General features: G+C 42.9%; 1 protein-coding gene across 3 annotated transcripts; it reads left to right on the top strand.

Moving 5' to 3' along the window:
* The first annotated feature begins 38,504 nt into the window (after positions 1-38,504).
* SIAH3 (siah E3 ubiquitin protein ligase family member 3) lies at positions 38,505-100,484 on the top strand. Of its 3 annotated transcripts, none has more exons than XM_054007567.1 (2): positions 38,505-38,720; positions 99,700-100,484. In XM_054007567.1, exons 1-2 carry the CDS (start codon positions 38,586-38,588, stop codon positions 100,291-100,293), a joined length of 729 nt encoding a protein of 242 aa, XP_053863542.1. In that variant the 5' UTR covers positions 38,505-38,585; the 3' UTR covers positions 100,294-100,484. The 3 variants fall into 3 exon arrangements, with proteins under 3 accessions (XP_053863542.1, XP_053863723.1, XP_053863633.1); XM_054007748.1 differs by lacking the exon at positions 38,505-38,720 and adding an exon at positions 42,045-42,103; XM_054007658.1 differs by lacking the exon at positions 38,505-38,720 and adding an exon at positions 62,104-62,169.
* The last annotated feature ends 9,907 nt before the right edge of the window (positions 100,485-110,391 follow it).

Raw genomic sequence — 110,391 nt, 5'->3', positions numbered from 1 at the left:
TCACGAGTACCCACAGCATATCCCCCCACATCAGAGATGTTATTTTTCACATCTCTCATTTTCTGTCTTCTTCCTGCTGACCTTTTAATGTACTAACTGAAGCTAATCTTATGTGTACAAGCAGTATATTGACTTGACATGTTTGTTACAGATAATTAATACTGCACCAGTTGGACATATTCTCAATTATGGCTTCTTCTGGTCTTGTAGATATCAAACTGACAAGCTTCCACCATAGACAAGAGTCTAAGAAGATGTATGTAGGGATGCTAAATAGAAAAGCCTTATATCAATAGTATTACCAACCCCCCACCCCCCAAAAAAGCAACTGGGATCATGCTGTCTTCAAATATATATTTGACCTACACGATATATTCACAGTTAAAGGTTTGGGTAAATAGGCATGTCATCTTTGTTAATTAAGTGAAGCTCTTGACATTAACAGAACATGGGAGGAGAGTTCACTCATCTGTCAACTAACAGAGAGAGTTGTTTACTGCAGAAGCGCTTGCCCTACCTTATTTTCATTTCCACTAGTCTGTGCCACTTACTGACCACATATAGATGGACATCCATTTGCTTAGAAATATGATTTGCAAGTTAAATCTTTGCATGGTAACTCTGGCTACAATATAATTCTCAGCAGAGCTGCCAGTGGTATGTATAGTACAGTGGACCACTTCTTATGACTTCCTCTGTGCCATAGGGTTGGGGAACCATTGCGTTTACTGGGTCTTATAGGCTCTTTATTGCAGTTGCTTCTGCCGCTGATTCTGGCTTTCTGAAATAGCTATTGGCCAGCTGAACTGGTGAAATTGAGAGCAGCCTGGTGCTGTGTGTGTGTGTGTGTGTCCGTCCATCCATCCATCCACTAGGCTGGTCATATGTTTCTGTCTTCGGTGAGAACTCCCAGTGAATCTTCCAGAGGCAGCCTTCCTCTACATTTAGAGTTAGATCCATAGGAGTCAGAGACTGTGCAGAGGTTAAGGGGCAAGGCTATAAGCAACTCAGCGAACCCCATCTCCAGATATAGTCACTGGGGCAGGCATCTGTGATTTTGCTTACCTTCTCTGTAGGAGAGGGGAGTGCCGAATGGTGGTAGATAGAGGAGACAGGCAACAGGATTAATGTCTGGGAAAGAGAGTGAGGGAGAGGGAAAGAGGTGAATGTTAGGGAGGGGAGTGGATGGGGTAAGTAGACTGAAGCAGGAGGGAGAGAGGCAGAGTAAGAAGAGGAGAAAACATGGCAGAATGGATACCCTTTAACCTCTTCACCAGATGCCAAAACACGAGTCCCATCTGCCCCTCCTTGAAACTAGACGTTCACCAGTTTCCAGCGGTTATTTGGCCAGGAGTTGGGTAACTTCCTGTGTTAAATCCCTTTGTGTGTATTGCCTTCTTCCCCCTCTTTTTTTTACAGATCATGTGTGAAGTCATCGCTGCCAATCCCCCACATCTAACTGTTTCTAGTTTCAGCAGCTGTTCGATACAACATGATGGTTCCCAACTGAAACTTGCCACTTGAAGCACCGCCCTCCTTCACCCCTGTTGTTTTGTAAGTTCCCACATTTTTAAATGACCTTCAGGTTTGATCAATCAAGTGTCCCTGCAGGATAGTTCTCTCTGACATTGAACATGCTGCAGTGTGGCGCTGTGCAATAAAAAGAGGAATTAACGGGCATTTAAATTCTGAAATTAATGGAGAGAGGTTTGAGTCTTCTGAACATCTGTTTCCAACATTTTCAAGGGGGCCTTCAATTTGCTCTTGGTTTTTAACCATGTGATCACTATTCTTACTTGTCAGCTAGCAAAGTCCTGTGTCTTGGAGCAGACACGAGGTTATGACAAAGCAATCTAAATCATCCCTTGTTTGTTTGTTTGGGGGCAATAATAGCAGCAGAAGCATTTGGCAAATAGTTTAACCATTTTGAACCTAGGAGTGTACGTACCTGAGCAGACTCCATCAGTCCATTGGGTGCAATGCTTCAGCAGAGCATAATGCTTTTCCACAATGCATAGGGCAGATTGTGCAGGGCTCAGGTCTGTGGCTCTCTCAGAGCAAATTCAGAGGAGTGTAAGAGAAAAGTGTTCTTAAAAAAAAAAAAATCATGTTTTCTCTTTCTTTTTAAATCCTGCCTGTGAATTTAATGCTCATGAAAGAGTTCAGACTACCTGGAGTGTGGGTTGGTGGGCAGAGTCCACAGAAAGAACGAAAGGTCCACCCCCTCAGATGTGAGGGGCCACAGAGCCCAGATTGCAGGGGACAAAGAATGAAAAAACAGATGTGGAGATACAGGTCACAGGGTCAGAACAAGGAATCCAGAGGGGGACATTAAGCAGGGAAGCCCAGAAACTGCCCACTGCTCTGAGAATGAGTCCAAGGAATCAGTGGACAAAGGAACAGAAGAAGCCATCCCTCAACAAAAACAGTAGGGAAGGTGTGACGTTATGAGTATAATATAATATCTCATTGAAGGGTGACAGGGCCAGAAAGAGTTAATTAACTCACAGACTGGCCTGACCCATGGGTGAACTTTAGAGAATGGTTAGGAAGATAGGTAAATGAATAGAGCTTTGAAATGTAAGTCTGCATTGTTAGAGATAGAAGGGTAGATGTTTGCTCAGGTCTTGTGATGTAAGCGAACAAGTCTTGTCTATTGTTTTGATTCAAAGATCAAAAAAGGAATATTAGTATTTAGGAAGACACTTGAGGGAAATAGTATTATTGTCTATATGTCTCTTTAAAGGTTGTGGTAACCTGTATCTGAACCGTTTAATGGATAAATTACCCTGTGCTAATTGCCAGGAAGTTTGGAAGGAGAATTAAGCCTATAATTTTCTCAGGTGGAAAGTCTGCTGGAAATGTATAAGACCCCTGGGACACAATCCTTCTGCATCTCAGATCTGCTTTGGGTTTCAAGAGGGGGAAACCTTAAGCCACAAGGATTGAGATCCCGAGTCATTGACTGGAGCCACCCTGAATATGGACATTGGACTATAACCTAGGACTATTTCTAAAAGGACTTTTGGCAACTACAAGCTCACCTTCTGCTATGTATCTGGACCTCAAGAATTGAATTCAAGTCTGTATGTATATTGATCTTTTAACCAACTCTTTCTCTTTTCTTTTTTAATAAATTTTAGCTTAGTTAATAAGAATTGGCTATAGTGTATATTTTGGGAAAGATCTAAGTTATAATTAGACCTGGGTATGTGGCTGATCCTTTGGGATTGGAAGAACCTTTTCTTTTGTATGATGAAGTAAGATTTTCAGGTTTCAGAGTAGCAGCCGTGTTAGTCTGTATCCGCAAAAAGAAGAACAGGAGTACTTGTGGCACCTTAGAGACTAACAAATTTATTAGAGCATAAGCTTTCGTGGACTACAGCCCACTTCTTCGGATGCAGTCCACGAAAGCTTATGCTCTAATAAGATTTTCAGTAATCATCATCATATCTGATGTGTATGTCTGGACGGAGGCCTGAGGCTGGGTACTTTGAGGGAACTGCGTTGTTTGGACTTCTGAGTAACCTGTATGGTAATATAGAAGTTGTTTTGGCTGGCTTGGTAAATCTAAGTATTGGAATAACCACCAGCTTTTGGGGGTTTGTCTGCCCCGTTTTGTTTGCAGTTCACCCTAGTTGAGTGACCTTAGCTGGCCCCCACGGGCAGCACCATCGCAGAAGGGGAAGCTACGAAAGAACAGGAATAAACTAATGACGGGGGACCAAGACCACACAAAGAAATGGGAATGCAGGTCAGACTGTTGAAACCAGGGAACCAGAAGGGGACACTGAGCACAGAAACCCACACAATACCCACTGCTTCGCAGAAGAGTCTAGGGACTCAGTGGACTTCACCTAAAGGAACTGTGCCTGGATATGTGACCTAAAGAGTGAAAGGAAATAGGTCTCAGTCAAATGAGCCCCACTTTCCTGTTGAGTTTATTCTTTCTGGATTGGCAGATGGCCACTTTGGCCAGTGAAAGGAGGGAAATCGACTGTCCTGAAGACTGAATCATCAATCCACAGGATAGGGAGAGCAAGGGCAGAGGCAATGCAGGTTCTACAAACTGTCCTCCTGACACACCTCAACCCTGTGGTGATGGAACAACATCTAGTAGTGAGAGGGTAGTCCAGTTCCTCTGTGTCTCTGCCCAGACTGCCAACAGGTGCTAAACTGTGATTGTTTCCCTGTCTGCTGTGAAATGAACTGGTGTGTTTTCTAGTAACTAAGCTACATTTACAAACTCAACCTTCCTCTCCAATAGTAATAGTCCCTGAGCAATTAACGCTCTCATTGAGAGTCTGCTGCTCTGGCCCTCTATGTCCTTGCACTGAGTTTCTTTTCTCTATTAGCCTCCCATGCAACCCAGCTTGTAGAAAAATTTATTCAATGAGTACATCAGACCCACCCGTCTAGGCACTCACATGCAAATAGCCCAAAATATATCACAGGATGTTTTTAAATGGCAAATCATAGAATCCATGATAGCAGTGACTACAGTCCAGCCTTAGAGGGGGCTTGCAAAGGGAGGGTGGGGGAGGAATGGGCTTAGTCCCTTGCTATTGTTCTGTTACGGCTTATAAAGAAAGGCTGATTTAAATTAGGAATGCATGTCCTATCTAGGTCTGGAGACTAGTGAAATGGTGACATCAGAAGACCCAAGAGAGTGAAAGTTGAGCAATTTGGCAGTGATGGGATTTTTTGTTAGACTACCTAAAATGTGTGTAATTTTAGTTTTATTTTAAAACTGTTTTTGCTAACACTTACTTGACTTCAGAGATTGACCAACACACAGAATAAAGGGAACTTTTGTTAAGGCTTTGACAACCTCCCGTCTTCCATTAGGATGCTATCCCTGAGACCTCCCACATATCCTCCAGCAAAACCAGAGAAGAATAGACTTAATGTTCCTGATATTCCTAAGGGAAAAAACAAGCAGGACATTTTTTAGAACACATTAAACAAAATCAGGTTCTCTTTCTGCACTATAAAGGAGTGAAAAAAGGGCACAAACCAGTTTCTTAATAACCCTTTGTAGGTCTCCTTTAGATAGAGTGACCAGATTTCCCTATACCAAATATGGGACACCTGGTAAAATTACTAGTATTCAAGTGAGTTCAACCGCAATCAATTGTACAAACGTTCAAATTAACATCAAGTTGACTGAGCACCTCTTAAAAAGAAATACTGTATAGTTGGATTCTTTTTATTTACCTTCTTATCTTGAAGGCTTTAGGGTTCACACAGGGTGGGTGACACTCCCCTACCCCCCCCCCCCACACTCCCATACACCTCTTTCACAGAGGGAGGGTGACCAACCGACCCGACCCAACCCTCCCTGCCCAGTGCTTTCCACCCTCCATGCCTGGCTGAGCCCCCGGGACAGACCCGCCTCTCCTGGTATCTGGTACCGTGTCCTCCCGAGGCAACACATTGGGGACCACATGGGGTCACATGCTCCCCTCTCCAAATTTCTGTCAAGGGTCACACCAGAATGTGGCCAGCAGCAGCTTTTCAGCACTGTGTGGGAGGAAAGGGACGGGAGCTGCTTCCAGCTGCAGAGGAGGAGGAGGGGGAAGGGATGACCTGACCCGTGTCTTTGCAGAGCTCATATCTTCCCTTCCCCTCCTGTGTGGCTGGAAGCAGCTTGTCCCTTCCTGTTGGCTGTGTTGAAAGGCAGCTAACACCTCCAGGCTACTGCTGGCCACCACCACCAGCCACCGCCTGTCCCCCAGCTACAGCATGGACAAGACGGGGTTAAGCCCTAAGAATGTATTGTGCACCAGGGCCCAGGAAACTTGACTGCAGGGGCTTCAGCGAACCTGGCCAGAGAGGGGGCTCAGTAGGGGAGGGTGCCTAGGGGATGAAGCAGCCCCGCTCTCCCTGGGGGCAGGATGCAGGGTGGAAGGGGGGAGGCGCAGGTGAAGAGGTGCTAAGCCCCTGCCCTGGGGGCTGCTGTGGAGCCTGCAGGTTCAGGGCATGAACAGGCTGGAAATCGCTTTGTCCTTCTTCCCCCCCCTCCGCACTCCAGAGCTTAGCTGACTGGCAGAGAGGCTTCCCTATGCCAGCGCTGTGAGGGGTTTGGGTCTCGAGGGTCTTGGGCTTTCCTGGGATGCTGGCCTAGCCAGAGGCAGTGGGAGAAGGAATGAGCCTGCTGGCCAGGCTGCTGGTGAGCTTAGAGCGCTGACCAGGGACTGGTTCTACACACTGTGCTGGGAGCGGCACACGCCCCGTCGGGGGGAGGGGAGAGAATATGGAGGAGCAGTGGGGTTGGTGGGGTGAAGGGACAAAGCAGGAAGAGGACAGCAAGAGGGGGAACATGTAAAGGGCCGATGAGTGGGCACAGGGCCGGCTCCAGGCACTAGCGTAGGAAGCAGGTGCTTGGGGCGGCCAATTCAAAGGGACGGCACTCTGTCTGGCATCAGGGCAACAGGTCTGGGTCTTCGGCGGGAATTCGGCAGCAGGTCCCTCATTTCCTCTCTTCCTCTTTGAGCTGCCATCGAATTGCCGCCGAAGAGGAAGAGAGGGAGGAGCCACCGCCTAACTGCCGCAGAAGAAGCGGCGCAATTGAGCTGCCGCCAAAGTGCCGCCATTCTTTTTTTTTTTTCCGCTTGGGGCAGCAGAAAAGCTGGAGCTGGCCCTGAGTGGGCAACCGAGGCGACACGTAACTCGTCGCTGCCTCGTGCCTGTCCACACTCACCAACCACTGCAGCTTGCACTGCGCTGCTGGTGCGGCCGGAAACAGGACAGTGGGTGGGGACCTGCTGGCCAAGAGCCAACACGCAGCTGGGGCTTCGCTGACGGACTGGCAGGAGGAGTGGCTGGCCCAACACACTGCATCTTCACCCCACCACCAGCCTTTCACACCCACCCCAATCATCAGTCACTGGTGGGAGGGCAGCTGACGAGCAGGGATCCAGCAAGAGTAGGATGTGCCAGTACTTATGTGTGGCAGACAGAAAATATGGGACAATTTGTCTGTTCTTAATAAAAAGTCAGGACACCTGCAGGAGGGCTTAAATACGGAACTGTCCCTTTAAAAACAGGATGTCTGGTCACTCTACCTTTAGAGCTATAAGGACTACTGTAAAAATGTGATGTCTGTTAAGTCACTATTTAAAAAAAGGCTGTATGAAGGGACCAGTTTAATTCCACATAAATAAAGCTAAACCTGAAATATTCTTCAACTTTCTTTATTATGGACAATTTTGTCAACGAGCATCTGAACACGAGGCAATCCTAAATACTATTGTTCCTCAACTGCAGCATGTGAAACTCCTTTGTTTTAATAATAGTTACAGGCTGCAACAAGGAGAGAGTGTATGAGCTGGAAAGCCTCATTAGAACGGAATGAACAAAGGGCAAAATTTTAGCTTCATCTGTAAATTTCCAGGGTCCTTGCTGTGCCAACTATAAAAGTTAATTGTCCATAATGACTCCTCTGATTTTAACTCTCGTGCAGGGAAGGTTTTGGAAGAGTCTAGTCAAGAACAGTGCACCAAGTGGCTGCAGCACGATTCTATTATTGCAGCCAGACAGCAGAATCTGGCCTTTGGGGAGTGACGTGTCCAGGGAATAGATGGACGTACGACTGTGGATTATTTAAACCAGCACAAGAACAGAGCTTCCTGTGTTTCTCTTTGGGACTTTAAAAGCCTGGTAAGAGGGTAGTTTATTCAGATTCAACACCCACTGCTGATTTAGAGCCTCTTGCAATGGCTTCTATCTCTGAAAATCCATTAGTTCACTGGTTTTAATAATCTCATGAAGGGTAATGAAGCATTTTAGGTTTTCTGTCAAGCTGGTTTACATAGGATGCATAAGGTGGTTATGATGCAAGGATTTAAGAAAATCTCAGCCAACTTTTCCAAGATTAAACTACTGTTGCAGCAAATCAGTGTAGACATTTAAAAGCAGTTGTGGTTCAAATTATTTACTCAATTGAATACACTCTTTTCCTTCTAGGGCCCTGACTCTTTGTGTTCAATTTGACTGCTTTCTTACTAATCACCAGGGTGATGGGATTTAAATCAAAGCGATTTAAGTCTCCAATTTTAATAATTATTTAAATCAGCAAGCAGGAAGCCTTGATTTACATAATCGATTTTAATCGTGTTTTGCATATATATTTTATAATAATTTTCCTAAAGAATTTGCAGTGGTTGGCAATCATTAAAACATATTAATTTGCAACTAAATACACTAAATTTGGGGCTTCTTTTCTTGCTAACTAGAAGGATACATTATAGCTATACACATTTATTTAAGCAATAATAGAGTTTAACTTTTTACTAATGTATTAATTTTTTATTTGTGATTTATATCAAGCTCTATCTGGATGGAAATTCAAATACAATTAAAATGCACAAAACCAGCATTTTTTTTATTAAGTAAAATAAATGTGCTAGATTCCTTAAATGTGCTGGATATCAAATGTGTATATCAAAACATGTTTTACATTTAAAACTAACTGATTTATTAAGCAAAGGAAGTATTATCTCTAGTTAGTTAATTGAACTGATTGTTTCTGGTCACTACGTCCTTCAAGATTTTAGACCTAGTAGATCTCATCCTCTTACACCTAGCTTTTATTCATAGCTTGGAAGAAGAAAACTTTTTCAACTTCCAATTTGTTTCTTAACTTTGAACGAACTAGTCATTGAACTGAACTAGTTGAATAAACTGAAATGAAGAAAATATTCTCTCTGAACCTGCAGAAGGGACTACTGTTGTCAGAAGACGGGTTAGCACTTCAACAGACTCTGCTTCCAAATGCCAAGTGGCTTCCACCAGTTCAGTGGTCTGACTTTCTTTAAAACTTGGCAGCAAACACATATTGCTTATTATTATATTTTTAAGTCCTACCTTCATTCACAATATTGCGGAACATGTGGATGTTTTAACCAGGGCGCAAAGCAGATGTGGAGGGATGAGGGGGAAAAACAGTAGGGGATAGAGCCCTGCAGTGGGCATGGTATTGCCACTGTTGCTGGTGGTGGTGCTGCCTTCAGGAGTGGGCAGCAGGAGAGTGGCAGCTGCTGGCTGGGCGCCCCGCTCTGAAGGCAGCGCCGCCACCACCACCAGCAGTGGAGAAGTAAGGGTGGCAATACCATGCTTGCTGCAGGGCTCTGCCTCCTACCGTTTCCCCCCCTCATTTTTCTGCCCCATTTCCTACCCCCACCAGCCACAGCTTTGCGCCCTGCTCAAGTTAGGGCCCTGCCGTTGCACCAAATTGTCTGGTTATCAAAAAAAAATCCACAGGCATAACATAATAGTTGAGTGGGAGTACTTGTGGCACCTTAGAGACTAACAAATTTATTAGAGCATAAGCTTTCGTGGACTACAGCCCACTTCTTCGGATGCATATAGAATGGAACATATAATGAGGAGATATATATACACACATACAGAGAGCATAAACCTGTTTATGCTCTCTGTATGTGTGTATATATATCTCCTCATTATATGTTCCATTCTATATGCATCCGAAGAAGTGGGCTGTAGTCCACGAAAGCTTATGCTCTAATAAATTTGTTAGTCTCTAAGGTGCCACAAGTACTCCTGTTCTTCTTTTTGCGGATACAGACTAACACGGCTGTTACTCTGAAACTTGATAATAGTTGAGTGTTTGTATTGTTCCAGCAATTTTTTAAAAAACAAATAGGTTTGCTGTGGCTTTTCAGAATTACCACAATTAATAAACGTCCATTATTACTTTTCTGTAATTTTCCATGTCTTCTTCGCAACTCAGCTGCAATTATTTGAAGATCATCCATGATTCAGGTAGGGTCATATATTTAGTATATAATTTAAATCATTTTGATACCTTTTAAAATAAGTTTAGGCCTTAATATAGGTTGTCAATTTCAAATTGAATTTTAAATAGATTTTTTTTGGTAAATCTATTTTTAATTTAAATTTTAAAAAATGACTTACATTTTTAAAAAAATCTGTGGGTTTTTTTTAAACATCGATTTATGTCCACCCTACTAATGAGCATGGACTAGGAAGTAACACTCCCTGAAGTGTATTAAGAAGCCAATTTTTCAAGAAGGGGTCAAAATGCATGTTGCCACCAGCAGATCGTTCAATGCAAAGGTAGTTCTGCTTCCAGCCTTTCCCATTTTCAGCCCTTAGGCATGAGCATGAAGAGCTGACCACATTTCCAATCCCAGGTCCAGCTCCTTTTCAAAACATTTAGTCCCTGAATGACTTTCCTAGGGAGTTAGTAAAATCAAACCCTGGACTTTCTAAAATCTTGAGCTGAGATAGCACAAGAAAGCTCAATGTAAATGAAAGGGGGCTTCTGAGCATGACAGTCTCCTCCCCCTTCAGATAGGCAGTTCTGGATGCAGGTTTTAGCTTCTCCACCATCAGAATCTAAACATAACAACAGCTTCAGGGGATTTAAAATGCCGGAGGCCAAAAAGGCTGTCATTAGGCATCTCTCTGCTCCCAGTCATCAAATACTGATTCCTGTGTATACGCTAAATTACAGTTCTGTGACAGCTAGATTCAGCATAAAGATGTTGGAAACCTTATACAGTTTAACAAATAATAGGGAGAGACTAAGAAATCAACATGTCACACAAATGTCTACTCATAGTGTCACTGTTTTAACAGGCTCTGTTGTTTTTTCTTGTTGGGTTAGCGTCACCCTTAAAAATGGCTTGTCTGTCAGGCTGCAACCACTTCCAAATTAATAACAACAAACAAACCACTTCGGTCCCCAAACTCTTCTCAAATCCTTCACCGCCATGGTTTGTTTAACATGGTCACAGCTGTATCCGAAGAGTCCAGGCTTGTGATAAGGATCGTTTTTTTGCTTTTTCCCTTTTAAACAAGCTACCCAAGAAAATGTAATTTACACACTGCGAACTTTGATTGCACTAAGTATTTAAGTCCATCAAGTTCCCAGTGACACTTCCTGTCTGCAAGTTTCAGATAAAGACAGGGAGCTAAAATAGCTTAATGGATTAAAGCAATTGCCTTTGCCATCTAGACACCTAGGTTGGAATCGGCTTTAGGATCACAAGTGAAATTGTTAATTTTCTTGGGGGGAGGGGGAGATAAAATGAGTTGTGTGGATTACCCCTGCTGCCTTAGCAGCCTGGACTACAGCCTTCCTGGCTGAGGGATGAGGTGCAGTTGTCATCTGTGTCTCAGGGCGAGGGTGTAGGTAATGAATATGACCTTGTTGAATCACAGCTTCTCACCCACTAGGCATGTGGGCTGCTGATGAAAGGGGTCACCATCCTTCACATTTCTAGCCATAAATCTTTCACCTGTCAGGAGCTAAATTCAATCCTTCCCTTTAACAGGGGTAAGAAAGTTACAGTGACAGAAAGCCAGGTTTTTTATATATAATATGAGCTTCATATCATGTTGACTATAGTCTGACCTGCTTTATACTATGTACAGTCCTATTGATGTTCGTACCGTAGATCACACATTATATGCTTATTAACTCATCTAGATAGCTGGGAGTAAAATACATTTCCAGCAATGATTTGTAGGCTTAGTGATGAGGAACAAAAACCAGGGGAACTGCCCTCCCTACATTCACATCTCGGTGGTGTGCAATGCTTCTCTCACAGCCACATACTAGGACTCAGCAGTATTTGTCATGCTGCCTGGAGTGGTTCAAGACTGTGAGTGCCGACTTCAAGACAGACTGTCAAAAAGCAGGGCAGATGCCCCAAACTCGTGGCATGTTCTATAATTAGATTTCACCAACCCAATAATAAGTGTGAACTCCTGAAGTACTATAACAGTCTTACCATGGCGTCTCAGACAGTCCCCTTGGGCTTTCCAGTCTATCATGCCACCCCGGCAAGCTGGACATTGTGGTCAATGGTCACTTACACCAAAAAAATCACAAAATATTCAGATTGTTCCCAGTCCCAAGAGACCAGTCACTTACCCCAGATCAATTGGTAGCTTAGATCTCACACCAAAGATAATGTTGGTAGCCAATCCTATAGTAACCTAACTAAGAAAAGAAATGAGAGAGTTCTCTACAGGTTAAAGCACAAATGAGTTACAATCTTTGGTTACAAAAGCTGACAGAAATGTAGTAATCTGTCTACTGAATGTCTAACCCAGGTTGACCCTGGGGATCTCTGCTTATGTTTCTTATCTCCAGCCCTTATGAGAATCCAAACAGCAAAGGGATAACCATTTTGTCTTGTGAGCATATTTATATGACCTTCCCCCGTAATTCAAACCAATTGGATGAGCACTCCTGCACGTATCTTCTTCATGGGTGGATGGGGCAATCAACAAAGTTCTTGTCCTACAATGGTTCATTTAGTTGTGATAATCCTTCTTGAAGGGTGGGAGAAACCACTCTTCCTGCCTGGGTTCACAAGATCAGAGCAGGCCTTTCCACAATTGTAAAGCAAAACTTTCTAGCACAGGATACAGACATTGGAAGTAAGATTAATGCAGGCAGCAATTCACAAGCACTTTATAGAATCTAATCACTCATCACATCCTTACACGTCTAACACCTATCTCAAACAATACTAATATATAGGTGAGCTGGTCTGGTTTCCAGCTATGAGTTTGGCAGTGCTCAGCTGATGCCTACAGATTTAGCAAGAGCTGGCACCTGATCTACCTTCATCACAATATGATTTATTATTTGTGTTATAGTATCATCTAGGACCCAAGTCATGCAGGGCACCCTGTTGTGCGAGGTGCTGTACAGACATGTGACTAAGACACCCCCTTCCTTAGAGAGAGCTTACAGTCTAGCTGTCAGTCAGGAGGTGACAGGCCGCCAAACCAGATTTACAGGTGGGAGGATATTCTTCCTACACATGCAGACCTCCCATTTATGTCACAGGGAGGGAGAGCAAAATATCAGAGTCGAGCCCTACCATAGAGATTGGAGATAATTTTGTCCTTTATTTACTGGCTTCCTAGCCAGAGCCTCTCTGTGTGTCTCCTCCTCTACACACCTTTGCTGAGAAGCTATTGAATGTTTCAAGCCTGGATACTATTTCGTTTTCTGATGTGGGTAGTTTGGCTTCTGCCTTACCTTTTTCAACAAAGGTAGAAAGAACTTTGATCTTTTAAGAATTGTGTGTGATAGTCAGTGTCTGTGTGTGGGCACATGTGAAATTATTTATATGAACCGATCTGTACCCTGACATACCCTTTGTGGAGTCTTGGGTTAATAAATGAGATTCTACAGGGTGTAAAGGCGGCCAATATTTGGTCCACAAATAATCCCAAAATACTTTGCAAACTCTCCGTGCACCCCAGGCACTTCACCCACAGCTAAAAGGCGGGCCCTTTCAGACTGAAACACAGCAACTCTTTAGCAGTAACTACACTACTCAACAGTGGAGACAGAGTGATGAATACAGAATCCTGTTGAAACTGCCAGCGGATTGCGAGTGTGAGTGAATCAGGGTAATGGCAATGGGCTATGTAGCCTCTAAGAAATCAAGTTGAATGCAACTCAAACAATAGTTGTCACCATCTGACTGTAAATGGAAGAGCTGAAGTCAGTCCAAGTCCCACAGGACAGGTGTTCACTAGGTACCCTCCGGAAGAGGGTAATGCATTGACGGGCCGGCCAACTGAAATATCCTTTCTCCGTAGGAGAAAGCCCATCTTGCTCAGGGTTGAAACACCTTGGTGGGGGAACTTGCACTGCTACTGCACATACTGTAACTGTGCTGCAAAATTCTCATTCACTTTGAAAAGAGTGGACAAAAAAAAAGACAATAAACGGTTAAGATTCCCATCAGGTTACAAAACCTCTTTGATTGTGAAAGCACCAATACTTTACTTTCCATTAAGATGCTGAAGCTTTTCAGCTGTTCAAAGGCTGACAGTAACTGTTTTCTAAGCAATGAGCCCTTCGTGTGTAAAAATATTATAGGTAATGGAAAGATTAGAAAAAAAAAAAAAGTCCAGCCATCGCCAAGCTATATAGACAATCGATGCCACAGTCACTGCATCTGGATGCATGTTACTAGGAACATTCCATAACACTCAGGAGAATTCCCAGGAATTGTTGCTGCTGTTTTTACAATTTTTATCTGTCAGCTTTTAACAATGAGGGGGAGAGGGAAATAATTAAAGAGGAAGATGGGGGCAAGTGTGACAATGATTTTAGTGTTCCATAAAGCCTGGGATAGCAAAGATGAAACCTTCAAGGGAACCCCCAGCTTTCCACTTACAGGCTTAGAACTTCCAGCTCTGGCACCTGCTTTTTTAATTTTTTTTTTTTTGTCCATCCTGGAGCTGTATTATAATTTTAAAAAATGACCGTAATACCTGTGTCTGATGAATGGTCTTGCATGTGTTTGAGAATCAATGCCTTTCACTAGCATGACCCTCACCCCTGCAGGAGTCTAAAGTGCCAGGTAGAATGTATCTACAGGGGCCACTGACCAGCTACTGAAATGCAGCCCCCCTGCAGGCTGGAGTGCTGCAATCTTTCTGCGACAGCAACAGTATGCAGCAGTTTTTGAGGGGATATGAAGGATAACTTCTCTGTCTAGGCCGGCAAAATTATCCCTGCTGGGATTTGGCCAACATAGCACAATTAAGACTCTGCTTTTGCAAACAGATTATTTTTAATGTGAGAGTCAAAAGTGCAGGATTGAAGATAGTAGCAAGGATGTATCCATCCTTTTTTAACCTCTGTAGACAGAGGCTGATTCCATATTCCCAGCTGGAACGGGCATGAAACTTATCCATTCAAGGCCAATGCTTTAAACTAATGATGCATTCAGTATATCTGCATTACAGTGGAAATCATAGAGAAATACTTGTCACAGTTAATACCATATTAGTTAAATATGATTTAATAATGAATTGCAACGGCACATAGCCAGGATCATCCCGGGGCTTTAAAATGCTGGCTGCTAAAATATTCAGTTCATCATCATAACCAAGATGACCGTTACACTCTTTTGACATGTTCTTCCTATTGCCATTTCCTGCAGTTCCCTGATTTGTCCTCCTTTTCATCCAGGTCTTTCCTGCACAAAAGCTGCTTAAAGTGTGATTGAAGTAAAAAATGAGAGTAAAACTGCCATTGCAGGGGCTCCATCTTTATTCTCTTGCAGTGATTTCCATAGCAAATCTATCCAGAGCTACAAACTGCCCTGACATCTGAAAATCAAGCTGTTGTTCTTTCTGCCTTGTACTCGGCAGAATAAAGATTCTCCAATTAGAAGCTTAATCATTCTCCTGATGATGCAATGAGGCTAGGGCTGCCAACCCTCCAGGGTTGGCCTGGAGTCTCCCGGAATCAGCATTGATCTCCCGGTGACTATTGAAAGCAATCTGGGAGATTTTCATAGAACCATAGAATATCAGGGTTGGAAAGGACCTCAGGAGGTCATCCATCCAACCCCCTGCTCAAAGCAGGACCAATTCCCAACTAAATCATCCCAGCCAGGCCTTTGTCAAGCCTTACCTTAAAAACCTCTAAGGAAGGAGATTCCACCACCTCTCTAGGTAACCCATTCCAGTGCTTCACCACCCTCCTAGTGAAAAAGTTTGTCCTAATATCCAACCTAAACCTCCCCCACTGCAACTTGAGACCATTACTCCTTGTCTCTGTCTGTTGGAGAATCTTTTAATAGGATATTTTAAGAAAATGACATTACGTCATGTTGGGGGATGGGGGGGGAAACAAATCTTCCGGTATGGCTTCAGTCAGAATTGGCACCCTAAATGAGGCAGATTGCTCTGTGATGGCTACAAAGGTTCTGCAGTGGCAAACAGGACTGAAAGCATTTTTTTTTTCTCAGTGAAGCAAGCAGATATGATTTGAAATCATTCATGGGCTAATGTGTAGAATAAAAAGGGGCTATTTTACTATAGTAACTAGAGCTGCCTGGGATAACATTTCCCTCTTTCCCTGTAGAAATGTTGACAAAAATGGAAATTTTTTGTTTTCATTGAACTTTTTCTGGTTTTCATTGAGAAATTCAAATTTTAGGATTTTGAGAACTGAAAAATCTTTGAGAACAGAATTTCTTTTTTTGAAAATGTCCACTTACTCAAAAAGCCATTTTTCATTGAAAAAAATGCTGATGACCAGTTTTTGACCAGCTCTACTAGTAATTTTTAATAGAGAGGAAGTTCTCTTTTCAAAATGAACACCTTTTTCTTTTAGAGTTATTTAATTTCTTTTGACTCTTGACTGTGCCCCATCCCCTACTCACAATGTAGCTCAGTTTATCAGTCACACATTAGGCTGACTGTTATGAAAACAAGGGCTAAGCCTAGTTCCACCATTCAAAACCTACAGCTCTTTAGAAGAAAAGCCAAGATCTCATGCTACCCTCACCCAGCCAGCATTCAGTTGCCCTGGGAAAGTCCTGGGCGAAGAGAGGTCAAAAAATCCAGTCTCCATTGAACTGATGGGGGAACTGAGAAGTCTTCCCTGAGAATACCCTGTCACCAGCCCCCTCATGATTAAAGCAAGGGGACAGGAGCTGAGGATCATCAGCTGGTCTCGGCGCCTGTGGGATCACAGAGGAGCAGCACCTCATGATTGGTGTGAAGGGCTGGTACTAGATCTAAAAGTATCAGCCATGGAGACACGGCAAAGGAGATCCTCAATTAATGCTGCTAGCACCAGATCTATAATACCCTGATCTGAAGCTTGATTTAGAAGGTAAAGGATACTGGGAAAGATCAGTTGCTCCTGGATTTGAGTCACTAACAACTTCACGATAAGCTTACCAAAAAAGGAAAGGTTGGAGTCAGGGTATTAGCTGGAATAGTTGGTTGGACTGAGTGATGATTTCCCAAGCACAGGCTGGATTATTGTGTATTTCATGTTTGCTGGTAGCTCTTGTCTCTGAAGTTCTTGGGCAGTGGCAGATCCAGACTTCAACTACTAGGGACATGGATCCCCCTCCATGTATGGCGATGCTGCTTCTCTCAGTGCTCTCAGGACATTTGGTTGTGAGACTGGACTGAAATCATGTTCACTAACCTCTGCATGCAGTCCTTCGCTGCAGCGCTGGAGAGAGTGTCTTAGATAGGGCGAACTTATCCATAAGGTAGGGGGAGATATCTTTGCAATAGGAGGTACTCGGGTCTGACACTGATTGAATTGATGATTAGTCAGACCATTTACTGTCTGGACAAATACCACTGGCCAAAGTTTGGTGGACACTATGGTAGAGGAGGAGGAGGATATCTTGGGCTCTCTCCCCATAACCAATTGGCATCTGGGAGGAACTGCCCAATCAGCATGTTCACACAGGCTTACTACAAAGGATGGTCACTCAGACTGGCTCATGGGAATTAAGTGGAAAAGAACAGAGCAGGGAAAGCATGCAGGGTCAGCTAATTTTGTAGCTCTGACACAGCAAATCAGTAAATGGAATGACGTGCTGTAATCTACTTAGCATATGAAAGTGCAAGCCCTGGGTGGATGGTAATTCAATGTTTAGAGGCAGGGAGTAGTTTTGGGTGGATAGAATTTCCCTGGCTTCCCATTCATTTTCAAAACATAAACAGCCGTCAGAAATTAAAGACAGCATGTTTTAGTGAGCAAGGGATGGCTTGGAAAGTTAGGAGATGCGGCTTCTATTCCTGTCTCTGCCACAGGCTTGCTATGTAAGCTTGGATGAGTCACTTCAGCTCTCTGCCCATTTATAAAATGGGGATAACAATGTTTGCCTACCTTCTGGGCATTGGAAGACTTGGCATGAAATCCAGTCCTATTGAAGTTATTTGGAGTTTTACATTGACTTCAGTAGAGGCAGTTGTGATGCTAAGCATCCCTGTAGTCACACCCTGCACACTACTGTAATAGAATATTAGGGTTGGAAGGGACCTCAGGAGGTCAACTAGTCCAACCCCCTGCTCAAAGCAGGGCTAATCCCCAGACAGATTTTTGCCCCAGATCCCTAAATGGCCCCCTTAAGGATTGAGCTCATAACGCTGGGTTTAGCAGGCCAATGCTCAAACCACTGAGCTATCCCTCCCCCTAATCTTTGTACAAAATATACCTTGTGTGGTATCATTTGAAAATGAATAACTCATTGATCATTAATAATCTTCCATGATGTATGTACATGGTGGATATTAAGAGTTATGGACATATGCTAGACTGAAAACTAAAATGCGTTCTAGAGAGGCGCATTGGGGGAGTTGGTCAACAGGTTGCTTTAGACAAAGGTATGCGTATTTGATTCTCTGACCAGTCTGATCTTCTAGCAATGACAACAAAGGTCCATATTTGCATAAAAGTGGAAACAGGACCATCAAGACAGCAAGGAGAGGAAGTGGCAAGAAACAGAACAATTTGCATTTCAGAAAACACAAGTAGGGGAAGAAAGAGCATGGAGCTTTCTTCACCACTAGACTCCATGTTGCCTTCCTAATAGCTTAAATAAACTTTACTTTGAGGAGTAACTCTCAGAAGAACCCATTTCAAAGATTTATTGGTCTATAAAGACATAGGGGTGGTGGTGGTTCTGAACATCCAAGTGAAAAGAAATTGCATCGACTGATTTTATAAAATATTATTGTATTATAAGAGTGTATAAAGTGTGGTCTTCACTGAAAGCTAATGCCATACTGGTGATTAATATCATTGTGAAATGTATGTATTAACACTGTGTAAGGAGTTATGGATACTCATTGATATTAGGCTGTACAGTGTGCCCAGACAGAAGGGAATGTCACAGCTATCTACTTGTCTCCTATGTAAATTAAGCATGGTGGAATCAGAGACAATGGAAACTCCGTTCACATAGAAATCGTACAGAGGGAGGGGAAGCCCACAGGAAGGGAAGAACAGCATGAGGTCATCCTGTCTCTTGAAACAAGTTCATAGAACTTTGGAAGATATAAGCAAGGACAGAAGCCATCTTTGGCATCCATCACTAGACAGAGGCAAGAGACCAGAGCTCTTGCAAGTTGAGAAAGATGGGTCCTTCAACCAAGTGGGGGTTCAAGGCTCTGGAGTTGAATATAGGTGGGAAACCTTCTTAGGCAAAGATCTTTCATCTAGGAAGACAAGGAACGCTAGCACCTTGTACTTTTGTGGAAGGTACTGACTGAGGGAAAGTCAGACATATCGGAAAGAATAATGATTGGTGAGAGAAAACATCTTGAACAAAGCTTATATCATGTTAGATTGGGTTTTAGACTTTTAGAAGCATGCCCTATTTTGTTTTACCTTCTACTTGACTTCACTTAATCCTATGTCTATTTTGTTAATACATTTATTTCATTTTTACCATAAAGCAACTCAGTGCTGTGTTTAAAGGGAAGGGTGTCTTTACCCCCCAGTTAAGTTTACACAATGTGTTTTTGTGTCTTTAAAGGAACAAACGAACCACGTTATTTCTGTGAACTGTCCAGGGAAAGGCTGGACACGCGGAGCACACGGTTTTGGGAAAATTTGGAACTGAGCGTGCATTGGGGTCACCCTGCAAGTAATAACTGAGGCTGGTGGAAGCCAGAGTGGGCTATAGAAGGGCTGGGCGGGGGTATGATCTGCATAGCACACAGACACTCAGGGTGTGACTGCATGCTGGCAGGCTGGTTGTGAGCATTCCAGGTTGGGAGCTATAACAGCAAAGCATTGTGAGGCACCCAAGGTTACAGAACAGGTGGTGACACAACCTCTCACTGGTCTGGATTGCACTCCCACACCCCGACAAGGTGTCACACAAGGATTTTGCCCTTAATCCCTTCTTCCTCCTCCTAACTGCTCTCTAAGTGTATGTAAAGTTCACTGAGATCCTTCGACAAAAAGCGGCTATGTAAATATCCCATTAGTATTATTAGATTGCAAATAAATGTCTCTTACCCCAGTTTCATTAGTTAGGATGTCACTTTCCAGGTGGAAACAGATTATAGCCATGAATCATCTCATTATTTAGCTAACAAAATGGAAAATGCTGGCAATTAATGGGTTACGAGAATAAGGGTGACTAAGTATTTATAAACTGATGTGGTACCCTAAGGGCACCACTATTTGTAATAAAGTGTGTCTCATAAACAGATCTGGCTCTGTGCTACAGTCCTGCGAAGCAAAGTGGAGTTGATCTCGCCCAAATTAACCGTAAATGAGACCGACACCCTCTAACACAAATAGAGATACCCTCAGGGCTGCCCTTACAATAATGATAGAGCACTGGGAAATGATGTGGAAATGCAAGAATAAAGGATGCTTTCTCATCCACGGTGTAAATTTAAAGAGGGACCTGCAGACTGAGGGAAACTTTTACGTACAGGAGATGAAAACCATAAAACTCTTGTTTGCTAATTAGTAATCCATTTGTGTGGAAAGAAGGTTTGCTCCATCCCAGCTCTCCTCCTTTCCTGCAGCAAATTCAAAATCCTGATTTTCCTGAGATGCATAGCTTCCAGAGGGTGCCATCTTGAAGCACAGCATTACGCCGTCAGGAGCCAGAAAAAAATGAAACTGGGCTGGAAGTGGAAAAAAGTTTTTTTTATCAAAACACATAGTGCCTGTGTTGGATCTAGTGTCTTCCACAGGAGAGCAGGTGCTCGGAGCCTTTTGAGATAACTGCACGTTGGTGTTTGGTGTTTTGGGGATAGTGGGAAGCCGCCAAAGGAAGGAGGAGGCTGGTGGAGAGGCAGCAGGAGAAGGAAGCTCAAGAGAGGAGATAATCTTTGGAAGCATACAGTCTATGATGGAAATGGTGACAGAGGCCTGGTCTACAGTGTGTGTGTGTGTGGGGGGGGAGGTTTGATCTAAGTTACGCAACTTCAGCTATGTGAATAACGTGAATAATGAAGCTGAAGTCAATGTACTTAGATCTACTTATCATGGTGTCTTCACTGCGCTAAGTCGACTGCTGATGCTCCCCCGTTGACTCCGCCTGTGCCTTTTGCTCCGGTGGAGTACCAGAGTCGACGGGAGAGCCCTCGGTGGCCGATTTATCACGTCTTCACTAGATGTGATAAATCCACCCCTGCTGTATCGATCAATCTGGAGGTAAGTGTAGACATGCCCAGAGACACCATCATCATCACCTCCCAGGCCGCCAGTGGGACTACTCATGCACTCCAGCCTCACAATAAGTCCAACAACACTTCTTCAACCTTCCAAACTTGATGCCTCCTCCCCATCCTCAAATCTCAGAACTGCTTCCCACTAGTACTGCGTGGAAAGAGACAAGAACTTTCACCTCCCCGTGACCCACCAGCTGCAAGCAGGCAGCAGAGCTGACATTTAAATGTCACTTTTATTCCAGCTTTGCATGATTGTTTTCCTAATAAAAATCCTGTTCTGTGATCACATGTGCCTGCATAAAAAGCCCGGGAACAGAGTTCAATGTATGCTTCATTTTATTACATACAGCCATGAATGCCTGAAGTCAATTTAATTAGATTAGAATAAGGCCAAATAATGAAGAACATTTAACAGAAGCACCACACTATGTGGATTTCACTCCTCTTCCTCTTACTGACTTCAAGGATACGTATGAGTGAAATACTGCACTTACCTTGTTCACCACGACAGCAAGACCATCACTAGTAGCCTCGGGGCTCACAATGAGTTGAGGAAAATGCCCAGCTTCAGCAGCCCATGTGTTCTCGCAGCTTTCCCAAACAACAGGGAGCACAACACAAGCAGCCGTGACTGTAGGGATGTACTCCAATGCTGTGCCATTTCGCTTCGGTCGGAATTGTCATTTCCCCTTCAGTCTCCCAAACACTCGCTGTCTGTGTCACATCACCAAAGTGGTACTAAAATTACCATTTGTTGCCATCCTCCTAATGTGGCTATGGCTGCATTAGCCGGAGTAGGCTGGGTTGCCAAGAATCACAGCTGGCACAGATACACCACATATTTCTCTGCTGTGGTGGGGGAACAGAATCCCTGGTTGTCTCTTCCTTTGCAGGATGGAATTCTTTAATGTCCTGGCATTATTAACCTTGCCAGGTCAGCCAACGTTTACATCCATAGAGCACCATCTGTGACCCACCAGAGCAGAGTAAAAATTTTGGTTGTAGAGCTCCATGGCCCGATTGTGAGGGCAAAGAATTGGGAAGGGCATTCTGTCAATAGCCCCTGCACAATTTGGGAAATCCCGGTATTGTTCAGAACCCTCCATTGTTTCAGGAACATGGCTTACATGGGTCAGCAGCACTTGCTTCATGTTATGCCCACACCTAATACATCTCTGGATGCTGCTACAATCTCCGCTCTGTTCTTAGGCATCACCATCCAGAAAATGGAAGATGCAACCACCTGAAGGGCCAGTAAAGTCTCAATGATGCAAAATGGCCACTATGGCCCTTGATCATTATTATTATTTATTTGACATTCATATTGTGGTAACACCTAGAGACCTCATCCGGGGGGTTGTACAAGTACACAGTAAATGGCAGATTTTGGAGGCAGAAAATTATAAATTTTGCCTAAGAAATCCCACTTGAGGAGGGAGCTGCAAAAATACCCATAGTCCCTGTGTAACACCGACAGACCCCGGTTGTCGGCAGATGGGATTGAACCTGGGATTTCTGGAGCTAAATGCATGAGCCTCTACTGTATGAGCTAAAAGCCACATGACCCTTAGCTAAGACTGTGGCAGACTCATTAATCTCTCTCTCTAAGTGGTCTCAGTGACACTAGGGAGGATAGAGCACTACACCCAGGAGGTATCTGGGTTACACTTGCATTGGCAGCTGCTGCTGGGCCACTATGGGATATCTGCCCAGAATGTATTCTTAAAAACGTGATCAGCCAAAGAGCCAGGTGTGGCTGCGAAAACACATTTATGATGGCATAGAAGCTAGTGTGTCGACACAAATGGAAACCTGTAACTTGTGGCTGTAAAACTGGTCACATTCCTAACTGATTATAAAAACTTGGCTCTCACTGTCGTGTGACTTGGGATTTATGCCCATATTATAATCATACAAAATCAAAAGGCATAGCTATGTTTAAAAACTCATGAAGAGCATTACCCCGAACTGGCCATTGCACCCTCAGGGGTACGTCTAGAGACTATTTTCATTTAATTTTGCTTTTGTTCCATGCAGTGGTGTGTCTCTTTAAGGCTGGCTCTTAAACTGCAAACCCAAGCACTGCTGGCAGGATCAATCAGTAGGGCTTTTACAGAGTATGAAGTCGGCTGCTGGAGCGCTGCTAATAAAACATTCTTGCACTTGTGCCTTTGTGTAGGTGTTTGTGTGTGGATTTGCTTCCCACAAGACTATACATTACGTAACTAATCAGCAAAGAAACGCCAGCTGGATGTTTTAATTTACACACAGTACTAACCATGTTGCCAAATAATATCACCACGTGACCATGACTCTAATAATACTGAGTGCTTTACTCATTCACGCTCTGTACCAATATTAACTAATCTTCATCTCACCTCTGCTGGGTACTAAACTATTACTATCCTTATTTTTCATTTGGCTAAACTAAAGCACAGAGAGGTGTTGCATAACAAGTCAGTGGCAAAACTAGGATTAGAACTGAAAAACTCGTAACTCCAGACCCTGTGCTTTTTCCTCTAAAGCCTGCTGTCTTACATTTCAGACATGCACATGTTGTTTAAATTTGTTCCACTCTTTAAATCAAAGAGGGCCTTTATTTTTATGCTTTACTAACTAGCCCATTAAGTTTTTTATTGTTCCTATAATCTACTTTGTATTTTTTCATTATTAACAGTAATGCAATGAATACATTTAATGAAAAACAGAGTCTACTTATTGGTTTGTTTTTAGTTAAAAACGAATGTGCCAGATATATCCTAGGTGTACAGCGTGAAGTATGTATACTACATTTATAAAAGCAATGAAAGGAATAATTAAACTAAATACATCACAGCCACCTTTTCAAACCACTTGAACTGGGATGTTATGCACATAAAATACTGATAGTCCTTCTGGCAAACTTTTAATACAATCATTTGGTTTGCACTTTAAATGCCTGGCATATTTCAACCCTGGAGGTAAATTAATCTCAGTGGGATTGCTGAGTAATTAAGAAAAAAGTGTCTCTAATGGCCTTGCTTCATGGAGGGGGTGAAATAACACCAGGTTATTCAGCTGATAATCCAGCATCCTTGCATTTAAAAAAAAAATTACAACCCTCCCAAGGCATGTCATTGTTATACTACACGGTGTGAACTGGATTTCAAATAACTCAGTATTTCAGTGTTACATGTATCATGATTTTATAAATTTCCATTTAAAATAGTATAAATTCTCAGATTGACTTTCTTGCTATACACAGAGCCCAAATGTGATGGCCTACAGAATGCAGGTCAAACCTCATCTGTTTGATCTGGTTTTTGTGAATTGAGGTCAATAGCTGGATGGGGATATCTCAATGGCAGTGGCTAACAGTGATGAGCTGTTTGTTCTGTAGCCGGTTGTTGCCAATAGATACTGATGGGTTTAATTTTTTAAGATATTATCACGGTGGGCTTGATATAAATTATTAAAGCATTTTATAAAACTGTCTAGAAATTATAATTTACTAGATACAGGGTGCTCAAATACTCGGGCCATAAGCATGCTATAAAAACCTAGATAGATAACCAGGAAAAAACAAACAATCCTATATGAATTACTGAACAACTGCTTGATGTGGTAACGTTAGTATCTATGCAGTGTTAAACCTAGAGCTATCTCTTACGAAGTACATTGTAGACTGTGGCTAAGGGCATGTCTACACTACAATTAGACGGTGTGACAGCAGTCCAAGCTGACATACTCAAGCTAGCTTTAATCTAGCTAGCTTGTGTCCCAGAACAGTGAAGCCATGGCATGGTGAGCTTCAATGCAGGTCCACCTGGAACCCTGGGTAACTACTCGCAGGATGAGCCTATATTGAAGCATGCACTGCCGTGGCTTCACTGCTCCGGGACCCAAACTAGTGAGATTAAAGCTAACTTGGGTTTGTCATCTGAAGTTGCAGTCACACCCTGTGAGTGCAATATAGACATACACCTCTTTTAGCAGTGAAGATTAGGGTATTTGTACACCAAGATAGCTATCTCAAGTTAACTATCTTGATTTAAAATCCTAGTGAAGACAAGGTAGTTTTTACCTCATTGTAGCTAGTGGAGATAAACCATAGCTACAACCACCATAGTGTTGACCTTGACTGGCTACATTAAGGCAAAAACTACGATACCTTGTCTCCATTAAGATTTCAACTCAAGATAGCTGTCTTGATGTAAAAATACACCTCTTTTAGCAGTGAAGACATCGCCTGTAGCAATGTAATGCCATAGCATTAAATAAAGGGCTGAATATCACAGAGACAAAATTCGTCACACTTTCAAGAGCAGTCAGTCAGTTTCTGGGACACAGACCTTTGATTAAGAGATTCACAGCAAATTAGAACTATCTTCCCTTTGAATGACTATTTTAAACTACTCCAACTGTTGTTTGATTGCAGGAGTGGTTCATTTTTGTATTTAAAAAATTGTCGCGAGCTAGAGACAGAAGCTCTTTCTTACTGGTGGTGTATATCAGAATAAATGAGTTGTATTTCAAAAGAGAGAAAGAAAAGCAATAGGGTCTTTCCAATAGCCCTGCTTCAAATAAAGGCTGTATCATGTCATCCACATTAAACTGACCTCCTCATTGAAATCCAGGCCATAATACGGCTATCAGTGATTATTCTTATATCATCACCTGGAACACACTATATTTTTAATGTATTAGGGCTAGCTTGAGCAAGCCTTACATTGGTGAGCAGATTCCTGGATGAATAGTTCCACTGAGGTATGTGCTCAACAAGGTGAGTAAAGATTGTACAGTCTAGCCCTTAGGAAGTAATGCGTGAGTGAAAATGCAAACCCAGGTTTGTAACCCAGGCTTGCAACGTCAAATATACTCGTTGCTACCAATCAAAGAACTGAAAGTATTTGCAGACAGGGCAGGATGGGATCTGTTGTATTAATGCAGATGGAATAAATGGGTTGGAGGGCAAGTCTGGTGCCAGCAGCCGCGGTAATTCCAGCTCCAATAGCGTATATTAAAGTTGCTAACATAACCCAGTCACTGTCCAACATTAAACAGTTAAACAAGGTCTGGGGTTGGTATACAGAGACCTCGGCCTACTTATCGCTGCAAACACACTGTTAAAAACCCTTTTAACTTTTTATTAAAGATTCAGAAAAGAAAAGAAAACAAAACTGGCTAACGCATTTGAAATGTGAAGTATTAAATAAGGTTTTTGTTTTAACAACATCCCTCGTTCCCTTTCCCTGTAGCTGGAAAGAGTTTTAGAAGGAAAAACCCTCTTGTTTGACAGTCTCTTAGATGGTATCAAAGATGGCGATAACTGTCCTTTTGGGGAAAGCTGTTGTTGCTGCTGCTGTTAAAGGTCCAATCACATTTCATCTCAGGTGGTGTTTGGGATTCAGCTGGAGCTGATAGGGGTGGAGTCATCATCTGGGTTCCTCTCTCAGGACATCTGCCGGTATTAGGACAAAGGCCTGTTGTCCCAGGAGATGGTGGGGGTGGCAGCCATGACTGTGAAGCTCACTTCAGTAGCCTCCATCTGCACTTCCGTATTTTCCCCCCAAAGTTTCTTTCTTTAAGGCCCCACAAAGGGAATGATGGGTGGAATGGCCCATCCCCTCGTGATTTTGTTCACCAGTTAGGCCAAATATCCAACTCATCAATTTTGGTTCATTAATTTCCAGTTCCACAGCTTCTGTTTTTACCAGCCATGATTTTAACATCGTCCTTGAGTTACATCAGGAGGCTTTTTTGTTTAGACTCATTCAGTTTTTCTGTAACCCTTTCCTACCTTTTCCCATCAATATTTGTTATTATAGGTTACTGTGATATTTTATGAACTTTTATATACATTTTACAGTTGAGCTCACAGTGAGGGTAAATTTGTAGGCCCAGTTATTACAACCGAACTTATAAATGCCAGAGAGAGCTGATGAGACGACCTTTGAGAAAATCTTTGATTTCTCTCTCTCCCTTACTTCATACATCCAGACCATATATCCTCATGCTTTGTCCTATATCCGAAAGCCAGTCTTTTCCTTCTGCCCACACAGCTAACTCTCTCAGGCTAGGTCTACACTACCCGCCTGAATCAGCGGGTAGAAATCGACCTCTCGGGGAACGATTTATCGCGTCCCATCGGGACGCGACAATCAATCCCCGAATCGACGCTCTTACTCCACCAGCGGAGGTGGGAGTAAGCGCCGTCGATGGGAAGCCGCAGAGGTCGATTTTGCCACCGTCCCTACAGTGGGGTAAGTTGGCTGCGATATGTCGAATTCAGCTATGCTATTCGCGTAGCTGAATTTGCGTATCTTAAATCGACCCCCCCTGTAGTGAAGACCTGCCCTTAGTCAGAGGCTCCTCATCTCCTGTGTTGATTACTACATCCTCCTTCTCCTCTCTGGCATCCCCAAAAGCTACATCATTCCCACCATTCAAATCCATACAACACTCAGCTGCTAAGATCAGCTGCTGCTCTGACCCTATCTGAAGCATGATTTTTCCACTTACAATGCAAAGACACCATAAACAGATTGGAGCAGCGATACTACTAAGATAACCTTCTGTAGATTGTCCGACCTTGGCATTTGTGCAGTAAGTCGGTTGTGGCAAAATATCTAAAAGCGCATCGTAGACATCATGACCTATTTCTAGGACATGAGGAACCTGCTGTCGAGAGACTAGTTTTCACATGTAGTTAAGAAAGCAGGGTAGCTGCAGGGCATAACCCTGCATAAGCGAGATATCTTTCACTAAAATTGGCTGACCTATGAGCGCAGTATCAATCAGTTTCCTCCACTACTATCAACATAATTGAAAAGGTAGATTAGACTAAAGCATAGCCCATGAATTCATTTCCCAACGTACTAGTCATCTCTCTTCTCCTTTCATGACCCTGAACAGGTGAAATAAGTGCATTGGTGTCAAACTCTGGCATCAGAAACCCGCGTTCAAATCCCACCGACTTAAAGGGACGCTGCACATGCGTGTCTGAGAGCACAATCTGGTTCTTAGAGCAATGGGGTCTATTCCATTTTCTGTGTGGAAAAAGGGGCCATGCCACATGGGTAAGGCAGAAATGCAGCTAACGGCATTACAAATGAGAAGAGATGAGGAACAAGTAATTAAGAAATTTGGGGTAAATAATAATATGCTTAATTAGCCCCAGTCTGATTTAATCTACACCATGTTTATGCCAGTATAACTCCATTGACTTCAGTGGACTTAGTCCTGATTCACACTGTATAACTGAGATCAGAATCAGGCTCTGTGTGTTCCAAGTGCCATGGGAACAGAAGCTGAGTCAGAGGAGTGTGAATTTCTTGGAGGAGGAAGAGGATTAGCTAGTAAAGTGTGGTATGATTACAAGTGATCTTTCCTTCTGGACAAGAACCACTTTTGCATTGTCTCCGGCATAGCTGTGTTTAACTTGAACTTGCTGGAGGATTTATTATCTGAAAAATACCATTGGCAGCCAAGTTGCATTTGGTGCATGTGGATGGGAAAGAGCACAATGCTAGCAAGCAGTCACCTGGTGCAGCTCTGGCTGGCTGGAGGCCCTCGGTAATACAATAAGACATAGTAATTATGATAACAACACTTTACACATCAGTAATGCCTCCCATCCAAGAGTCTGAGAGCTTAGAGGACATTTATTAATTAAGCTTCAACCACACCCCCATGAAGTAGATATTATGTCCATTTTGCCAATGGGTAAATTGAGACACAGCAAGGTTAAATGACTTACTCAAGGTCAGTGGCAGAGATTAGAAGCTTGGAGTCCTGATTATAATATAACCCAGAGAGCTCTTCATATGCAGAATAAATGCAGAGGTGTGCAAATTTCACCCTCCAGCACTAGTGGGGCAGCTGAAGCCACATGTGGGATTCACCACCGGAACAGGTCAGGCAGTGTTTGCATCAGTGCCCTTTCCCGGGGATTCAGCCAGGGGAGAATAGCTCCCAAGGAACCTTTCTGGCAGAGGTTCCCTGGGGTTTGTGCTGAATCAGTGCAAGGACCACTCTAGCTACCTATGGCCACAGCAGCCCATTCAGCAGCTGTGCTAGCTGGTTGTGGGCTCATTGGCAGAACAGGGGTTGCAGACACCTCACAGTGCTGGAATCCCCCAACCACCTGGAATTTCTGCCATCCATTGGGATTCACCCACAGAAGCCGGTGTAACTTAGGGTTTAGGGTGGCTCAGGGGTTTTGACCCAAGTAAGCTAAGAACAAGGAGGAACGCAGCTGCAGAACAGTGCAGTGCAGTCTTTGCTCAGCAATGCCCTATACAGCATAAAGCTCCTTGGAGGTATTCATATCCGATGGGTATTCCCTTCCTACAGCGATGGGGGCCATATAATGGCCTTGCTAAAGACAGTCCTCGTGTTCACTTTAGTTTTTCTCAAAGAAGTTCGGCTCCTCGCGCACTAGGGAACTTACAGTTCGCACCAGTGGGATTGACACAGACCAATTAATGCGCAGCGCCTCGGTGTGCTTTAGAAATCACACCCCTGGAATGTGCATTGCGGCTCCCTGTAGACAAGCCCTAACTGGGCGTCCCGTCTGTGTGTTGGAGAAAGGAATGACATGGTTGGGAATAATCAGTGCTTTATTTGTAATGAAAGAGGTGTTGGGACAATTTTTTTACATTCATAACTGATGCAGCAAGCCCAGAGGTGCCGGGGCTATGAACTGCCAAGCCCAGAGGGGCTGGGGCTATGAACTGCTAAGCCCGGAGGTGTTGGGGCTTGAACTGCCAAGCCCGGAGGTGGTGGGGCTATGAACTGGCAGGCCCAGAGGTGCCGGGGCTATGAACTGCCAAGCCCAGAAGGGCCGGGGCTATGAACTGCCATGCCCGGAGGTGTTGGGGCTATGAATTGCCAAGCTCAGGGGTGTCGGGGCTACGAACTGCCAAGCTCAGGGGTGTCGGGGCTATGAACTGGCAGGCCCGGAGGTGCCGGGGCTATGAACTGCCAAGCCCAGAGGGGCCGGGGCATGGCCCTGGCACAAATTAAGCCTTGGGAATAGTGCTGATTGCTTGTGCTTTCTGAAACTGCTTATGCTTTGCTATCATAGCAGAACATTTTCCCTTTCTAGGACACTCTTGCTTCTGACTGTCAGGCACTGACCCTCAAGGGGTTATGGTTCCCCCATCCCCTGCGTAAACTTGGTGACAAAAAGCCTACAGTCAATTTGGGATGGTCTTAATGCTTGCTCAGTGAGAGAACCAAAATTCTGACTACAAATCAGCTCTGGGGATAAGAGCACAGTAACAAAATTATATGGTGACACCAGTGCTGTCTTCAATCTGTGATGCTGGCTGCTGTTTACTCAGGTTAAGTATAGCACTCAGTACCAAATGCCAGAGCATGAACAAAAGGAGAGGCAGCCTTTCAAAATGAGGCATGCTGTCAATTGAAATAACTCAGCCCCTAAAGCCTGTTAAAAATTAGAGGGACGCCTTGTTGCGCGAGCTACAGCTCATGCAGAAACAACCTGTTTCTGGGCACTTTCTTTTCCTCTGACACAAGGTGATATGTGCTATTAGGTTACATTAGCTTTCTGAGCTGATGTAGCCCAATGCAGCATGACTCGCATGTGGGCACTATATTACACTGACAATTTAACTGGGCAGTTACCACAAAGAGGAAATCATGGCGGTTACTTTACCTAATAACAGCATGAAAGTGTGATGTGTCTTTATCAAGCTGTCGTGTTGCTCCTGTGCATTAAAGGAGACTCGCTCTCTCTGGTGTAATATTCACAGATAGAAGTGGCATGAGATATTGCCATAAACTGTCCTGTTAATAAACCAGCAGAGGGTCATAAAAAATGTAGCAGTTTGATGGGAACAAATTAAGAAGATGGAGGCAACCTCTTTCCCTGGGCTCCAGACATCCCTCAAGGAGAAAGGCAGAATTCCCCTCTTGACCCAGTGGCTAGAATACTCCTTACTAATAATAATCACATTGGAGAAGTGTCTTTTTTAATCGCTTATAGCATTAATGTCCTTCTGTGCCAGAGGGAGATGTAAGTTTCTGCTGAATGAAGGTTAATAAGAAAAGTCCTGCTCAGCAGGTCTGTACTGAGTAAGTTGTGCAGGCAGCCCCTTTGACTTTCACCATGTGGCTGAGGAGAGAGCCGTGGGCCAAGTTAATGGATGGTGCCTAAGGAGGGGTTAGTTACACGTTGATAAGAGGGCCCTTATCCCTGAAGGGTTTAGAGGACAGTGTTGAAAGCCTGCAGTGGTACAAACTGCCTACAATAAAGGTGACTAAGCAGACTTACATAGCCAATTGGGGGAGGAGACATTCTTTATTATTCGTATGATCATAGTGCCTAGGAACCCAGGCATGGACCAGGACCCTATTGTGCTAAATGCTGTCCAAATACAGACCAAAACCATCACCCTCACTGCAAAGAGCTCATAATCTAAGTGCAAGACAAGACACAACGGATATAGATAGACCGACTGAGGAGTACACGGAAACAACTGTACAATATGGTCAGCACGGTAGGCTGTGGTCTTAGCACACTGGCAGCCTAGCCATTGTCAATGTTTGTGTAGGTGTCACAGCAAAGAAAAGTTCAAAGGAGGGTATTGAAGGAGTAGGTGACAGGGGGATGGTTGGTAGGGGAGCATCGCCTCGTGGCCAGGGGCTTTGGCTCCATGAATGGCAGGCAGATTGTTGGTAGGGGAGCCTGGGCCCTCTCACTCTACTGGGCTCCAATCCAGGACCCATTGAGGGCTATCAGTAATCTGACAACCAGGGGGACTTAAGGCTGTCCTCCTTGGGCCACTTCCTGCCACCTCCCAGCAATTGTCCCGAAGTTACCATCTGGGTTAAGGCAGCGTGAAGGGTGTCCACTCACCACAAGGCACCTCCTGGTGGCTATGTGCAGTGTGGTAGCTCCCTTTCTCTCGGGGCAGCAACTGCCCCCTGCTGTGGCAAGGCCCTGTCCCCATACCAGGTCAGTGCTAACCACAGGCGCCAGCTTTCTTCTTTTCGGGTGGGTGCTCCACCCCCTCTCTGCCCCGAGGCTATACTCTCACTCCACACCTTTCTCCAAGGCCCCACCCTTGCTCCACCTCTTCCCAACCCCGCTCCACCCTCTCCCCGCAGCTCCTCCTGCAGGCTGCTAAAAAGCTGATTGGCAGGGCCCACTGAGCAACTGATTGGCAGGTGGCTGGTGGGTGGCTGGTGGGGGCTGAGCACCCACTATTTTTTCCGTGGAGTCAGCGCCTATGGTGCTAAGTCTTTCCCCTGCTGGGGTAGTCGAAACAAAACAAAGGGGATTAACAAAACCCGAAGTTCATATGAGAACGGGAGAAGAATGCTTCCCTCTCAGGCTATCTCTGTGGCAGGTCCTCCCTTCCCCCAGGGAGGGACCTTTGGGCAGTTGTTTTAGGGAAAGATTCTGCCTTTCCTTCAGCTCTTCTTGGCTGGAGCTGCAGGATGCAGGTCTGCTCTCTTCCCTGGTCTGCAGCAAGTGAGCTGCTCCCCTGACTTTTAACTCCTCCTCCAGTTGGTGCATTTCCTACACGTAGTGGCGAGGCAGGGCTGGCTGAGCCCAGAGCTGTTCCTTAACCCCTGGTTGCCCAGTGTGGGGTTTCTACACCCCACCACAGAGGAGAATGAGCTAGTTTTGCAGATGTTTATAGGGAGCTTTCTACAGACACGAGAGGCAGCATGGGAGAAAGCATTCAACTGAAACGATCATTCATTAAAAATATCTTATGCAATGCTTTTTTCTTTGTTTTCTTCTCATAGTAGTAATTGCCACACCTCAGGACATTTTCTTTAGACAGATGACTAAACTGTCTCAGACACTGTGCCTCAGACTAAAAACTCCTCCCAGAGGGCCAGTCCTCATGAACTGATTTCTGCATTTGTTATTGCTCATGTAAAAATGGTCTTTTCTTGTATTCTTTATCTTTGGAGGCTATCTGATCAATGTCCAAAGCCAGTAATACTGCTATCCCAGTTGTTGTAAAGAACGTGTTAGTGTTCTTTGGTAAATATTCTCCCCCCCCCCCCAAAAAAAAAAAAAAGTCTTTAAGCCAAGATTTTCTAAAAATATATGTTCTAATTCAGTGGTTCTCAACCAGTGGTATGTGTACCCCTAGAGGTACACAGAGGTCTTTCAGGGAGTACATCAATTTACCTAGGTATTGCCTAGTTTTACAATAGGCTACATAAAAATCACTAGCAAAGTCAGTATAAACTAAATTTCATAAGACAATGACTTGTTTATAGTGCTGTATACACCAGACACTGAAATGTAAGTACAATTCCAATTGATGTATTTTATAATTATGTGGTAAAAATGAAAAAGTCGGCAATTTTCAGCAATAGTGGGCTGTGACACTTTTGTATTTTTATGTCTGATTTTATTAGCAAGTAATTTTTAAGTGAGGTGAAACTTGGGGGTACACAAGAGGAATCAGACTCCTGCAAGGGATACAGTCGTCTGGTTGAGAGCCGCTGCTCTAATTCGGCCATAAATTATTGGAATTGATGCAGTAATTACTGAGTGCTAATAAATTACTATGTTATGCAGGAGATCAGAATATATGGCCACAATAGTCCATCTGGATTCTATATCTATGGGCCTGATTCTCCTCTCCCTTACGCTACTTTTACACTTCATTGACTTCAGTGGCATTACTTCTGATTTACTGCTGAAAGTGAGCGGAAAGATCAGCCCTCGTGGATGCTTTTCCCACACATCAGTGAGAACAGAATCAGGTTCCAAGTGTACAGTCTGGTGCATCATAAATGGGGAGAGTGAGATTTTTGACTAAGGTTATAGGTACAAACCCACCTACTCATAAAAACTGCCAGGACATTTTTAAACCCCAGATACAGCAGACAGCTCTACAGTTTTTAAGGTTGCATTCCAAAGGCACAGGAATGAAATCCATCCTTGGAAAGAGGTAGGGCTGAGTAAAACCTGCCAGGTTTAGGTATTTGAAACCTGCCATCTCCTTCCTTTCTAGTTTATTGCTACTTTTTGCAGGCTGTACTGCTTGAAAAGTGACCATTTCTGTAGCAGGTATCTTCCAAATGACCTGGTGAATGGACAAATGAAGTCTCTTGCCAGGCAGAAAATGGATGTGCAGCTTGGCTCAAGTAGTGATGTTGCAATGCATTAGAACTAGTAGCAGTTTCAAGAACAAATTAGTAGCTATAAAGGTCAGTATAGAATATGTACAAGGGGTCATTCCCCAAAGCAGAAGGTAGTATACTCTAATCCAGGCTGTACCTGCAAGAGGGCAGCAGCATAGTTGCTTGACCTGAGTGTTCCAAGGTACTATAAATCTATAGTACCTGGGCCATATGTATACAGGGATGTCCTATGTCAAGCAGCCTTGCCTGAAGACTTACAGGGAGTCAGTAATAGGGTCATGCAAACAGGCTAATAACCTGCCTTAGTAGATACTCATAAAGCACTGCATCCTGCAGGCAGTCTCTGCCTCATCCTTCCTCAGGATCCAGGCTCTCACAAATGCTGTCTGAAAAGCGTTTAATTTCCTTCCACTGGAGCATAATGGAACAGATTCCAATATCAGCTATACAGGAATAAATCTAGAGTGGTTGATTTGATTTCAATGGAGTTAATGCAGATTTACACAGGTGTAAGTGAGAACAAAATTTGGACCAATATACTGAGAGCCTGTCACTTGTGAGAAGAGAGAGTAAGGATGTGGAAAGGAGGAAGAGAAGGCAGAATTTTAAAAGGTCGCCCCAAAAGGTGTCCAGTAAAAAAAAAAAATCAAACTGAAACTTTTCAATTTAGCATTTTGCAATCTTTTTTCCACATGCCCGGATACCTGCAGTTCCTAACTAGAGTCTCAATTTCACCACAGCAACTCCCGCTAAAACCAAAGCAGGCAAAATGGATATCTAGCCTCAGGAGCTTAGCCACCACAGCGATGAGTGTGTTAGTAGTAACTAGATAGCTCCAGGGTCCTAGCCTCCTTGCAGCCTCATCTCATGGCTGGCAAAAGCTCTGACTTCTCACCCACTTTGTTCTTTGAATTGTTTGTCCATAATTTATACGGACACTTTGACTCTGCAAAAATGTGGTACCTGCGGGAGAGTTTAAAAATATTAACACAGCAATAGTCTCTTTAGGAACTTAGGTCTCATGCTGGTACAAGCAAGTCTAGGAAGTCATATGACTGTGGCTCCTGGCTGGAAGATCCAACATTCAGAGTGTGACCTCACAAATATCTTGAAACTTCTAGCCATACAAACTGAGGATGGTATGGAATTCCCTGGGGGAACAAGTCTTGGGCTTGACTCACCTCTGCCTTGCACCTTGCACACTTAAGCGTGCACAGTGATAGCATTTGGCACCACCTACATTCACTGTGCACAAGTGTAAGTGACTACACAGTGGACTACAGCAGTGGAGAAACAGGTCTCCTAACTCCCCAGGAGACTCAATCTCTCCATAGAGCTCTCGGTCAGCATGTACCCCACACTACTCAACACTGTAACATGAGCAGCAAAACCTCACAATAGCATTTCCATCTGTCTCTGACAGCATCAGACTTCGAGACTTGGGGGACCCCTGCAGCTGCAGCATCTGAACCATCCCTGTCAAGTTCTACAGTGTAGCCACTTGTTTTCTTCTTCAGACAATGGGTAGGGAATGTTGACAAATTAACAAGTGTTTTCAGCTTGCATGTGAATTTTAGAAGGAGCAAATCATGGGGGAATGGGGAAATACAGGTCTAATGAACACACCAGCAACATTTTAACCCTTACATTATAGATCCACTGTGCTCTTTTTGTACGGTTGACCCTATAATCACATTAGGACAATGCAGTAACAGCATCATGTGAAGTATTATTCAATGATAAACACACACTTACTGCACTGGTGTCACTGGAGCTGTGCTCATTTACCAGATCCAGATTCAGCTGAGGATCTAGCCCACGGTCAGATGATGTGGAATTAAATTACCTTTGGATTTAGTAGTAGTGAGCTATAGAAACGAGGGATTCGTAATTAAATTGTATTGATCAAGTAAATCCGTGTCTGGGCTGGAGTCTCCTCTCACTCACACTGGTGTGTAACTCCCTTGCATTCAATTCACCACTGTAAAACTCATGTTATTGAGAGGAGAATTAGGCCCTAGATACTTAAAATAGAAATAAAGGGTATGGAAATTATCAAGTACTAATGCCTTATAATTTATAGCTAGGTCCAATTCTGCAAAAGACTATTGATGAACATGAACACAAATAATGACCACAAGATACATTCAGTTGTATTCACACTCTTGCAAGTCATTTTGTGCAAACATATCATAGCAATGAATAGTTATTTGGAAAATTACTTGTGGAATGTGAAAGACTATGAAAATGTCAGTATATTGCCTTCTTGAAATACAGTATCTTTGATAGTCCATTTAGAGCCAGAGTTAGTCACCAAGGCACTTTTGAAAATCCCACTATGCACCTATCTGCAATTTTAGGCACCTAAATACATTTAAAAATCTGGTCCTTACTGTTTATAAACATTTCAGCCATTCAATCACGGAAACAGAAATAATTCCATGTGACTTAAGTGATAAATCACACATCGTAAGTAATGAACAATATTCATTAGTATGAGACATTATTTGCAAAATATGTGCTTTGACAACTCTTGGTTGAAATATGTTCACATAAAGTGCGTGAACAATTTCAAATAACAAATAAATTAAAAAAACTGATAGTCTGTAGATAATTCATGAAGAGAAAAAGGCTAAATTTAATCAAATAAATTCATTATAATGTTTGCTCAGTTCTTCAAGCTTACTTGAAAAATATTCTCAATACATATTCTCAGAACTGCAAGGAACATCTTTTGTTCTAATTCTGAAGCAAACTTTTTGTTCCCCATTTTTTAATCTTTGCATCACCTACTGTACCAGAATTTCACGATATCCCACACATTTATCTATTCAAGGTTTTTGCAAAGATCCTCTGCAGTCTGGCAGAGACAGTATTGATTTAGGAACTAGCAGTTGTGACAATTCAGTCACAGATTGGAGCTGGCTCGGTATGTGGGCTTGTCTGTCATGAGCTGAATTCTGATCCAAGCTGGTCTCATGTTTAAAAAAACAACAACAAAGAGCTACTTTTATCTATTATGCTCTGAAGGGAAAAGGATTACAAAGACTAAATAAGCCATCTGAGTACTTAGCCAGCAATCCTAAATAGCACCCTGATAGGAAGTACAGGCAGAGAGCTAATTAAATTAGCCCTCTTTGATTTATTAACAAGCAGAGCAACAGATCACACAGAATTGTCCCACAAAACGAATAAGCATTTTGAGCCACACATTTGCTAGGGAACTTCCACCCCTGCAAAGCCCTGTCATGGGACTCAAGTTTAATAAGTCTTGATGGTTTAGGTCAATGTCCCTTACCCACCGAAGCAGAGATATATTGGTAATAATAAAGCAAAGCATATTATTTTGCATGCATGATCTTAATTCCATTTTTAATGTCTAGGACAATCTAGTGGTTAATTAGCAATTTGCTGCCCACCACTATGCAAATGAATGACAAGTAAAAGCCTTCTGCATCTATAATTATTCCATTGATTTACAAGCCACTTTTCCTTCAGTGTTAGTTTCTCTGTGTGGGTGCATTCATGCATCATGTATTTCATTATTTTTAGAAGCATGCTCTGTGCCTTTTTGTGCTCTCCTCGTTCCAGCATCCAGTAATTACTACTTTTTGGATACCATGGACCTGATCCTCAGCTAGTGTAAATCAGAATAGCTCCATTGACTTTAATGGAGCTATGCCAATTTACGCCAGCTGAAGAGCTGGTCTTATATTTTTAAGAAAGATGTTTTAGGGCACTTGGGATTTCTCTGCTGAAAAGTAGTTGAGAATAAGATTCAGAAAAAGTCAGAATGCCATAAATCCTAATTGCAGCTTGCAAACACACACACACACACACACACACACACACACACACACACACACACACACACACACATTTATTTATATATACAGATCTGCTTCTGCTTAATCCCTAGAAGAAATTGTAATACTCTCCTAATATTTGATTTTTCTCCTGAGCTGCTTTTGTAAGTAAAATACAGAGTATACTTAATCCATTTGGCTACTTTCTCACAGTTTTACTGGTGGTTTTACATTTAGCCTTGGTATTAGAGAGCTCTTGTGTTAAATTAAGTCAATTAATAAATGGAGACATTAAACAATCAATTTTGTCTGCATATCTCCACAGCATTATGTATGGCTGGCTGTAATCACAAGATAAATGCAATGTGCTGATGTATGGTAATGTTCAATAATGCATTCTCCACCAGGCTCAATTCATCAGGGAGTTTTTGTAGGGGGGGGGAGCATTTGTTATTGGCTGTCTCTGGACCTCAAGGATAACATTCCGGTCCTTTTGATTGGCTGACCCACTGCTGCAAGATTCTAACCATCTTATTTTGATGATGAATATGAAGGCATGCTAAGCTGTGCAGGAGTGTAGTTCTCACAGGCTGCACTCCTTCCCCAGTCTCAAGGACTGACAGTCTCCTTCGTTGCTTTCCTCACCAAACAACAACAACAAAAGTTGTGATGCTTTTCTTCACCCAGTGCTTTGGGGCTGTATTAGATCTTATTCACCTTAGGTTTCAACACTACAAGGCTAAGAGGGTTTTTTCAGCTGCTGGGCAACTTGTCTGTGTTGTAAACCCAACACACAGCCTAAAGGTGAGTTAAAAATATGTTTCTATTCCAGTGTTTTATGCTACTCATTTGTTTCTCCATAGGGAGGGAAATGATGTTCTAGCACAATAGGACAGATTGTTGTGAACACATTACTAGCAAAGAGACTGTTTCATATGGTCTTTCTGTTCGTTTTACTTTAGAGCTAAAGGCAAGCAATCAGTGGCTACAGGGAATACTGTGAAGTTGTTGCTTCTCCCTCTAGTAGCTCCCCCCTCTCCCCCCCCCCATCTGTGTATCAAATATTCAAGAGGCAAATGTTTGGAAAAAAATATTGGAAAAGTTAGTTTAATGAAAATCTGTTTCGTTTTGTGAAACATTGCAAACACAGATCCTGGAAATCCTTCCGAACTGTCTGATACCAACGGGCTGCTGACTAGCAAGCTGAAGAGGGATAGAGAGAGGTTTTCTTTGAGTGTTTGTCTATTTCTTCTATAGGGAATTTGAACAATTTCATCTGGCATATAAAGTGTCCCTAGTCATTTGCAAGGTGAACATATTTTAGTCATGAGTTTAAATTAGCCTTAATAAAGCAAAATCATTTATAGTCACCATAAAAATAACCCTCTTGCTCTATTCTCTTAGTAAGTTTCTAGATTTCCATTGACAACGTGGCAGTAGCTGAGCCTATGCCAAAACCCAATGATTGTGATCTCATCTAGAGAGAAGCCAAGCAACTACTGAGGCAAACAGACTATTGGGAGTCTTTAATTGGTTTATTATGGTAACAAATTAGCAGTTTTATCAGTGCCCATCTTGGCTTGCTGGAGGTCCTCACTGACCTCTCTTGAACAGAATGTCCTGTCCTGCTATCTAAAACCACAGATGGATTCTTTAGGCAGACTCTTCTTTGGCTGTTCCAAAATCCTTGTCAGGAACTCAAAGGGAACCTCTTCCCAGCATAGGGCGTTAGGGGATCCTTTGAGAGAATGGGTCTCGCCTCCAAACTCAGGGTCAAAGGGAGGTAGGCACCTAAATGCCTTTAAAATACCACTGGTTATTGCCACCACAGTCTTGTTTTTCATTATTCCAGAAAGTAGCACTCACAAAATGCAGGCTGCTAGGAATGCTATTTACAGTGTCGGACAACACTATCTTGGAGAGTCACACTGATGAGAAGAGGTCATTTCTAGAAGCACATTTCTAAGCATGCCCAGAGCACGTTGGGAGCCCCCAGCAGTATGGATGAGGTAGGACAGGCATTTCAGGTCTGCAAAGGGAACGTTTAGCGACTAGCTCACTTCTCATCTCATCTCTTGCAAAGTGATTCTCCCCCTCCCCCACCAATACAACTTATTTAAAAATCCGATTGTCTTAAGGTATGGTGTGACTGTTCAGAATAGGTAGGAACTATGTAGAAAGAAATATTCGGACTCTGTAAGTGGATGGAAGATATTTTAACAAAATGGATAATTCTACCCTAACCCCTTTGATGTATCACAGTAGCAGGAAACCATCAAATCATTCTGCTTAAACAACAACAAGAAGCAGGAAATGAGTGTCCTAGGTTATTGCCAGTTGAGGTACAGCGGAGCCTAGACAGGTGCCAATCCAGCAGGATGTAGAGTGCCCATTGATAGCAGTGGAAGTTTAGGGTGCTCATGACCTCAGCAGATTGGGCTTGCAGTTAATCAGAACAATTTCTCTCAGGTTGGAGCTGCAGTCTGTACATTCCAATGCTTTGAAACAATTTGGTGTTTCTCTTCTTTACCCCCAGAAATAAATAGTGTCTCACTATCTGAGTTCATAGCGGCTGAGCCCTTCAGGGCCTAATCCAGAGCCCACTGCCGTCAAGAGTCTTTCCATTGACTTCACTGGGCTTTGCATCAGGCATTACATGCAGAAGTCCCACTGAAGCAAATGGGAATTTCAGATTTGGTGGAATGGAAAGATTGAACCCATAACAAAAACTCCCCTTTCCGTCAATGGGAGTGGCTCATATGGTGGGTTTGCAGGATCAGGCCCACTGAGCCTGTTTCACTGCATACGTTATAACACTAGGGGTGTTATATGAGTGTGGTCAAGAAACCATTTCAATATGAAAAAAACAATGACTTGTACAGTGAAGTGTGCTGCAAACTTATTAATGTATAAGTGCTCTAACTATTACTTGAAACTTGACACAGAACACGATACTGGTGAAATATTTTCAAAGATTTCCATATTTGGTTATAAGAATAATGATAACTGTTATTTAACTGTCATAGGGCTAGCATCTAAAGACTACAAGCAGATTGGGCCAAATAGTGCTAGGCACTGTACAAATATATAAAAAATTACATAAATTATGAACTTTAGAAATAGTGTCCCAATATATTAAAATACAAGTGATGTATTACTTTAAAATAAAAAGCCAAAAATACTCCTTAGGTGCCTTACAGTATTATGACAAACTTTGATGTCCCAAATTTGACGATCCATGATTTGGTCATTTTAACCATAATTTTTTTTTGGACAATCCTAAGATATAAAACAAGATGTAACAATGAGAGTACAAATCTGACGGAGAACAAGGGCCATGAGCACAGGCACTTTCCTCACTCAAAATGATGAACATTTGTGCTCACACTAAAATTGTCATCTCTTTGGGCAGGGATCGCTCTTACAGTAGCGACCAGATTTGTGCAGCACCTAGCACAATGGAGCACTGATGTGATTGTTACTGTAATATGAATAATAAATGAAAGGCTTATCACATTTCTTCTACAATCAATTATCTTGACACATCCCATATGGGCAGATCCTCCATTGGTATACACTGGCATAGCTCCAATGAAGTCAGTTTGCACCAGGGCCCTGGTCCTGCACCATTAAAGTCAATGGGGGCTTTCAGTCCATGTAGGATCAAGCCCAATCTGAGGCTCTGTGGTTACACATCATGTACATTTTACATGATTCAGTGACCCTGTATTTACCAAGATGTTTACTGACCAATGCAATGCCAGGAAATGCTAATATTCTGCAGAGAGAGATTATGTGAAGTTCCAGTCTTCCTAACACGGTGGTAAATCCAGAGGAATTTCAGTGAAGTCAATGGAATTACTCCAGATTCATTCCAGTGTACTGTCTCTGAGATCAGAATTCAGCCCTATGATTGCAAAGAATGTGCTACTTTACCAATTCCTTTAGCGCTCTATGTTGGCAGTAAAATACACACTTACAAACATATATTCTTCCTCAGGGAGAAAAGACCTAACTAGGGAGGCTTATGCTCCATTTAGTGTATTTTTTAAAAAATGCTAAAATATCAATGCAGATAGCTGTATTGATCCGCTGTTATTTTCTCTTCGTATGACAGACTAACACAGGCAGCGGTAAACAAGGACAGACAAGATTACAACCATCGCCCTCAATTTTCTTTATTTGATGTGGGTATAAATAGGTTTTTTGAAGACTCTTTCTCTTTCTTGCAGCTTTTTGTACTTTCTCCTTTCATGAGCTTTCACAAGAATGCCACAAGCACCTTAAAACTAGAGGCATGTGCTGAGCTGTAATCAAAATTCACTTGCTGAGCAGAGAAAATCATGTATTTACCATGCTTCTATAGGTCACCTTCATTCTCAATCATATTCTATCCATTACTTAGCAACCTGGGATTCCTTCAAGCATACAGACAATGTGATGCCTCCTTTTGAAATAAAAGGCAAAAGCATTATTATGTAGCTAGCCACTAGCTAAATGATTACACTCTTTAAGACCATGATAATTAATGGGGGTTGCTTAAAGAAGCAATGGTCATTGCGCCTGGATAAAGGCCATTTAGCTTACTGTGAAAGTTTTAAGTACTTTCTCCGCGTGGAAAGAACAGGAATGTATTCTGGTTCACGTGCAAAGAAGGGTCAATGTGTTTCGTTTCTTTTCTTTTTTCCATTAATGATAACTCCACTGTACAGGTTCCTCAGCCCCTCTTACACCTTCCTTCCATCAGCCCTTTCATGTCTTGTATTTCAGTTCCCAAACAGAATATAGGAATGCAGGAAATTACAGGGACGGCAGAAGACCAGTGAACTCAAAAGTCTCTGCTTCTTTCCTTTTGCTGCAGCAGTTCAGCCTTACAATGGAGTATTTCCTCCTTAATTATTAATTATTATTATTACTAATGATGATGATAATAACAATAACAGCAACAATAATATTTTTACTATGGTTGTGCCTACAGTCCCTAATCAAGATAAAGGCTGTATTGTGCTAGACACTGTATACACACATAATAAAAAAGCCCCCAAAACTTACAGTTTATGCCCTGGTGACTTTATGTAACTCTAACTTGTTGTGATTACCACCTCCTTCCTTTGTTTATTTCATATTCTTGCTGTAAATAAATGTGTTGTTCTTTTAAGACCATCTTTTCTCCTTTCTATAGGATCTTTAGGCTCTCATGACATATCATAAAGAACCATATTTAAAGAGGTGCCTAAGCACAGTTTAATCTTATAGCCACTCAGAGTATTGCATGGCTCACAGGGCCAAACTGTTATAACCAGATCTTTAAAAAACCCAAACAAATCTGCTTTAACTGAAGGAGAGAAGGGTTTTTAATCCTGTTATAATACTTTGTCTCCATGCACACTGGTCAGCCAGACTGCGTTGTAATCCACTTTATCCCCAACAGACTTTGAACCAGGATTAAGTGCCGTGGTATATTGTACACACATGGGATTTAATTATTTATTTAGTGTAAGAAAAGAGAGAGACAGCTTGAAATGTGCTGCTAATAACCCACTTTGCTACACTGTCCCACTCTCCCCACCCAGAAGCCCTTCCTTTCTGGTTCAGGATTCTGACTAGTTTAGTTCATCAGGCAATTTCCCATATTAAGAAGTAGTATAGTAACAATAACCACTAGAGGGCATTCAGAATACAATGTGTACACACATACTACATTATAAACATGGTTAGTTTGATAGTGCAAATGAGTCCTTATTAGCTTTAGGTTATTTCTCAATTAGTATTTGACACAGTGTAATTTGAAGAAGAGGTAAAAGCTTTAGCTAAAGCCTTTGATGTGAGCATAGTGTCCCTAGAGAAGGCGCCAACCACCGACTTGCTGCATCCCTTAACCACTGCCTCAGCTGAACAGGCTTCAAAATGTAAACCTGGAAATCAGCTTAACGACAAATAGTGAAGAAACCTCTGCAGTTTGCTACATCTCTGTGCAAACGCAACCATCGTGATTCAGGCACAACCCTTTTCCTGCATCAAAGGCATGTGGGAGCATGCTTCACTGACTCTCCCTTGGGGGAGACCATCTATTAATGCCGCTATCTATCTAATCCCTGGAGTTCTTCTCTATTGTAACCCATTAACCCTGAGTTTATAGACACACACACCCCACAGAGGCTTAGCACGGGGCAACAAGGGCTTCATTTTCAATGTCTAACACAGACATTACAGTGTAAAATTAGGACCGCTCAGAGTTTAAATGTAATCACATAGAACAGCAATTGTGATCTCTCCTAAGAGAAAATAAAGCAAAAGAAATGGAGGGAAAAATAGTTTCTGACTTAATCGTCTGAAACTGACACCCCTCTTGTTGGAGATTAACTATTGCTTTGTCTGTCGTGATACAGCACTGGGGGCAGGGGGAGGATAGGTAAATATTATGTTTGGTGTTGAGAGGAATGTGATTTTAAAGAAGTTTTTTATTAAAAAGAAAAAGTTCCTCACAAGAAGTTTCAAGTCAGACATTTTCAACAGAAGACAGTGCAGTTATTATAATATTAGAGAAATACCCATCTGCTCAGCAGGGATTTGACAGCAGGTGTTTATAACTAGCTATCTAATAGGGTCCCACATGCTGATCCATCAGCCCCACCCACAACACACTATACCCATTATCTTTCAATGTAGTTCTTAAATTCTATTGCATATAATGGGCCAATTCATCTCAAGAGAAATGTAGCCCCATCGGGTGACTATTGCTAACACAGTGAGTGCAAACGAAAGAGTTGTGTGAATAAAAGGCCTGACAATGTGAAATGAGTTGATAGGTCTCGATCTGGTTCCCAGTGGACATGTGTCACACAAAAAATAATCACAGCTGGCACTAATTGGCACACTTTGTAGGTTACTCAGCAGAGAAGCCACAGATTAAATGCAGTATTGCCAGCCCCATGCGTTCAAAAATCATGGGTTTAGGCACTCCCAAATCATGAGTTTGGCTCAAAAATCATGAGATTTAAATAAGAATAAATGTTGGGCTCATTTTATTTGTCTTTTGGTGTCGGAGACTTTCGGGTCTATGTTTTCAAGCTTTTCTCTGCACCCACGAGGGCTAAAAACGTACTTTTCTTCCTTAAATGAAAGCTGAGATGCTCAGGTTCCAGCATGTGGGGTGGGGGCTCATCGCACACCTTCAAAATTGCTAGACTTGCAATAAAATTGTCCAAGTTGGCAACACTGTAATGTTCATGGAGACTGAATTACCTTCTCACCCTCCTTACAAGTCAGGGTTAAGACATGTTCCCAGTACAGGGTGGGGAAGCTTTACACTGACACTGCCTATTCTGAACCTGTTCTGGGAATAAACAGAAGCTGTAATAAATGTATGACACACAGGCATACTGATAAGAGACTGGACTTTATTTCCTGATTCTACTCATCTGACCTGGGTCAGGGTGACAAAGGTTAATACTCCTGTCATATGAGAGGGATCAATAACCTGGGGACTCAGTTTACACATAGGATTCCAGAGCTGTCAATCTGGCACCTCTCACGTGCACAACATTTACACACACAAAAGAAAATAAAAGGTCCTTTCATTTGCCTTGAGAGATGTTGCCCCCAGGCCTGTTCCTGGGCGGTGGGAAGGGAAGGGAAGGAATGCAGTTTCAGTTTGATAGGATGAAGCTTTCTTTAGAAAATCAAAAGGGATCTAGGAAATATTTTGCTCCCATTATGCTCAATTTTTATAATAGATGCTGTAATGCAAGTAGAGATGAGCTGCCAAATTCAATTGATCAGGATCCAGATCCAAACTTTGCCAGTTTGAGTGTGTTCTGAGCTGAGGTTTTTGTCTGGACACAGCTGTAAAAGTGAGCAATTTCCTAGCATGCCTTTTTGTCCTGATAGGTGTTTTATTTGGAAACTGAAAGCCTGACTGTCAAGGCATTAAACACCTTATCGGATTGCTTCATTTTTATTTCTTTTCATAGCCTGTTTCTTTCTGTAAAGTACCTTCCTCTCCTTTCTGTTGTTCCTCACACTGCTACTTGCCTGCTGTTAGAAAACCCGAAGCAAAAGATTTTCCTGCTTGCTTTTTAGTAACCTGATTTTGGCCTGCTCCTGTCCCCACTGAAGTAAAACTCCACGGACTTCAGAGCAGGAGTGGGTTCCTTATTTGCAATTTAACTAACTGAAACAAAATTACAATCATTCGGTCAACTAATTGTTCCATGCAATCAATTCAGCCATTGATAGACTACGCCAGCAAAACAATCACCAGTCAGAAGATATTCAGGAACTGTAAAAGCAGACACATTTAGCCCCTTTCCTCTCATTGATGTGAATGGAAACATGGGGCTGAATCTGAATGCATCATGTACCTTCAGAGGCTTGTCAATATCTCTGTTCATTGGAATTAGGTTCTAGAGATATATGGGCTCAGTGGCAGGAATGAGTATAGCTGCACCAGGGGTAAAATTTCAATGGTTCATGGAGGTTTTCTAGTAACCTCAGTGTGAGCGTCGTCGTCTTCTTCAACGCATAGCCAGACAGTCAGCCATAGTGATCGTTCGCCATTTGACCCGTTCCTACGCAACCGCAAAGGCTTGATGGCCGGAGAGTCCGACACCACATACAAGATTTCTGCTTGATGTATGAAACACATTCTACCCAAGGGTTCTATTTTAAGAGGAGGGGAGAGGGAAATATCCTGGCATTTCAGATGAGCTGCCTCACATATACTCAGTGTACCACCTGAATCAAAAAGCAGTTAACTTATTTAGAGGCATTTCTGAGTGTCTGGAAAACATTAATAGATTTATCCTCACATCATCCCTGTGCAGAAGGAATGTGTTGTTATCCTTATTTTACTGATGGTGAAATTGAGCTCCAGAGAAGCACAGAAAAATGGAGCACAAACGAGATCGAAAAAAATCAGATCAAATCAGTAACCTCTTATTGTGTAGAAAACAAATAAAGGCTACAGATAAACAATGAGGTGGGCTTCAACAGAGCAGAGAAGAGCATCACCCCATCAGAAAATGAAAACATGCTTACAATGTTAGAGACTGCCATGTGGAAAATAAGCAATGTAATAAGTGTGAAAACCTAGTAAATAAACACAAAGGGGGTTCTGTGTCCTGGCTGGGGTAGGCAGAAGGTTACAGTCACCTTCAGGCTTTGCTAAAATGAGAGTTTGAGACAGTAACTGCAGGATGATGCTATTGACAGCGTCAGAATATTTAGCATTGCAGACCCACATCCTGCAAACATATTTGTACTGGACTTTAAGCACAGGAATAGTACCATGAACTTAAAGGGATTATTCACATGCTTAGAATTTAGTGCGTGTGATTTTTTGTAGGGTTGGGGCCTTAGTCATCTGTCTTCATGTTAGAGGTATCCAAATTTCATTCAGCTGGAGTCTGTGGTAGGAACTTGCCAGGAGCCTGAGAGCCACACTTAATATGTATAAAACAGAATAGAATTCAGCCTTCTTCTCCTTTTAATAGGGAGATACATGCTAGAAAAATTACTGGTCCCAGTGCTGCAATGCATCATCTGCCCCAATCAAGATGCAGGGTTGCATATTGGGACCTGTTGTCTCTACCAGCTGCATCCCTCTGATAATGATAAGGACAATTACATTTTAGAGCTATGTGAGCCAGGTTTAGCTTGTGGACTGCATGTAAGTTTCTTCTTCCGAGAGGTACTAAGAGCTCGAGAGAAGATGTCGCTGATTATAGGTAGCTATCATCTAACAAGTAGTAAATCCAGCCAGGCCACTTCCAGGTCTGAGACCACAGCTAACAAAAAATCCTTTCGTTTGTCCAAAAGAAAATCCAGCCAAGATTGCCATTCCTCTTTTTAAGATAAACACAGGTGATATGGATATGAGCACAGCATCCAAACATCATATGCAATATTATTTACAAGAGTGTGCAGGTTGCCTCAAGGTACAGATAAGGCAGTGTGCTTCCTGTCCCAAAGGGAATAGAATCTAATTTCAGATAACGTCAAAAAGAGGGGTGCCACAAAACAATAGGGTGAGGGCAGAGGAGAAAGGCATGGATTGCATCACTAAGATTGTGTGGATACTCAGCGAAGATGTGGCAGATACTTAGCAATGTGAAACAGACATTTAATAAAAAAAGGGTCTATACACAAATAAATACATGTCCTGGACTCCTTTCTTGTAGGAGTCATGGAAGATGGAGCTCTTCAGGAGAAGTGGAGAATGGCTTTTCAGACTAGCTCAGGAAATATGTAGGGAGGGGAGTTGAAGCTGATAAACAGGGCATTGAAGCAGTCACCGTTGGATTAGGAGACGGACACAGTGGGTGGCTAGGATGGATAAGCAGGCAGGGGCAGAGCTGTGCAGGGCCTGGAGTCCAAGTACAGGAAATTTAAACCTGCAGTGGAGAAGGGGAGCCAGTGGAGTAATTTGAAGGCAGTCGGGGTGATGTGGGCAGATCAACAGGCTAGGAATATCATTTTAGCAACTATGTTTAATAGGTGTGGTAAAGGGGGATATGGGTGTAGGGGAGACCAGAGATGAGAAGAATTACTTCAAAATATGCTTAGGGGTATGCCAGTCACTCATTGATACGTTCAGGCAATGTGAAATACATTACTAAATAGAGAAGACAGAGTGCTCCATATCCAGTTGCCTACAGCAAGCCATGTTTTAAGTAGAGCTGAGAGAATAATTTGCTCAATGAATTTAGACTCTTTCTCCTTGTGGAATGTCTGCAACTGGATCAAGATTTCCTTGCTTAAATTAATGTTCTAATTATTTTTTTAACTCTATGACTTGCTCACAAGCAGTTCTCTAGCAATCACATTAAGGGAATTTTAGAAAATACCTTTCCCTCTCTGGACCACACAGACTTGTCTGAGGTGTCATTTCTAAAAATAATTACTCTGATTATAATACTTATTGGCTGGGATGTAGAGTTTAAATTTAATTTTCTCTCCTCTCATTCCCACACAGTAATTGGTATAGTTGGTGGGTTACAGTCCTACTTGCAAATGGGGGAGTGGGGGCCAGAGCCATGTTTGACTTTAATTTCCTCTGTGCCAGGGCTCTAGTGAGGGGTTTGAGGAACTGCTGTCAGGGTCCCATCCCCTGTAAAATACACCACTTGTGCATGAATGCTTGACAGTGAACTCTCCACACACGCTTTTCAATGTTTGTAGACTGTGAACACAAATAAGGCAGCCAGGTGGCTGAATCAAATTCATTTTAAACTGGAATGACTACTTGCAGGCAGTTTTTTTTATAGTCTTCACCCAGCTCAAGATTTAAAGTATCTTGTGAAAACAGATATAAGCACTTGTGGTAGTTCTAAATCATTTCACCCAATTCCCCCTTGCAGCCTTACTGGAATCTTCCTTCCAATTGTAACTTTTGCTTGGAATCTCAGAAGAGTGTAAATCAGCCAGAAAATAATATAGCTTTAAAATAAATGAAACTTTTACTGGATTTCTTAGAGTAACAGAAAATATTTCAGAAGGAGACTCAAAGCTAAGGTTATGAGAGGTTGTATAAACACAGCCACAGGCTTGTAAATAACAGAAAGTCCTGATTACCAAGCCTGAATTTTTCTTTCAGGCTGTTGGTACAAGATGAAGACACTATCGGAAAACAGATCTGAAACTAGCTGAATCTCTCCAGCGGCCTGGCAGGGCAACTGTGGATAATTTAACATTTCAGTTAAACTGGAAACATTAGCTTAACTTGCAAGGTATCTCTCAATAATTTTTCCATCCTTTAATGTATTTTTAATAGTGAGTCAATGATGAGAAAGAATCTTCCTTGATTCACGGATAAATCCAGCAGCAACCGTATGTTACCCTTGGCGGTGTCAAGGCACTATGCCTGATTATTGTTTAAGCTAAAGTCACTTTGATTTGCCAGAAGCCAACCGACCTCCTTTAGCAAAAGAACTCAGACTAAAGAAGCAGATGTTAAGTAGGGAAGGAAAGACCTTTTCTTGACTCACTAGCAGAGAAAAATAATTAATGCTGAAACCAGCCTCTCAGCTCTTTATAAAAACAACCCTGTTTGTTCTTGCCTTTTACAACTTACATGAAAGTTGCAGATGAAATAACAATGCATGTAGTTCTTTTCATTCAGAAGGAAGCCAATGCACTTCATATACTTGGCCCAAATTCTGCTCTCAGCTACAGCTCACCTAAAGCCTAACTGGTGTACTTGTTTATAATTCATGCATCACTATCTAATTTCTGAGCACTTTGGTGCTTGCATATAACTGAAAGCAGAAAATAGAAGAAGCAACATGATATAGTGGATTGAGTCTGATGCTGGGAGCCAGGTGATCCTAATGCTAATCCCAGTTTTGCTAGTACCTCACTGCCTGGTCTTGGGGAAGTTCCTTAACCTCTCTGTGTCTTGCTTGCTCTCTGTAAAATTGGGTTAATAATATTTTCTGACCTCACATGGGTGTTTTGAGACTTGAGCCAAAATTTTCAGATGTGGGTGCCTAAAGTTAAGCTCCTAAATCTGTATGAAGGACCTGTAGCTAAGGTCCATATGATTTTTCAGAAGTGCTGAGAAACCTGCTGATCCCATTGGCTTCAGTGAGATTTGTGGGTGCTCAGCTCAGCTCACAATCTGGCTACATGTACTTAGGAGATGGAATTTGGAAGTTAATTGTAGGTACCCACATTTCATATTTGTGGCCCTAATTACTTCATGATGATTAACCTGTACTTTGAAAATATAAAACATTTAAAAAGTGTTAAATAATGTTTGTAGGGATCACTCCTCCACCGTTAATACGCAGCCACCAATGGAAAAGAATGAAGCAATCATTCTGCACCAGCATTACACAGCACAGTTTATCTATTCGTTTTTAGGAGAGAAAGTGAAGAAAGTTTTCCCCACCTAAACTATATGGGGTTGGGAGGTTGTTTAGGTAACAGAAAATTATGATCTGAGGTAGAAGAAGTTAGCTGGGATATCCTGGCTGGCCAGGATAAGGGTACTAACAACCTTCCTCTTGTGAAAAGTGCCCTTGTCTCTTTGGGAGTATTCACACTCAGTGTAGCTCACCTTGAATTGCACCTTTACTTTTTCCCTGGTAAAGACACAATTTAACACCTTCTACCTCGATGTAGACTTCCACCTGGGGTAGAGTTCAAAATGCTACATTGAGGTAGAAGGTGCTAATTTGGGTCTTCACTAGAAAAAAGGTTGAGGGGTCATGAAAGTTGCTAACCTCAATGTAACAGGAGTACTTGTGGCACCTGTTCTTTTTGCGGATACAGACTAACACGGCTGCGATTCTGTAATCTCAATGTATTTTCCAAGTGAAGACAAACCCTTTAATGATTAGTCATGTCTCATCTATAAGAAAGATCCACCACAGCAAAGCATGCTGGGGCATTTGTCAGCATTGTACTAACTTAATTGGGCAGAGTGGAGCCTACTGATTCAGAACTCTGCTGTACCAACCTTAGGGTACATCTACACTACAGGGGGGAGTCGATTTAAGATACGCAAATTCAGCTACGTGAATAGAGTAGCTGAATTCGACGTATCGCAGCCGACTTACCCCGCTGTGAGGACGGCGGCAAAATCGACTTCTGCGGCTTTCTGTCGACGGCGCTTACTCCCACCTCCGCTGGTGGAGTAAGAGCGTCAATTCGGGGATCGATTGTCGCGTCCCGATGAGGTCAATTTCTACCCGCCGATTCAGGCGGGTAGTGTAGACCTAGCCTTAGTTTTCCTTGGAGGTCTCTCATCCACATATTGACCAGGCCCTGCTGAGTTTGGGACATGACAAGTTCACAGCCTGAGGCGGTCTAGTTGCAGGCAGAATTCTGAATAAAGTGAGTTATTCTCAACACACGCAATTTAGCTTCTGACCTTTAAGGTAGGGACACATAAATCTCACTTACACCCACCCAATATCCTAATGTAAACTGTAAATTCAAAACCTATCAATTCAATGCCCTTATGGGGGTCTTGATTGTCAGATGACACCAGGGGATAACTCAAAACCCTTGCGGGTTAGGGTAGAACAGGAACAGAAGGGCATGTCAGAAGAACCAGGCGTCCCACAATGAAATGAATAGGCAGCAGGTTTGAAACACAACTTTCACACAGTCAGCCTGGGGAACTCATTATCAGGGGATGCTGTGAAGGCCAAAACTATGACGGGGTTCAAATAAGAATGAGATAAATTCATGGAGGAAGATAGGTCCATCAATGGCTATTAGCCAAGATGGTTAGGGGTGCAACTCCATGCTCTGGACGTCCCCAGCCTCAGACTGCCAGAAGCTGGGAGGGGACAACAGAGGATGGATTACTCGACGATTTCCTGTTCTGATCATTCCTTCTGAAGCACTTGGCATTGGCCACTGTCAGAAGACAGGATACTGGGCTGGATGAACCATTGGTCATACCGGATCAGACCATTCTTAGTGTTTATGTCAGGGAATGGTCTCTATACAGGTGCAACGTGGTTCAAGGAGCGCTCTTACTTTATCCTGTCAATGTGTCTTGTTTTTTCAGTTTTGTCTGCCAACATCTTACATGGTGTTTGAAATTGTGTATGAAATTTGTATTCAAGTTATATCACCACAATCAACTGTTTTCTCATTGTGGCTTTAAAAAAAAATAAAATAAAAGGGGGGAGATTTTGAAAAAAGATAAAGGTCTCAATTACCCAAAGAGACATACATCTCCATTAGTGAGAGAGGTACAGATCATGCAGCAAATTCCAACCAAACCACTGCCTTGCTTTGCTGTAAAACAAAAACATTACTGGGAACAGAAATTCAAGTGGAAATTGAGCCTTTCCACTGTCTTGTGAGAATCCTAGAAATGTAGGGCTGGAAGGGACCTCTGGAGGTCATCTAGTCCTTCCCTCCACCCTGAGGCAGGATTAAGTAAACATAGGTCTTCCCTGACAGATGTTTGTTCAGTCTGTTCTTAAAACCTCCAGTGACGGGGATTCCACAACCCCCCTAGGTAACCTATTCCAGGATTTAACTACCCTTGTCGTTAGGAAGCTTTCCCTAATATTTAACCTAAAGCTCCCTTGCTACAGTCTAAGCCAATTACCTCCTGTCCTACTCTGATGCTATCTTGAGGTGTCCAGAACTGTAAGCCACATTGTTACCCCTCTGCCTCAGTGAAAGTGAGATTTGCTGTTGCTAAACTGTCCATCAGCTCCCTGATACTCTGGCTTGTTAGCTAGCCCAGCAAACTCATCAGGACTCTGCCAGTCCTTTCCTTTCCTGGCAGGGAACTCTGGTTGCCCCCAGTTCCTCTGCAGCATCCAGCCCCTATCACTGGACACTCACAGAAGTTACCAGGTGCGCTGTCTCCAAAGAGACAGAGTACACACCCGTCTGCTGGTTCAGTAGAGGATGCACGCTTCACTTTAATATAGCAGCACTGAGATGGATCTATAATAAAACAGCAAGTTTATTAACAAAGAACAGAGATTTAAGTGATACTAAGAGATAATAGAGACAGAAAACGGTAACAAAAGTATGATCATCCTTTCCAGTGACTAAAATTTAGTGGATTGCATTCCCTGTCTCAGATATGTTTCTTACCTAAAGCAACCTTCCAGCATCACCCACACACGTGGCAGGAGATCCACAGTTCATACAAAGAGTGCTTCCTCTTTGTTCCCTAAGTAATGGATAACTAAGGGGTTCGCTCCCCTTCTATTTATAGTCCAGTCAACCTTTGAAATGTGTACTTTTGAAGTGTATCCTCAGATAAAGTTTTTCGCCCCTGCTGTTGGTGCTTTGGGAAACTTATACCATGTTATTTCCTCATGCTCCTGATAACCTGCTCTTCTGTTGACTTAAAATGCAAATGAAGTGTCCTTTGTGCTGGTTTCAGAACACTTGATTCACAATAGATTCCAAGGCTGACAAGTAAATCCATATTCCTTTGTTTAGAACAAATTTGTTTAACAACTCTGCCACCAAGATGTATTTTAGGAACATATTTCCAGCACACATGCATAATTCTTTACACACCATCTGTACATACATCACACAATGATATTAGTGACTGCTGTGTCACCAGCTTTCATTTGACTCTTCACACAACACTCTTTGCAGATAAATACTGTCGTGAGTTTGTCAAGCTTAATATGGATAGTTGTTATATGGCAATGAACCCTTTGTCAGTGGGCATTAAGGGGCTCTTAGGGTCACCCCTATCCTCAGTGGACATAGAGAACAATCGATCACCATCCTCTTTATAACAACCTCCTAGATATCTGAAGATGGTTATCATGTTGTCTCCTCAGCCTTATCTTCTCTAGACTAAACATGACCAAATATTTCAACCTTTCCTCATTGGTCACGTTTTCTAGACCTCTTTTTTTTTCTCTCCTCCGGACCTCTCTCCAATTTGTCCACATCTTTCTTAAAATTCGGAACCCAACAATGGACACAATACCCAGCTGAGGCGGCACCAGAGCCAAGTAGAGCAGAACAGTTAACTCCCATATCCTATACGACATTCCTGTTAATACACCCCAGAAAAGTGAGACATATTTTTTTAAACTCAAAATTGCTAAGAGAAAGAAATGTGTGTTCATAATGGGATAAATCCTTCCCCAGGCAGTGGCCTGAACCACTGGGCTGTAGGTTGGAGCATTCCATACGGGTGAGACAGAAGGAAATCTCTCCTGGTTGCTGAGCCACAGAAGAGGAGCTCCTGCTCCACTGAGAGCAATGGCTGGCGGATTCATTTAACAGCAGATCTCTTGTTCTTGCCCTGTCTCTCCTCCAGTCATATCTCATACTGCCTGATGACAGCAGGCAGGGAGTTCCTACATAGCAATCAGGGTTGTGTACCCCTTGCATAGAGTCATCAAAGGCTTCCCTGTACATTGGAACTATTCCACTGCATCTAGAGGCCTCAGCACTGCTAGGTCAGTCTTTCCTCCAAACATCAAGAAAAAAGTCAGACATTATAGGCCTAACCCTATGGAAGCATGTTTTGCATTGTATAACACAAATGACCACGGTGAAGTCTGTGAGGGATGCGCCAGCTCTTTATCTCAGTATTTAGTAATAACTTTGAGATGCAAAGGGTTCTTTTTCATCATATATGGATGGCATGGGTCTGAAGAGTTTGTGGAGAATCTTTATTACACCCTGTTGTGATGCTGGTGGACCTGTGTGCCAGCTCATGCCAAGGCCCCAAGCCTCCCTGAATGCTATCTAAGGCATAGCTGGAAACCAGTCTGGCTCACCTGCATGTTAGCATTGTTAAAATAGGTGTTGGAGATATATGAATGTGTTTACTCTTTATGACATGCTTGTAGGATCCTGGATGTATTAATCTTACTTATAACGTCTGTATCCCATGTTATAAGGTAATAGTTAAGTGTTTGCGCTGTAACTATAAAAGTGTTTGCTCTGAAACTGTAAACTCCCACAGCCAGGAGAGAAGCATTACCAGCTGTGAAATACCAGTTCACCACAAGAGGTGTTATCGCCTCTCCAACAAAAGAAAGGTTATAGACACCAGACAAGCCATTGTGGAACATCAGAGGATATAAGACTTTGTTTCCCCATGAAGGGGGGACGTGCACAAAAGCTGTTCCCATGAGCTTGAGCTCTTGGGCAACGGAATAAAAATCCCTGTCAAGAAGAAATAGTTATTACTATGCTGCTTGGAGTTTGGGGAGGAGAATATTTCTAAGCGTAAACAAGGGATCCCCAAGCTGCTTGGATTGGGATAGGCCTAAAGGATATATGGAGCTTGCCTATTACAGCAAGTTCTTTTTGGAACCTAAGACTGTCACTCGTGTGTGTGTGTGTGTGTGTGTGTGTGTATGTTTACCTGCTTTAACCTTGTAAATAACTCTTGTTTCCTTTTGTTGGTTAATAAATCTGTAGTTAGTTTATTATTGGACTGACTAGAAGTGTTGTCTCTGGTGTGTGATCTGAGGTGCAATTGGCCTGGAGTAAGTGACTGGTCCTCTGGGGGAATAACCTGAATGTTCTTGTAACTTGTGGTGTAAGGTACCATCCATCACAAAGGCAGACTTGCCTGGGTGGCAAGATGGACAGGAGTGCCCAAGGGGACTGTCTGTGGTGCCATGTTAAGGCTGTTATAGTGCTAGAGGAGTTCACACTTGATACTTGATTGGTGAAGCTAATTATAGAAAACATAACCAATTGGGGGTTTGTGCCTTGGTTTGTAACAGTCTGCCCGAGGGTGGCACCTAATGTCCATGAGCAAGGCTAAGATTATGTCATGGAGGTCACGGAATCCGTGACTTCCAGAGACCTCCATGACATTTTCCACTTCAGCCACTGCGGCTCCCAGCTGCCGCGGGTGGAGGAGGGACCCTGCAGCTCCCAGCCGCTGTGGGCAATGGGAGGGGGGACTCTGGAGCCACAGCATCGGTGGGTGCTGGACCCCCTCCACCTGTCTATTTTGTCAGTTATTTTTAGTAAAAGTCAGGGACAGGTCATGGCTTCTGTGAATATTTGTTTATTGCCCGTGACCTGTCTCTGACTTTTACTAAAAATAACCATGACAAAATCTTAGCCTTATTCACTGGTACTTCACAGGTGTCAGGCAGCCCTCTGGCTCCTGGACCAAAGTGATAAGTCAAAAAATGTTTCTGCCAATATAGGTATTGCTATATCACTGTGGTAGGGAGGTTATACTGATGTTGTTTGACCTTCAAAGGGACTTTCTTCTCACCGTCAACCAAGTGAGAGAGGCATATAATGCCTCTCACTATCCATTCTCACTGTATGATTGGTTGGTTGCCAATCTGTAAGTCAGAATTAGCCCAGACAGTGACTTCTGTATGGTCTCAGGGGTGACCTACTTGCCCAAATGGCACTTGCTCTCCTGGTGGCCACTAGGGAGGGTACCCTGTTTTCTCTGTAAGGTACAATGAGGAATCAAGGACTCCCAATAGGGGATTGGATTCATTAGTTCTGTTTCAATCCCCACCTATATGCAGATGTTGTTACTCATGGGTTGGAACCAATGAGAGGCCTGAGGCATGACAGAGGCAACATAATAGTTCTGAAGATCTGTGAGCCTGAAACCACTCTTATCAATGTGGAGTTGAAACTTCCTCTAAGATAGCCCAGGGCATTGTGTTGGTCTCCATATAAAAGGTCTTAATAATCTTTTAAAATAAGATGGAGACATGATGACAGGTAGCTTACTCAAAATGTACAAAAATCTAGGTAAGATATACATCTTAACTGCGTTAATTTCCCCCCAGAAATTCTCCCCCCTGTCCCCTCCCCAGAGAGACAGTGCCTCCCACCAACTGGTATCCTCCACAAGCTGTAGCTGGGTTCTAAATTGATTTTTACAAGATTTTCTAGATTCCTTGGTATTTTTATCCCCAAGTATTTAAGTACCTCTGCTTACGAAATGGCCACTGGGAGAAAACCCTGCTAGAGGGCAGCTGAGCAATCTCAAGCAGTTCTGACTTTTCCCAATTAATTCTATCGCACCGAAAGTTAGCCAAAATCCTGGATTAATGCTAGAAGGGTGGGGATTGTGGTTTCAGGATTAGTTATAAATAAAAAGTTATCGTTGACATATAACAGGGATCAGCAACCTTTGGCACGCGGCACACCAGGGTAAGCACCCTGGCAGGCTGGGCGAGTTTGTTTACCTGCCGCATCCGCAGGTTCGGCTGATTGCGGCTCCCACTGGCCGCGGTTCGCCGTTCAACGTTCTGTTGGGTGCATGATCCTCCACATAATCTTCAGGGCTGGCTCTAGGTTTTTTGCTGCCCCAAGCCAAAACAATTTTCGGCCGCTCCCCCCCACCCCCTTTTTTATTTTGGCCTTTACACATGTTTGCACTTTGCAATGTTTTTTTTTGTTTTGTTTTTTGTTTTGGCTCCCCCAGTGTGGGGTCTGGAGCGATTCCATTTGCCCCCCAACCCAAGCAAACAGGAGTCCCCCTTGTTCCCATTCTGTCTCTCTTCAAGCTTCGCTCGGTGCTGGGAGGCAGGGGGTGGAGGTACACTGGAAGGGGGAGAGAAGTGATGTGCCTGGGTCTGGAATGCTGCCCCTGAAATTGTGCCTTCCCAAGCACGTGCTTGCTTTGCTGGTGCCTAGAGACGGCCCTGGCCCTACTATTACTACGGGGAAGTGAACGAAAGCGGGCCAGGTGCGCAGTGCGAGTGGCCGGCAGAGTGGGAGGTGTCCTTCTCGCTGCTGCCCGTGCTCTACATGCTGGTCTTCGTGATGGGGCTGTCGGGCAATGGGCTGGTGATCTTCACTGTGTGGCGGGGCCCGTGGGCCAAGCGCTGCTCCACCGACACTTACATCGGCAACCTGGCGCTGGCCGACCTGGCCTTCGTGGTGACCCTGCCACTGTGGGCCACTTAACACGGCGCTGCGCTTCCACTGGCCCTTCGGCTCGGCGCTGTGCAAGCTCAGCAGCTACCTGGTGCTGCTCAACATGTTCGCCTCCGCCTTCTGCCTGGGCTGCCTCAGCTTCGAGCGCTACCTGGCCAGCGTGCGCTCGCTGCTGCACTCCCGTCCCGCCCCGCGCTGCTCTCACTGGCTGCGCTCTGGCTGCTGGCTGGCCTGCTGCCCTGCCCGCCCTGCTGCTGCGTGACATGCAGCCCAGCCCGGTCGACAACCGGAATGCCGCCCCTGGAAATGTGCTGCCCCAAGCATGTGCTTGCTTTGCTGGTGCCTACAGCCGGTCCTGATAATCTTATATCTTTAATCATGGATTTCAGTGCTTGTCTGGACTAGGTTGGCTTACAATTAGTTGGGGAGGATCTATCTATTATCAGTTATGGTGAGGATGTGTGTATCTTTGTGCAGCTCAGCAGAGACTGTGTTAAAGGTTTCAGGCTCATCCATATTGGATCCATATATGTTCAATAATTTTGAAGAGATCTGGGCTCCACTTTTAGGAACATTCAACTTGGGAATGCCCAAGGGCCCATTGACTAGTCCATAAACTCCTTCCCCTCTCTCCTCCTTCTTTTTCCTTGTCATCATACTTTCCCTCCCTACCTTGTCAGCATTGTCTCCCTATTGGTTGCAAAGTACTGAGTGAGTTGATTTTAGAGTTTAATGAAATGGTTTTTGCATATGAATCGTAGCACTCTGCAGTATATTACCAATAAATAAAAAACACTATAAACTTATAATTATCTTTTTGTATTATGATGTTTGTACTCTAAAGCAAAAATTAATAAAAACGCTTTAATTAAAAAAAGCATTATTGGCCTGATCCTGTTCATAATAACATGGCGCATTTCCCATTGATGCCAGTGAAAAGTGAAATGCACAATTTTATTTTTGCATTTGCAAAACACAGACTGATTTAAAAAAAAATTTATTCAATATGGGATTTATGGTGTAATCAGTCTCTGCCTTTTCAAGATTGCAAGCAAGAATAGAAATTTGAAGAGACACCTCTCTCCTGTGAAAAGAAAACCCTACAAGACAGTAGTAAAGACTTTGCTTCCACCTTTCCCTTGCCTGCTATTTCTCAATACTGTCAACCCTGAGACATCTTAATAACTGTATGAGCTTGAGCCAGCCCAGAAGTAAGGTCTGTGGAGCCAATAAATTCCATCCTGAGAAGTGAGGCTCCTGATCTTCCAAGGTTTGAGTCTAAATATAATCAATTGATGTTATTTGATTACCATAAAACAACTGTCCTGTTGTATCTAGAAATAGATCTATTTGCCATTATTTTATAGTGTGGTAATTAAATACCAGTTGCTTATTTAAAAATATTTACAGAGGAAAAGTCACAAAGATGGATCTCTTCTTTGTGCTCAGTAAATATGTCTACAAATACCAACTGGCATTTAATCAGCTTGCTTATATGTTTGCTGCTGAAAAAGGCTGTTCAGAAGAACCGGTTAAAGTATGACACGGAAGTAGATCCTCAAATAAAGACAAATCCGCTGCAGGTCAGCAACAGTCTCTTGCTTTATTACTGTCTGTTTTTACAGTTCACACAGGCTACTACCTTCACATACTTTAACAGGTTTCAGAGTAACAGCCGTGTTAGTCTGTATCCGCAAAAAGAAGAACAGGAGTATTTGTGGCACCTTAGAGACTAACAAATTTATTAGAGCATAAGCTTTCGTGGACTACAGCCCACTTCTTCGGATGCATATAGAATGGAACATATATTGAGGAGATATATATACACACATACAGAGAGCATAAACAGGTGGGAGTTGTCTTACCAACTCTGAGAGGCCAATTAATTAAGAGAAAAAAAACTTTTGAAGTGATAATCAAGCTAGCCCAGTACAGACAGTTTGATAATAAGTGTGAACTCCGGTTTGAATAAGGACTGGGAATGGCTGAGCCATTACAAACATTGACTCTATCTCCCCTTGTAAGTATTCTCACACTTATTATCAAACTGTCTGTACTGGGCTAGCTTGATTATCACTTCAAAAGTTTTTTTTCTCTTAATTAATTGGCCTCTCAGAGTTGGTAAGAAGGTCTAATAATAATAATGCAAAAAATAAATAATCAGTCCTTCAAAGATTCAACCTGTTGTGACTTCAGCAGCCAGGAATTCCAAGAATGAAATGATTTCTTCATTTCTACAGGATGCTCAAGACTCAACCCATACTGGAAAATTAGAAAGAACTGCTCCTTCAGAAGAGTGTCTGATGTGCCAACTGTCATGCTGCCGAAAATGGGAGATATGTGTCTCTTACCTAGTTGTTACATTTATGGAGGATTAACAACTATTTGATACTTCATGGCTGTGCAATAACTGTCTTCTTAAGCTTAAATCAAATGCATGTTTCAGAGACTTAGGGGTAAGGGGACACACACTCCATTGTTTTCCATTAACTTTGTCCAGTCAATTCATCATGTCCATTGCTGAAAATATACATCTTAAAGCATGAACAAAGCTGCTGGTGGTGGTACGGGGTGGGTAGCAGGTCCTGCTTCCTTGCTCAGCACAGACTAGAAGCTTTGAAGAGGTAAGAGCAGTGTGGAGCTTGGGCAGAAATGTGGGATGATTTACTTGCCTCCCTGAGTATGGTTAAACCATCCCAGCCATGAATGCAAAAATGGCTACATGGATTTTAAGGCCAGAAGGGAACCTTCTGATCACCTTGTCTGACCTCCTGCATCACACAGGTCAGAGACTCTCACCTAGTAACTCCTGCACCATATCTTCTGCTTCAGCTATAGCATCTCTTTTAAAAAGACAGATGACCTCAATTTAAAGACTTCAAGTGATGGCAAATCCACCACAGCCTTTGCTATTTTTTCAACGATTTATTATCCCCACTGTTAAAACTGGAAATAAAGGCACAAAAGCTTAATTTAATATCTAGTTTCAATGTCCAATGACTGGATCTGTTATGCTTTATTCTGCTAGATTACAGCATCTGGTATGATCAGTTTAGGTATTTAGGTCCAGATCCTCAAAGGTATTTAGATACCTAATGTCCTTTGAAATCTTTGTGAGCTAAGAACATAAATACCTTGAGGATCTGGGCCTAAAAGAATGTGATCAAATAATCTCTTACCTTTCTTCTCTGATGATCTTACCCTTCCCTTTGATATTGTATCCATGACTTAGAAAAATTGCTCTGAAGAACTTAAATTTTTACCTTTACCAAATAGCCAGGTTTTTAGAAGAATGTTCCTGGAAAGGAAATCCCCCAGGCTACTTGCAAATACTCTTATCTCCACTTTAGGGATCAAGAAGCTGAGCCCAGAGAGATCAAATGGCTTGTTGAAGTTCATACAGTAAAGCGTTGTCTACACTGCCACTTACACCGCTGCAACTTTCTCGCTCAGTGGTGTGAAAAAACAACCCCCCCCCCCCGAGCTCTGCAAGTTCTAGCGCTGTCAAGTGGCAGTGTAGACAGTGTTTTGATTGCTAATGAACACACCACTAGCTGCCCGGCAGAGCTTGTTTAGTAACAAAATCAGGAAAGGAAATCTGTTGTAATATCCCCGGGCAAAGTGAGAAATTGACACTTGAGAGGGGGTGTGTGTGTGTGTGTGTGTGTGTGTGTGTGTGTGTGTGTGTGTGTGTGTGTGTGTGTGTGTGTGTGTGGAGTGGACATTACTTATTTTTTCTCTTCAGGAAATCAGTCATTGTGCAAGAAAGAGATGTTTGTATAACTGTGATACAGCTTAAAACAGACATGGACCAGAAAGGAAACTTCAGATTTAAACATCCCTGGATGCTGGAAAACATCTACATCTGGATCTAAACTTTGCATTTTGGGACTACCTCTACTTAAAACCCAAGGTGGGCAAATTGGTTTGGAAAAATAGAAATCTTCTCTTCCTGCCCAATCCCACTTGCTTGCTATTCCTCCAGACCTATTACCCATTACTGCAGCTGACCAAACCTTTGTGAAGATTCTGAAATGTTCAATTCAACTCCTCCCCCTCCAACCTCCATAATTTTTTCACCTCTGCCTGCCACAGAACTTGTGAAATCCAGCCAGTAGCAAAAGTGCCAAAAACCATAAGAAAGACCATTCTTGTGGCATTTTCTGCATTGAAAGAATAAAGAAGAGCTTGAGGTGAAGCCACTGCAAGGGGATTTGGGAGATATGAAATCAGTTCCTGGCTCGGCCACAGAATTTGTGAGAGATCTGGTGCATATCTAACAGGGGATACGATTTCCCTACCTCACAGGGGTGCTGTGAGGATACATCTATCAATGCTGAGGTGCTCAGACACTGTGCTGTTGTGGGGCCATATTAGATTCATTGTATGACTAGAAGCAACTAATGCAGGAAATTTCTTGAAAGAACCTGTTGGAAATGCAAAATTTCTAGTTCAGTTTTACAGACTCAGGTGTTTCATTCATACTTTTTAAATCCAAACCTAAATGAAGTGTTTGGAACACAGAGTAAAAATAGGTAGTTGAAGAAAATCCTGATTTGACATGGGCAGAGTTCAGGAGATTTCAGTTGAGGAAAACTATCATGGTCATGGACCTTGCTATTGTTACTCCTTTTGTCCCAAATGGTTAGCCAATATTTGGGGTCTTGACAGGTTCTTTCCATTAGGAGGAGAAATTTATTACATGAGTCCAGTATTTCTTTGTTGCAATCCTGTTTGTTTACAAAAAATGTACACAGAGTCCTGTTTCCCTGAACACAGTATGAATCAAACAGCAGAAGACAGTTTCTTTGCTCTCAGTTCTAAGCCTCTTTCCAGCCAACTCTCTCTGCCCCAAAGCGCTCTCAGTTTTTAGTTAGGAACATGCTACACGTGCTTTTCTGGCTATCTCTGGTACTTCCCTGCTACTTTGTCTGCTTCCGTAGTGTTTCTGCTGCTGCTGCTGCTTCTTCTCTCACTTACACACACACACACACACACACACACAGCTAGTCTACACTAGAATATTAGATCACCCCAACAATGTCATTCAGGGATGTGAAAAATCCACCTCCCCTCCCCCAAGCAGCATAGTTAAGTCAACCTAAGTCTTCATGTAGACAATGAGAAGTCAATGGAAGACTTTTCCCATCAGCCTAGCTACTGCCTCAGGGAGAGGTGGATTAACTATGTCAACAGGAGAACCCCTCCCATCGGTGTAGTTAGCATCTACACTTATGGTGACCAGACAGAAAGTGTGAAAAATCGGGACAGGGGGTAGAGGCTAATAGGCGCCTGTATAAGAAAAAGTCCCAAATATCAGGACTGTCCCTATAAAATTGGGACACCTGGTCACCCTATGCACACGTGAAGTGCTAACAGCAGCACAGCTGAAGTTGTACCACTGTAATGTTTCAAGTCTAGACAAGCCCCCCATGAGTGCGCGCACGCGCACACACACACACACACTCACACACTCTCTTCCCTCAACCAATATCCCCACTCATGTATTTGCATTCAGCCCCCAGTCAAACCCCTCCACCTACATAGCTCAGATTTCTGACCAGCCTTATATGTGACCGGTTTTTGGGTGGTGGCTTCAATTGATTCAGCTATCTATTCCATGTTTGACTTGTTTTTTAGATTTCTCCGGAATGAAGGGTGGCTGTTATGCCCACCAGCTTCAGTGAGTTTTCACCCAATTCCCAGCATAATGCTATGTATAAACCTCTTTTGCAATAGCCTGAATAAACTCCTGTGTTCTGCTGGATTCATTTCATCTTTAATACAGTGTTCACACTTCTCTTTGAGTACAATGACCATATCAGTTCAGTTATTGCCTGGCATAGTAAGGGGATCAGACATGTTCCCTGGCTCCTGTATACAACCTATCAGCTGTAGTGCTGTAATATATTAGAATAAACTCTTACAACAATTAAGATGCAGACATTGGAATTAAAAACTGGCATTACACACACACAATGTGAAATTACAGACATGTCTATCCGAGAAACTACATGTACGTGTGTTATCTGGTTTATGGAGTCCAGGAAAAGATACAAGGGATAGAAAATCATTTAATGGCAAAAAAATAATAATCCTGGAGTAATTCTTTGCCTCTGTGTAACCCCTGATGGTTTTCCCTCAGCCATGGGTCAACTTTCCTTTATTTATTTTGTTACTTAAAGCTGTAATGAGATCAGGAGAAACCCTTCTCTCTCCTTTGCAGTCTAGCTTCCCTTGTATCATGCAGATGTTTGTGGAGAAGGGATAATGATTTAAAAGCTCTAATTTTGTTATGGCCTGAAGCCTGTCTGTGATCTAAGCTGATTGTAATGTGATTTGGGAAATACTTTCTTACTTAGACAGGGTCAATTTATCTTGGGGAGAGGGAGTGGTAGGAAGCATTGGCCTCATTGTTTAGCAGTTAGAGTAGAGACCTGTTAATGCAATGCTCCTCACCATGTCATAAATCTGTGGTACAACTATCTATCTTATTCATTCCTGCCTTCTTTATATTTATCATGAACTGGATTGCCAAGTTCCTTTACAATGTGCCTTATATAAGAGGACACTCCCATGGCTGGAAATTGAAACTGAGATTGCACCAGACTGGATAGGATTATGGGGAAGATGTGGCCCTGATTTATCAAGCACCCTAACATTGGTGCTGTGGGGATCAGCACTAAACCAAGAGCACTAAGCAGTTACATGGTAACATGGCGCACTTCTCTGTCAGGGGATAGCAGAACCACACAACACCATATCCCTATACAACTAAGTGATGAGATGCTTACGTCGTTTCATAGATTCCAAGGCCAGAAGGACCATTGTGATCTAGTCTGACATCCTGTGCAACACAAGCCGTAGCACTTCTACTCCTGGGGAAATTTGGCACCAAAAATTAAAAATCCTATGCACAATATTTTAAAACTCTGCATGTTATTTGTCAACACAACACTATATAATAATGCCCAGTTTCAAATTTTGGTAATTTCAAAATACCTGTCAGCAATTATGTCTGTAACAATACAGACAAAAAAGATTCCCCCAAGAATGGAGAGTTAAAGAAATCTCTATGACAACCCAGTTCCTGTTTCTCTGCCCCTTCTCCCTTGGAGCCCAGCTGCAGCATGTCCCTCCTCTTCCCTCCCCCCCCCTGCACAGCCCAGACTGCCACAGCTCCTCCCCTCCTCTTCCCTCCTCTCGACATCCAGAGGGAGAAAGCCTGATGCTGGGTCCTAGGCTTGCATGGAGTTTTCAGCAACCTGATTCCTTCCTTCATGTCATTCTAGGAGCTGTAGCTGCCTGGAACCCTTCAGCTCCCTTCCTCTCCCCCCAGCAGTGTCTATTTGCAAGCTAGGGAACTGGGCTCTGCTGGGTCCAGTGGCCCCTAGTGCAGGCCAGCAGCTCTGCAGCCCATTTCTGCTAGGGGGGAAAAGGAATTTCTGCACAGAACATTAATTGTGCACAAATTCTGTATTGTGCCGTGGTGCAGAAGTCCCCCAGGAGTAAACTTCCATAAAATACTTCCTAGAAAATATCTTTTAGAAAACATCCAGTCTTGATTTAAAAATTGCCTTCAATGGAGAATTGTTCCAATGGTCAATTACTTCACTGTTAAAAAAATTACACATTTCCAGTTGGAATGTATTTTGCTTCAACTTCCAGCCATTGAATTGTATTTACTTTTCTCTGCTAAACTGAAGATCCCATTATTAAATATTTGTTCCCCAAGTAATTACCCTTTAACCTGGTCTGTTAAGTTATAGATGGAGCTCTGCGAGTCTATCACTATAAGGCATGTTTGCTGATTATTTAATCATTCTTGTGGCTCTTCTCTGAACCCTTTTCAATTTGTCAACATCCTTCTTGAATTGTTTATTCCAGAAGTGATTGCACCATGCCAAAGACAAAGGTATAATACCCTCTATTTCTACTTGAGATTCCCATTTATGAATTAGCCCTTTTGGCCACAGTGCACTTGGAGTACATGTTCAGCTGATTATCCACCATAACCCCCAAATCTTTTTCAGAGTCACAGATTCCCAGGACAGAGTCCCCTATCCTGTATATATGGCCTGCATTCTTTGTTCCTACATGTATACATTTAGCTATATTAAAATGCGTATTGTTTGTTAGTGCCCATCTTAGCAAGTTTATTTTTATTTATTTATATTTTTTATTTATTTATTTAAGTGATCCAAATTGCTCTGTATTGTGACCAATCCTCTTCATTATTTACCACTCCCTCAATTTTTGGGTTATCAGTAAACTTTCAGTGATGATTTTGATCAATAACCTGGAAGAAAACAATGTTCACTAGCATAGGGCAGCAAACAAATCCCTGCAGGACCTTCCTAGAAACATACCTGTTCAATTATGATTTCCCCATTTACAGTCATATTTGGAATTTTATCAGTTAGCCGACTTTTAATCGATTTAAAGTGTACCATGTTAGCTTTATCTCATTCTAATTTTTTTTAATCAAAATGTTGTGCGGTACCAAGTCAAATGACTTACAGAAATCTAAGTATTTCATCAACACTATTACCTTCCTCAAACTTGTAATCTCAAAAAAATATCAAGTTAGACAGGATCTATTTTCCATAAACCTATGCTGATTGGTATTACTTATTACCCTCCTGTAATTCTCTATCAAGTCTGGTATCAGCCATTCCATTATCTTGCCTGGGATTGATGTCAGATTGACTGGCCTATAATTACCTGGGTCATCCTGTTTGCTCTTTTTAAAATACTGGTACAAGATTAGCTTTCTTCCAGTCTTCTGGAGCTGCCCTAGTGTTTCAAGGCATGGGGGGAGGGGCGGAGAGCAGGGAATCAATATTAATGGTCCAACAAACTCCTCAGCCAGCTTTCAAAACTCTTGGAGTAAAGTTATCTGGATCTGCTGATTTAGAAAATGTCTATCTTTAGTTGCCGGTGTTTAACATCCTCCTGAGATACTAATGGAATGGAAAGAGTGTTGCCATCATCATGTGATAGGATCACATCATTTTTCCTAAATACAGAACAGAAATATTACTGATAATTCTAACATTTCCATCTAGTATTAGACCAATAGCATTATTGGGATTTTATTCTTAATATACCTGAACTCCCTCTGATGACCATAGGTTTCCCTTTGTGTTGCTTTGATTCTTATTAATTTTCTATACTTCCTAGCTTTGATTAATATTCATTACTAGCAACTTTCTCTTTCTTACATTTCTTTATAGCTGCTTACACTTCCCTTGTAAACCAGGTCAGTTTAACAGGTACAACCCTCTCGAGTGTGGCTTTTTGGGCATCTAGTTCACATTTTTCTTCCCAGCTGATTTGGCTTGTAATTGTTTACAGGTTTGTGAATTTTGGTCCTTGGAAGGTACTGTGGACGTATATATTAAAACATTACTAGTTTGGACTTTATTCTGGTTGCATATTATAAATGTGATCAAGTGCCTAATCTACCATTAAGTTTTAGTTCTCTGAGGTATTAATTTAGAGAGAGTAAATGGGCTAAAGGTGAGGACATAACCCAATCACTGTCCAACATTCAACACTGCTAAACAAGATTTAGTGTTTGGTATACCCAGTCTGCTTAGTACCATGGCAAACACACTGTTAAAAATCCTTTTAACCTTTTATTAAAGATAAAGAAATGAAAAAACAATTAAAGCATTTGAAATGTAAAGTATTAAATAAGGCTTCAATTCATCAGCCCTTGGTCCCTGTCGCTGAAGAGAGGTTTTAGAAGGACCCCTTCCTTGACAATCTAACATGGCAAAAAAAGATGTTCAGGGAAAGAGAAAATGTTGAAATAATCTGGAGCTGTTAAAATCTGATCTGTTTCATCCCAGGTGGTGTTTGGGGTTCAGGTGAAGCCAGTACAGGTGGGAATGCTATTTGAGTCCCTCTCCCTGGCCCACTCAGGACATCTCGATCACAAAGGTCCAGGGTCCCAGTAGATGTTGGGGGTGGCAGCCATGATTGTGAAGATCACTCCAAGTCGCCAGTTTTTCTCCCCAAGTCTTTCTTTAAGGTCCTGAAAAAGGAGTGATGGGCAGATATGACATTACCCAAGGTACAATCTGGACAGTTGACAAGCTGTGCCCCTTAGTTCTCTAACCTGGGGTGTCTTTTACACTGCTTCACTGTGAGAGCTGCCCCTCCTGGCCTGCTCACACACAGCCTCTAGCATATAAATTGCTCGGCTATATAATTCAGCTAAGAGTAACACCAACAAATTCTGTAGCCTGATCTATAGATTATGAATAAGAATTCCCATTTATCACTTTAAGGATAAACAGGTTCTTATCCCAAGATCAGGCCCAGTATTATTAAAATTACACAGTTGGGAACCCCAATGTGCACAGGTGCAAAACTCACAATAGGAACTCTTATATTTACAAATAATGTATTAATACATTTTGCAGTCACACACACTAACTCAGTAAGGTAGAGAGAGATAATACAGAAAGTACATCTGAACATCCATACTCACATCATCACTTGCAGAACAACCTGAAAATGTTAGCCAATCACCTTCCTTATTTTCACCAGTGGCCATCATTCCAGCCCCTCCCTAGGACAACATTTCGCTCCCCTACTGCCCTAGGCTGCCACTTTTATAACGCTGATGTTACCATGTCTAATGCATATTCTGTAGGGGTTTCGTCCTCTTCCTTATTTGTATTTCCTCCCCTTACCAATATTAAGGTGGCTTTCTATAGGTTAGTATATTTATGATTTCACCCCATTATCACATATGTCAATTCGTTGTCATGACCCTCTTGCGGTCAGATGTTCCATCCAAAACCTTCCAGAAGCTGGTGTTAGTTCATGTTTCTATGGTTGGGTGATGTCATTATCGAAAAAATTCCCCCTTACAGTCAACTTCCAGTTCCTCAAAACTTATGGGTTACCTACGTTTATATGACAAAGTTCGTAGGCCTCAAGCCTCATGCTAACTTCTGCAGCCAATGTCTTAAAGGATACAAACCTGTAAGTTCCTTGCCTGACTGCTAAATATAATAAAGCAGAATATAATGCAAAGCAGAGAATACAATAGAGGTAAGATAGCCCACTGGGCTACAATTCCCAGTCCCAGACTTGTGCAGCAGATGCACATTTCTGGGGACAATACAAGCTCATAGGAAGTCTGTCATTTCATTAATAGAAAATGATGTTCACAAACCCTGTTATCTCAAATGGAGTTTCCCAAACACTTGAATCCAAACACACTGTACTGCCCAGCTTAAGCAATAAAACAAGTTTATTAACTACAGAAAGATTGTAAGCGATTACAAGTAATGAGGCATAAAAGTCAGAATTTGTTACAACAAAATAAAAGGTAAAATGCAAATACCTAACTTAACAAGCTTAGTGAACTCCAAACAATAGGATCGCTCTCACCTCAAATTCTAGCCACGATCCCTCCCTAGTCCAATGATACTTCCTTTGTCTTTCAAGTGTTGTTGATGACATGAATAGAGATGAAAGGAGAGATAATCTGTGGAGTTTGCTCAGTTTCTTATAGCAATTCTCTTCTTTGAGAATCATCTCCAGCTGGGGATCAGGCTGGAAAGTCGATGGGATGGGAACTTCCAGCTGTTTTTGCCAATCTGTACATCTTTCACACCCTTTTTCCTGCCAAAGAATGGGAGCTCAACCAGATGCTAGTCTATTTGATTTTTGTTGATACTTGGCTGAGGCATCAGTTTGCCTTTTGTCTGAGGAACTGGTTTGTGCTTGCTTTTTAAAATTTGGAATATGTCTCAACAATGTAAAAGTCAACTACATACAATGTTGTCACACATTTTACCAGGACAATAATGATCAGCACATTATGAGTTTTCAAATGATCCCTCACAAGGCATGGATTTTGTACAAAATCAGTTATAGTTTTGTAAAAAGTGTGAACATAGGGATACAAACTCTCACAGTAGAATAGCCCATCCCTCCTCGTTTTGTTCACCAACTAGGCCTGGTTTCCAACACACCAATTTTGGTTCACTGATTTCTTGTTCCATGCTTACCAAGCATGATTTTAACAGTCCTAGAGTTATATCAAGAGGACTTTTTGTTTGGACTAATTCAGTCTGTCTTCCTTTTTTACCTTTTCCCATCAATGTTTGTAGTTTTAGGTTATTGTGATGCCTAATTGTAAATTCATAAGCTAGATTTGTAGGCACAGTTTTGACAATCGTGATCAATTCCTTTTTACCTGTCAAGATAGGTTCTAATATAGAATTCCCCCAGGTTGAAGCAACACATTGAGTTAGGAAATTGTCATCTATAATAGGAAATTCTGATGCTTTAGTACTGGCTGCCTGAGATCTCCAGCAAGTCACTCAAATTGAAGTGCCCCATGATCACAGCTCTCCCCCTCCCCCCCCAACACACACACACTATAGCTAAGTGCTTAAGGTGATTAATAAAGAGCCTGACACTTCAGCTTCACAGTCTTAAAACTAACAAGCTCTAAGACTTTGCAGAGTTCCAGGGAGCTGCTGTAAAATAATAATTTAGACAAAAAAGAATCCTCGAAGAAGGTTTAGCAAAAGGGCTGTGATTTAATTACTGACACCACCAACAGGGAACTGCAACTGTGGTGAGTGGCAGATTGAACTGATCACAGTATGCCGTGCATGGAAAGATTTTTTTCTAAGCCATCTCTTACCGAAGGAGGTGGAAAAATCAGGAGGGAGAAACATGAAGCTGCCTTGTGTTCTGGAGCCAGAGGAGAGATGACATTGGCAGAATGCTTGTGTTATTAAATATGCATTTGGTGTGGTCATGCCTGAGGTGGATTCAAGGTGGCTGGAACCCACACTAGATAGGGGCATGGTGAGACAAATGTAAAAAATGAGTGGTAGGAGAGGAAGGGAGAGTGGGGGGGAGGAAAAGGGCTAGATTCTGCCACCCTACACTGAGTAATACCTTACTCCAGAAGTATTTGTTGATTTTAGGGCACTACTTGCATGGTAAGGGTGCTACTCAGCATGAGTAAGGGCAGCAAAAGATGAGCCCACCTAATGGTTGTAAAGAGCTTTGAGATCCTTAGCTAACGGGTGTTCTCTAAGTGTACAGAATAAAAATCAGCTCACCTGAATCTGAACTCACAACAAGCTTGTTCTGATGGAAACCCATTGGCCTGTGTCTGTTGTGGGCATTTGCACCTGTGAAAAATGGGTGTACAACACAGCTGTTTTGGTCTGGCAGCTTGTTATCCCTGCTATGCAGCCACTTACCCCTGTGCAAAATGGATGCGAAAGTCTGATGAATTGGAGCCCATTGACTAATGCACTCTCTGTACTTTTGCAGCAGCATGACTGAGATTAGACTCTGGGCTAAGGTACTTGGGGTCTGGTAGAGTACACGCTAGAGGCATTTCCCTTTCAACACTTAATTGGGTTATTAACTTTGTTTCCCAGCCAGAACAGCTGGAATGCTACAGAAAATTCCAAGGATCACTTAGAGTTTTACTTCAAATACACATTTTAGAAGTGAGATATTACAGCAATATTTGAGTACCAACCTAACAGTGGGCCAGATTCTGCAACTCACATGGAGTAGTCCCTTTCTCAGTGACTAATCCCACTGAACTCCGTTGATTTCAGTGGGACTATCATGGAGTAAGGTGCTGCACAGCCTGAGTATGGGTAGCAGAAACTAGCTCTGTATTAGTAGGATGAAGTGGTACCAGTTCAGTCTGGTGTTTCCAAAGCCATATTTGTTTTATTTTGCGGCAAATGCTCTGTGGCCATGGCCAAAACACAGTGGAAGTGTCTCATCTTCACTGCATGGGACAGGGACAGGCAATGGACACCTGGAACAAGGGGACCGCACACTTGTGAGCTATGCTGGCCTTCCATAATGCGGGGAGCAGGGGGAGTGGGTATGATACCTTAGACTAAAAGACAGGAGAAGAAAGAGGCCATGTCTAATTCTCCACTCCCACACCGCTCATGATCTGTAAGGGCAGCCATAGCCTGGCTGCACACTAATTACAGCAGGCTGTGGATTCCATCCCACCTTTTGAATCAATGTTTCTAGTCTCTTTACTTGACCTGTGCATGATTTCCCATTTGTCCTGCCGAGAATTAATCATGTCACACTTCAGTTCAGTGTCAGAGGACAGTACCTGTTCTATGATTTATAGAGGGAGATAATTGTATAAGAATGTTCCGAGTGGTCTCAGACTTTGTAGGAGACAGATAGCTGCATCCCAAAATGTGACAGATGGTGCTGTGCTCAGTTTATGGGGTGATAGTGTGAACTCCTTTACATTTCTAGGTATCTGACCTAGTGGGGAGTGAAGGACAGATTTTTAAAGGTATATGGGCACCTGAAGATACCAATAGGCGCCTAGTGGGATTTTCAAAAGTGCCTGGGTGCCTAGCTTCCATTGATTTCAATGTGAATCAGGTACTTAGATGCCTAAGTGGGATTATCAAAATCACCTATCTGCATCTTCAGATGCCTGAGGTCCTTTTAAAATCTGGTCCAGAGTGTCTATCAAATCCACAGTTTCCATTTGCCCTAGTGTGGAAGAGGACATCCAAAATCAGATACTTCAGAAATGAAGCTTTTGTTATTACTCTAAAGTCTGTACATCCCTTAAAACTAGACCGGAAGGGTTATGTAAGATCAGAAGGGACCTTCACGAAGGGATTGCTTAGTGGAGAATGCAGCAGAAAGATTGGTCACAAAACAAACCTGGCTTTCTATCTGTTTATCTTCTTACAACCAGAGGCGTAGCGAGCGCCCTCCGTACCCTCCGACCGGAGGGGGCCCTGCAAGGAAGGGGGCCCCTAAAAGTGGCAAAATAAATACCGCATTCCAGTTTCTTCATTGTAAGGGGCCCCGCCCGGACATATGTTCGGAGGGGGCCACTGTTCGGAGGGGGCTACGTTCTTTGTTGCTACGGCCCTGCTTACAACACACCCATTCTCATGGTGTCTGACACTTGCCAAGGGCACCCAGTGTTATGGGGCACCACTCCACCAGCCTGAGCATGAGGAAATCTTGTGTGCATCTGCTGTGGATCAATTCCCTGAAACCACCAGACTCTGGCAACACAATCACTGTTGTCTAAGTCGCTGTAGGCCTCACTCTCTCAGTGCACATTAGCAATAGGCACACACCAACCCCGATTCCTGAGCATTCTATGTAGTGTCTAGCCCCTTAACTACTGAACACTCAATTACCAGGCCTGCTGCTTCCAAAGGAACAATGCACCACAGCTTACTACTTCTTTAGAAAACATCTATGCTGAAAACTCAGCACGTCAATGTAGTTATAGTGAAAACAAAAAAATAAATTTAACAAAGAACAGATTCAAAGGATAGTGAATAAAAATATTGGAAATAAGTGGTTATATATTGACCATAGCAGGCTTTTTAGAGATGAAGCTAAAATAACCGGTGTGACACAGGCTTTTATTAGAGACTTTGTATGTACATATCAGACCCAGAGGATTCCTGTAACCCTTATGAACCCTTTATGCCCAGTGCCAGTTGGTATCAAGAGATTGCTGAGTTAGTGTCCTTGTGGCATCAGATGATATAAAACAGTGGCTCTCAACCTTTCCAGACTACTGTACCCCTTTCAGGAGTCTGATTTGTCTTGCATACCCTCAAGTTTCACCTCACTTGAAAAGTCCTTGCTTACAAATCAGACAAACATACAAAGAAGTGTCACAGCACACTATTACTGACAAATTGCTTACCTTTCATTTTTACCATATAATTATAAAATAAATCAACTGGAATATAAATATTGTGCTTACATTTCAGTGTATAGTATATAGAGTAGTATAAACAAGTCGTATGAAATTTTAGTTTGTACTCATTTTGCTAGCATTTTCTATATAGCCTGCTGTAAAACTAGGTAAATATCTAGATGAGTTGATAGGTTTCAGAGTAGCAGCCGTGTTAGTCTGTATCCGCAAAAGGAACAGGAGTACTTGTGGTACCTTAGACACTAACAAATTTATTTTTATGCTCTAATAAATTTAAATTTATGCTCTAATAAATTTGTTAGTCTCTAAGGTGCCACAAGTACTCCTGGTTTTTTTAGATGAGTTGATGTACCCCCTGAAAGACCTCTTCATACCCCCAAGGGTACGCATACCCCTGGTTGACATCCACTGCCAAGAAACCTCAGTCTTATGAGCTGAACTCAGCTAGTTCCAATACCTTGTGGTTTGAGCTGGACTGATTCAGTGACCCCACAAAGGCTAATGGGAAACAGGAGTGGGAAACCAGCCTATAGGAAAGGGTGGGAGGACTAACACCCCACATCTTGCTGGATATACAGATACTAGTCTTGGGTTATGTGCAAATACAGTGTAATAGACAGATGTAGGGGACATCCACCCCTCACATGGAGGTGAACAAAGCACTCAGAGTGCAGCACTTCGCAGCATGAGGCTGTGGCCCACCGAGTGACATTTAATCTCAGCCATGTTTAATGATTTTTCTATTGTTTTCCCTAATCAGTTTGCTTTTATTTAAGGTGTCCAAAAATTTGGAATTATTGACTGTTGTGTTTGTGGCTTTTCACTTTTGGGCACCATAGAAGAGGCTGGGAGGTATAATCTTAAACAGCATGCTTGATGGGGTGCTCTGTTCACCACAGGTATGACACCTCCTCCAGGTCATTCTGAGGGAACAGCTCACAAGGTCAACATCCCTTCCTATGATAGCACACTGTCTCCCCACGTCTCTCGGTAGGTTTGCAGCACCTCTCTGCACCACAAGCTACTACTGCCACCACTTCCTGGTGACTTGGACCTCCAGCCAGGTCATGATACATGTTTTCCCCTTCTAGGGTACCCAAGTTTTCCTTCAGCAGTCTTCCCATTCACTGACTTGCAGTGCCACACCTTCAGTGGTTGGCAAGGGAACCCAGGACCATCCTCTACTCCAGGTTCTGGCTCAGGGACCCTCTAACCAGCAGTCAAGGTCTGTTCCCTTCTAGACCTTCTACCTTTCCCTGAGCCCTGTCCTACCTACCTGGCTTCCCCACCTGAGTTTGCCACTCAAAACACACCACCCTTCTTCCAAGGAAATGACTACAGACTTTCCCTAGAGCCCCTTCTGTTGCCAATTTCCTGCCTTTATAGTCCCTGCCCAGCTTCTTCTGTGGCAGCTGGGCTTCCTCATTCAATTAGGGGATTGCTTAGCCACCTGGTTCCTCTCAGCTGTGGCCTGTTGGGTTAATTAGCCCCTTTCTTAGTCTTCATTAACCCTTTCAGGGAAAGTATGAGGTGAACACCCTATTGCACCATGTCAAAAGTGAGGTGCAAAAGGGTAGGATTCATATGAAATAAAAAGGTTACAGGCTAGATCCTTGCCTGCTGTAAACTGGTTGTATTACTTCAGTGGAGTTACGCTGACTTTCATCAGCTGGGTCTCTGGCTCTGAATCCGTTCGTATTTCAGTCCATTTTTCAAACTATCTGCTATGTCTATAATTGGATTTTTTTTACAATGACATGGTCACAGAGGGAATATACAGCTCCAGAAAATAATTGTGGTTCTGGCCTTTTAGCTTCAGATCTTTTTCATAAAAGCAGGGTTTGTTTTTTTTTATTTTATTTTTTATTTTTTTTTTATTTTTTTTTTTTTTTGGTATAAGAAATTGGAGATAAGACTCTAGTAAAATATTATGTCACATAAGCCCAGCTCGGTGTATTTACTTCTGTTGAATCTGAATCTTCACGTATCTGTATTTGTGCTGTTCAGATTTAGACATGTAACTAGAAGGCGCATTTACTAGAGATACCCCTGCTCGATAGTGCCACTTGGTATCAGGGGACAAATGACATAAAAGAAGAGTAATTCAGTCCAACACCAGATTAATTCCCTGTAACTAAAACTGATTGTTCACATAAATCTCACCCTGCTTTTAAGCTAGGACATAACCTCAGCATAATTGATATTTCGTGCTTGAAGTAAAGACAAAGAAATCAATTTGGCACATATAAGGATCCTCTAGGTTTTTCACAATGACATTTTTTTCGTTTTAGTAAAGAGCATTTTTAAAAAAAAAACTCTTGACCTGGCCAATCATATCTCTGTGTCCTTTTTTGTTTGTTTTTGTTTTTGGGGTTTTTTTGCCTTAAGTTTTGGTGCCAATAGCTGGAATGTATCAGGAATTCTCTCTTGCAGACAGGTGCCAGGCTAAGCTGAGTTCCATTGCTTTATCTCCCCAAATGCAGGAAATTGCATCACTATTTCAAAGTATGCAGAGGTAGGACTCCCCCCAGTTTCTGTGACACGTTGGTGCAGATTCTCCTTGCCAATTTCAAACGGAGGCATGTACAGAAAGAGGCTTGAGAGCAGCAGGAAAGTGCCCGTATGTGGGAGCCAACATCACATAGTTTTGTGAGGTGGGCTGTGAGCCTGCTTTTAGACATGAACTCCTTTCAGCTCCATCCTTCTTATGGCCCTCTCGGCCCTCAGACAGCATGGGGATGAAAGCAATATAAAACCGCACATAGATAATTACCATTCTCTTTCCCTTACTGTGGTGCGTCATCACAAGCTGATCACCACTTAAGATCAAGACTTGTGACTGGTGAGCTCCTGCACTCCTGTTTTGATCTTTAACCACTGCTCACAATGGTGGTCTCTTAAGGCTGGAGGTGAGGCACCTAGGTTGGGAGGGGAAGATTACTCTGCCACTGGATCTCAACTGGAAGTATATCAGCATAAAACCATAGACTGTAGTGCAGCACTAGGCCCTGGTTTGGATTTCAGTCCCTAGGATTGTCAACGGATTGCTCTCACAAATACTACAATTACTAAAAATCCTGAACTATCTGTGAGAGAGAGGGAGAGGTTCGTGGTGAGGTTTGAAATGTGGTTGCACTGCAGGTTTAGCATCTATTTAACAGGCTTTATGATATACATTGACTCTTCTTTCTACAATTTATGTGCATAGTATTTCTAATAGGAGAATCACATTGATTTCAAGGGTGCTTTGCACAGTATTATAACTGTTCCATTGATAGTGAAGTCAAATCCCCAATGGCCTTTTATGTCAACAGAAGGGCTACAATACAATTTGTGAATTGAAATGGTTCCAGAAAAGCTGCCAACACAATGCACAATAGACAGAAGAAAGTTTTTTTTAATAAAGAAGACAAATATAACAATATATCTGAACGTAACTCACCAGCAGAAAAGGCTTTCATAGGTAAGGCTTATTATTTTTCCTCCCACATTAACGTAATGTTTAGGAAAAGTGCCAGAATGGCAGTCCTAGAGTCTGAAGGAATTTCTTTACCCACTGAACATGTACGATATGGAGAGCCAAAGTCAAGCTACACTGCTTCACCCCTGTGTCTCAGTCCTGACCTGCATGGAACTCCACAAAGGATGAGAAGGTAGTGTAGTGTCCATGCAGACTAGGTCCTCTCGAGACTATCAGCAGGAGTGTGAATTGGGATGGTTGTTTTTGTCATGTGAACTCCCATGCACTGGCAATGGATGTGGGCCTACCAGATTCATAACACATAGGCCTAGAGGTGAAAGGCTGCATGTCTGCTGTTACCAACCCCTGAGACCTCCAAGTCCCCCTCACAAGGCTTATTTGTAATTCACTCCATGGTGTTTCAGTACCTTAACATGTGTAATATGTAACAACCATCTGCTGTTGAGGGACCACTACAATAATGCAGAAGCATGAGAATGACCGAATGATTTACGAAGGAAGTTGCTGTGGCTTTATCTTTAGCTCTAGATCATTTAAGTTGCCCTGAATGTTGTTCTACCATAATATTCTGATGTATAGCCCCCTACCCAATACTCTGTCTTATATATTACTCTAACATTGTTTCTTGAAAGTCCTATCATGCCTTTTGGGCTTTGATTTCTCAGCCTGAAGCATTCACTCTCCCTTTGTCTTCTGCCAATGTCCTTTCAGTATCCAGGAATGGGAGGATTCTAAAATAGTGATTTCCCCCCCATCACCCTTTTACTGGCCTTTCTATTTTATCATCCTAGTTACATTATTAATTATTATTTTATTATTTTGCCTGGCACCCAGCTATCACAGTAATGGGTGTTTATATTAGAGATAGAAATATATTTCTCCTGCTTGGTGTTTGACATTACATCACTATGAGTATAGAAGAAAGCAATACATGGAGAAATATGCAGTGTGATAGGACCTGTATCTTCAAAATGCAGAGACCCCAAATTTCACTGATGTCTGTTACTCCTGACTTGCCCCAGTGTAACTGAGATTGTTGTCACACCCGTAAGTATTTAACATAACACCAGAGCTCCACTGCAAGCTATTACTTTGAATTATCTCTGGCCACTTTAAACCATGGCTGATTCAGCTCCTGCACATTTTTTCTGCTGCTGAAGGATGTTGTTATGATAAATGGCCCTGGAGTGAAAGGAAGGGGGAGATGTGGGCCTACTTTTTCCAATTACTTAATGTATCCTCGGTATCAATGCCTATGCAATATCTGTTACTGATCAATATCGGGAAAATCTCAGCGAATTGGAGTAAGACCAAAGGCTGCAGCATGGCTCCCCTATGCAGGCCTCCATGTAACTAGGAACCTGAAACAAATGACAAGTAGGCTCACAAAAGATGCAAAATGGAAATACAAGTCTTTTGTGACCTGCATGTCCAGCTTTGCAAAGCTGCTTTCACAGCTTCGGGTCAGGAGAGGTCCAATCCCATAAAAGAAACAAAGAGAGGAAACCTTTAAAGAACTGAAAGACAGCCTGTGTGATGAAAGGATAAGATGGGAAATGGGGGGAGGGGAGAGGTGTCATCTCCACAACTGCATTAGCAACAACAGCTACAAAAGCACCAGGCCTGACTGTCCTTCCCTTCCCTCTGTGTAGTCATTACACCCTTGCAAAAGAGGTGCAAAGCAAGTGTAAAACTCTCCTGGGACAGATGCTAAACTGGAGTAAATTAGTGTCAATGGAGATTTACCAATTTACACTGGCTAAGGATCTGGCCCTACCATTCTGATTTGGTACCATTTTATACTCACGTTGCACTTCCTTTGCATAGGTGTAAATGGCCACACAAGGGGCAAGGCAGACATAGGTCCCTGTGTTCATAGATACCTCTTGGCCTGAAGGCTCTAAATCCAAAGCAGATTACATAATGGTGCCCACACTGTAGCTAGCCTTGTGTGGATGTAAATTCCCACCTTGCATAACCCTACTTGGGCAGGGGGCATCATGCTGGTCTTTGGGCTTCTCTGAGCACAAAGGAGAGGTAATGCTGCTAGTGGTGGGACACATTGCAGAAGAGACAAAGCCATGGCTCTGCCATCCTTCCACCGCATAAGGGTAGTGGAGGGGGATACACTACAGCTCCAAGAAGGTGGTGTAGAAGCCAACTGAGGGTAGCCAGGGCATTCTGCCCACATCCGTGCTGCACAGGCAGGCAGGCAGGCTGAATGTCTCCAGGAACTGCTGGTGGTGTGGTGGGCTTCTGGATCCTTTCCTATCACTTGAAAGAAAGAAACTAACTTTTAGCAGTCAATTCTGTCTTAAAATATAAGGGCCAGATTCTGCCACGCTTAGATGTGTGTTGTACCTTAGTTTGTGAGTGGTCCCAGAGCTGCTGGCAGAGTAAAGTACTATTCAACCTAAGTAAAGGGCAGCAGAATCTAGCCCTTAGTGATGTGTGGTCCGTGGATGGATTAGCAATGGAGTGCTTCAATCATTTTAAAGTTGTAAGAAATGTTTCTTTTTCAGCACCAAGGATGTTTTTTAAAGTGCAATTTTATCACTTGGCAGCAGAGACCTGGTTTGCAATCAGACTCAGGCAATGCGCACAGGAGTCCAACTAGACTGCTGTTGTTGGAAATGAATTGGCCTATCAGTTTAACTTCTTTTGATTCAAAAACACCCCAGTGTGCAATTTAGCTGTGTGCAGTGATGTAGGCAAAGGGTGAAGCAAAAGACAAGAGCACTTATCTGTATATATGAAGACTAATTTTAGTACTGAAATGCATCACTGCTATAATATACTTCCAGGTAGTAATGCAAGGACATCAGAGTGAGAGGTAAGTCCTGCCAGGTTCATGTGACTAAGGCTTAAGGTTCAAGGTCTTGTTCTTCGTTAGTTTTCCTGTGTGTTGTGATAGAATAAGTCTCTCATAAAGACCAGGTTCTTTCATTATCAATTCAAGTCTCGTGACAGCCATGCTAGGGCCCTTAATTTCTTGTGTTAAACCAACAAATGAGATGACCCAAGTGTAATCTCTAATAGGTATCATGGGTCAGTAATCATTCATTTGTTCTAGTGCTTTTCACATGAAGGACTGAGATGAGAATTTGTCCTGATAATGGCAAGAGCGGCAAATTAGTTTTATTCCACAATTAAATCTGGAGGTTTGAGAATTGGTATGACCGGCCCAATGCCTCAGCTGGTTACACAGTGTCCTACCCCAGTGCCAGCTCATGGAATTTTGTGCCATAGGCAAATTGGCAATAGCTGCCCTTTCCAACCTATAGTCTCACACGAAACAGTTATTAAGGGCTAGATTCTGCTTTCTGTAGTTATACTGAGTTGTGCCTTACTCCACAAGCAGCTCCACTGTATTCAGTTCAAGGTGTAAGGTACTACTCAGCCTGAGTAGGGGTATCAGAACTATTCCTATAATGTACCTAATTGTTTGTTGGCCTGTTCTTCTCCTCGTTTAGTAGAGCTGTTGCTGGGACATCCGGACTCCTGCAGCTGAAGCTCGGTGTATCTGGATGAGGCCATGTTCCATTCCTGTGACTTTAGAAGCTGCAGGCTAAGACACTCTTGCACATGAGAAACAGGAGAGCCTTGGACAGCTTTTATAAGAGACAGGATCTGCTTAATAGGAAACAGGAAGAGTTCTCCCTTTTCCCACAAATGCTAATCCCCAGCAAAATGCAGTCACCCACCCATTAGAAACAGAGATGTGTCAGATTTTCCAAAACAGCTCAGGGGGCTGAGTGCCTAACTCCCAGTGAAAGGCAGTGGGAGTTAGGAGCTCAATTCCCTTAGGCTCTTTTGAAAATCTAACCCTTCAAATATACATGCTCCTTTATAGAACTTTCCTCTGCGTCTCCCAGCGCATCCTATGTTGTCCATCTGTTTAGATGGTAAAGTCCTCTGGGTAGAAGCTGTGCTTCCTTTGTGTGTCTGACATACTGTCGGCAGGAGCGGCGCCAGAGTTTTTGCCGCCCTAGGCGGCAGCGCTCCTCCTCTGAGCATTCGGCGCCGGGGGTCCTTCCGCTCCGCGTCTTCGGGGGATTTCGGCGGTGGGTCCCGGAGCGAGTGAAGGACCTGCCCCCGAATTTCCGCCAAAGACCCAGAGCGGAAGGACCCCCCCGCCTCCGAATTTCCGCCGAGGATGGCAAAATGCCACCCCCCAAATCCTGCCACCCTAGGTGACCGCCTAGTGGAAACACCGGCCCTGACTGTCGGCTCTTCACAAAAAAATTATCACAGTAGTAGGAAAATTTCATTTAAACAGAGAGGTTCTAAGACTCCATTATTCTCATAAGACTGAAGCAGCGGATCCTGTACATTGATTACTTGCACTTTGCTTTCAGCAAGATAAGTCTATATATCTGAATATAAAAAACGAACACCATAGAAACCTAGTGACGTGAAAGGCTCTCAGGATCGGGGTGGGATATGGATGGAGTCTTTCACCTTCGGATTACCAGCTAAAATCCAGCCTGGGCTGGCAATGATCAAACATTGCCACCATTTGAGGACCTATTTATTTTTCCTTTGATACATGAAAGATTGCCCACTGCCAGCTGTAAGTCACTAGAAATGGTAGAGCAGTAAGCTGAGCTAAGAGGACACGCCCCATATTCCAATATGAAATGCCAAATTCCAGTTCCTGGTGGAAAATCCTCATCACAAAAATGCCCTTGTCAGTTGGCACATTTGCTGACAAGGTGGCCTAGGTTCCCCCAGTTTAGACTTGAGGCAACTTGGCTGGGCAGTGTGGAAAAAACAAACATCATGGCTGTCTGTGCTGTACTTCTGCAGACAGAGCTCCTCAGTCTCCAGAGCTGTCAGTCTGGTACCTTCCACAATTGTATTGCTTAATGTAAAAAGATTTTTTTTAAAATAAACCCTCTTAAACCTTCCCTCTATTAATAACCATAATTTGCTTGGTGTAGGTGGAACATTGTCTTCTCTGACTAAATTCAGCCTCCTTTATTCCCCTCTACTTGCACTCCTCTGCCTGGGAACAAGCTGACTTCTGGAAGATTTATACACAGAATTCAAAGGGGAGCTGGGAAGAGGAGCAGATTAATATTTTGAATCTAACAAAAATATTTGTGGCTTAAATCACTACTGTTCCCATGGAAATTCCATCTTCCCCACTACAAAGTCTTTACTAATGATGCAGCAACATAATTTACATGGAGTGAGTGAAATTTCCATGAACTTTTTGTTTCTAAAACCTAAAGATATTTATAGAGAGGAGTGTTTTTTCCTCTTAAAACCCTGAATACTTAAACTCAAGTCATGCTTTCAGAAGCCAACAAAGTAATGATCAATTATGGTCAATCTTGTACTATAGAGACAGACTATGGTCAATCTTGTATATAGAGACTCAAAACTGACCCCTCGCTAAACAAATTAAATATCACGTAAAGAAAAAAAACACCCAAACAGCTGAATAGGAGGCGATTTCATTATTATTTGTGCTTCTACAGCCCTCAACTGAGCATGAGGCCATATTGTGTGAGGTATTGTACATACACATAGCTAGGGACAGTCTGTCCCCTGAAAAACATCTAAATAGATAACCTAGACAAATAGTGAGGGGAAGAAATATTTCTTTTTAAAAAAGATAATTATGTTTGATTCACTTCTTATGGACATCCTGAAAAAGGTGAGTCTTAACATGGGATTTGAATGAAGAAACCAGAATTGGGAGGTTCTTTCCATGTACTAGAGGTCGGACAGGGAGAAAAAAAGAGCTGCTTGTTGGACTAGTGGACAAACAGGAAGTTCAGGCTGGCGTCATTGGTGGAGTACAGGCAGTTCAGGGAGTGGACATGGAAGATTATGTGCAATTATTTAGGACCCTGAAGGTTTTTCCTCTCTTCTCTTTCTAATGATTTTTAATACCGTGGCTTCTGCCCATGTGGGACAGTTGGACCAGATTAGCAAACTAATACCTCAGCTTTACCAACTGGTTGTGCACACTCTAACCTATGTTTCTCCAAATCATGGGCCAGATCCACAGCTGTGCTAGAGCTTTGCTTGCTGCTATTGAGAAGATAGTGAGCAGAGATGGTTTTAATCCACTCTCAAATCCCTAGGCTACAGCCCCTGGCATAGACAGAGCAACCTCAAAGCTGATTACACTGCCCAGGGATCACCAGAGAGCAGTATGCTCCAACTAGGGGACACTGACAGCTAGCCAAGTTCCCTTCACCATGGATGACTAGGTAGGGAGCTAGTGGCACCAACTCTGCTCCCTCAGGGATTCCCTCTTGATGGAGGCATCCTCAGCTGCCCCATTAGGGTAGATTTCTGCCCCCTTTGCACTGGTAGAACAGGACAAAGGGGCTGGAGCAGGGACCCGGTTTTGGCCTTATGACTTCAAATTGTGCCTGGAGATGGGCCGGAACCCCATTAAAAAAAAAACAAAAAAACATACACCCTTCTCCCTGAATGTTGGAGAAGTGCAGATTTCAATATGGAATTCACAGCTCAGGCCTGTCATTATAATGGACTGAAACAATACTAACCCCCACAAAGCTTCTCACCCCAAACACTGAGAAAGTTTGGGCCCAAATCTGGATCTGAACACAACAGCTTAGATTTAACTGCCTGAATTTAATGTGCTGAACTGAAACACCGAATCTAGACTGCTCCAGCCATTAGTGAATTAGGAATTAAATCCCAGTTCAGCTGTGCACTTCATGGCGTGGGCCCAGCTGCTCACGACTGCAGGACAGTTGCAAAACTGGAGTTTGGAGCAGCCCATGCTGTGCAGTGGAACATTCAAATCCAGCATGTTTCAGGGATTCAGAAGGGGAACCTAGGACACCAGTTAAAGAAGCCTGACATTCCATAAAATCTCTCTCAATGAGGGGGTTTGGAAACCCTGGTTTGGGATTTCTTTTCTCCTAGTAAAAATGAATGTTTTATGTCACAGCCCTGCACTTTCAGGACATGTTATTGAAAGAGTTTTATATTACATTTAAATTGCCTTATTGGGAAAGCTGGAAATTGTCTGATTTAAGGAAAGAATTTCTATTGTCTGAGTGGATTTGGTCTAATTATCTCAGCTGACACCAATAAACCTGCTCTCCTCTCAGACATGCTGTTTCTGTAGTAACTTGTAAATGAATATTGGATGATGAGTTATTAGAGCCAGTCTGAACTGGTAAGTTTAAAAGCACAGCAGGAAACCAGTTCCTCCTTTTCTTTTCCTTTCCATATTAATGTTTTTCCTGTGTGACTGTAAACCAGAAAACCATCAGGTCAGATCCAGGGCCCCCCTGAACCCTTCATGTCCCTTTCCAACTGAGCATATACAGCCCAGAACTACTTTATCTCTTTGCTTTCAATTAAAACCCTAATAGCGTTGCACTCTGTAACAAGGTCTGTATGAAATGCAGACCGAATAAAGGGTGAAACAAATTGTCTGCTACATTCTAATTTTTGTACTGGACATTCTTTGCAGGCTGCCCAAGTCAGAGGCAGCATGTGGCTGCACCACCAAGAAGCAGAGCAGGGGCTATATTGTGACTCTGGAGTTATTGGCTGCCAGTTAAGGGCACCAGCAGATTATTTCCCTGCTGGAGCAAGAAGGGAAATCAGAGCAGGAATTGTGACTCTGAGTCACGATCTTTTCCTTGCACTGCTGCTGGGACAGGCTAGCTATACATCACCTCTTACCCGGGACAAGACATAAAATCTCAATCGAGTCCAAAGGGAAGAGGATAAATAAAGGATGCATAAATAGCAGCACGACAGCATAAAATAACCTATACTAAAGGTTATATTCACTCCACTGTCCTAGGCCCAATTCATCATCAGTATGAAAGCATGTGCATAGAATAGGTGAAACCACTGTCCAGCTGTGCCTAGGTTGATGTCAGCCAGGCTGCCTTGGTGCCCCATGGAACATTTCTCCTTTGCTTTCATGCAAGTTATGCAGTCAGTGGTGTCTGTTGCCTTCACTATCTTGCTTTCAAGCTCCTGAATGCACATTCCATCCCCATCCTGCACCTACTGAGTGCATAGCTGAACCTGCATCTCTGCACATTTGTGTTGTCAGTTATGAAAAGGTGTCACTGGCCAAGGAAAAGGAAGGTATGCACAGTCCCCCAGAATTACAGTGGGGATGGACACAACATCAGTGCCCCCTCCAGCCTAGAAGGGAAAGAAGGGGAACACTCTGCAACTCCACTTCCCCATCTTGGGCCTGGGAGGGGGATGAGTGAAGAGTCCCAGGAGTTGCAGGAGAGGCAGAGGTGGGGCTGGAAGAGGTGATGTGGGGACAGAATGGATGGAGAGCTGGGGGACAAGACTGATTTAAGGTTTGGGGAGCAGAATTGCTGTGAAGGGGATGGGCAGATGTGGGGGTGAGAACACCAGCAGTGGGGGCCAAAAAAAGTCACATTAATAAATTTGGGAACATTGGAAACACACACAGTCTCTCTCTCTCTCTCTCAGGATGGGCAAGGGAAAATACAAAAATCAAAAGGCTGGCCCAAAACCCCACAATATAATAGACTTATGGAAATAAAGCAGCATATATGACCTGTAGATTCACAGACTCAAAGACTATAAGGCCAGAAGGGACCATTGTGATCATCTAGTTTGACCTCCTGCACATCATAAGCCACAGAACCTTGCTAATCCACTCCTGCAATAGGCCCATAACCTCTGGCCTCAGATCTTGATTTAAAAAGACTTCCAGTTATAGAGAATCCACCTTTTATTCTAGTTCAAACTAGCAAGTGACTCATGTCCCATGCTGCAGAAGAAGGCAAAAAACCCCAGGGTCTCTACCAATCTGACTTTGGGGAAATTCCTTCCCGACCCCAAACATGGTGATCATTTAGACACCGAATACGTGGTTGAGCCACACCAGCCACACATCTGGGAAATAATTCTCTGTAGTAACTCAGAGCCCTCCCCCGCTAGTGTTCCATCTTCAGCTGTTGGAGATATTTGCTAATTGCAGATGGGCCATATCCTATTGTGCCATATGCAGATGGGCCATCATACCATTTGCTCCATAAATTTATCAAATTCAGTCTTGAAGCTAGTTAGGTTTTTTGCCCCCACTGCTTCCCTTGGAAGGCTGTTCCAGAACTTCACTGCTTTTGATGGTTAGACCCTTTGCAGTATTTCCCCCAGGAATTGAAACGGGGGGAGAGGATTTCAGATTTACAGGAGGGTGAGGGCTGAAGGGTGAGACTGTGAGGGCAAAGGTTATACCTAGATTATCTTTAATCTCCACCTCATCCTCAGTGCTTAGTGCTTCTTCTTTCCTTGTTTTATTTATATAGCTAAAGAACATTTTATATTGGTTATAATTTCCTTTGCAAGGTCCAGCTCTGTTTGGCTTTTGATAGTTCTCACTTTATCCCTTATTTCCTGATCTCCAAGAGGTAACTTTCCTTGCTGATCCATTCCTTCTTTCCTTCCTTGTAGACTTTCTGCTTTCTTTTAATAACCTATTTGAGATGCTTGTTCATCCAGTTTGATCTGCAACCCTTCCCTATAGGTATTTTCCCACTGATTGGGAACCCAGCTTTGGATAGTTGCTGCAACTTTGACTTAAATGTAATTCCAAGCCTCTCCACTTTCAGATCCTTGAATTCTTCACTCCAGTCAATTTCCCTAACTAATTCCCCAACCTCCCTTTAAAAAATTAAGTTTGCCCTTTTGAAATCAAGGATCCTAGTTGCAAACCTATTTTCATTTATCCTACCATTTAGTTTAAACTGAATTAACTCATGATCACTCGAATGAAGGTTGTCCTCTACACCCAGGTCTTCTATGAGGTCCTCACTACTTACCAATACAAATCTTGTTGGTTCAGTGGCTATTTGGTGAAGAAATCTGTCAGCTATCACATTGAAGACGGGGCAACCAGATTCTGCAGGGATGGTGATCTCTCTTAATTTTCATTAGTTGTCTACATTTAGGGGAGCTCCTCCTCATGGTCTGGCACTGCAGTATCAGGGCTAGCTCACCACAGAGGCACAGAATAATCTCTTTCCATATTCTGATGTCACACAGTCATTGCAGCTCATCCTAGGTCTTAAGAACAACTCAGTCACACCTGCCTGTGGTTGTAATGCACACCCAAAAGCCACACTTTGCCCACTGAAGATCAACTACCAGTACAGCTCAGAGCTGTCTACTCAGCAGTGGTAGGTGCATGAACATTGCTCCATCATGAATCAGATGGGTGCTGACAGAAAATCCTTCATCTGCATTCCCACTGCCTCACAAATGCTTTTCAAAAGCTCTAGTAGACATCTTTCTTACTGAGGAAGGACAGAACTGAACATTCACTCTGGCATCCATTTTGAGAAAAGGATGATGAAATCGTAAAAGTAATCAGTGGACTTACATGATTTTCACTGAGGAACTACTGGAGTTTAAGCTCTTCCACCACAGCTCCCCATAGCTCCCAGAAGACATGCTGAAATTTCTCAGAAGCCCCCACTTCAGCAAAGTGGGCCAAGAACTGCGGGATAGGTACCTGGAAGGGAATATGGTACAGTGCTAGCATGAACACAGAACAAAACTGCTGCCAACCTGCATCAAAAACAACATGAGTAGTGTGGACACACAGGACTGTGTGATCCTACTGGTTCAGTTACTTATGGTGCAAAACTCTAGCGTCAACAAGGCTTAAAACAGCAATTTCTCTCCATATACAGTGGTGCCTCATTAGAAACGTTAACACATTCCAGCAGCACAGTGTCACCATCTCATGCCTGATTATGTTGTAAACTGAGATGAGCAAAATGAGCTTGAAATTGTCCTCTCAGCACAAGTTGATAGTGATGAAAATAACTCCTTCCACTATCAAACCTCTGACTAATATATAGTACTTAAGATAGTCTGCTGATGCATTCATAAATTAATAGGATTTCATGTAATTAAAATTTTAAATAAATCTCTAACATAGGCTCTGGTTTTGGATTTCTTAATTTCAGCTATGGAAATTTGGCTTTTGACATTGTGGGTTTTCCCCCCTCTTTTCTTTCATCCAACAGATTTATAAAATCTCATTAGCATACTAAAAAGAGCAGAAAAGAAATTAAATGAAGCCCAGAATTAAAAGGATCACTAGTTTCTTCATGTTAACTTTAGAGCTTTACTCCCTATGTGATAGGTGTAAATAATATGTGGGTGTGTAACAGTGGGTGGCAAAGCTTTTATGAGTCAAATGGGAGCTAAGAATTAGAGAACTAGTGGAGATGGTTTCTATATAGCTGGGGAGACAGGGTGGGGCCCATATAAGCAGAGAAAAGGAGGATGTCAGGCAGAACATAGGAGAGGTAGCACATTTCACAGACTATGGCACAAGTTAATAGATCAGGTCCCTTTAAGGAACATTTATACAATTTTTGATAGAAAATCATAACCTCTCTATAGAAGATGCGGAGCTCTGTCCCTTAAGCAGCCTGCATCAGGTAAGGAAAGAAGGGTTCATTTGGGGTCTTCCTACCTTCCTCCACCTTCTCCCCTCTGCACCAGGGGCTTCCTGGGCAGCAGGCCTTGTTCCTTCGCTTAGGGCTGTCAACTTTCTGATTGCAGAAAACCGAACATCCCTGCCCCACTCCCTGCCCTGCCCCTTTATGGAGGCCCCGCCCCACCCACCCTTTCTCCAAGGCCCCACCCCGCTCACTCCATCCCCCCCTCCCTCCATTGCTCGCTCTCCCCCACCCTCGCTCATTTTTATCCGGTTGGGCAAGGGGTTGGGTGGGTGAGGACTCCGGAGTGGAGCAAGAAATGAGGGGTTTGGAGTGTGGGAGGGGGCTCTGGGATGGGGCAGGGTGATAGGGTGTGGGAGGCAGTACTGGCTGTGGGCTGTGGGTGCAGGCTCTGGGTGGGGCCAGCAATGACAGGTTCCGGGTATAGGCGAGCTCCGGGCTGTGGCAGGGGGGTGAGGTGTAGGAGGAGGTGAGGACTCGGACTGGGAGTGCGGGCTTTGGTGTGGGGCTGGGGATGTGGGGTCTGGGATGCAGGAGGGTGCTCAGGGCTGGGGCCAGGGGTTGGGGTGCGGGCTCTGGGAGGGAGTTTAGGTGTGGGAGGGGATTTGGGGCTGGGGTGCAGGCTCCAGGCAGCACTTAACTCAGGCAGCTCATGGAAGGGTCACACATTGAACAACAAGAAGAAAAAAGAATTAAGTAAGCACCATTCAATCTGTGCACTGAATGAAGTGGGGGTCCTCTGGAAAAATGTGATCATGTAACTGAAGGCTGTTATCTCATATTGCATACGCACAGGGAGTTCAAATAAAGATTGCATGGGGAATACTCAGCCAAGAAACTCCTCCCCAAATCACAGTGTGGCTTCAGGACATCCCGAGGCACAATTGAAATTATCTTTGTGGCACGACAGATTCAGGAGAAGTTCAGAGAGCAACACTAGGAACTGTTCATGGCATTCATTGATCTAACCAAGGCCTTTGACTGTATCAATTGTCATGCCCTATGGAAAGTGCTGTGTAGGTTTGGCTGTCCCCAGAAATTCATTTCCATCATCAGACTACTCCATGATGGGATGACTGCCACCATTTTGTGCAACGGCTCAGAGACCAAACCATTCGTCATTCGCACTGATGTCAAGCAGGGCTGTGTCATTGCACCAGCCCTCTCCATTTACCTTGCTGTGATCCTGATTCTCATCCGTGACTACTTTCCTGATGGAATCAGGATTGAGTATCGTATGGATGGTCAACTCCTCAATCTCCGACATCTCCAAAAAAATCTAAGATCACAAGAATTGGCATCACTGATTCAGTATGCAGATGACTGCGTCATGCTCGCACACACACAGGCCGACCTGCAAAGTACCCTAAACCTTTTTGCAGATGCTTATCACAGCCTGGGTCTCTCAGTGGCTGAATTGGTTCCAGCGCTGCCTCAGGAGGATTCTTAGGATCTGCTGGGAAGACTGACGCACTAACAGTAGCATTCTCTCCAGGGCCGGCCCTGGCTTTTTTGCCACCCCAGGCAAAAAAGCCTCCCGCTGCCACCCCCCTCCTCCGCGGGGAGCGTGGCAGGGGAGGGCACCGAGCCCGGCTGCAGGCCCGCTCTCCCCAACTGGCCGGAGCGCTGGGGGGAGGGTGGCGAGCCCACCGCGGCTCTGCTGGCGGCCAGAGCGCCGGGAGGAGGGCAGAGAGCCCGGCCAGGGCTCCGCTCTCCCCAACAGCAGCCAGAGCGTCGGGGGGAGGGCTGAGAGCCTGGCCAGGGCTCTGCTCTCCCCAGTGGCCAGAGCGCCGGGGGAGGGCGGCGAGCCCGCTGCGGCTCCACTCTCCCCGGCGGCCGGAGCGCCGCGGGGAGGGTGGCAAGCCCAGTTGTGGCCCTGCTCTCAGGCCGGAGCGCCGCGCCGAGCCGCCCCCCTCCAGGTGCCGCCCCAAGCATATGCTTGGTGGGCTGGTGCCTGGAGCCGGCCCTGATACTCTACTCTCAGTTAAGTCAGGGAAGAATGTTGGCATACTGTGGGGCCATGCGGGTATCCATAGCAGTGCCGCTGATTTGAAGGTATAAATAGTCCCCATATCTGAAATAGTTGTGGGTGAGGGGACGATTTATACCTTCAAGTCAGCGGCACTGCTATGGGTACCTGCATGGCCGCGCAGTATACCAACATTTTTATGGCTGACTTAGAACAACACTTCCTCAACTCTCGTCCCCTAGCGCCCCTGCTCTACTTGTGCTAGACTGATGACATCTTCATCATCTGGACCCATGGGAAAGAGGCCCTTGAGGAATTCCACCAGGATTTCAACAATTTCCATCCCACCATCGACCTCAGCCTGGACCAGTCCACACAAGAGATCCACTTCCTGGACATTAGAGTGCAAATAAGCTATGGTCATATGAACACCACCCTATACTGGAAACCTACCAACCACTATACTTACCTATATGCCTCCAGCTTTCATCCAGACCACATCACACGATCCATTGACTACAGCCAAGCCCTAAAATACAACTGCATTTGCTCCAATCTCTCAGACAGAGACAAACACCTAAGGATTTCTATCAAGCATTCTTAAAACTACAATACTCACCTGGGGAAGTGAAGAAACAGATAGACAGAGCCAGAAGGGTACCCAGAAGTCACCTACTACAGGACAGGCCCAACAAAGAAAAGTAACAGAATGCCACTAGCCATCACCTACAGACCCCAACTAAAACCTCTCCAGTGCATCATCAAGGATCTACAACCTATCCTGGAGGACGATCCCTCATTCTCACAGATCTTGGGAGACAGGCCAGTCCTCGCTTACAGACAGCCCCCCATCCTGAATCAAATACTCACCAGCAACTACACACCACACAACAGAAACACTAACCCAGGAATCAATCGCTGCAACAAACCCCATTGCCAACTCTATCCACATATCTATTCAAGGGACACCATCATAGGACCTAACTACATCAGCCATACCATCAGGGGCTCATTCACTTGCACATCTACCAATGTGATATATGCCATCATGTGCCAGCAATGCCCCTCTGCCACGTACATTGGCCAAACTGGACAGTCTCTACGCAAAAGAATAAATGTACACAAATCAGGCATCAAGAATTGTAACATTCAAAAACCAGTAGGAAAGCACTGCAGTCTCCCTGGACACTCAATAACAGACTTAAAAGTGGCCATTCTTCAACAAAAAAACTTCAAAAACAGACTTCAACGAGAAACTGCAGAGCTGGAATTAATTTGCAAACTGGACACCATCAAATTAGGTCTGAATAAAGACTGGGAGTGGCTGGATCACTACAAAAAGTAATTTTCCCTCTGTTGATATTCTTGTCAACTGTTGGGAATGGGCCACATCCACTCTAATTGAATTGGCCTCGTTAGCACTGACCCCCCACTTGTTAAGGCAACTCCCATCTTTTCATGTGCAGTATATTTATAGCTGCCTACTATATTTTCACTCCATGCATCTGATGAAGTGGGTTATAGCCCACGAAAGCTTATGCCCAAATAAATTTATTAGTCTCTAAGATGCCACAAGGACTCCTCGTTGTTTTTGCTGATACAGGCTAACATGGCTACCCCTCTGAAACCTTAAAAAGAGAGGCATCAACCCAACAAACTGGGAGAACTCGGTGCAGAAAACACTGGTGCCACACCATACACCAAGCTACAGCTCACTCTGTTTCCTTCCCCTCTTGTCCCATACCCCTATGCCAGGGATCCCCAGTTTTCTAAGGTTCCACTCCCAGTATTTCTCTTAGCATTAGGGGCGGGGGGGGAGGAGCTTGAATACTGGCCCACAGAGTTCTTAGGCTCTAGTAAGTTCTGACTTGCCACCTAGTGACCCCCATTGGTTGCTAGAACAGGAAGCTGAACTCTGTCCGAGGACTCTAGGATCTGATTGGCAGAACTTTAGGGGTCCTGATTGGCTCCCTGCTTGTATTTAAACTGAGCAAAGAAACAGGAATTTGTCCATGCAACTGGATTTTTCCTGTTTAGAACTGCTTTCTTTACACTACCTGCTCCTGCTGCTTGACTCTGATCTCCTGGTAACCTGATCCTACCTGCCTCGTGACACCCAACTCCTCGTATGCCCTCTGGCCTCTTTCAGACTCTGACCTTCTGGTATTGGACTCAACCTGGTGCTCAACACTCACTCTGACCACTAAATCAGATTATTCTCATCCCAGTCATGACACCTATTCAGTCCCAATTTCCCCCAGATTCCAGTCCCAATCCTCTCCCATGGCTCCTGTTCCATTCTAACACGCCCCGCCTCCCCCCTTAAGTCTGGTTCTTGTCCACTCTGCACTCAAATCAGGCAGTTTGCTCCTCAAATTGACCAGTCTCATCTGGGGGTGGGGTGGGGCGGATGGGAGCATATGAGGGAGAGACTCTTTGTTCTTAGTACTGGTGCCCAGTCCCAATCCAGCCCACAGCAGCACAGAGAAAGTCCTACTATGCCTTGGGCTGGTGCATGTTCAGTGTGATGGAATCTTTGGGGAATTTATCTGTTCAAGTCTCTTCTGAGGATATGCATGTTTGATTTTTCAGATGCTTATAACTTAGCAAAACTTGAGTGAAATGTCACAGGAACAGCAAAAGGTACATCTCTGACACAAAGGTTGCCCCCTGCCAAATTTCAAGTCCTTGCTCCAAAGCAAGGAAGGGGGCGGACATTATGTTGTTCTGGGGGGCTCCTCCCACCATCTCAAGATTTAAATAGGCTTATCCCTTTTACCTAGGGTGACCAGATGTCCCGATTTTATAGGGACAATCCCAATTTTTGGGGCTTTTTCTTATATAGGCTCCTATTACCCCCCACCCCATCCCGATTTTTCACGTTTGCTGTCCGGTCACCCTACTTTTACCAGAGCTACATTCACTTAAAAAACATTTGTGGAAAGGGTATTTATTATGGAAGTTTAATAACTTTGTGATAAATATTTGTTAAAGTTTAAGAACTGTTAGAGGTCTGTCATTTTTATATTGTAACTATTGAACCTCAATAAATATGGTTTTAATAATTAAATGGCATTTAATTAAACACTAAAAGTGACTTTTTAACTCCTTGACTGCTGCTGAATGTCCCAAGTTCCATATTTGATGCAGAATGCACATTCTGAGCTCTGCTGGGATGTATCAAGAACAACCTGATATTTCATTGATTTTAAATGGAACATCAATAGGATTCTTCAGCATAGCTAATAGAGTGGAGGACAAGCAGCAAATTAGTTACATTTAATCAATTTCCTTATTTGAGCTACTTCATTTAAAGTGTGGATCTCTGATTATATGAATGAACATCAAAACTGCATGAGGGAGAAAATTCAGACATTGTGGACTTTAGAACTAGAAATCATTCATAAACTGGGAAGAAATATATAACATGTGAGGTGTGTCATAGATGAGGTGTGCAGCGGCTGGGGAGGGCATGAGAGTCTAATTCAAAGAGAACTTTATCTGCCTTAACTGACACGTAGAAATATGGGAGCGAGGGTCTACCAAACCTGATGTAATTCAGCACAAAAGTTCAAGCACCCGAGGAAACAAGTCATTTGTGTCCATAAAAGGAACAGTGTCTGCTTCTCACCTGCATTATTTGTAAAATTCCAGCTTAACAAGGTGCACTTGGCTGTCATTCAACCTAAATTTTCACAAAAAATCAGAAATGTAGGGCTGCAAGTGACTTCGAGAAGTCATCAAGTCCAGCGTCCTGCACTGGGGTTGGAGCAAATAAACCTGCGTGTCCCTGGCAGGTGTTTGTCTAACCTGTTCTTAAAAGCCTCTAGTGACAGGGATTCCACAACCTTCCTTGGTAACCTATTCCAGTACTTAACTATCCTTGGAGTTAGAAAGATTTTCCTAATATCTAACCTAAATTTGCCTTGCTGCAGATTAAGCCTATTATTTCTTGTCCTACCATTAGTGACATGGAGAACAATTGGTCACCATCCTCTTTATAACAGCCCTGCACATATTTAAACATATAAGGTCCTCCCTCAGTCTTCTCTTCTTAAAACTAAACATGCGCAGTTTTTTTTTTTTTAATGTTTCCTCATAGGTCAGGTTTTCTAAACGACTTATTTTTGTTGTTGTCCTCTAGACACTCTCCAATTTGTCTACATCTGTCTTAAAGTGCAGTGCCCCAAACTGGACACAATACTACAGTTGAGGCCTCACCAATGCTGAGGAAAGTGGGACAATTACTTCTCATGTTTTACATACATCACTCCTGATAATGTGCCCCAGATTGATATTAGCCTTTTTAGCAACCGCATCACATTTTGGCTCATGTTCAGTTTCTGATCAATTATGACTCCAGATCCTTTTCGGTGGTACTTCTTCCTGGCCAGTTATTTCCCATTTTGTATTTTTGTATTTGATATTTCTTTCCAAAGTGTAGTATATTGCACTTATCTTTACTGAATTTCATCTTGTTGGTTTCAGACAAATTCTCCAATTTGTCAAAGTCATTTTGAATTCTAGTCCTGTCCTCCCAAGTGCTTGCAACCTCTCCCAGCTTGGTGTCATTTGCATATTTTTCCACTTCATTATACGAGTCATTAATGAAAATGTTGAATAGTACCAGAGCTAGGAGAGACCCTTGTGGGACCCCACTAGATACATCCTTCCAGTCTGGCAGTGAACCATTGATAACTACTCTTTGAGTACAGTCTTTCAACCAGTTGAGCACCTACCTTATAGTAATTTCATCTAGCCCACATTTCTCTAGTTTGTGTATGAGAATGTCATATGGGACTGTGTCAAAAGCATTACTAAAAATTAAGAAAAATCCCATCTACTGCCAAAATGGCAGTATAAAGGGAGTGTAGTCTTCTGGGAAGAGCAGGGTGTTGGGACTCCTGGGTTTTATCTTCTGCTCTGCCACTGATTTGCTGAGTGACCCTGTGCAAAGACTCCCATTGACTTTGACTTTGGATCAGGCCCATGGCCTGTCTGAGCAAATAAGCAAGGATTTTGTGAGAATTAATTGATGTTTCTAAAGCACGCTGTGATCACTGGTTAAAACCCAGTTATACAAGTATCCAGAAAGATCTGACTACTAACAGCAGTTGCTCTTCTTCAGCAATCCTTATTGGCCAGGTACAGAGAGAGTCACCTCCGCTCACTGAGCGTGATGTTCTCATTTTCCTGTCAGCTAACAGAAACGAATAACCCTACAGTCCTCAGTCATTACTAAAGCAAAGGCCAAATTCTTCTCTCACATACATTAGTGTAGATCTAAAATATTCAGATTATTTATATCCCAGTAGTGCTAATGGATCCTAATAAAGATTGGGGCCCCATTGTGCTAGGTGCTGAATATGTGCTTGTGGTGACACTGTCTGCTTCAAAGAATTGACAGTCTATATAGTCCGGACAGACAAATGGTGCAAGAAAGGAAAGATCATTATCCCTGTTTTACAGCTAGAGAACGGAGTCAGAGAGAGATTAAGTGATGTGCCCAGGTTCAAACAGAAAATGTGTGGAAGAGACAGAAACTGAACCTAGATCTTCTTCATCCTAACAACAAGCCCAAACATCCTCTCTCTTGTTTTGTAATTCAGCTGAGTTTGCCATGTATTTATAAATATGCCTTTTGGCAAATGGATCAGTTAGGCATTGCACTTCATTGTTTGTTTTTAAAGAGAACCACAGTCCAATAAGTCTTACCTTAAAAAAAAAAACATGACAGAAGGAAGCTGTTTGTGTGGGTCAAACATGGGGAAAAAGTTCATAAGTATTCATTTGAACACTTAAACTAATTCACTATTGTTATATTCATGCCTATTTGTGTGTGTGTGGAGGGAGGGGGTGCAACTCATGCCTGTGCGTAGAACCAGCAAAAGGGCTATATATCACTTAAATCTCAAGGGTTTTAGGAGATATTCTAGCAAATGAGTTTTCTGGCAGGAATGTTCATTGAGACTATGGATTTTAAACAAATCTTGGAAAATATTTGCAGAAGTGAATTTTGAATTCATACGTGTAAGTATTCATACCAGAAACTCAGTGACAAGGGTTGCTGTTATCCAGTCAGACAATAGAAACTCACCATGTGACCTTCATGTAATCAACCTATCTTGAAGTTCCAGTATTTCATACTAATCTGACCTGTAACAAGATACCAGCCTGGAATTCTTCACTGAAATGATGTAACAAATCTTTTCCAATACTGTATACATTTGAGAAATTCACAATTTGTTTGTGGAAAATTCACAAAGCTAGGAAGAGGTAAAATTCAATGAATTAAATGATTCATTACAAATTATTTACCCAGCTTCTGAGCCATTAAAGAATGATTGTCATAGCATGATATTTGCAGAGACATGTCCTTTTTTTACCTTGACTACGATTCAGATGGATGAGCTACCATTATACACCATGCTAGTGTAACTTATCAAATTAGGAGAATACATTTTTAAATTCAATTACACTCTCAATGGAAATGGTTTCTCTGACTCTGGTAATCTTTGGAGAGGAATTATACACAGTTAATAAAGCTTTACATTTCAAAACCTAATTTTGAATGTTATTCCAGAGGTTAATTTAAGATCCATCTTCCAAAATGGAAGTTAAATAAAACTGATAGACGGTTGGAATTTGTTGAGTGGTTGAGAGGCTTATCAGCATGTGAGTAAGAGTTCATTAGTTTTAATTAGTATAATCACTAATGTTGCATTAACAATTTGCTGAGTGAAAGTAATTGCTCACACCCATTGTATTAGATGGGGAGATTAGAATTCATTTTATGAAGCAATTAGCATTTCAGTGATTTAAAAAAGGGCCTTTTATGATCTCCTGTCGCAATAACCTCCTTCACCAAAATATGGTTTAAATTAACTATAACTTTCATCCAAATAAGAAGAAGGAAGAAATGCAGGATAAAGTGTGAACCTGTCATCCCTCTATGATAAGCAGGCAGCTAAAGGCAGACACCTTAATTAGTTTATAATGATCTACTTTATTTTCCAGGCAATGCTGGTTATTTATCAGTCTTTGGTTCAGTATCTTGTTGGAAATTTTAAATTCTTGGATTTTAACACAACAAAATACAAACATAATAATTTGGAGTAATAATTCTCCAAAGCAAGTACTAGATGGTTCAGTACATGTTTAAATGATCCATTACTCTTTGCATCAAATATCGAAGAAAGTAAATGTACAGGGTCTCAGTGAGTAAAACCAATCACACAGCTGCACATTTAACACTGTCTTCTGCCCGCTGTAGCTTTAGAAGTTACATATCAAAATTCAACTGCCTGAAAAGCCTGGACTATACAATCATGCCTTTCAAGTGAATATTGATCATTTACATAGTGGGGCAATTTACGAGTGGATATCCCCCAGGATGTCTGGGGTGACAAAGTCCAAGTGATGTGGAAATAATAATGGAAGGAGACTTCAGTCCAGAATGTGGGACAGGGTGGGATAGTTAGGCCTCAGCAACTTGACATTCACAAGCAAACTCCAAATGGCCTGATAAATTCCCAGTTCTACTAGAGACATAATCAAGAGAGGGGCGGGTGATAGCTGTTCTGATACATACTGTTGTTTCCTACTTCAGGTGAAATGTGTTAAAATGAACAGTATTGCTGGACAAAGTGTCAAAACATATCAACACATTCATTTCAGCACATGGTTTGTTCTGCAGCAGCATGCTCATTGTCTCTCATTGCTTTTGCTGGTGCATGAACACCTCCCATGGCTGAAAATGGGTAAAGAGACTTGGGTTTCAAGTAGTAAACTGCCACTAGTGTCAAGCGAACTTTGAAGGGTTGAATACTCACTGCATTCTTTTTCCTCTGTCACTCACAAAACCCTGTGCTGAAGAGGTGTCGGCAGGTCCTTTCAGAGCAGTGGATCTTGGAGTTAGCTCCCCATTGAGATGTAGGAGACAGTTCCTATCACTCAGAGCTATTGTTTCAGGATGCCAGCAGACTGAGGCAGAGGTCACTTCATCAATTAAACTCAAAAATATAAATTGAGTGTTTCTTTACAACCATGAGGATAGAAACTTGTATTTTTTTTGTAATGAAAGCTGAAATGTTGACACAATCACCAGGACTCCAAGAGCTGGTGTCTCTGTACATGGGCTATCGTGCCACTGCCTCAATCTGTTGTGTGTCCACCTTTAGATATATAGATGGATAAAAAAGCAAGATTTAGGTACAACGTATTTTTTTTCATAAAGAAAAATACTGAGGCCATCATACACAATGAAAATTGATTTGGGTTCAAAAATTATGTGTTATGCAACATGTTATTTCAGATTTTTAAAAAAAGTACATGTTTGCCAGAGTGTCTCATTAAAGGGTAATAAAGCTATAAATATTGCATTTCCCTGTTAGGAGCCATAACTGCATAAAATGCCCCATACTCTCCGTGTTTTTTACAAAATACAGATTTGTTTCCCTTGAACTAATGCAATTGCTTTTTAAAACACATACATCACTTTCATTTAAGATGATTTATTGCAGTCCTGCTGGTTTATCTTTTCCCCTGCAGAACGAGACAGCTGCTGGCACCTTTTGCTGTCTGTACAAGTCCACATCTTGCTCACAGTGGGTATGTCTGATCTCAAAAGTGCTGAGTTCCTTCTGCTTCCATTGATGTCAATAGGATTTGCAGGTGCTCAGCACCTCTCAGGACCAGGCCCTGTAAGTATGTTCCAAGTCAGTACCTGGAATGGTATCCCCAGCTTTCATCATGTTTTTTTTCTCTTCTTCTTGCAGTATGTGTCAAACAGGCATACAGTCGGTCAGACCTCCACAGAGCAAGGCAGCCTTCATTCCCACCATCCCCTCGAGACAGTGCATGACCCGCAACTGATTCCTTGCATGTGCCCTCTGTTTTCCTGTCAATGGGAAGGCCATGTAGAAGTGGTGGTATCACATTTGAGACAGACGCATCGGATCAACATCCTTCATGGGGCAGAGATTGTTTTCCTGGCCACAGACATGCACCTCCCTGCACCAACAGATTGGATAATAATGCATTCTTGCCTGGGCCACCATTTTTTGCTTGTGCTCAGGAAGCAGGAGAAATACGAAGGCCACCCCCAGTTCTTTGCCACCATGATGTTGATTGGCACCCCCACACAAGCCGATAACTTCACCTACAGGCTTGAGCTCAACAGGAATCAGAGGCGCCTGAAGTGGGAAGCTACCCCAAGATCTGTACTGGAGTGCGTTGACTCTGTCATATCAGACGGCGATTGCCTTGTCCTTAACACCTCACTGGCCCAGCTCTTCTCTGATAATGGAAGCCTGGCTATAGGAATTGCAATAACTGCGAGCAAAGTTCACGCTGCTGAAGCAGAAATGTAAAGAAGAAAACTCTGTGCTTCAGCAGCTTGAGAAAGCCAGAACTAATGGACTTTTTTGGGGTCTCAGGTCTCTTGTGGTCTTTCGTACCTGTCCACAGTGGGCATTATGTAAACATCCAGTGATTAAGGCCTTTGTGTAATGTATTCGCTGTTTTGTTAATACAATTTTACGACACATTTTAACGGTGATAATCAAGTTGTTGTCTCCATCAAAATAAGCCACTGAATCTCTTGAGCAGAGACTGCCAGCATGGAAAGAACCAGCAGGGTGACTTGTAGAATCCTTGGTTTGGATACACTATGCAAATACTTTTCCTTTAGTGTCTGCCTAATAACCAAGTACTAATGAAGCTCTCTGTTCCTGGTAGTAAGGTGAAATATTTTCTATGGTACCGAGGTTCTTGCTTGGCCCATTTGTGGGTGTCCCTCATTAGCAACTGCATAGGAAGTGGGGGACTACAATTAGTTTGCTTAAAATGGAGCAACTTGCAGCTGTCCAAAGCTTTAAGGCACTACGCAAGAAGATGGCAAGCTCCAGCATGCAATACTCCATCAGACCTCAGCAGATGGTCTGCATAGAACATTGCATCATATGACCCACCACCTCTAGGAGCCACTATCACTATTTAAAGGCCAGGGGGAATCATAGACCTAATATCAAGGCAGATCATATTTATCCCACAGTTATTGTTTATTAACAACAATAACAGCCATGATCATTTAACACTGCTAATGAGGTGGAGACTAAAGCCCACAAACAAGTTGGGCCACATTGTGCTAGGCACTGTACAAACATATAATAAATGGCAGTCCTTTCCCCCAAAAGCTTATAGTCTAAGGGCATGTCGACACTGCAGTTGGGAGCTTGCCCCCCAGCCTGGATAAACAGATATGCTATGGTAGCTCAAGCTAGCACACTAGAGATAGTAGCGTGGACATTGTGGCACAGGTAGTGGTGTGTGTTAGCCACCTGAGTACAGACCCAGTGGGTTCGGTGGGCTTGTACTAGGGCAGCTCCACCCTCCTATTTTTATTGTGTTAGCTCAAGCAGAGCTAGCACTTATCATCTACCTGGATTGGAAGGCTTGCAGGCAGCTGCAATGTAGACACACCCTAGAGGACATGCTTTGGCCTCTCATTATCTAGAACAGGCACTGATGATCCATTCATCCCTTAGATTACACTGTCCACTTGAAGAAAAACCCACTACCTTTACAGAGTATTCACTCCTCACTGATCCAGGGCCTGGAAATCTAACCCTTTAAATCAGATAACACCACCCAGCTGGATGTTATATTGAACCGAATTAAGTTATATTCTCATATCGCTCTCGAGAGTGGCTGGCTTGCTAGAGGAAAACCAATCTGACTCTAAAAACCAAGGTATCCATAATCTATCATGAGGGCTTTCATTGTTTAACATTTATTTTCTCAAATATTCAAAGGGCATTTTTCAGAAAAGAAATCTAAAGCCCGCAAAAGTTTCCAGGATAAGTGTTGCAGCGTGATTGTGCTGTTGTATTCCTGGCCCTCAGCCTCATGGCTTTCACTCATTAATACAGATTTTAAAGTGACAGCTGGAATATGTACCTGCAATATGAATCTTTGTCCTCCAACTTTACATTCCCCCCCGCTTTTTTTATACATCCCCCTGCTCAAAAGTGTTCATAGGAAACCAAGTGAGAGTAGTGTCATGAAAATGTGTGGGTTTTTCATAGAGCTATTATTCTGTGATAGTTCTTGATTCTGACCCATTTCTGGTACTGAATCAGCTCCAATACCCTGGATCTGAGTATCCCCAAATTTAAGGCAAGTTCAGATCCAGATGTGGAGTTGAACTGATCACTGTTTATAGAAGGATAAACTAAAGGTACATCTTCACTTTGAAAAAAGATGTGTTCTTAGCTTGAGTTCACTAAGATTTTACCTCAAGTTAGTTAAGACAAGGTAGTTTGTAATTTTCATATGTATTAGCCTGTTGAGTGGGAGAACTAGATGATCATCATGGTCCCTTCTGACCTTAAAGTCTATGAGTCTATGAACCTAGGGTTTACTTTGACCTACTAAGTCACATGAAAACTACAAACTGCCTTGTCATCACTAGCTGTTTATTCATGTTAGTTACCATATGCCAGCTAACTCAAGTTAAGAACACGCCTTGTTTCCCAGTAAAAACAATGCCAAAATCTCCCGGTCCAAGTGCCCCTCTACCAATGGGAAAGTCTGGATCTGAACAGTGTGCCTCAGGCCCCACTCTGCTCACCCGTAAAAATCGGTGGTGGAACCCTGCCTTTAATTTTTTCCTGATTCTGAGGTGAATACCAGGAAGATAATACTGAGCTACAGACATTCATTGACTCTTTACCTAGGATTTTATCCCAGCTGGTGGCACTGAAAATCAAAGAGAAGTCAAGATTTCCTCAACAGGCTCGGGCCTGCCATTCATAAGTGGATAGAAATGAAGTATGACTTCTAAAAAGGAAGTGTCAGGCTCAATAATGTGATCACAATGCTACAGTGTAAGCTGTAGCGTAGTTCTCTGCTCTAAGTGAATTCTGGTTGGAATGCGCTGGTTATATTAATGCACTAAAATGAAAGGCATTTCAGAGCAGCTTATTTTTTCTATGCACAGTTAAATATTCAAAACTGGAAACTGCTGCACATTTTCTTAAATAAGAGTAATATATACATCATTGGCATATTGTGGATTTAAACTGGAGTCTCCAGCTCCTCAGGCAAATGTTCTTTTACTGAACTTAATATATATATATAGAGCTCCACTAGCTTAAACCAGCCCAGGCCTTTGTATGCTAAGGTAAAAGCATATGAACCTGATAATGAAATAGTTTTCTATTCTGGGTGGGGATGACAGAATGCTGAACACTAGAGGTATAGCTGCTCCCCAAATTAATCCTGGTCAAGCTAAGTGGTTCCCTTTACATGGCTTCTTTTGGAGTATCCTGCTAAACAAAGCTCAAATGTTTTCAGGTTTGTATAGTACCTCCGGACATAGAAGGCATTATAATTGATTAATTGTTCAAAATGCATGACCAACCCTTTGCTGACATAAAGTGAAGGTGAAGTGGACTATTTCAGTGGGGAAACAATGCTACAGAAATCAAAAACTGCTGGCAAATAGAATCGGTGAAATTTGGTTTGCATGCATCCTTGAAATGGCCTTACTATAGGTTTTTATACCTCTCCTGTCATGGCTGAAAGGCAACCAGGGCTTGGTTTCACAAATGAGAACCTGGATTTTTCACTTCTGGACTAATATTATACTAGAACACTCAGTGCTTTTAGCATACATTCCATCCAAGGATCTCAAAGCCCTTTGGAAGCATTGATGATTTAAGCCTTACATATTTGTGAGCTAGATAACTATCCTTGTTTTACTAATGAGGAAATTGAGGCTGAGCTAAGTCAGCCTTGTAAAATTCTATTTCCTCACTTGCCCAGGGTGAGAATATTTTTTTGACAAATGAGAAAAACAACATTAGTTCCCCCCCCCCCCATTATCATCAGTCTTCATGGTGAAGGGTACATGAGTAGATTTTGGGCCTAGCCTAATAAATTTTCATAACACTCCTGTAAGGCTGGGCCAAGTGAATTGCACACAGTCAGATTAGATAATTTGACTTCCTTTCCCTGCTCTAACCAACAGAATTTTACCTTAGGGTCTTCAGTAAGAGGACACTAGTCCTCTTAGCCCACCCCACCCCCTATCCAGAATTAAGCCCATACCATATATTTATGACTCTTTATAAGTCAATTAGGTCTCATCAGCCACTCATCTTGCTTTCAAAATAATGGGGAAGCCTGCTCTGGGTGGCAAGATGGAGAATAGTTTTCTTCCTGTTGGAACATTACTTCATAACATTACATTCCTTCCAATATAAACACACACAGAGCAATAAACACACCAACAAAACCAGGAGAGAATATGAACTCTGGAATAAAATTTCTAATGATTTGCTTAAAAAAAAGATAGCTATCACTGCAGAGTGCCTCGCTCACCATCTCTGAGGAGTGAAGCCTGGAGGGCCAGTACTGTGGCACTGGTTACCTTTCAGTGCATGCCATTCATGCTACAACACACATACCATAAGAGCATGCATCAGCATCTGACAGCATGCATTAATGTGGGTTCTACTCCCAAAAGTGACTGTGTCAAAATGACATCTCCTTACATAAGAGATCTGTGTATTCAGAGACAGAGCTGTTTACTTTAGACACAAACAGAAGTTCTCACTACCTTTTCATCCAGTGAGCAGTACATACTCACCACAGCTAGGAGAAAGAGACCTGTCTCTCATATTCTGACACATGCCTCGTTGAAAGAATTGTTAGGGCAAAAGCCTGTCTTCAGTTATCATTGAAGACAATGGGGTACCACAGATGTAAGAAGGGCAACATTTGAAGACATTAGGGACGCACACAGATATCCAAAGGCATGATTTGGCCTTCAGAAAGAAACGTTACATCACCAGTAACTGTTCTCTGAATGTATTTACTTCTGCAGAGCCACACAGAGGAAGCTGTGTGGTGTTGTATTAATTTTGATGTAATACATAGGCCCAAAGAGTCAAAGACATTATTATGACCCTGTTACTGTCCAACATTAAAGTTATAAACAAGGTTTGGGATTTGGTGCACAGAGCCCTCAGCCTGCTCAGTACCCTTGCAAACTCACCATTATTAAAAAATAGCAATCTTTTTAACCTTTTCTTAAAGATACAGAAGAGAAGAAAAAACAGTTAAAGCATTTGAAATGTAAAGTATTAAACAAGGCTTTTGTTTTAACAACATTCCTTATTCCCTTTAGCTGTAGGTTTTAGAAGTAAGCTCCCCCCACCCCTCCTCCACTGACAGTCTTGTAGATGTTATTAAAGATAGTAGTGTCCTTTTACGGAAAAGAGAAGAAGTTAGCTGAGATGGTCTAGAGCTGTTGTTTTTGCTGATGCTGTTAAAGGTCCAATCCCATTTCCTAGTAGAAAAAACACACATAAGAGGGGAGAGAAAAGAACAACAAAGATAGAAAATGCAGCTTCTCTCTCTGGTGTTGACTCTCCTTTACAACCTCATTGCTGGAAAAACACAGGCATGGCACACTGTCTTCTTATCCATCACTCGGAGACCTGGCAAGTTGTACCAACATCAGGCTGTTTAGGGCTTTGCTTCTAGCTGCCTCTTTGGTCACTAGCTTACAGCAGGGCTGCAAAATATATGCTCTTGGCCACCTAAGCCAGACTCTTATCAAAGAAAAGGCAAAGAGAAAGAGAGAGAGGAAAGAGGAGAAATAAAGTGGGGAAGGAAAAGGATACACAAGGGGCAAGGAGTGACAAGTCTCACTTCCCAGGTGGTATTCAGGATTTACCTAGAGCCGGTGGAGGTGAAGGTGGTGATGTCATCTGCAGCCCTCTCTCTGACCTGGTCTGGTCAGGATATCTCTCAGGATCAGGATGACGAGACCCAATGGTACTATGGTAGATTCAGGAGATGGTAGGAGCGGAAGCCTTGATGCTACAGTTCACGCCTTCCAGTTTACCCATCTCTCAACCAGTAGCTGTTTCAGACAGCTCTCGGGTTGTTCCCCCTTCTCCCTCCCCAAGTCTTTTCTTTTAAAAGGACCTGGTGATGGGGTGTGTGAAAGGGTTAATGTGGGCCTGACAAGCCAATTAACATACTGAGCTGCACCTGGAGGGCGCCCCAGATTTAAATGCAGATGAAGCGCAGCTGGGGAGGGGCTGGAAGAGGATTATAAAGAGAGAGAGTGGAGAGCAGAAAGGGGCTACAGGGAGAGAGTCTCTGGGACTAGATAGAGTAGAGATACCTGCAGAGTCAAGGAGGAACCAGAGTGAGCTCTGGGTTCTGCTCCTGAATAGAGAAGTCTGGTAGGAGGCCAGGAGAAAGCAGGCTCCAGCCCTGATGAATGGGCACAATTTAAACTTTCAGGGAGAGCGCCCTGGGAGGTGTTCATTGGAGAAACAACAAGGGGAATTTCAGAGGCATGAAATTCTGGCCCTGGAAGGGTGGAAGTTGGTTTGAGTTTGCACCTTTGGTTTGGAATTTTGATTTTATTGGGGGATCCTAGGGGAGGGCTGTCAGAACCCCATCCCTGAGGGAAAGGCGATCCTGGTGAGGTTGTGGAGAAGAAAGCTTCAAAAAGGCTGAGCAGGAAGAAGCCCAGGGAGGCAGCAGCAAGGAGTTAGATGAAGCAGACATTGGCTGCTATTTCTAGTGTCTCTGGGCTGGAACCCAGTATAGTGGGAAGGCCCAGGTTCCCCTCCAGCCACTGGAGAAGGTGGTGTGAAGCCCCTGAGAAGGGGATAAGGAGAACTGAAAGCCCTGGCAGAAGGGCATGAGGAGCACAGGGCCCAGAGTTGCAGCCAAAAATCTAATACAAAGGTCTTGGACTTGGTTTGTTGGACTTTGTTACCCTGGAAGGGTGGACTTAAATCATGATCTGGCTCAGTCATGGGAAGAAATGGAAGATGGGAGGACCAGAGCATCTGTCAAGAGGGGGCAGATGGGGAAAGAGTCACTATGCTACCCCTGGACACTAGGAGAAGCTCCAGAAGTGAGTCCGCCTCTTCATAAACCCCCAAAGAGAGTGATAGGTGGAATAGCCCACCCCTCATTATTTTGTTCACCAGTTAGGTATAATTTCTGACACACCAATGTTGATCCATTGATTTCTGGTCCCACATGTGTCTTCTTCACTAGGCACCAACTCAACACAGTCCTTGAGTTATATCATTAGGCCTTTTTGTTTGGACTAATTCAGTCTGTCTTTTTGCACATTTTCTCATCAACATTTATTGTTAGAGGTTATTGTAACATTTTATAAACTTTCACTTACTTTTCATGCTTGAGAGCTTACAAGTAGGGTAAATTTGTAGGTTCAGTTACTACACCAGCACCTTGCAACGCAAGTCATTGAATGCTTTGAATGTAGTGAACCTTTAGGGAGCAGATCTTTGGTGTAAGAACGTATAATTTTTATATAAATACTTTTCGGAGTAGGATTGCATTTTAATATGTGCTATCAAGGTCCCTTTAATTATATGAGTATTATCTCAGAAGCAGTATGGGTAAGAGGAGGAGTCTTGGAACGAATATTGTGATTCTGCATGGATATCCCTTGGATTCAATATTATGGCACTGAGGGTATGAAAGCCCTGCCCCTGTCTCTCCCTTCCTCTCTACTCCAAACATTTCTTTTAACTCTCTGAGGCAGAGGTCAGTAGATGGTCAGTGGATTCCTATCTAAGGTTTTTATGTGGTGCCTATTACCATATGAATGCCTCCCTACCTTTAATGTATGTTGCCTCACAATACTCCTGTGAGAAAGAGAAGTATTTGCCTAAGGTCACACAGGAAGTCTGTGACAGAGCAGGAAATTAAACTCATGTCTCCCAAGGTCTGGTGAAGATATGCTAAATAGATGGGAAAGCACTCTCCCATCGATTTGTGTACTCCACCTCCCCAAGAAGGATAAGGGAAGTCGACGGGAGATGCTCTCCCTTCAACAAAATGCAATGTAGCCACTGCGGTAAGTGGATCTAACTACATTGACTTCAGTTACATAGTTACATGTACCTGAAGTTGTGTAAGTTAGATCAATTTACCGTGGTAGTGTATACCAGGCCTAAAAGACTAGCAAACAGTGACAATCTTCAGGAAGAGGGCTGAAGCCTGCCACTCACTGCTCTCTCCATCTGGGCATCCAACGAGGACTCAATACTGAGAGAATAGTGCTGTGTGAAAGTGTTAAGGCTCCAGACAGCAGCCTTACAAATCTTAGCAATAGACACATATGAAATACAAGTTACAGTAGCTACTATCCCTCTCCAAGAATGAGCTTTAAGTCCTTCAGGTACTGAATTCCTCCTAAGATATAGCATATCTGAATACATCATTTAATCCATTTAGATAGCCCCAGAACTGGGATATCCTGGCTTTGTATTTATTTTATCAAATAAACCTTGTGGACTTCCAAAACTGCTTTTTCCTATCAAGGGAATAATGAACAGCTCCTTTAACATCCAAGTAATGCAGCTTGGTAAATACGAAGGCTTTTTTGGGGGGAGGGGCAAATATATTGACAAAGAAATTGATTCAAATGAAAATGCAAGACTAACCTAGTCAAGAATTTTGCCTGTGGTCTCAAAACAACACATCGTTATGCATCATTCCCATGCTTCCTGCATGGCAGGAGACACTGATTTCTGTTCAAATAATACTCTTGCACTGTACTGGCTGACCAAGCCCTATTGCTCTTACTTCTAGGGGTATGTCCTACATTTCAAGACGGAGGTGTAAATTCCAGCTTGAGGATACCTACCCATGCAAACTCTAGAGTCTGAGATGCGTACATACTTGGAGAGGCTAGAGTCTCCTGCCATTCAAGCAGCTGTGGCTACACTCTATTTTTAGCATGCTGGCTTGATTAGAGCTGGCATGGGTCTGTTTCCTTCAGCTGGAATTTACACCTCCAGCTCAAAGTGTATACATACCCTAAGAGATTTATGTGAAGTCTAAGTACTCTGGTCTTCTCAAGAACCCCTAGCTAATCCAAAAGAGATCCACCTGAAATGTAAAGCAACTGTGGCTTTCACCATGCATGGAACTGTCTGTGTGTGTGTGTGTGTGTGTGTGTGTGTGAGAGAGAGAGAGAGAGAGAGAGAGAGGGTCATTCCCTTCAGAATGAGGTGTCTGGAACGGCTGACTGTAACAGGGTGGAGCCCAGCTCAGCCACTAAGCAGTTCAGTTCCCCTTCCAGGGAGTATCACATTTCAATATTCAAGCCACTTCCCCTGTGGCTAATGGGGAGGGACGACTCAGGTCCACCCACTACTCTGGGTCCCAGCCCAGGGACTCTGTGAATAGCAGCCACATGCTGCTCTGTCCCCTTTAACTCTTCACTATGCTGCTACAGTTCCCTGGACCACTTCCCCATAGCCCTAGCACCTTCACAAATGCTTCATCCTTACCGTAGGACTGAAGTCTTGTATTCAATCCCAGCAGCCAGCCAAGAGCTCCTTCTTGCTCCCCAGGTCCCTGACAGCAACTGCTCTGTCCATGGTCCTGTAGCTCCCTCAGCCAGCCAGGAAGACCATCCATACTCCTTCAGCTCCAGGCAGAAACTGACTGTCTCTAGCTCTGCAGCTCCTTTTATATGGCTCCCTGCAGCCTCTCTGGTTGGCTGCTTCCCCCACAGCCACTCCAGGCAGCCTGAAGGACTTCTTTACTGCTATTTTCTGGGATGGGATGTGGTAGGACTATGAGGCCTCCAGCAGAGTCTCAAAACCACCATCGTTATTCACCATTCCCCACAGACTCAAGAGTTCTAAAGCATTAGCCATCCTTCATGTGAGCCAGTTGCCTAGATATGATTGTGCTTGTAGGCTCTGATGATGAAGGTGGACTGCCACTCTTGCCAATTATTTGTACAACACCTAACTTAATGGGGCCCTGAGCCATGAATGAGGTCTCTGGACACTACTGCAATACAGTAAATAAAATAACAATAATAATAATTAATAATAACAATAATAATAAAGTATACTTTCAGTGCTGCAGCCATCCCAGAAAGTAGAACCTTGCACTGGTAGTGATCATTGCTCAGCTTTGAACCCAAATTATTGCCCATTACTTTGCCTTATTGAGATGTGGAAAAGACATCCTGAAGATTGAGGGTCTCAGACCTATTCTGAATATATAGGGAAGCACTGATGTTCCCCAGACAAGCCAGACGCACTGTATTTTTTCTAAAATACTTGTTCATCTTATGAAGACTTAAAATTGGACATAGACCTCCTTTTGTCATTGGACTAAGAATTCGTGGACTTTTTAAAATGGCCTAATTATGGCTCTGGCATAAATTTTAAAGATCATACCTCAGAAATAAATGCTTTCTACCATAGTAGTATCTTATGACAAATGTCCTTAAAAATATGGAATGGGGGTTAAGCTTTGGTATGTCCTCAAACTTGAGGGTGTACCAACTATTCCGTCATTACTAGAACCTATTTGTCCCCAGATATATTTAGTTAAAAATTAGGCTAAATAGCCTCCAAAAGGAGTAACAAGAATTG

This window comes from Malaclemys terrapin, chromosome 1 (genome assembly GCF_027887155.1).
Source record: "Malaclemys terrapin pileata isolate rMalTer1 chromosome 1, rMalTer1.hap1, whole genome shotgun sequence".
NCBI lineage: Eukaryota > Metazoa > Chordata > Testudines > Emydidae > Malaclemys > Malaclemys terrapin.
Note: the sequence above shows the minus strand (reverse complement) of the source record. Positions and strands in the feature narration are given on the sequence as shown.

Coding starts and splice junctions, on each gene's coding strand:
- SIAH3 (XM_054007567.1), top strand. CDS start 38,586: ATGCTTTTCTTCACCCAGTGCTTTGGGGCTGTATTAGATCTTATTCAC. Junction 38,721..99,699: donor ACCCAACACACAGCCTAAAG/GTGAGTTAAAAA, acceptor TTCTTCTTGCAG/TATGTGTCAAACAGGCATAC.